At 43.6% G+C, this 144,179-nt stretch overlaps 1 protein-coding gene across 1 annotated transcript; it reads left to right on the top strand.

The window, feature by feature from the left end:
* The first annotated feature begins 57,071 nt into the window (after positions 1-57,071).
* Positions 57,072-130,665, top strand: CACUL1 (CDK2 associated cullin domain 1). The gene is made up of 9 exons (XM_004020224.6): positions 57,072-57,675; positions 78,708-78,834; positions 79,939-80,041; positions 105,275-105,370; positions 107,296-107,398; positions 109,818-109,907; positions 113,434-113,572; positions 121,408-121,451; positions 121,889-130,665. The coding sequence occupies exons 1-9, from the start codon at positions 57,318-57,320 to the stop codon at positions 121,927-121,929; spliced, it is 1,101 nt and encodes a 366-aa protein (XP_004020273.1). The 5' UTR covers positions 57,072-57,317; the 3' UTR covers positions 121,930-130,665.
* The last annotated feature ends 13,514 nt before the right edge of the window (positions 130,666-144,179 follow it).

The following is a 144,179-nucleotide window of genomic DNA, read 5'->3' as shown; positions in this document are numbered from 1 at the left end:
GCCGGTCACTGTGGCTAGATTTCTGCTCCCCGCTTTCACAGGCGCTTCCCTCTCGTAAATAGTTGTTTCTCCTTCCAGCCTGACAAACTTTGAGTAAATCAAACCTTTGGGGCTACCCACTGCCAGTTCTGAGATGGCCATATTCCTCATTGCATGAGTTAGAAATAGCATTCCACTCTGAGAGGAGACAGCCTCACCCACACCCACATAGCTCAAACACATCACCTCAGGTGTTTTGTTTTCCCTCTCCTATACTAGTTCAAAGGGAGGTGTTTCAGCACTGAAATGGGGCTCCCCAGTAATCAGAGACCAGGGCTTTATTCTCCACCATTGTTAGTGAGTGGTTTTTATTCTCAAGTTTGCCTCTGCCCCCAAATAATTGCTGGAGCACCAGCCATCATATCTATATTCCAGGCAGGGAAGAAAGAATAGGGAGGAGCAAAAATGTGCACCTAACTTTTCTTCTCCTTCAGTTCAGTCACTCAGTAGTGTCTGACTCTTTGCAGCCCCATGGACTGCAGCATGCAAGGCCTTCCTGTCCATCACCAATTCCTGGAGTTTACTCAAATTCATGTCCATTGAGTCGGTGATGCCATCCAACCATCTCATCCTCTGTTGTCCCCTTCTCTTCCTGCCTTCAATCTTTCCCAGCATCAGGGTCTTTTCCAATGAGTCAGTTCTTCATATCAGGTGGCCAAAGTATTGGAGTTTCAGCTTCAGCATGAGTCCTTCCAATGAATATTCAGGATTGATTTCCTTTAGGATGGACTGGTTGGATCTCCTTGCAGTCCAAGGGACTCTCAAGAGTCTCCTCCAACATCACAGTTCAAAAGCATCAATTCTTCTCCTTAGCTATCATATATAGTAATATCCACTTATAATTTATAGACCAGAATTTAGTCACTCAGGTACAGGCGAGGCCAGGAAATGTAGTTTTCACATTCTTAAGTCCTAAGGCACTTCAGATGTGTCCGACTCTTGAGATACCATGGCCTGTAGCCTGCCAGGCTTCTCCATGGGATGCTCCAGGCAAGAATACTGGAGTGGGTAGCCATTTCCTTCCCCAGGGGATCTTCCCGACCCAGGGATCAAACCCACATCTCCTGTGTCTTCTGCACCAGCAGGTGGGCCCCTTACCACTAGCACCACCTGGGAAGACCAGTTTCCACATGGACACTTTAAATGAAACAAGAGTTCTCTTCTAAGGAAGAACAGAAGAATGAATACTGTAGGCAACTAGCAATTTCTGCCTCACTTAGCATGGCCGTCAAGGCCTTGGATGAACTTTCAGAACTAGTGAGCTTCTTCTGCTGCAGGCCTGGCTCAGGGATGGGAGGACAGGAAAGTCGGTCATTCAGTGATAAGCTTGTCCCTCTGACTTGGATAACCAACACTGGACCAAGCCCGAGCATTCTGCCTTCCTGCTCAGCTTTTCTGCTGCTGCCAAGGCAGCACCTGGACCCCCACATGAGGGACAAAACTACTAAGGTTCCTATTCAGTTCCCCGGAGAGTAGGACAGGGTCCATTCAGTTGCTCTGGACTTGTCCGCTGAGAAGACACTGCTGTAGCTGGGCCATGGGCTGGAGCCCATGGTGTGTTTCCACATGTGCACACCTGCCCCTCACATTCCCCAGCTCTCTCGCCTCACAATCACCTACATTTCTCCCACCTTGCTCTTGCTCCTACATAGTGTTAATATCTAGGGCTCTCACCAGGGGGCAGACCTTTGAAAGACTCTCAAGTACACAGAAGGTGATGATGTCGGCAGCTTGTGGTCCAAAGGCCCTCAGGTCCCACACGGGATGCTGCAGGAGACTTTGTGATTCATCCCTTCAGCCAGACAACCTCACAAATCAAATATCAGGTCTGATTTTTAAAGCCATTTTCATGACAGTGGTTTTCCATCGAATCCCCAAGAGCTAACAATATGCAATCAGTTTTCCTTAACAAATGACCTCCTTTAACTTCATTAGTTTATACTTAATTTACTAGCATGTAGCAAGATAATTAACACTCCTGATTAGAAACGGGCCAAAGAAGGAACCTCTGTCTGCATGGCCAAGGCCAATATTAAAAGTTGAACTGTTTTCTAATTTTCTTTACCATTTAATTCATTGAAGGTGGGGGTTGGTGATTTGTAGTTTTTGTTTAAAAAATTAAAATGGAGGCGAGACAAATGGGTCTTGCTACAGAGCACTTTATTACCAACTCAACCAACTCATGTTTTGGGTACTTTTTTTTTTTTTCTCTCGGATATAAAGACATGAAACCAGAGAATCAAAGGACAATTGAATGTGTGTAATAGAGGCTTTAAATAGCTGGCAAGACTTTCAGCTCATTAGGAGGGGAGCTGAGAGGCGGGCTAGGGTGGGGAGAGTGGAGAAAATCTCCCAGAATGTAATACTAACCATGCTGTTTGTAAGCATCGTCTTTTGAGCAGTCTGATCCACCTATTATAGTTTACAAACCCCTTTGAGTCCCTTATCACTTGGTCCACACACAGCTCTGGGATGGGGATGGTGGGAAGGGACCCACCGTGGGAACCTCAGCATCTCTGATGAGTAAATAGGCCCAGAGAAGTGAGAAGAGCTGAGCAACTGGAGCCAGCTCAGGAACTGCGCCTTCTGCAGGCTGGACCCTGTGTCTTCCTTTGTGCGACCCCATGAACTATAGCCTTGGACTACATGTAGTAGCCATGACCCCATGGACTGTAGCCAAGAATGCCAGGAGAAATGTCAATAACTTCAGATACGCAGATGACACCACCCTTATGGCAGAAAGTAAAGAGGAACTAAAGAGTCTCTTGATGAAAGTGAAAGAGGAGAGTGAAAAAGCTGGCTTGAAACTCGACATTCAAGAAACTAAGATCATGGCATCCCATCCCATCACTTCATGGCAAATAGATGGGGAAACAATGAAAACAGTGGCAGACTTTATTTTCTTGGGCTCCAAAATCACTGCAGATGGTAACTGCAGACATGAAATTAAAAGATGCTTGCTCCTTGGAAGAAAAGTTATGACCACCTAGACAGCATATTAAAAAGCAGAGACACTACTGTGCTGACAAAGGTCCATCTAGTCAAACCTATGGTTTTTCCAATAGTCATGTATGGATGTGAGAGTTGGACTATAAAGCAAGCTGAGCACTGAAGAATTGATGCTTTTGAACTGTGGTGTTGGAGAAGACTCTTGAGAGTGCCTTGGACTGCAAGGAGATCCAACCAGTCCATCCTAAAAGAAATCAGTCCAGAATATTCATTGGAAGGACTGATGTTGAAGCTGAAACTCCAATACTTTGGCCACCTGATGCAAAGAATTGACTCACTGGAAAAGACCCTGATGCTGGGAAAGATTGAGGGCAGGAGGAAAAAGGGATGACAGAGGATGAGATGGTTAGATGCCATCATTGACTTGATGGACATGAGTTTGAGCAAGCTACAGGAGTTGGTGATGGACAAGGAAGCCTGCCGTGCTGCAGTCCACAGGGTCGCAAAGAGTCAGACATGACTGAGTGATTGAGCTGAACTGATAGACTGTAGCATGCCAGGCTCCTCTGTCCATGGGATTCTCCAGGCAAGAATACTGGAGTGGGTTGCCATGCCCTCCTCCAGGGGACCCTCCCAACCCAGTGGTCAAACACAGGTCTCCCACATTGCACGCGGATTCTTTACTGTCTCAGCCACCAGGGAAGCCCATCTTTTGTGAAGATTGATGCAAATATCGGCTGATTGCAGACTTCTGGGTCTCTCAGCTTCACTTGTGAGGTAAGCCAGGTGCAGGCCACAAGCTTTAAGGCGCCCTCCTTCTGAGGCCCCTGCCCTCTGTGCCTTCACTGCCTCGGTTCACTCCACTCCAACCCTGGGCCCTGGGTCAGAGCTCACTAATCTCTGTTTCGAGCTTACTTCTTGCCACGCCCTCTGTTAACTCCTGTTTTGCTGCTTCCCTGGTGGCTCAGAGGTTAAAGAGTCTGCCTGCAATGCAGGAGACCTGGGTTCGATCCCAGGGTTGGGAAGCTCCCCTGGAGAAGGTTGTGGCAACCCACTCTGGTATTCTTGCCTGCAGAATCCCACTGATGGAGGAGCCTGGTGGGCTACAGTCCACGGCGTCACAGAGAGTCAGACATGACTGAGTGACTTCACTAAAACGTGTGTTATCTCCATTATTACTGATGAGGATAACGGGGCTTAGAGAGGGAGTAGCTTGCCTAAAGGGCTTCCCTGGCGGCTCAGCAGTAAAGAATCCGCCTGCCAATGCAGGAGATGCAGGTACAATCAATGGGTCAGGAAGATCCCCTGGAGAAGGAAACAGCAACCTACTCCAGTGTTCTTGCCTGAAGAATCCCATGGACAGAGGAGCCTGGTGGGCTATAGTCCATGGGGAGTCCACGGGGTCGCAAGAGTCAGACGTGACTTAGTGACTGAGCAACAGAATTAACAATAAACGAGTCTGGAAGGGTGAAACTTGGAGTCCTGACTGGCTGGCTCCAGGGCATTCGCTCCAGATTTCCTGGGAGGAGAAATACTTGGAGCTGGACTCTACCCAGGAGCTGGTAGCTCGGCTTGCTCTGGCTGGGGGTTCCTCGGAGAGGGGCTGGTGAAGGGAGAGAAAGCCCTGTGTTGGCGTGGCTTGGGAACATGGCCTGGAGGTGTGTGTGGGGAGAACGGGTGGCCCCAGGAAAGAAGCGAGGAATCTTGCTTGGTCCCCTCAGGTGGGCAGACCCTGCTGATGGAAACAGGGCTGCTCTTTCCTCTTGCATCCTCTCAGTCTTTTATCTTTTTAAAATATTTTTATTTATGTATGTATTTGGCTGTGCTGGGTCTTAGTTGCAACATGTGGGACCTAGTTCCCTGACCAGGGATTGAACCCCGGCCCCCTGCATCGGGAGTATGGAGTGTTAGTCACTGGGAGGGAAATCCTAGCCTCCCAGGCTTAAACACAAAATTCCCTCAGGGCGTTGGGCTTCTCTTCCAGGTCTCTGGAGAAAGAACCTTTCCCAGGGGTTGGAGGATAGAGTGGGCGTGCTCAGAGGGGCTGGGCTTTGGGATTCAGGCTGTGGCTGTCCAATGGGCGAGCAGCTTTTGGGGAGTCTTTCATGGCATTCCCCCACCCCCCAGCCTAAAGAATAGAGCAAGTGCTTGGGGGAAGGAAAGCTCAGGGCAGGAGGCAGACAGCGCAGAGGAAGCAAGATCCCCTGCTGGGGGCCGTGAGCAACACTCCGAGGGGACTTGCCTAGACCTCTGCCGACAGTGGGGTGAGAGCTAGAATAGCAGCTGACCTGTAAGACTGTGATCTGTTCATTTATCCCCAGCTCCTTCCAGGAAAGACTGACAGCTGCTTGCCGGGGGGTTTGTAACCATGGCCTTCACTTTGATGAAGCTCAAGAGATTTCAGGCGGTCCCTCTGGTTAAGCGTTACTAAATTGAGACCATCTGTGAAGTGGAGTCCTGTGTGCTGATTTCTCTATGCTCACAGCACTGCTGTGGAGTCAGGATGGTTATGTGACAGATAGGGAAACTGAGGCTCAGAGGGTGAAGTAACTTGTCCAAGTTCCCACCCTGGGGAAGACCAGAGTTCAATCCAGGTTTGACTTGGGCAGCAACCAGGACTCTTCCCTGGAAGCAGATGGTGACACCCCGTCAAATCTGACTGAAATCTCTTTCGTACCTACAGCCATCTGAGGCATGACGCAGGTCAACACCTTACCCTGATAGTTCCAGCCACCTACTGAATACTGGCCTGCATTTCCCTGAGATCATTTTCACCCAAAATGTGGGTCTTGGCTAGTCCTGAATGGATTGCCTTTTGTTGGGAAGAATGGAAAGGGTGAGCCTGGGCAATCTGTATACTTTGTACCTACAGGCCCAGTCACATGGAGACCCACTACCCACCTCTCTAATCAGAGTTGAGTTGCAGATAGTCAGGTTCTTCTTTTTTAAAAAACTTTTTCTACTGGAGTAGAGCTGATTAGGGGCTTCCCTGGTGGCTTAGCAGCAAAGCATCTGCCTGCAGTGCAGGAGCTGTAGGAGATGCGGGTTCGGTCCCTGGGTCGAGAAGATCCCCTGGAAGAGAGCATGGCTACCCACTCCGGTATTCTTGCCTGGAGAATCCCATGGACAAAGGAGCCTGGCAGACTATAGTCCATATAAGTTGCAAAGAGTTGGACACAACTGAAACGACTTAGCACGCCCACATGCACGTAGCTGTTAACAATCTTGTGATAGTTTCAGGTGGACAGCAAAGGGTCTCCGCCATATACATACATGTACCCATTCTCCCCCAAACTCGCCTCCCATCCAGGCTGCCACTTAACACTGAGCACAGTTCTCTGTGCTGTACAGTCCTTGTTGGTTATCCATTTAAAATACAGCAGTGTGTACACGTCCACCCCGAACTCCCTAACTATCTCTTCCCCACATATTCCCTGCTGGCACCCATAAGTTCATTCTCTAAGTCTGTGAGGCTCTTTCTGTTCTATAACTGAGATCATTTTTTAGATTGAGAGGTTCTTGATGGGGCTCTGAAGACTGCCTGGTTCCACTGGTGGCTCTGCCACTGGGTGATGTGTCAGCTGGGACTGCCATTACAAAATACCACCGTTGGAGTGACTTAAACAAGAAAAGTTTATTCTCTTACAATTCTGGAAGCCAGATGTCCACGCTCAAGTGTCAGCAGGAGTGACTGCTTCCGAGGCCCTTCTCCTTGGCTTGCCCGTGGTCGTCTTCTCCGTGTCCCCATGTGGTCTTTTCTCTGTGCGAGTCTCTCCTGTCTCTCTTCTTGTAAGGACACCAGTCCTACTGGATTAAGGCTCTACCTAGATGACCTCGTTTACCCTTGTTAACCCCTATAAAGGCCCGATCTCCAAATTCAGTCACAACAGGGGTGGGGCCCCAACATATGAATTTTGGAGTGATACAACTCCATAGGTGAATATAGGCATGTACCTTGCCAAGCCTCAGTTTCCCCATCTGTTACATCAGGTTAATAAAAGTAACTATTCCGTAGAGTTTTTTGAGGGAATTCAGTGAGGTGCTACATGAGGGTAATGATGGCATACAGCAAGGGCTCATCCTCCTGAATATCATCATCTCTAGCCCCTTCATCATCCCCATCACCATTGCATCATCTCCATCAATCTAGAGATCTGCTAGTTTCAGACCTCTGGGTCCTGCTTGTCATTTGTTCTTCAAGGTTGCAGTCAGTGAGGACCAGAGCAGCAAGAACCTTGACCTTTGACACCAAATGCTGATTTTACAAATGAGGAGACTAAGGATGGGCTAGTGGCTCATCTAGAATCAGAATGCTGGCGACCTGTCCCCTGGCCTGATGATCTTGAATCATTTCCGCAACAAGGAGGGGCCAGGAGAAGGCTCCCCTCCCTGCTGGGGCCACCCGTGGATCATTTGGACCATTCAATTAGTTTTAGCCCCTTAATATTTTATGGACTCTTTCTCTTATGTCTTAATGAAGTGCCTGTCACACAGTGAATGAATAAAAGCCATTGCTTGCCAAATCCCTACACATGGGTCCTCAGCCCAGCCCCTCTCCATCAATCCAGCATCCCAGCTCCTGGTGTGATGACATCAAACCCTTCCAAGGGCAGCCGAACATTTCCTTGCTTCGTCCCATCCAGGCATCTGTGTCTCCCTGGGAATTTGGATGGAAGTATTAATAAGCCACCAGGCTTCAGTCAGAAGGGCATGGTGACTCACTTGTTTTGACAGTATAATATCTCTAGTTAAAAATAACGCAGAAGCTAAAAAAACAAAAATCCCAACAAGGCCTGGCAGCTGGGTTGGTTTCCAGTTGAATGTCCACTCCCACCATCTTCCTTCCAACAGAATCCAAGCTGTGCTCAGGATGGGGTGCTGTGTACACTGTGGGGGTCAGCCCGGAGCCCGGCTCTCTCCCCTTTGCCAATGATGGCTTTCGGGCTGGAAGTGTGACCCAGTCCTGGCCAATGGGACATGACGGAAGTCTGCTAAGGACTTGGTCTGAATGAAAAGCCCCATTCCCCACAACTTCGGGTCTTGGGATGCAGTTGTCTGGGGAGGTGGTGCCTGCAGCATCTGTCTTGCAGCCAGGCGGGCAAGGCCAACAGCATAGACTCTCAGAGGATGTGACCTGGAGATGTCCCAGAGCTGAGAATGTACCCTGGAACCTCCGACCTCCAGGCTTCTCATTCCATATTGTATAAGCCTGGTTGACTCGGGTGCAGCCAAAGCCATCCCACCTGGAGCTGGGTTGGTGGTGACCCCCGTGGCCAGGTGCAGGTGAGGGAAAGCATCTGTTTGCACTCAGGGATAGAGGTGGCTGGGAAGACACTGGGTAACTGCTTAAAAATGTAAAAGTGATTCTTGGTTCGCAAGTTGTACAAAACCAGGCAGAGGGCCAGACTTGCCAGCCCCTGGTCTACAGTTTCCTGGGCAAGGAATCCTGCAGGAGAGGCTACCCTCAGCTTTCCTCCAAGGCTGGGCCACGGAGGTCTGGGGCCAGCTGAGCCCCCACAGCCCCTGTGCACGGCCACCTTAGCTGGGGACAGAGCGTCTGAATGTCCCAAGCCCTGGCCTGCTGCCCGTGGCATGAGGAGTTCTCTCTCCCCACTCTTGGTCCCTCGGGCCCCTGAGCTGCTGCGTGGCCATCCTGACATCTCCTGGTCCTTACCTCAGGTCCTCTTGCTTTGGCTCAGGCACTGCTGAGGCCCCTGGCTGTGCCCAGACCTGCTGTGGTCCCAATGACCCCCTCCCCGTATCATGCTCAGTGCAAGGCTGAGTTCATCTGCCGGAGTCCATCTTCCTCAGGTGACTTCTCTCCCAGCAGATTCCTTAGTTCATCAGACAAACACATTTCTTGTGGCCTCAGTGCCCAAACCTCAGTTCAGTTCAGTTCAGTAGCTCAGTCATGTCTGACTCTTTGTGACCCCATGGACTGCAGCATGCCAGGCCTAGCCTAAGTCACATCTGAATCTGCTTAGCCTTGTGATGGGACGCTGGTCTTCTAGATCATACTGTGAATCCCACTCCATCTTACAGGGAAAAACTAGCAGAAAGAAGCTTGAATCAGACACCTGGCCACAGGACCTGGAAGCCAGCCATTCAACTCACTCAGCAACACCTTTCCATCTGTAAAAAAGCAGAGATCACCGCACCCAGCTCAGTTCAGTTCAGTTGCTCAGATGTGTCCAACTCTTTGCAACCTCATGGACTGCAGCACGCCGGACTTCCCTGTCCATCACCAACTCTTGCAGCTTGCTCAAACTCATGTCCATTGAGTTGGTGATGCCATCCAACTATCTCATCCTCTGTTGTCCCCTCCTCCTCTCTTTCCCAGCATCAGGGTTTTTTCAAATCAGACAGTTCTTTGCATCAGGTGGCTGAAGAATTGGAGTTTCAGCTTCAGCATCAGTCCTTCCAGTGAATATTCAGAGTTGATCTCCTTTAGGATGGACTGATTGGATCTCCTTGCAGTCCAAGGGACTCTCGATTCTTCTCCAACACCACAGTTCAAAAGCATCAATTCTTTGGCGCTCAGCTTTCGTTATGGCCCAAATTTCACATCCATACATGACTACTGGAAAAACCATAGCCTTGACTAGAGGGACCTTTGTCAGCAAAGTAATATCTCTGCTTTTTAATATACTGTCTAGGTTGGCCATAGCTTTTCTTCCAAGGAGCAAGCATCTTTTAATTTCATGGCTGCAGTCACCACCTGCAGGGATTTTGGAGTGCCCAGCTCAAGTGCCCATAAATCAGACTTGGTACATGGAAGGGTCCAGCACAGGGCATCTATGACCTGGAATATGTGTGGTCTTCAATAACTGCTTCCCAGATCTGCACAGAAAATTGAGGTTCAGAAATAGGATGAGCTGTGGACATGCTGGTGGAGAAACAGCCATGGGAAGGCAGAGTGCAGCTGGTCTGAAGCCGATGAGGAGGGAACACGGGCAAGGCTGAGATGAGAACAACCCCACTTCATTTCTCAGAGCTGTGCCTGCTGGTGCCTGGCACAAAGTGATGGGGAGGGCTTGGGTGTCGGGAAGAAGGAGGGGTGGGAGGTGACCTGACCACAGTCACCAGGTGAGTCATGACTGAGAACAAAACCCCCCACCCAAAGGGGTGGGTAGGTCTGGGAGGGGGTAGGTCTGCGAGAGGGTATCAAGTTCCAAGACTTGGCTCCAGCAAGCCTACGGCTCCAGCCTTCCCACCAGAGTTTTCCCAGGGCCACTGATGCTTCTGGCAGCCTCCCTTGCTGGGGGCAGGTATGTTCCTGCCAATGGAGCAGCATCTTGCTGATAAAACCTAATGAGCTGCATTTAACAACAACACAGCCCTGCCATGTGGCTTCCTCCCGGGGTTGCCCATCTGCCAACCCTGGGGGCCACGTTTAGTACAGCTGAAACCCCCTCCCCCATCATGGAATCAGGAGAGAGCCCAGGTCCCTGGGGCCAGGCTCAGCACACAGGCCAGCAAATCTCTGTGCTTAGCTCGTGCCAGCTCCTGGCCACCCTCCAGGCTCTCAACACCACCACCAGATGGTGGCTAACGGAGGGTGAAAAGCTCCTGGGAAGATCTGGGCACACAGCAGTGGTGGGGGGAGGCCAGCCAAAGGCACCCTGACCATGGCCTTGGGGAGGGCTCCAGGTGTGGCCTGCGTTGGCTTGGAGCAACCTGCCTTCATTCCCAACCCTTGCCAGTCATCTTTTCTCTCCTCTCCTTGTCACTGGACCCAGGGACCTACCAGTTGGGCATTTATTCCTTGCAAAAGGACAAGCAAGGCAAGGTGTGGATAGACATGTGTGGTCAACAGGCCCAGGCCAGGATTTCCGGGAGGGAATTTCTCCGTGGTCTCTTACCTGCAGATATCTTAGCAGCCCAGCCTTCCTTTTACCTGGAATGAAGGAGTGGGGTGTCACACATCCGGGAACTCTGCAGCTCATTCTGCACCCCTGAGTCACAGGCTGGGCTGTTCAAGGGAAACAGCTTGACCTAAGCCATCAGGGCTGTGATGGACATTCATCTCATCCTCTGGTGGCTTCAAGCATCGTGCTATGGAACCCAGTTCACAAACATGCCCACTGCCCCCTGGACCAGTGTCCTCTCACTCAAAATCCACAGGTAGGTAAAGCCAGATGAAAGAACAGGGCTGGATGAGGGCAGATCCAGCCCACAGGAAAGAAAAAGTATCATCACAAAAAAGTCCAAGCCAACGCTAGGATTCCTGTCTTCCTGAGGGGAGTGAGGGACGTCCTTGCCTTCTGCTTGAGGGAGTGGATGTTCATATCCTAAAATCACGTGGGACAGGGTATCACCTGGGCTATGTGCTGTTCTGAGGACGTGCTCTGGTGGACAGGCAGAGGGGTTCTGAGCTATTTGGAGCTGGAGAAAGCTGGGCTCCTCTGTGCAATAAAATGGACAGGGGTGGTGTTTGCAGTTGCAGGGGAGCCAGCCACAAGAGAACCTGAGCAGCCTGGAAGGTGCTGGCACCCGGGGTGAGGGACGGGTGTGAAATAGCTGAGGTTCTATTTGAGAGCAAGCATGTCCGAGGTTTAATTTTAAACTCGTTTTGTGGATCCATCTGCCTTCATGTTTCCAAATCACCAGTGTGAACTGCTGCCCTCTCAAGGCTGGGGTGGGTCTGCATCCTACGGCTGGGTGGCCACTTGGGCACAAAAGACCAGCTGCAGATTGTGGAGCAGAAAACAGGAACTCAGGGAAGGCAAGAATAAGAACCAGGGTGACTGTGAGGATGTAACACTTTGGGGGGAACCAGGGCTGGGATGGGGGAGGGGGTTTGAGGCAACATTGTCTGGATTTCTTCCCCCTCTTTGGCGGCACCACACAGTAGGGCATGTAGAATCTTAGTTTCCCGACCAGGGATCGAACCTGTGCCCTGTGCATTGGGAGCATAGAGTCGTAACCACTGGACCACCATGGGAAGGACCATTGTCTGGGTTTTAAGGGGTAGAGAGAGCCAGGTGATACCTGGGTTGTATCCACTCTAGAAAAGTGACTTGAGCCCCTTGAGCCCACAGTGAGTGGACAACAGATTATCTGCTGTACGCTGGCCTGTTTTCCTGGTTGGTTTCCAGCCAAGCCCACTGTCAGCACAGCCCCAGCTTTTAATCTGCAGCCCAGGTCTCTGCCTAGTGAAGCAGCACTGTGAATGGGCACCAGCCATCTCTTCCGGGCATGAGGGGGAAGCTGGGACATTTGAATGTTTCTTTTATTCTGCTTATTTTATCTCAGTGGATGGGGATTGAATGGCAGGAATTAAAAACCCAAAGAATCTTATAGCTTCAGATGCAAAAGCAATATGCTGCTGTATTAAGCCATGAAATTTGGGGATGTTTATTATGCAGCCATAACTGACTGATACAGGGGTAGGAGGAGGTTATTACCATCTATTAAGCACCATCTTGCCACATAGTTCATCGGCAAGAACTTGTTAAATTCATGCAACAGAAACGCAGAAGCATCACAGCCTCCTCACAGAGGTTGGGGAAGGTGCTATTTGAGGAGAGATGATAGAAAGGGCAGCAGTACTGGAGCAGACTGGGAGAGGGGCTGGTCCTGGCAGGAGTTTAAATGGTAGCAGCCAGCAGGTCACACAGGGCCTGGAAGCCAAAGGTGTGGTTTTTCCCTCCCAGTGAGAGGGGAAGCCCTTGGTGAGTTTTGAGCAGAAGAGGACACAACTTGACTTCAGATGGAGGGCTGGCCCTTGCTGGTTCTTGGAGAACAGGCAATGAGAGAGGGGCAAACAGGGACACCAGCCAAGAGGCATGGTTGCAGTAGGGAGCGTAGGATGGGCTGGACGTGAGGTGTGAGAGAGAACTGGAAACAAGATTTGGCCTGACTCACTGGAATACTGGACTTGGCCATTACGAGATGTGGGGAACCGCAGAGAAGGGAGTTTGAGGCGGGGCCCCTTGCCTTCCCAGGACTCCATCCCTCCCTGTGGGTACTCTTTGGGGCTATACTCAGCTAATCTCCCACAGCAGATGCTCTGGAAACCTCCCTGGGGCTCTGGAAACTCCTGGAAGGTGGGACCGTGTCTATGTTTATCGTTGTTATAACTGCTCATGGAATGGGTGCACAGATGAAGGCATTCTGGAAAGTCCCTGGTAGAAGTGATGCTTTGCTCAGGTGGGGATGAGGCGATAGCATGTTCTGGGCTTCCTGACTTCTGGTGGGAGTGGGCTGCTGAATAGGTTTTCTCAGAGAGGCTGATCTGACCGGATTTTGTGCTGCCTTTTTTTCCCTCTTCACTCTATTGTCCCTTGATCCACATCTCCCAAAGAGAGAAAACAGGGAGACATGGGCTGGCCCTGGGAAGGGGAGATGGGAATCTCTGGGCTTCTTTCAGTCCCCAGATTCACTTTGTGAGTAGCCTGCCCTGCACAATGAGGAGAGAGAGGTCTGACTCATCCCTGGAGAGCAGATTCCCATCTGAGCAGGCTCGGAGTCTCCACAGTGCCCGTTGCCATGGCAAAGAGCCATTTACAGACAAGCAGATCATTCCAGAACCCCTACCCCACTGGTTACCCTGTGACCCAGCACAGTAAATAGGTTATGCTTTGAAGATGCCACGTCTCTAACCCAGGTCTGAGCTCGGTGTGTGGCCTCCCCTTGCTCCTCCTTTGTACCTGGAAAAAGTTTTCTTTTCACCTGCTGTCCTGGGGGATGGTAGTGTGATGTTCAGATGCTCACAGCCCCTCGGCCTTAGGAAAGAGCCTTACTCTATGCTGATGATCCTGAAGCCGGGAATTTGAGCTGTCACTGCAGGCCAGTCCTGAGCTAGTTTTCCTTTTGGGCCTCGCATGTCCCCTCATCACTCAGGAGCAACTTACTGTTCATTAAGGCCGGTTATTGTTTTGTTGGGCCAACCAGAATGTCTCCCTCTTTGGGGCTCCTGGGTGACTGTGCTTGAGTGGTCAGTTGCTTCAACTGTGTCCAACTCTTTGTGACCCTTTGGACCGTAGCCTGCCAGGCTCCTCTGTCCATGGGATTCTCCAGGCAAGAATACTGGAGTGGGTTGCCTTGCCCTCCAGGGATCTTCTGGACCTAGGGATTGAAGCAGTGTCTCCTGTGTCTCCTGCATTGGAGGTGGATTCTTTACCACTGAGCCACCAGGGAAGCCCTTCCTGGGTGGATAGTATGAAGTTTGATATGTCAAGGGTTTAGCACAGGGCCCCACCCCAGGGAGGGGCAAAATGCACTCTTGTCCCGTTTATTATCTTTATTCCCTTCCCGGCAACCCACCCCTCACTACCATCCCCTACTCTCTCTTCTGCTTTTTCCCCCAAAAGCACTCCAGAAACTTGAAAGAGATCCTAGAGGGCTTCCTGGAGGTGGTGTTCCTATAACCAAAGCAAATTGTATGTATTTTCCAATAAAATGATGGCCCCTATTTCTAGAGTATCTACTATATGCCATGCACAGGCTATGTGCTTCTCACTTGGTTCTTATTGCAACCCTCTAAGGTTTTATTATCTCTGTTTTTTAGAAGAGGAAATTCAGATTAGACTCAGAGAAATTAAGTGCTTACTCAAGATCACACAGGTTATTTGAACCTGAGAAGTCTTATTCCAGAGCGTGGGCATTTAACCCACAGGCAATATTTTTTGGTGTCCTATTTGTATTTGTATTTGCTTTGGGCCTCTTCCCAGTTGCCGTTCACACCCCTCTTCCTGGTTCCTCTGAGCAGCAGTGCTTGCTTTTCTGAGGATCCAGGTCGCTTCTTGCCTCTGCTCTCTTTCGGCTCCTCTCTGCCCTCAGTAAGGCAATGGTCACTTGTTCAGCCACTGGACCACACCTTCCAGTCCACTCAATGAATATGGAGAGAGAAGGGAAAGAAAGGAGACAAACTCAAGTGTGAGACCCATTGGGGCCACAGCCATGGGGCTGACAGGCTCAGGGGAAGAGAGAAAGCCCCAGGACCAGGAAGGATGGGGTGGGTGTGGTCCTGGCAAGGCCAGCTGTCCAGGGTCCAAAAGCAAGCTCTGGGAATCAAGCTACAGCCTCTGAGGAATGGCTGGAACAACTCAAGCAGAGTGTTAGGTCCCCAACTCAGCAGATTAAGGGAAGTGAGAGCAGAACACGTGGTCTATAGGGCAACAGAGTGCTGGGTAGGGAAACTGAATCAGGAATCTTGTCCTCCATGCTAGGTCAACTCATGGGGCCCCATTCAGGCTTCTGATTCCCAGGGTAACCTGGCTATACAAGCCTTAGACCCATGGGCAATAGAACTTTCCCCCAGCCCCGGGGGCTGACATTACTGCCAAGACATTTGCTGCCCGTCAGGACGGTCTCAGACCTGGGTAGTGCTGAGTCTGCTGATGTGTCTTTTTGGACACCAGGGAGGAAAAACTGGGTGAGAAGTGATGAAGATGGCACCTCTCAGCAACCTTCTCTCCCATCACAGGACCCTGGCTGCACAGAGCTGCCCCTCCCCAACCCCCCATCCAGAGCCTCCAGGCCCCCAAAACCTGCTATTCAAGGACACTTAGGGATGGTATCACCTAGGGCTTTGGAGGGAAGAACCTGATAACTTGATTCTAGGACTTCAAAATGTCAATGATGACTTGCTTTTTGTTTTTAAAGGGTCAACTCCAGTACTTTGGCCACCTCATTTGAAGAGTTGACTCATTGGAAAAGACTCTGATGCTGGGAGGGATTGGGGGCAGGAGGAGAAGGGGACGACAGAGGATGAGATGGCTGGATGGCATCACCAACTTGATGGACATGAGTTTGAGTGAACTCCGGGAGTTGGTGATGGACAGGGAGGCCTGGCGTGCTGCGATTCATGGGGTCGCAAAGAGTTGGACACGACTGAGCGACTGAACTAACTAAGAACCTCAGAGATGCCCTCCTTGGTGTGATATGTGTGGTGGGGGTGGTGTTGACTAAGCTGGGGGTTGCTGTACACACTCTGATCCCTTCTTGGGGGTGCTTGTCTCCTAGTTTTGGCCTGCGGTGAATTCATACACTGTTATGTGTCCCTCCCAGATTGAGGCTGGCTGCAGGACAATGCCTCGGGAAGAGACGAGGGAGGCCCCACCTCAGGGCTCTTTGCTGTCTGGCTCCCATGGGTGATGTTCATTATCCTTAAACCCACGGCACTGGGGGTCAGCCACGCTGGCCTCTGCCAGCAGCTGTGAACACCTATCTCCACTCCACCAGCTTCATTCTGCCTGATAACGGCTGCCGCCTGCACAGGAAGATGGATGGCTGCTGTCATCCAGGCTGGTGTGCGATGTAGAGGCGCAGACTGGGGGTGACAAGGGCAAAGGGGGCCGATGCAGATGGGCTGGGGCTGGTATGGTGCTCTAGGGAGGACGGATGCCCCAGGCCCGCCCAGCCCTCTGGTGGAATGCAGTTGCCTCCTTTTCCTCTTCACCTTGTGTCTAGCAGCCTCTCCCCTGGGTACCCCCAGGCTGGTGGGCTGTCCTGCAGCTCCCGTGCTCCTCCACTCTTTGCCCCCCATGGGTGTGAGGGGAGGCTCCCCGGTCTCCGATGACCCATGTGCTGGCTCTGTCGTCTGTCTTTGGCCTGATGCCATCATGACGATTTCCACCCTGGTTGTTGCCAGGGGAGGAAGAAGGGGAGGGGAAGGAAGAGGCGGGGTCATTGACTCCTGGGGGACACTCCCTCCCACTGAGCCGTGGAACTAGAGTGACCCTCCACTCCCACTAGCCTGGAGCCAAGGTGATTCCTGAGCTTTTGAGCTTTTTAACTGAGAAAGTCCCTGGCAAGCTGGGTCGAGTTGGTCACCCAACGTGGAAGGCCAGGACTGGATGGGGCTGGAGGCAGTGCTTTGCTGTCCTGGAAGAACAGGGGCTGCCTCCTCTGCACCCCTTGAGACTCCATAGGAACGTGGCCATCTGGCTGTGTGAACCCAGGTGTGGCTCCTTGGGGATGAGGTAGGTCTTCATTTGCCTCTGTAGTCGGAGTCCCTCTGGTGAATGTTCCAAGAACTGGTGTGCTTGGAAACCTTGGCAATGCCCTGAGGACGTGATGGTCCCACGTCACTGGCACCACCCCACCCCGTGGATGGGGGCCCAGAGCCTGTCCCTGAGAGCTGAAGGCCCAAACCCGAGAAGCAGAGGTATTGTCAAGTCCAACGGTCATTGTCAAGTCCAAGAGGGGGGGGGCTCCCTAGCAGTCCAGTGGTTGGAACTTTGCCTTCCTATGCAGGGGGTGCTGGTTCGATCCCTGGTCAGGGAGCTAAGACCCCACGCGCCTCGTGGCCAAAAAATCAAACATAAAACTGAAGCAATATTGTAACAGATTCAATAAAGACTTTAAAAATGGTCCACATTAAAAAAAGAAAAAAAAATCCAAGGATAGGGTAGGAAGTGAAGAGATCCAGGACTTTTAAGAGCATGGGACAAAGCCAAGCCAGGAATTGAGATGATCCAGAAGGAAGACCGCTGAGCTGTGTGGACCGCGAGAGGGTGGGACAAGAATAGGCAGGCAGACAGCCCTGACCAGCCATCACAAGTCATCCCTTCACTTGATGAGACTTGTGAAGGCACATGGTCCAACAGACAATGGAGGATGTTGGCTGTGCACCAGACCCCGTGCCTGACAGTGTGTGGGATGCAGAAGTGAATTCCATGGATGCAAGCTTCACGAAGCAGAGACTGCTCGTCTTTCACATTCCTAATTTTCCAAGCACCAAACAAAAATTAACTAACCCTTATTTAGTGCTTAATTTGCGCTAGGCATTGTTCTGACATTTTAAAAAACGGCTTTATTGGTTTTGCCATACATTGCCAAACCAATACAGTATTGTAAAGCAAAATAAAGTAAAAAAAAAAAACCAGCTTTAGTGAAAATTATATTTCACATACCATACAATTCACCAATTTCAAGTATACAGTCCAATGGCTTTTAGTGTATTCATAGAGCTGTGCAACCATTACCACCATCAACTTTAGAACATTTCGTTACCCTAAAAGGAAACCCTGTACCTGCCCATCATTCTCCTTTCCCCTTGCCTAGGTGGCTACTAATCTACTTTCTGCCTCTTTAGGTTTCCCTGCTCTGGACATGTCATGAAAATGGAATCATACAATATGTGGTCCTCTGCGACTGCCTTCTCTCACTTAGCATAATGTTCTCAAGGCTCATCCTTATTCTATTTGTCTACTTCATTTCTTTTTATCACTGGATAATCATCTACAGTATGGATTGTGCCACCTCTTATTCATCAGATGGACATTTAGTTGCCTCTGCTTTGGGGCTGTTACAAACATCTGTGTACAACAACCGTGTGGATACATGTTCTCATTATTTGTCCTCAGAGATGTATACATATGTCATTTAAACCTTAAAACCCTGTGAGGTAAGTAACATTATCATCCTAAGGCTCAGAGAAGTCAGTTAACTTGCCCAAGATCACACCGCTTGTAGGTAGTAGTAGAGCTGAGACAGGAACCATGCGGCGTTGCTCAGAGAGTGTGCCCAGAACCGCTCTGCTCTATTATCTGGAAGAATGCCTGGTACATTCAATAAGTATTTATGGGACAAGTGGCTGAATTAGACAGGGGCCCTGCTCTCCAGAGACTCATAGTATGGCTACCTTCTTACAGACAGCTTCTCTCTAATTAATCTCTGCAATACTCTCGGGGCTGGAGATGGGGAGAGGAGAAGGTTGGCTGGAATCAGCTATTAAAAAGCTGAATGTGGTTAATGCCAGTTGCGCTCAGCCAGGGCTGAAGCTGCAGGTTCCTAAGGGAGAGAAGAGCAGGCATCGGGGCCTGAAATTTCTGAGGTTACAGAAAGCTTCCTCTTTAGAGCAGCGAACAGGAAATCTGCTTTTTTTGATTTTTTTTTTTTTTTGTTTTCAAGTGAGGGATGTTGAAGTTCATTTGTGTGCCTGGTAATCTCTCTGCCTAAACCTTGGACTGCCTGTTCCGTATCACCTGTTACTGGATGACCAGGAGAGCTGATGCTGGGGTGGGCGGCTGAGCCGAATACTTCTAGAGTAGCAATGGCAGAGGTCCAAAGTAAGTGAGTCAGAAATCCTCATCTCAGCTCCAGGCGAGCTGGGAGACAAAGACCCCAGCCGGCCACGTCCCCCAGAGCCCCATCCTGCTGCCCCGCTGCATCCTCTGCAAAACCAGCCTGGAGGACCTTGCTCAGTCAGCTCCTGCCTGCACTTCATACCAGCACCCGCTCCACAGGCACCCTGATGTTTCTGGGAGGTGACTCTGACTCTTACAAACCAGGCAGTTATCAACATGAATCTTAAATTGTTTTTAACTGAAATATAATTGATGTATAACATTGTATTAGTTACACATTTACAGCAGATTGAGTTTTTTTTAAATATATATACACATATATAATCCTCTTTTTCAGATTCTTTTCCATTATAGTTTATTGCAAGATATTGAATATAATTTCCTGTGCTGAACAGTAGAACCTAGTTGTTTATTTTATATATAGCAGTGTTGTTGTTGTTTAGTTGCTAAGCCTCAAAAGAAAATGCTATAAATATTTAACAGGAATTTTAAGATATTATTAACTTCTCAGAATCAGGGCCACTGCTAGCCAATGTGGTGCCCTGTACGAATCGGAAAAAGGGACACCTTTTTTTTTTCCTGGATAGATGCAACCCTGCACTAAGTAAGGCACATCGCTGGATTTTAGTCCTTGTTTACCCCCTTAGTCAGGTGGCCTTGTACAGTGCCCAACCTGCCCAACCTTACAGTGCCATTTGGGATGAAACAACTATTTAAAATGTGTACGTCCTTTGCTCCTCTTCTCTACAATTACGTTCATACGTATTTCTATATTTATAAAAGCAGAAGACTATATACACTATTTCCCATTCATTTACTCTTTCAGTTAGACAAGTCTCATATTCTAGATATCCTTAGAGAAGTTGAGAAAGCTGGGCTGTGAGACTCTGAAAATTGCCTGAAGGGTGGTGCTCTGCTTCTAAGATCAGGGTTCATGTTCCCTTCCTCCAGCAATTCTCCTGCTCCTTTAGTGCAGGGAGCATTCTCCATCTTGTTTCCTAGTTATTTCTTCTTCCTTCTACTAGACTGTCAACTCTCTGAAGACAAGGGCCATTTGCAAACAGCAGAGAGACCTGAGGGAGTACTGGTCATCTTTTGATAGAAAATGAACAGAATTGCTTGAATCATTACTGATACCATGCAAAAGACTTGATCCATTTTCTTTAGGGACTTGCATCTCTGAACTCTTGCAGCCTCTTGGGTATGAGCAACCCTTCACAGAACAATTTGCTTCCATTTTTTCTTCCATCCAGCAGCTGATGGGAAAAACTTTGCTGACACCAACCGGGCTTGTGGATGGCGGAAGATTGTTAAATATCAGATCTCACTTAGGATTGAGTCATGCCTTCTCTAAAGGATTGCATTCAGGAGCTGGTAGATTCCAGCAGTTTCTCTGATGGGGGCTCTGTGTGTTTTCTTTCGTAGGTTCCTTCTCAGCTGCGCTGGAAGCCGGGGTTAAGCTTTGGTTTGAACCAAATGAGAGAAAAGGTCAGGAGTGGGGAAAAGAAATAGAACCCACTGTGGTAGTCAGTGTGACAGGCATCCGGGTGTCGGCACAAACAGTGGGATGTGATGGGCACGTCTTCTTAATTAAGGAATAATTTTGGGATCTACTTAGGAAAGCTGTGAGACCTGGCTCAGTGTGCCACACAAGCAAGCCTCATCAGCCCAGATGCCTGCCCACAGACAAGAGAGCTGAGTATTTCCCTAATGTTGGAAACCTGGTAATTGCCTTTTGCTGGAAAAGCAATGACTGTTCCTGCACACTCTCCAATTTCCTGAAAACTTTGATTGTTTTTAGGACATTCTGGGATGAGAAAAAACCCAAGGCGGCTCCTTATAAGCTATGTTTTATACCGCAGGCCCTGAAGTCATGTGTTTCCTCTTCCCCCGCAATAGAACACCGTTCATTTTGGCTTAATGCCTTTGCTTTAGACTTTGTCCATCTCATCCCCCCTTCCTCCCATCTGAAAGTCAGGAAAAAAGGATAATTCTTCAGGAAATGGAGCACTGGCTCTTGGGGTGAGGAAAGGAATTCACGATGCACAGATCAATTTCACATGGTTTTCAGACGAGGATTGCTTTGAAAAGTGAATCTCTCATTAAACTCCACCAGGAGGATTGTGTTCCGTATTGCCTTTCTCAGCAGCCTTCTAGATCTCACTGGGCCAGGAACATCCCCTCTCAGGCCTCATCTTCCTCTTTTCTAAAACAAGCAGGAACTCAGCGTCCTATACAGCTGGGCTAGTCAAGTGTGGTTCTGGGACCAGCAGTATCTGCAACACTTGTGAGAAATGCACAGGGATAGCAGGCACTGCCCCAGAGCTGCTGCGTCAGAGTCCGGGTTTTGACAGGATCCCCAAGTGATTCGCTGCACATTGAAGGTTGAGAAGAACTCTCGGAAGCTCCTTTTAGCCATAAAGCTTTATGATTCTGTAGAAAGGTATCCAGTAACAACAGCCAAAACATACTGAGCCTTTACTCTGTGCCAGCCCTCTCCCTTGAGCTCGGCTGTTTCCTGGCACCGGCTGGAGGCAGGGGCAAACAGCATTCGTATTTTACAGGAGAGGAAGCTGAGACATGGTTCAGAAAAGCTGGGCTTCTCTACTGAGGTGTCCTGGCTAACTGGGGACAGTGAAGAGAAAGTGTTGGTTGCTAAGTCGTGTCCGACTCTTTTGTGACCCCATGGACTGTAACCCACCAGGCTCCTTGGTCCATGGGATTCTCCAGGCAAGAATCCCGGGGTGGGTCGCCATTTCCTTCTTCAGGGGATGTTCCCAACTGAGGGATCAAATCCAAGTCTCTTGCATCAGAGACGGATTCTTTACCACCTGAGCCCCAACTGGGTGCAGAAGTGAATCCAAAATCATGTAGTCTGACTTCACCCCTTGTGCAGCATTGTCTCAAGGATCCAGGCGGACCTTCAGAGAGGAATTGATGTTTGAATTTTGCATTGCCAGATGCCAAGAGTTTACCAGGCAGTGAGTGGGAGAGAGATGTTCCCAGGAACGAAAAGAGCGTGGGCAGTGAGTGGCCCCAGGGCAGAAGAAAGTTTGCAAGTCCAGAGAGTGGCCTGAAGTGTTTTAACAAAATGAATGATAATTTGGCATGAGCTGGTTTCTGCTGAGCACAGCATGGGAAGAGGGGATGATAGTCAAGTTACCCAAATTAGCAGCAAGTTTAGATAAAATCTAATGAGATTTTAATATGTTTTCAAAAAGTGTCATCTACTGCAATGGGATGTATCATAGTGAGCAGATGTATCACGTGCTTATTGTGCTGGAGCAAGAACATTCTTGTGGACTGAATCTGCTTTTTATAATGTATCTGCTACTACTTAAAGAGGTCAATTTCATCCTGGTCAAGGAAGGGTAATAGGCCCTGGGAGTCTTTCTGTGGAAGGAGGGACCGTCATTAAGGAACCATGTGCTTGTTGAAATTCTTCCTGCACTTACCTGTCAGCCCAAAGCAGCACAGACTCCTGTAGCGAGGTCAGAAGTCCTTCCATAGCATATTGTAGTCATGGTGACACCACTTAGAGTCAAATTTTGGAGGCATCAACTGAAGCAAATGACATCTATACGACCAAGTTCTGACTAGTCAAAGCTATGGTTTTTCCAGTAGTCATGTATAAATGTTAGAGTTGTACCATAATGAAGGCTGAGCACCCAAGAATTGATGTTTCTGAATTGTGGTGTTGGAGAAGACTCTTGAGAGTCCCTTGGACTGTAAGGAAATCAAACCAGTCTTTCCTAAAGGAAATCAACCCTGAATATTCACAGGAATGACTGTTGCTGAAGCTGAAGCTCCAATACTTTGGCCACCTGATGTGAAGAAATGACTCATTGGAAAAGATCGTGATGCTGGGAAAGATTGAGGGCAAGAGGAGAAGGGGATAACAGAGGATGAGATGATTGGATGGCATCACTGACTCATTGGACATGAGTTTGAGCAAACTCAGGGAGATAGTGAAGGACATGGAAGCTTGGTGTGCTGCAGTCCATAGAGTGGCAAAGAGCTGGACACAGCTGAACGACTCAACAACAACAAATTGGAGCAAACATGTTAAGCCCATCTTTAAAGATTTTGAGAGGCCTTGACACACTTTTTTCAAGTGATTCTCACTTGATGAAAACATAAGAAAGAAAAGAAAACCAACACATCCCCTTCTTTAAATGGGATTTTTCTTTTCTGAGGAAACATCTGAATCAGGAAGGGTTGAGCTGTAAGGAATAGAAACTGTAAGAAATCAGGGCCTAAATAGCAAGGGCTCATAACAAATAGCCCTGAGTTAGGGCAGTGCCAAAGGCTCGCTATGGGACGGCTACTCGATGAGTCTGGGATGCAGCGTGTTCTCTTCTGGACGTGATGAGTCTGGACGCAATCTGTTCTCTTCAAAATGTTGGTTTGTCCTGTTGTCAGCTCCCCTCATGGTCCCAAGATGGCTGCAGCAGTTAAAAAAGGAAGCATCATCTCATGAATTCCTTATAAAGAGGAGAGAAGCCATTTCAGAAAGCCCCTAGCAACCTTCTCACACTTCACTGGCCATAACTGGTATAGATTTGCAGTCCCCAGCAAACGACAATTGGCTTGGATGAATGGACATTTGCTCCTTGAGGTTGAACAGGACACCTTCTCTGGGCCCTTGTCTGGCCATAGGGTGACCTGAAAATAAAATTAAGGCCTCTAACAGAAGGAAAAAATGGCAGGGGACGTGAATTTGGGTAGACAACCATAAGAATTTGCTATTAACAATCATATATTCATGGTAATGAAAAATCTCTTGAAATTCTGAAATCAAGGGGTGGAAAGTCAACTATTGGTATGAAACTGTTGAGTAACAATCACAAAATTTTAGAGGAACTGAAAAATAACTATTTAACTCATTGGTCAGCTGGCGGTTGTCTAATCTAAACTCTGGCTGGAGTGGTTTAGCTCCACCTGACACTCATCCTCTTCTCACTCTGCATAAGAAGCGGGGTCCTTCTTATGAAAGTGGTAGAGGTATGAGAGCCCCAGGCTCAGAGGCCAAGCCTGATCCAAGCCTTTGCCTGCATCATATCTGCTAACATATCATTGGCCAAAGCAGGGCACACGACCAAATTCAACATCACAGGGCTCCACCCATTTAGTTGGGGAGTGGTGGGGGAAGGTGGTGGTGGTGAGAGGAGGCTGTAGAGTAAAATGGCTCAGGGGCCTGATCTAGAGAAGAGGAACAAACTGATGCAATCTCCCACAAGGGGAAATAAAAATGTTGTCAGAAAGAAAATGAAGGGCAGCGCTGACACTTGTTTTTAAATTGCATTTAAAGATACAAAGCCTTTCTTCAGAATGTAAAAGAATTTGGGGGTGTTCAGGTGAACATAAACATTAAGAATTTGTGTGTGTGTATAGATTGCAAAGGGTCTTAAAAAGCACATTTTTCTAGCTCTGAATAACACCACTCTCTGTGGTTGTATTAACACCACATATCAGGGTATGAGATCTGTTTCCATTGCCCCCTCTCCCTCTATACAAAGCAATACCTGTGGAAATAAATGAAGATGTAACTTAAATGAGAATGAACAAGCAATTTACTTAGAGCAGAAACTCAAAGCCAAGTAGGGGGCAGGAACACTCTTCAGAGACTTCAGGTGTGCCCTGACTGGAGCTTGTCGCCTGAGGATGGTGGAGGCTGGTAACTGGAAACAGGGCATTTTGTGTGACTGGTCCTGAGTTGGAAGCAGGGACAAAAAGGTGGGAAGCTGGGAGGTATGGACTGAGGCTGTGATTTGGATTTCTGGGCAGGTTGTTGCAGGGATTGTGTCACAGCTCTACGGTCACTTATGATCTGAACTTTATCCATTTGTAGGCTTGGTCTCTTAGGACCCATCTGCTGCTGCTGCTGCTGCTGCTGCTAAGTCGTTTCAGTCGTGTCTGACTCTGTGCGACCCCATAGACAGCAGCCGATCAGGCTCCCCAGTCCCTGGGATTCTCCAGGCAAGAACACTGGAGTGGGTTGCCATTTCTTTCTCCAATGCATGAAAGTGAAAAGTGAAAGTGAATTTGCTCAGTCATGTCCGACTCTTAGCGGCCCCATGGACTGCAGCCTATCAGGCTCCTCCATCCATGGGATTTTCCAGGCAAGAGTACTGGAGTGAGGTGCCATTGCCTTCTCCGAGGACCCATCTGAGAAAGCCCCAATTCCTCAGCATGGTGTATAGGGCCCTTCACTCTCCAGACAACACTTTTGGCCCCCACTTCTGATGCCAGCAGTCCCCCACCCTTCCTCAGACATACACAGCTCCCACATCAGCAACTGGGCCTCATCAAGACCTCACTCCGTGCTCCCAGAGCCCAGCATGTCTTCCTGAAGCCATGCCTTCCATGGCTTCACATTTGTCCATGGAGTCAGCTCAAGTGCCTTCCACCCCTGTGCCTTTTCTCGAACTTTCCCCCACCTCATTCAGTTCTTCCTCATGTAGAACTGCTGCTTCGGTGTAGTCTGAAAAATCTGAATGAAGATTTATTGGGATGGAGATGAATCTCACTGTGCAAAGGGCATCTGCTACCTGTCTCCTCCCCTATGTTGTGAATACCTTGAAGGAGAGCAGTGTGTGTGTGCTCAGTTATGTCCAGCTCTTTGCTATCCCATGGACTGAAGCCCACCAGGCTCCTCTGTCCATGGAATTTTCCAGGCAAGTATACTGGAAGAGGTTGCCATTTCCTACTCCAGGAGATCTTCCTGACCCAGGGATTAAACCCGAGTCCCTTGCATCTCTTGCATTGGCAGGCAGATTCTTTACCATTGCACCACCTGAGAAGCCCTAAGGAAAGCATTAGGCTTTATTTATGCCTACTATGGGAGAAGGCAATGGCAACCCACTCTAGTACTCTTGCCTGGAAAATCCCATGGACGGAGGAGCCTGGTGGGCTGCAGTTCATGGGGTCGCTAAGAGTCGGACATGACTGAGCGACTTTACTTTCACTTTTCACTTTCATGCATTGGAGAAGGAAATGGCAACCCACTCCAGTGTTCTTGCCTGGAGAATCCCAGGGACTGGGGAGCCTAATGGGCTGCCGTCTATGGGGTCGCACAGAGTCGGACACGACTGAAGTGACTTAGCAGTAGCAGCAGCAGCAGCATGCCTACTATGGGGTTTTGCAGAGACTAGGTTTTTTGGAAGAGAGGAAGGAAGAAGAGAGAGGGAAGGTCATAGATAGGGTTGACAGATAAAATGCAGGATACACAATTTTTGTTTCCAAATATTTCATCATCAGTAGATTTTTAAATTATGCATGAGCAATACACATACTAAAATACTAAAAACAAAAAAGAAAACAAAACTGCTCATTGTCTATCCAAAATAGAAATTCAGCTGGGCACCTTGCATTTTTATTTGCTAAATACAGCAACCCTGATCATAGGGCAAACTCCTAGTAGAAGTTGAAAGTGGTTAGAATCTGAGGCTAAGAGGCAACGTCTCTAGTTCACTCTTCCTTTCCTGGTTGGCCAGAGCTCTGCCCCGGGGCTGGCCAAGCTTTGGCGCTATTGTGTCCACTGTAAAGCCTCAGTGGCTGGCTCCTTCCTTGGAAATCAGAAACCAGGCTGGTAGTTCCTGAGAGAATGCTTGGAGGAGTCCTAGAGGAGCAGAGATGCATGGAGATGGTAGTGGAAAGACGGGAGGAAGGAGTCTTAATGGTTCTTAAAGGACAAGCAATTGCTTTTCTAAGTCTCAGGCATTTCCTTCACATCAGAAGACTTGAGTTAATCATGAACCACAGTGAGGAAGGAGTTCTTTGCTGGGGGAAGTTTTCTGGAGAGAAACCTTGTCTTCAGAGAAGCTCTGCGGGGAGAGACAGAAGGAGGGACAGACAGAAGCCGGTCCACACTGTGCCCTGCCTCCCCACTAGTTTCCATTGCATCCATTACAATGGTGGGAAGGATGCGTGCGTCAGGTTGAATGGCGACCCTCAGAACCTGCAAATGTGAACTTATTTGGAAATGAGGTCTTTGCAGATGTGATTAAGGGCTTTGAGAGATCACTCTGAACCATCTATCTGGGTAGGCCCCACGTGCGTGTTTGCTCAGTTGCTCAGTCATGTCCAACTCTTTGCCACCCCATGGGCTGTGGCACTCCAGACTCCCCTGTCCATGGGACTCTTTCTCAGCAAGAAAACTGGAGTGGGTTGCCATTTCCTCCTTTAGGGGATCTTCCTAACCCAGAGATCAAATTCACATCTATTGCGGCAGGCAGATTCTTTCTTTACCACTGAGGAGCCTGGAATGTCAGGTCCATGAATCAAGGCAAATTCAGTTCAGTTCAGTCGCTCAGTCGTGTCCTACTCTTTGCGACCCCATGAATCGCAGCACACCAGGCCACCCTGTCCATCACCAACTCCCGGAGTTCACTCAGACTCACGTCCATCGAGTCAGTGATGCCATCCAGCCATCTCATCCTCGGTCGTCCCCTTCTCCTCCTGCCCCCAATCCCTCCCAGCTTCAGAGTCTTTTCCAGTGAGTCAAATCTTCGCATGAGGTGGACAAAGTACTGGAGTTTCAGCTTTACCATCATTCCTTCCAAAGAAATCCCAGGGTTGATCTCCTTCAGAATGGACTGGTTGGATCTCCTTGCAGTCCAAGGGACTCTCAAGAGTCTTCTCCAACACCGCAGTTCAAAAGCATCAATTCTTCGGTGCTCAGCCTTCTTCACAGTCCAACTCTCACATCCATACATGACCACAGGAAAACCATAGCCTTGACTAGACGGACCTTACTCGGCAAAATAATGTCTCTGCTTTTGAATATACTATCTAGGTTGGTCATAACTTTTCTTCCAAGGAGTAAGCGTCTTTTAATTTCATGGCTGCGGTCACCATCTGCAGTGACTTTGGAGCCCCCAAAAATAAAGTCTGACACTGTTCCCACTGTTTCCCCATCTATTTCCCATGAAGTGATGGGACCAGATGCCATGATCTTCGTTTTCTGAATGCTGAGCTTTAAGCCAACTTTTTCACTCTCCTCTTTCACTTTCATCAAGAGGCTTTTGGTTCCTCTTCACTTTCTGCCATAAGGGTGGTGTCATCTGCATATCTGAGGTTATTGATATTTCTCCCGGCAATCTCGATTCCAGCTTGTGTTTCTTCCAGTCCAGCGTTTCTCATGATGTACTCTGCATATAAGTTACATAAGCAGGGTGACAATATACAGCCTTGACGTACTCCTTTTCCTATTTGGAACCAGTCTGTTGTTCCATGTCCAGTTCTAACTGTTGCTTCCTCACCTGCATACAGGTTTCTCAAGAGGCAGGTTAGGTGGTCTGGTATTCCCATCTCTTTCAGAATTTTCCACAGTTTATTGTGATCCACACAGTCAAAGGCCTTGGCATAGTCAATAAAGCAGAAATAGATGTTTTTCTGGAACTCTCTTGCTTTTTCCATGATCCAGCGGATGTTGACAATTTGATCTCTGGTTCCTCTGCCTTTCCTAAAACCAGCTTGAACATCAGGGAGTTCACGGTTCACGTATTGCTGAAGCCTGGCTTGGAGAATTTTGAGCATTACTTTACTAGCGTGTGAGATGAGTGCAATTGTGCGGTAGTTTGAGCATTCTTTGGCATCGCCTTTCTTTGGGATTGGAATGAAAACTGACCTTTTCCAGTCCTGTGGCCACTGCTGAATTTTCCAAATTTGCTGGCATATTGAGTGCAGCGCTTTCACAGCATCATCTTTCAGGATTTGAAACAGCTCAACTGGAATTCCATCACCTCCACTAGCTTTGTTCATAGTGATGCTTTCTAAGGCCCACTTGACTTCACATTCCAAGATGTCTGGCTTCAGATGAGTGACCACATCATCATGGTTATCTGGGTCATGAAGATCTTTTTTGTACAGTTCTTCCGTGTAGTCTTGCCACCTCTTCTTAATATCTTCTGCTTCTGTTAGGTCCATATCATTTCTGTCCTTTATCGAGCCCATCTTTGCATGAAATGTTCCCTTGGTATCTCTAATTTTCTTGAAGAGGTCTCTAGTCTTTCCCATTCTGTTGTTTTCCTCTATTTCTTTGCATTGATCACTAAAGAAGGCTTTCTTATCTCTCCTTGCTATTCTTTGGAACTCTGCATTCAGATGCTTGTATCTTTCCTTTTCTCCTTTGCTTTTCGCTTCTCTTCTTTTCACAGCTATTTGTAAGGCCTCCTCAGACAGCCATTTTGCTTTTTTGCATTTCTTTTCCATGGGGATGGTCTTGATCCCCGTCTCCTGTACAATGTCACGAACCTCATTCCATAGTGCATCAGGCACTCTATCAATCAGATCTAGGCCCTTAAATCTATTTCTCACTTCCACTGTATAATCATAAGGGATTTGATTTAAGTCATACATGAATGGTCTAGCGGTTTTCCATACTTTCTTCAATTTGAGTCTGAATCAAACAAGAGATGGCAAGGGTGAATGTCGACATTCTAGGAATCAGCAAACTAAAATGGACTGGAATGGGTGAATTTAACTCAGATGACCATTATATCTACTACTGTGAGCAGGAATCCCTTAGAAGAAATGGAGTAGCCATCATGGTCAACAAGAGAGTCTGAAATGCAGTACTTGGATGCAATCTCAAAAGTGACAGAATGATCTCTATTCGTCTCCAGGGCAAACCATTCAATATCACAGTTATCCAAGTCTATGCCCCAACCAGTAACACTGAAGAAACTGAAGTTGAACGGTTTTATGAAGACCTACAAGACCTTTTAGAACTAACACCCAAAAAAGATGTCCTTTTCATTATAGAGGACTGGAATGTAAAAGTAGGAAGTCAAGAAACACCTGGAATAACAGGCAAATTTGGCCTTGGAATGCGGAAGGAAGCAGGGCAAAGACAAATAGAGTTTTGCCAAGGAAATGTACTGGTCATAGCAAACACCCTCTTCCAACAACATAAGAGAAGACTCTACACATGGACATCAGATGGTCAACACTGAAATCAAATTGATTATATTCTTTGGAGCCAAAGATGGAGAAGCTCTATACAGTCAACAAAAACAAGACCAGGAGCTGACTGTGGCTCAGATCATGAACTCCTTACCAGATTCAGACTCAAATTGAAGAAAGTATGGAAAACCGCTAGACCATTCATGTATGACTTAAATCAAATCCCTTATGATTATACAGTGGAAGTGAGAAATAGATTTAAGGGCCTAGATCTGATTGATAGAGTGCCTGATGCACTATGGAATGAGGTTCGTGACATTGTACAGGAGACGGGGATCAAGACCATCCCCATGGAAAAGAAATGCAAAAAAGCAAAATGGCTGTCTGAGGAGGCCTTACAAATAGCTGTGAAAAGAAGAGAAGCAAAAAGCAAAGGAGAAAAGGAAAGATACAAGCATCTGAATGCAGAGTTCCAAAAGAATAGCAAGGAGAGATAAGAAAGCCTTCTTTAGTGATCAATGCAAAGAAATAGAGGAAAACAACAGAATGGGAAAGACTAGAGACCTCTTCAAGAAAATTAGAGATACCAAGGGAACATTTCATGCAAAGATGGGCTCGATAAAGGACAGAAATGATATGGACCTAACAGAAGCAGAAGATATTAAGAAGAGGTGGCAAGACTACACGGAAGAACTGTACAAAAAAGATCTTCATGACCCAGATAACCATGATGATGTGGTCACTCATCTGAAGCCAGACATCTTGGAATGTGAAGTCAAGTGGGCCTTAGAAAGCATCACTATGAACAAAGCTAGTGGAGGTGATGGAATTCCAGTTGAGCTGTTTCAAATCCTGAAAGATGATGCTGTGAAAGCGCTGCACTCAATATGCCAGCAAATTTGGAAAATTCAGCAGTGGCCACAGGACTGGAAAAGGTCAGTTTTCATTCCAATCCCAAAGAAAGGCGATGCCAAAGAATGCTCAAACTACCGCACAATTGCACTCATCTCACACGCTAGTAAAGTAATGCTCAAAATTCTCCAAGCCAGGCTTCAGCAATACGTGAACCGTGAACTCCCTGATGTTCAAGCTGGTTTTAGGAAAGGCAGAGGAACCAGAGATCAAATTGTCAACATCCGCTGGATCATGGAAAAGCAAGAGAGTTCCAGAAAAACATCTATTTCTGCTTTATTGACTATGCCAAGGCCTTTGACTGTGTGGATCACAATAAACTGTGGAAAATTCTGAAAGAGATGGGAATACCAGACCACCTAACCTGCCTCTTGAGAAACCTGTATGCAGGTGAGGAAGCAACAGTTAGAACTGGACATGGAACAACAGACTGGTTCCAAATAGGAAAAGGAGTACGTCAAGGCTGTATATTGTCACCCTGCTTATGTAACTTATATGCAGAGTACATCATGAGAAACGCTGGACTGGAAGAAACACAAGCTGGAATCGAGATTGCCGGGAGAAATATCAATAACCTCAGATATGCAGATGACACCACCCTTATGGCAGAAAGTGAAGAGGAGCTAAAAAGCCTCTTGATGAAAGTGAAAGAGGAGAGTGAAAAAGTTGGCTTAAAGCTCAGCATTCAGAAAACGAAGATCATGGCATCTGGTCCCATCACTTCATGGGAAATAGATGGGGAAACAGTGGGAACAGTGTCAGACTTTATTTTTGGGGGCTCCAAAGTCACTGCAGATGGTGACTGCAGCCATGAAATTAAAAGACGCTTACTCCTTGGAAGAAAAGTTATGACCAACCTAGATAGTATATTCAAAAGCAGAGACATTATTTTGCCGAGTAAGGTCCGTCTAGTCAAGGCTATGGTTTTTCCTGTGGTCATGTATGGATGTGAGAGTTGGACTGTGAAGAAGGCTGAGCACCGAAGAATTGATGCTTTTGAACTGCGGTGTTGGAGAAGACTCTTGAGAGTCCCTTGGACTGCAAGGAGATCCAACCAGTCCATTCTGAAGGAGATCAACCCTGGGATTTCTTTGGAAGGAATGATGGTAAAGCTGAAACTCCAGTACTTTGTCCACCTCATGCGAAGATTTGACTCACTGGAAAAGACTCTGAAGCTGGGAGGGATTGGGGGCAGGAGGAGAAGGGGACGACCGAGGATGAGATGGCTGGATGGCATCACTGACTCGATGGACGTGAGTCTGAGTGAACTCCGGGAGTTGGTGATGGACAGGGTGGCCTGGTGTGCTGCGATTCATGGGGTCGCAAAGAGTCGGACATGACTGAGTGACTGAACTGACTGAACTGAGCCACCTGGGAAGCCCCGGGTAGGCCCTACATCCAATGCCAAATGTCATTTGTGACTGTAAAAGGACATGTACCAGGGAAGATAGACACACGAAGGAAACGGTCATGTGAATACACTGCAGAGTGATGCAAGCCGAGGAATGCTGACAACCCTAGAACCTGGAGAGTCAAGGAAGGATTCTCCCGGAGCCTCCAGAGGGGTCAGGGTCCCGCTCACACCCTGGGTTCAGATTCCAAGCCTCCCGAATTATGAGAGAATACGTTTCTCTTGCTTTAAGCCCCCAGGTTTGGGTAAATACATTTCTCTTGCTTTAAGCCCCCTTGGTTTGGGAATAAGGCATTGTTTCAAATCTTAGCATCGTGTGTACAACTTCAAATTTGTCTTTAGAAAGCAAATCAGTGGTCTCCAAGTGGGGTACTAATGCAAGTGGGTTGTGGGGAAAAAGTAAAACTTTGGGATCCCCCCAAAGCCCCACAGTTATACTTTCCTAATCTTTTGAGGTTCAGATCAGCACGAGTAGCTTCCTTCAGTGGATATGTCAGGGTGTCTGATGTCACCCATAACATAGTTAGGCCCTTCAAGAGCTCCACAGTGAGGGGACGATGGGGGTAACCTCACCTATGCATTACTTCCCAGGAGGATTTGGGATATTATGGTTGACATGTGCTTGGGTAAGTGATTTACAAATTACACAATCTAGTTTTAGCTAAACTAATCCTTACAGAATGGAGAAATGATTTGAATGGATTATTGTAGAGAGACTGAGAATTAGAGACAATACTAATAAAATAGTACAAAACTCAGTAAAAAACAAAAACATTAGCTGATGTGGCTGCTATGAGCTCTGTATTGTATGTATGAGCTCTGTATTGACACATGGCAAGGTGAAAACAAGATCAGACAGGAAGTCTGATCTTGCCCCCCAAATTAAAAATTATGAAGGGGTATTGAAAGATGGATTTACACCCACTGTTGTTAATGATGAAATTCACCCTTAGTGTATATTGTGCCTTGGAATATTCATTATTAATAGTATAGAGTCATCAAAGTTAACACTTCAAATTTTGCTTTTCATCTTTAACTCACCTGCCTAAATTTTCTATTCAATAGAATGTGTATACAATGTGTACATAAGCATGCATATATTGGAGATGTGAAATTTAAAAAATTAGGTATTGAATTAGGTATGAATGGTGCTCCCAAACCATATGTTGACGCCCTAACCCCTTGTTGGCTGAATTTGAAATTAGGCCTTTAAGAAGGTGATCAAAGGTTAGTTAAATGGGGCTTCCAAGGTGGCTCAGTGGTAAAGAATCTGCCTGTCAATACAAGAGATCCAGGAGATGCAAGCTCAGTCCCTGGATCTGGAAGATCCCCTGGAGAAGGGAATGGCAACCCACTCCAGTATTCTTGCCTGGAAAATTCCATGGGCAGAGGAGCCTGGTGGACCACAGCCCATGGGGTTGCAAAGCGTCAAACACGACTGAGCAACTGAGCACACAAAGTTAAATGAGGTCATGAGGAGGGAGTCCTAAACGAATAGGATTGGTGACCTTCTAATGGCAGGAGGAGAGCAACCTCTCTATTTCTTTCCATACACATACTCGGAGGAAAGGCCACATGAGCCCACATCCAGAAGGTGGTCATCGGCAAGCCAGGACAGGAGTTCTCAGCAGAAACCATTGTGATGGTACCCTGATCTCAGACTTCCAGCCTCCAGAAGGGTGAGCAGTACATTTCTGTCCTTTAAGCTGCCCAGTCTGTGGTCTTCTGTTATGGCAGCCCCTGAGGGATATGTGATCAAAATACAGGGATATGTGATCAAATACAGAGATATGTGATCAAAAACATTTGTGAATCACTGAAGTACGTAGTGTGTGGTTCCCTTATATTTCTTCTCTGATTCCTATCATCAGGTTCTTTCTCCTCTGGAAGGTGGAAATGGCTTATTGTGTTTGACTATAGCAGTGACAGCCCCATTTGTTCCCACTTCCCTCATTCCACGCCTTTGGGTGTTCCCCTCCCCTACAGATTCTGGCTCTGACCGTGTGACTTGCTTTGGCCAAGGGAGCGAAGCTAATGTGTCACAGGCAGAGGCTGAGAAAGTGCTGGTGAGTTGGAGCTTGCCTCCTCGCTTACCATGGGGCCCTCTGGCAGCTAGTGAACTAGCCCACTAGCAGCCTCCTGGAGGCTCCGAGACCAAGAGAAGTGTAGCTGCCGACCTCCCAGCTGAGGCCTGGGACCTGTGCGTGGGGCCGACCCTGCCCACCCAGGTCTGACCAGGCTGGCCCAGACCAGAAGAACTGCCCAGAGAATCCACAGAGTCACGAGAAAGTAGAAACACATTGCTGGAAGTCACTGAGTTTTGGAGCGGTTTGTTACCTGGCAGAAGTTAAATGATACAGTGGGGTGGGTGGATCCTAGGGCCTTTTACTCAGTTTAGGCTCTCTGCAGTCTAAAAATGGATGGTCCCAGATGAGATGCCTTTCAACTGTCCTTCCAGCTTTGTTATTTGTCTTCGCATTTCCTGAGCCTAGAACAGAGCCTCACGCATCTTAGATGCTCGGAAAAGTTTGTGGAATAAAGAAGATGGGTCAAAACAAACACATGTGGAAGATTTCCTAAAAGTGTTTACCTGGATTGTTTTAGTTACTCCTTCCCCTCCAGGGATTACCATGCCCATTTTAAGATGCAGCAACAAGGTGCAGGGAGGTTAAGTACCTTGCCCAAGATCAGACACCTGGAAACAGCTGAGGAGGACTTGATCTCTCCATGAGGTCTGCCTTCATAGTACCTGCTTAGGTTCCATGCAGTCCCTCCAGTTTTGGACTGCCTATCTTTCTGTATTGCATGAAATTCGAAAGCCAGAAAGGGAATTTTCAGAACTCTTCTGTTGCTTCAGTAGTCCTCACTGCACACATCTGGCCCCTCCAGAGAACCAGGTTTCTCATGATGATGACAGCCACGGGCCTGGTGGGGTCCCGAGTAATGGAACAGAGGTCACCAACAGAGGCCGTTAGCAGTAAACGACACGCAGCTTGGGAGCTGGCGGTTTCTGACGCCGCTACCTGGGAGGGGAGCCAGGGTGCCGCTCCAGCTTGGGCTTGATGAGAACTAATTGATGCCAGTTGCCGTCCCTGGGACCCAGGTGGTGCCCATTAGGCATGGGGACAAAGCCAGTTCATTGGTGGGTCTGTGCCAGGCAGGGTCTACAGCCAACAGCTTTCCCTGCTGGCAGTCTGTGTGAGGCCCTCTGTCTGTCCAGCCTCCCTCTTCTATCCTTGGATGGACAGAAAAAGCACAGATCAGATTACCCTGATAGAGCTGTGCACAAGCTGCACGGGATGGGGGACTGTCCTTGGGCTTTGTTCATGCCCCGTGTGAGGAGACTGAAAGGCCTAGGCGAGGACTAGAATAGAAGCCAGTGCATGTCTTCCGTGCTTTACATGAAGTGTGTCTTTTAGCCCTCATCGGGGAGGATTCTCTAGCTCCGAGGGCTCCTACACTCTGCTATTCTGTTACAGTAAACTGTTTATTGTGATTACTTTGTTTGCTTGTTTATTTGCTTTCTTTATCATCTCTCCTTCACTGGACTTCGAGCCCCTTGTTTATTTCTCTCCTTGTTTATTGTCTATGGTATCTCCAGTTTAATGTCATGCAGATAGTGGACGTTCAATAAAAATTTGTCAGATGAACTCTTCAAGACAGACTTTATTATTCTTAGTTAATGAAACAGAAGGGATTTCCCTGGTGGTCCAGTGGTCAAGTACTGCCTTCCAACACGGGGGGCTCCAGTTTGATTCCTGATCAGGGAACTTGCCACAGATGGAGAGCCCACACCCTGCAATGAAAGATCCTGTGTGCAGCAACTAAGACCCAATGCAGCCAAAAATAAGTAAGTAAAATATATATATTTAAAAACCCTCTAATAAAACAGGAAACTAAAACTCAGAAATGTTGGGTAAATGGCTCAAGGTTACTACGCAGCTGAAGAAATCATAGAAACCAAATTCTAACTTGGGTTTTACTGACTTTGTAACCTGTGAGATTTTCCTAAAGCATGAGGCAGGCACCACCTCCTGTGGCAGGAGAGAGAACTAAAGTAGCACACAAATATGTTTAAAGAATATCAAGTCATGAGGCAGATTTCCTTTCCATTTGTCTTGCAATCCTGCAAGCAAATAATTTTTCCAATAAAGTGAGGCCTCAAGCTTAGAGCCAGACTATTAGCATGAGTTTTGGCTGTTTAAGAGGAAGTTTGAAAAAGATTGGTTGAACATAGTAAGATACGCTTTTCTCTCATGTACATAGACCCAAATAGCCTAGGGATGGAAAGGCAGTTCCACAATCGTGGGGTACCCAGACTCCTTCTACTCTGCTGCTCCGGCACCTTTATCATGTAGTGTCTCCTTTATAGCCCATGATAGTTGCTGTAGCTCCAGCCATCATGTCCATCAGGTCCACCTTCTAGCTATCAGGAAATAGGGAAAGATCCTGCCCTTTCCTTTAAGAGCCACTTTCTAGAAGTCCGTTTATATTCCTTCAGCCACTGGAGAATTGAAGAAGGAAGGAGGGGAGGGAGGAAGCAAAGTTTGTATTCCTACGGCTCTGTTAGGATCCTGACTTTTACAAGTTTCATGAATTCATTGCAATTGGCACAGCCTCCAAATCTGGAAGCTTTGATCAGAAGATCAAGAAGTGCTTGACTGTTGGACAGGCTGTGAGCTGGGACTTGTCCAGTGGCTCTTGGCCCAAGACTGATGAGGACAAGGAGTCACCTGATTGGGCTGTGTGAGGGGGGGTTCACCAGGGGCAGTTTCCTTTCCTCCCCAAGGTGTGCATGGAGGTGGGGAGCTGCTCCTTTATGTTTTTACCCTCATTGTGTAACTAAGGGTTGCAAAGTATCCCTTGTGGGCCCTGGGGGCCCCTCCACCCCAATCAGATAGTGCTTAGCCCTGAACATGCTGTTCTCCAGATGAGCCTCACCATGCAGGGGAGAACAGGCCTGAAGAGAAGCCGCAGGGTAGGGCTGGCGCCTGTCTAACCATGTGTGCCCTGAACACCCATGTGTGTGAGTTTCTCAGGCATCCAGGGGACACAGTGGGAGGTGGTTGCCTCCAGGCAAAAGGACCCCAGCAGCAAGAGGCTGTGGGTGTAACTGCCAGTTTAGGCAGCTTAGGTGTGTGGTGGAGTGGAACAGGATCACTCACTCAGAGAACATCGGAGGAACCCCTGCCTGCACCCTACAAGGCACTAGCGTTGAGAAGCTCCCCCAGGAAGAGTCAGGCAGGCCAGCAGCTCTGCTAACCTGGAGAGGATTGCAAAATACTGGCTACATCGGGAGACTCCCCATTCCTTTCCACGAGTTGCTGACTCCCAGCCCCCAACCTCTGACAACCTGAGGGAAGAGAGGGTTATCTCAAAGTCACACCAAGCTCCCTTCAATCCCAGTGGTGGGTGGAGGGAGGTTTGGGGAAGAGGTGGAAAGCAGACTGTCTGTCCCCTTCCAAGTCCCCAGAGCCCCAAATCCACTCAGGATGGGGAAGGGGTGACCTTGGAATCAGATAAGAGATTAGAGTTCTAAACCAAACTGGGCTGAGTTTTAATAAGGAAGGGGACCTGAAAACTTTGAAATCTGCCCCACATCTTGCTAACGGATGGGAAAGGGAGAGTCAGTAGAGGCTGGTTCATTCTCCTTCTTCACAGTATGTGCTAGGCACTGCCATAGGCCTCAAGGGTGGGAGAGACGGATGATGAACAATAAACACACACTCCAGATTGGGTAGTGAAAAATGCTAGGAAGGATGAGGAAAGAGATGGAGGGAGACAGTTACCCCTCTGAGGAGGGGACTTTGACCAGAGTCTGAATGAGGGAGGGAAGAACTCTAGTGACTGCAGGGAGATGACTGCTTTAGGCCATGATTGGCATTTTCTCCCTATTTCCTACTGAAAGTGGCCTTTCCAGCCTGATGGAGTCTCCCTAGGGTACTGAACCTGGCTGATTATTAGAATCTCAGATTCCTAAGCCCAATCCTGGGATTCTGATCCAGTTGCGTGAGGGAGGGGAAAAGAGCCTTTCCCAAAACTCCCTATCTGATTCTGCTCATCTGAAGGTCTGAGGACCAGACCGATCGATGATCACATCTGTTGCTCCCCAAGCACCTGCAAGACTGGGGAGGGAGATGGAACTGTAAAAATTGAGAGCAGTCACTATGTATCAGGAAACCTACGGAACCCTACTAAGCATTTTGCTTGCATTATCTTATATACATATATACACAATATTTGCAAGAACTCTAAGGTGGGTTGTATTATTCTACCCATTTTACAGATGAAAAATTAAGGCTCTGAGATATTCAGTCCTTTGCCTGCAATCATAAAATAATGTGTGGGGGCACCAGGTTCTGGCCCAGGCATGAAACTCTGGCACCCTATTCTCCCTGCAGAGATGAGATAAACAATCACTAGAGAAGAACCAGCCACACAAGGCAGTAATTCTAGGTGACAGATGGGAGTGGGCCCCGGGCCACTTAAGATTTCAGAGGCAAAAATGAAACCAGTGAGATTTGGATATTCAGGATAAAGGGCTGGACAGCCTCCAGTGGGAAGTCAGGCCTGCCTGGGAGAGAAGCAGCAAGCAGGAGCCTGCCGTCTGTGAAGCAGAGCCGGGCACAGTTGCCCAGAGGGAAGCAGAGGCCAGAGACGACCTGGGCCCTGAGTGGGGAAGTTGCAGTGGTACATGCCGTGGCTCCTAATGGCCATCTGGACCCTCATCCTAGCACAGAGGAAGATCAGTGGAGCATGGGGGCTAGGGTTTGCCTGGAAATGAGTATCAAATACTCAGCAGGACTAGAGGTTTCATGGTCAGCATATTTAAAAACAGTAACTCGATGGAAAAGACCCTGACACTGGGAAAGATTGAAGGCAGAAGGAAACGAGGGCAGTCGAGGGTAAGAGAGGAGGATGGCATCACCAATTCAATGGACATGAACCTGGGCAAACTCCAGGAGATGGTGAGGGACAAGGAAGTCTGGTCCCCTACTGCAATCCATGGGATTGCAAAAGTCAGACACAATTTGGTGACTCAACTCATCTCAATGTAAAACTGAAATTGCAAATGTTCTCTACCTACATTTTTGTGACAACCCTGTGACTGGAACTCAAGGGCCCATTTTCCTTTAGGCCTCTTTGCTTGCTGTGCTTCTGATTGCTTGCACGAGATTTGGGTGTACTTTTTTGTTTTTTCCCTGTCTCCAAAGTCCCTGACATCTCAGTAGCCTTATAGTAAACTCTTATTTTGCTTTTGCTGGTTTAAGGGGGTTCTGATCCCTGTAACTGACATATCCTTGCCTAGAGCAGATATGATGAATCTGGTTTTTGATACAGGCCAGTTGAGATTTGAGGGTGGAATATACAGGTTGGACTCTACTAGGAAGCTGGAAATTAAGAGATGGAGCTTGAGTGAGGTATAAGTTAATGACAGCTGCTGGGACACCCAAACCCCCAAATCTTAGTGGCTTAAAACAATAGATGTTTATTTCTTGTTTAAAGCATGGTGTGTATGTGTTCCTGGTCAGGCAGCCTTCATCAAGGACTGTGGTTCCTCCATCCTGTGGTTCCTTCCTCCCGTACAACTTGGAAGTGCACTGAGGGGGCTGAGACAGAGGGGAGGTACTCTTGCCCAGATGTGATGAAGGTCCCTTCCATCCACTTGTCATTGCAGAGAATTTGTCACGTGATCCACAATAGCTGAAAGGTGGAAATGGCTCAAATGCCCATCAACGACGATGACAATGTGTTAGTCACACAGTCGTGTCTGACTGATGCGACCCTATGGACTGGGGCCTGCCAGCTCCTCTGTCCGCGGAAAGAGTACTGGAGCAGGCTGCCATTTTCTTCTCCAGGAATGCCCATCAACAGATGCATGGATAAACAATCTGTATTAGAAATAGGCACGGATATAGAAAACAAACTTATGGTTACCAGGGGATAAGTGCGGGGAGGGATAAATTGGGAGATCGGGACTGACACGTACACACTACCATTTATATATTTTAAAAATATATATAATACCTAACTAATAAAAACCTGCTGTATATAGCACGGTGAACTCCACTCAGTACTCTGTTTTGGCCTATATGGGAAAAGAATCTAAAGAAAAAGAGTGGATATATGTATACGTATAACTGATTCACTTTGATGTAGACCTGAGATGAACACAACATTGTAAATCGACTATACTGCCATAAAAATTAAAAAAAACTAAAACAAACAAATGAATAACCCAACTTGTGGTAAATCCATACAATAAAATACTATTCAGTCACAAACAGGAATGAAGCACTGACAAAGGCTACAACGTGGCCGAGCCTGGAAAACATCACGCAGAGGGAAGCACAAAAGGCCACACACTGAATGCTTCCTCTTATAAGAAATATCCCGAATGGGCGAATCTGTAGAGACAGGAGGGCTTCCCTGAGGGCTCAGCAGTAAAGAATCTACTTGCAGTCCGGGGGCCACAGGAGCAGTGAGTTCAACCCCTGGGCTGGGAAGATCCCCTGGAGGAGGCAAGGCAACCCTCTCCAGTATTCTTGCCTGGAGAATCTCATGGACAGAGGAGCCTGGCAGGCTACGGTCCATGAGATCTTAAAGAGTCGAACCTAACAGAAGCAACTTAGCCCGCATGCACATAGAGACAAAGCAGAGTGGTGGCTGCCAGGAGCCAGAAAAAGGGAGGAATAGGGTGTAATTGCTCCTTTTGAGGTGATGAAAATGTTCTGGAACTTGATATGGGGGTTGGCTGCACACCATTGGGAATGGACTAGCTCCTGTTGAATGGTCCATTTTAAAACAGTTAATTGCATACTATTTCACCCCAGTTGAAAAAAAATGCATGCAAGGGGCTGGCAAACATATTCCTGGCAGGGCAGCGGCTGCTCCCCAGTGACAACTCCCCAGTCCAGAAGGAGGTCACATAGCCTTGGTGACCAGCTAAACATCTGTGCACACTTTTCTTCTTCCTTCCCTGAGAACACACCGGATCGCTCTTGAGTTTGTGGCTTCTCTCGCATTAACAACATGTACACTAAAAGGGCAAGTTATCTCAGTTCTCTCAGCTCACACTCTGTACATGGGAGTAGAGGCAGACACAGCACGACCGCAGGACTAGCCTGTATTCACGAAGGGGAAGGCTGGCAGACAGAGCAGCCCCTGGCCTCCAGCAGTGATGAGCTCTGCCAGGCACACACTGAGGAGGTGGGCTCTTGAATGGACTAGTCCCTGCATTACAGCCTATTCTGATTTCCGAGAGGAGCTCCCTGGTCCATTGTTCTCTACGGCTGACTCCACCCTCTGGGAGATTTCTTCTTGATCACTATCTCCTGGGCCACGTCTGAAGTGAATGTCGGGGGAGTTTGCTCTGCTTAGAGGCTGTCCAGCTTGCATAAGACAACTTCCTGCCTGGGCAATCTTGGGGCCCAGAGGGTGGCTCAGTGCTTCAATAGTCAAAATCTTTGCTAGTTGGGGCTTGTCATTTCTTTGGCAATAAAACACCCTAAAAATTGTTGTAGGTGTCTTATTAGACACACAGAAAATTACATGGCGTCTGATTTCAGTTATATCATGTTCAAGAACAGGCAAAATGAATCAAAGACAGCTCTGTGTTTGATTGGAGGAATGCAACAAGCAAGAACACTCAGAGGGTCTCAGGGGCTGACCTGAAGTCACACAGCCAGTTTGAGCAGAGGCAGGATTAGAACCCAGCTCTCCAGATTTACAGCTCAAGGAGCTCTCTTTCCACACTTGGCTCTCACAGGGAATGAAGAGACAGAGCAGTTTCAAAATGCAGTGTTTTCTTTTGGTGCTTTTAATTAGCATCTATGAAATACACTGCCAATCTAATTTAATTATAATTAGGTAACCAGAAGGCTGATTATATTGTAAATTTAGATTAAAGAGCTGTTGTTTTCAATTAGATTTGATTGTAAAGTGCTTTGACACTTTTCCGGCCTATGGAAAGTTTATTATATAATTTTCCACTTGTTCACTTGCGTTTTTACCCACAGGTCTGGGGTGCTGGTGATGGGACTAAAGTTCCCAGGGCACCCCGAGTTTGGCGCAGATTTGGACCTAGTACCCCCTCAATGGCAAGGACCACCAGATGCTAATGGGCTGTTGTATCAGGGTGATTTCACCCACGTGTGATAGTGGATCCAGCCAAAAAACAGCTAGAATTTCAGAGACTTAAAATCACTCGTGATAGAAACTGTGGAGGTGAGGCAGTACCAGGCTTAATTTACTTTCGGAACACTCAGCTCATTCCATCTTCCTGCTCTTCTAATCAGCGTGTTGGCTTCTGACCTCTGACCTGTAGTTGTGTATCTGGTGTTGTATCTCCAAGCTTTCCCACGTCCCTAGAAAAGGACATGCATTCCTGGCATCTCGAGCCTCCAGTAGATTTATCATGACTCCTTGGCCAGGATTGCAGCCAAGGGCCATTCCTAAGTCAACCACTGTTTCTAAGGAACCACTATAACGGGCTTGAGCAAATCAAAACTCATTCTGTAGTACCCAGGGTTACCTGTGGCCTGCCAGCCACCTAGTAGACCTGTGGGGACAGGGAGTGACTGTTGGTTAGGCTACCAACCGTCTTTGCCTGAAACCAGCGTGGCCACACTCTAGGCAGATTTGGCTGAGCCCAGCCCGGGTCTGCAAAACTATGATCAAAGGACTCTAGCTGCAAATCATTGCTTCATGACTTTCCACTAGATGTCTGCCATCTCTGCATTCCTGAGGACTAAGCTTTAGCTTTGCTTGTAGGTGGGGTTGGCAAGATAAGGTGCCATGAGGCAGGGAAAAGGGATGGAAAAGAGCGGTTAGAGAGAGGACTGTTTAGAGGAGGAGGCAAGCTGACTGGAGGATGAGAGGGAGGTGCATATGGCTACGAGCGGGGCCAAGCTGCCCTGGTTGCTCCTGGCGAATATTAAAGCTCTGCCTTGGGAAGAGGGTGTCAGAGAGAATGGGACTGGTCCTCAGAACCTCAGGAAATGCTCCCTCTAAGGCGGGATTGGGAGAAGGAAATGGCAACCCACTCCAGTATTCTTGCCTAGAGAATTCTGTGGACAGAGGAGGCTGGTGGGCTGCTGTCCATGGGGTCACATAGAGTCAGACACGACGGAAGTGACACAGCAGCAACAGTAGCAGCAGCAGCAGCAGCAGCAGCAGCAGCAGCAGCAGCAGCAGCAGCAGCAGCAGCAAGGCGGGATTATCTCTCTGACCCAAACTCTCCTATCTGTCGGACCAGGCTGCCTGCCTCTCCTGTCAAGCCTCCTGTGTGATGCCTAAGGATCGGAGAGAGGTTTCCATTATGAATCTTTGCTGATGGCACAGGCAGCCTCTGCTTCCCTACAAAAAAATTCCTCAAGGTGTTGAGACAACTGTATACATGAAGTTGAACAATGGATCCATGTGGTAATAAATGGCTGTTCTATCCTCAGAAAGCTGAAAAATACTTAAAATCCTCAACCACAGTTGTCCTTTTAAACCCTCCTTGCTGATGTTTTGTTGCCTTTTTAATTTCATTTTGTTCTTTTATTTTGCAATTAGACATGTGAGTCATGGGCTGAAGTCCAGTGACCAGCCAGTAGAGATTAGACTTCCTGTGGTGCTCCTAAAGGTTTCCATCTGTGTCTAAAATGGGGTTAACTTTACAGCTTTGTAAAAATCACTGGTATCAGTCCATCTGACTTCCCAGGTGGGGCAGTGGTAAAGAATCCATCTGCTAATGCAGGAGATGCCAGAGATGCAGGTTCCATCCCTGGGTTGGAAAGATTCCCTGGAGGTGGGCATGACAACCCACTCCAGTATTCTTGCCTGAAAAATCCCATGGACATAGGGGGCTGGAGGGCTACAGATCATAGGGTCGAAAAAGTTGCACACGACTGAGCGCGTGCGTGCACACACACACACACGCACACACATATCAGTCCATCCAGTATTCCATTTTCGAATCATTTTTATAAAACAATAAGGCAAAACCCCTGAAATTTTCATAAGCATATACTGTTGACCAGATATGAAAGGGAGCTGCCTAAACTGACCAGTTGGCTGACAGGAGACGGCCACTGTGCCAGAGCTGGAAATGTTTGGGTTGAGAGTATGAAAGGCAATTTGGGGTATGATGTATGAAAGTGCCGATTGTGTGCAAAACAGATGGAGCTGAGGCCTGTGGATGTCTGTCCCTCCTTAAACATGACAAGATGGATGTCAGCTGCTACCAGATGATCAGTGTGGCCTTTCAAGAGCTCTGAGCCCCTGCCCAATGCTAATCCGCTGAGAGTGCTGGCCCCAAGATCGTGAAGCATCTTGGGCCAACCACCTGGAATGCTGATAACAATTGCTTGGATTGATTGGCCATGAAGAACCAGGTGTTTTGTGCTCACTGCTGCCAACCATGTTTATGCCTGTGGCACCTGCCAGTGCTGGCTGATGGTGGCAGGAGGGGGAGGGGAGAGGGGTGGGGGGAGTCCTGAATTTCAATCCCAGGAAGACCCTTATTTCCAGGCCACAGCTGAATGATGTTGGACCCAGGGGTCCCCTTCCTCTAAGAACTCCATTGGGATTGGATGCACTAGACCTTTCAATGCCATTTTCCCCTCGTAAGTGTAGGCGATAGCGTTTAATAAACTTCTAATTCTCATCTCCAAAGTTCTCTGTAATCTTCTCCCCTGACACAATTTTCACCCTTTTCTTCCTTCATAATTCCTTTCACTGTGCCTTCTAGAACGTTTGCTCCACGATCAGCAGATTTTCTCATGCATTTTTTCTTCAAATATTCCCTCCATGTCTCAGCTTTAACCCAGACTTAGCCCTCCTCCGAGAGCAGTCTCCCTGTGACCTCCCAAAGGGACACATTTCCCGTCACTTGGGTTCCTTGATGGGCAGATGGTGTTGGTGTCCTCCTTGTCCCATCCATTCCTTCCCCTGCCCCTTGTGAGCTCCACTGAGGCTCACATCATTGGAGTTTCCTCCCCGCTCTCCTCATATTGAGCACCTCCCAGACATTACCAGCCCCATCACTTTCCTTTCCAGATTCCCCTTATCTCCACGTCAGCCCTGCCATCACTCCCATATGGGAAACACCAGCATCTGTGTAGAGAGCCCTTCAAGCCCTCTAGCCTCAGCCGTTGCTGGCCTCCTCATTAGGCCCAGTTCTTTTTTTTAAAAAAATATTTATTTGGTCACGTTGAGTCTCAGTTGTAGCACTCAGGGTCTTAGATCTCTGTTGCAGCATGCGGGATCTTTAGTTGTGGCATCTGGGATCTAGTTTCCTGACCAGGGATCAAACCCAGCCGCCCTGCACTGGGAGTGTGGAGTCTTAGCCACTGGACCTCCAGGGAAATCCCACCAGGCCCAATTATAATATTTGCTGCAAGAATACAAACGGAGGCTCATCTATATGTCTCTATGTCCAAATATTGACATGTTATTCACCCAGCTAACAGAATGCTAAATAACACATATACTATCCCCTTTTCTTGAAAAATATATCTTTATATGACAGCAACATTACAAAGTGTGTAAAGTTGTGGTAAAATTTCAAGATGATGGATTTATTCATAACTATTTTTGGGTTTGGCTGGGTGTTCTTTCCATGAGCTTATTATTTGGATAAGTAATAAAATGAACTCATAAAAAATTCATAAATTATATTTACTTCATAAAAGTTAATTTCTTGCCTCATTTAAGTAAATTACTAATTATGTTGTTATAATCAAGACTTTCACATAATTTGTGTTCTATCAAGAGTAATGATGAATTAGATAAACTTCTGGGGACACTGCAAAATGAAGAAGCTACATTCGGTTGAGGTTGCAGCAACTGGAGTTGTCTATTAAATTCTTAAAATAATACTTAGATTGGAAATGAATCATAGGTCTAACATATCATGTGCATATGATCATGATATGAGTTTCATATGTAATATTTTAATGGGGTTAGGCTATATATAGTTACTGTTACAGAAAATAGTACAAAACATTTAAATTTCATTATGAAAATTTCCTTTACCAATATCATGTTTCACTCTCTCTTATAAGAAAGATCAAGATTTATACATTATTTTAAAGTATTTTCCTTTCAAATTCCTCAATGCTTAGAATAGGAAGACTGACTACCGCAGCATATTATTTCATTTGTTAAAATCTTTCTTCAGAGTCCATTTTATTCTCTACTGGACAAAAAAAACTCCATAGAAACTATTTTGGGGTAATTTTGTACAAGGCTTTTTGTAGTCATGCAAACTTTGTTTCCTTTAACATTTGCTTTAAAAATTAAAATATTAATGCTCTAAAGAGTGAAAAACAAACAACTGTGTATGGTTTTGTTTCGTAAGCAACAGTTCACACCAAGTATGTGCGGACAGTGCAAATACAAATACAAGAAAGAAAGTAACTTTATTTTCTACTGAAGACTACAATTCACTTCTATTGTTTCACTTAACTTTTCAAGTGTACACCATCTATCTTGTCTAAATTAAATCAAATTGCTTTAACACAGCAAGTAGCTCCAAGCCTATGAATTAGAACATGAAAATGGACACCTGGCACAACTGGGCAATGTTACTGTTATGCAAGAATCGGTCACATTAATGCCAAGTGGAAAGGATTTCAGAAGTTAATTTGTCTTCTCTTTCAGTTAAGTGCTGCTGTTGTTCAGATCCTCCTTGCACTCTGATATGTCATTGTCCACTACTGGCGGTGTCCCCACCAACACACAGAAACCTTCATGGCACCCAGAACCATTGCTTGTTGTTTTGAGGATGTGGGGTTTGGAGAAGCAATTGTTATTGTTAGATCACCAAGTTGTGTCCAACTCTTCATGGTGCCACAGTTCCTTGTCTCTCACCATCTCCTGGAGTTTGCCCAAGTTCATGTCCATTGAATTGGTGATGTCCATTGAATCAGTGAGAAGCAATACTGAATTGCTAATTCAAACGTTCTACCTTTTGGTTATCATCTATCCTGCAGGTTTCCTGATTAAGGACAGACATCCTTGCAGCAGCTCTTCAACCTCATGGAGACCTCTCTTCCATAAACAACTCTCCAAGCTCTCTAGCCACCTGCCCCATCCGTCTTTATTTTCTTATGCAGCCTGAAGTTTATGACTGATTCATCTTTTTCATCACCGATCCAACTCTCCTTCCATTGCATGCATCTGACAAAACCCCAGGTTTAGAAGAACATGATCGTTTACATCAATCAGCGGCATCATTCTTAAAACCTTTCTTTCCCTCACCTTCAAGCTTTAACCCAAGTCCTGTCCATTCAAGTGACAAAAGACTCCTGCAGTCTACTACATTTTTCTTCAGCCATTACCATCCCCAAAGTCTAAGTCATCGTTACCTGTTTAAAAAATTTATTTATTTATTTGGCTGCATTGGGTCTTAGTTTTGGCACTTGAGATCTTACAGACTCTCTAGTTGTGGCCCAAAGGGCTCTGGGCTCTGGAGTGCGAGGGCTTAGTACTCGCACCTCAAAGGCTTAGTTTCTCTGTGGCATGTGGCATCTTAGTTCCCAGATCAGGGATGAAACCCATGTTCCCTGGATTGCAAGGCGGATTCTTAACTGCTGGACCACCAGGGAAGTCCCCCACCATCCTGTCTTGCCTGAAGTATTGCCATAACTCCCTAATTGGTCTCTTTTTCCACTCTTTGCTTCCCTATAAGCCATTTCCCTCAAGGTGCTGAGATGCCCCTATACAATGTAAATTACATCTTACGGTACTTCCTTATGTCTTTTCCATTCAAACAGAAATACAGACTCCTCAACAGGAGGTATAGAGCACACATGTGGCCATTTCCTTTTGTTGCTGTTTAGTCGCTAAGTCATATCTGACTCTTTTGCGACCCCAGGGTCTGTAGACTGCCATGCTCCTTTGTCCATGGGATTTTCCGGGCAAGAATAGTGGCATATTTTCTTGCCTGGAAATTTCCAGGCAAGAGAATATACCAACAGAATATTGGTATTCCAATTCGTATATTGGAATACCAATGTACTAATACTGGAATATTGGTATTCCTTTTCTAATACTCAAGGAAATGGGTTGCCATTTCCTTTTCTAAGGGAATCTTCCTGACCCAGGTATTGAGCTCGCTTCTCCTGCACTGGCAGGCTTTGGCAGGCAGATTCTTTACCACTGAGCCCAGGGAAGCCCTTTCCACCTCTCCTTCATATGCCACAACCCTTCCGTTCCCCTTCCCTCCACTAGAGTCTCAGTTTCTTTCTTTTAGTTCCTAGATGATGTCAAACATCTTCTGCCTGGAAAGCTGTCTCCTTAACTTGTTGACTGGCTAACTTCTACCCAGCCTTTTGTCTTGGCAGAAATACTCTTTTTCAGGTTGAGTCTCTTTGGTCACCCCAAGTAAAATAACTTTCTCTGTGATGTCTTCTTACAGTGCCTGGTGTTTTCCTTTATCCTGCTTGTCAGGCTTCGGTTCCTGTGGTTCATTGTTTAAATCTTGACACTTCAGAGGAGACTCCATGAGGGATGGAAACCCTTCTTGTCTGTATACTCCTGTAGCCCCAGCACAGTGCCTGAGCACAGAGATATTTGTGAATTTTGGAGTAAAAGAAATAGGCTGACAACAGGGAGCTGGTAGAGTAAGCTTTTTTCCTATAGTCTCCTTCAGCCTGGAATCCTTTCCTTCAGCCCCTTAATTCATCAGGTTTACAGAAAGAATCTGCATCATTATTTTTGTTTCCCTGCTAGGATGGAATCTGGCTGGATGCAGATGTTAAGATGTAAAAGGAAGGAACAAAATCCAACATGGAAAGAAATATCAAATAGAGAATACTCCCCCGAGTGGCTACACATTTCCACTGTAAGCAGTAATCTCATTGCACAGCTATTAAGGCTTGAGTTATTTACATGCCTTTAATCCTCTTACCTTCTAATCAAGATCATTCCAATAGCTTTGCCTTTAGACTTCCAATTGCATTATGCATTCACAAGTCACTTCTTTGTGAAATGCTGTATTGGTACCATTATAATCTCCTAGGGAGATTACAAGAAAAGTTTTCATTCTTCTTTATCCTAATATAGTTTATCAAAGTTGTGTTTTCAATTTTTCCATGCGAATGCCTTCATGAAATTAATAGTGAATTTAAAATGAAATAGAAATTAAAAACAATCATCTATAGGTCCATGTGTCATCTGTCACAAACTTGCCTAATTCAGTTGGTTCTGACTTGACTGCTTAGAAGCATGTACAGTTTGGGAGCTTTTTCATATAAATTTTCATCTCTTCTTTTCTCTTCTTGCTCACTTCTGAGCAATTTCATCCCTCTCTAACAATGCAAGAGGCTTCCCTGATGGCTCAGTCAGTAAAGAATCTGCCTGCAGTGCAGGAGACTCAAGTTTGATCTCTGGGTGGGGAAGATTCCCTGGAGATGGCAATCCACTCCAGTATTCTTGCCTGGGAAATCCCATCAACAGAGGAGTCCATGGGGTTGCAAAAGTCAGATGACTTAGCAACTAACCACTCTACCACCAACAATGCAACAATTAGGAGGGTTAAATAGATGAAAAGATATAAAAAGATGGTAATAATCTTTGTTTTCTCTTAGGGAAGAATGTATCTCATCATATGGATGGTATTTTAAGAGTTGATTAAAAGGAAAAAGGGCTACCAATCTAAAAATAAGATTTCAAGTAGATTTAACGTAGTGATGTGTTTATTCATTCAAAAATATTGAACAATCGTAATGAAATACTCTGCAGGAAAGTATGATGTGACATGATGGGATTCAAAGCTATGTAAGACTAATTCTTGGTGACAAAACCTCTGCACCCCCCCCCCATTTTAACTATTTTAGATAATTAGCTATATATTTATTTTGTAATTGTCTGTCTTGATTCTAATCAATACATACTCAGTTTTGTTTGTGTGTGCATGCTAAGTCACTTCAGTCACGTCTGACTCTTTGTGACCCTGTGTACTGTAGCTCCAGGCTCCTCTGTCCATGGGATTCTCCAGGCAAGAATGCTGGAGTGGGTTGCTATGTCCTCCTCCAGGGGATCTTCCCAACCCAGGGGATCAAACCTGCATCTCTCATGTCTTCTGCATTAGCAGGCAGGTTCTTTACCATTAGCGCCACCTGGGAAGCCCACTCAATTTTGCCTACATATATTTTTTAGGGATGTGTTTACAAGGGGTATGGAGTGGAGAGGTCAGGATGAAGTTATGTAGTGGATAGGTTCTGGGGATTAGATATCTGGGCCTGTAATGGGTATTGAATCCATTTAAACTTCCCTAGTTAACCTCAGATTTTATTCTTGTATCCCACTCTGAGTACCAGGGATGGGCCTCATTTTCCAAGAATAAATCCATGCCTTTGCAGTAAATGACTCTGGGATTTTGGTCTAAATGCTTTGTAGAATGGTTCAAGAATGAGCCAATGGGACATGGAGAAGAAGTATGCTTAGGGCTTCTGGGAAAGAACCTGCTTACTTACAATCAATGCCTACCAGGAGCCATAGACCCTCTTCTGGACATTGTTGGTAAAGTATGTTAGGTCTAGGGCTGTGGCAGCCAGTTTGTTGGCAGCCTAAGGATGAAGTTTGCAAACGAGAAAATCAGGTCAAAACTCAAGGCAGATAATAGAGCTGGAGACCTGACTGAAACACACCTCACCTTTGTCCCTCCTAGACTTTTATCAGTATGTTAGTCAATGAACAGCCTTAATTTTTAAGCAATTTTTACTTGAGATTTCTGTTTCTGGAAGCCAAAATAAATGTTTTAACATACAGGATCCAAACTTATACTTTCTTAATTTTGTTTTTATTTTTTAAACTTTGAGGTTAGGAATATTTTTCTGATTATAAAAATAGTGTTGATACGTGCTCACTGTAGAGAATATAGGAAAGATTGGAAGATAACAAAGAAGATAAAAACCATCTGTAATCCCATTCAGTTCAGTTCAGTTCAGTCACTCAGTTGTGTCTGACTCTTTGTAATCCCATTAGCCCTAGGTAACTGCTATTAATGTTTTGAATTAGTCTTCTGTTTACACAAATAAACTTACATATACATATTTCCTACTTTGGTAGAACTAATATCTTCAGTTCAGTTCAGTCGCTCAGTCATGTCCGACTTTTTGCAACCCCATGAATCGCAGCATGCCAGGCCTCCCTGTCCATCACCAACTCCCAGAGTTCACTCAGACTCACGTCCATCAAGTTGGTGATGCCATCCAGCCATCTCATCCTCTGTTGTACCCTTTTCCTCCTGCCCCCTATCCCTCCCAGCATCAGAGTCTTTTCCAATGAGTCAACTCTTCACATGAGGTGGCCAAAGTACTGGAGTTTCAGCTTTAGCATCATTACTTCCAAAGAACACTCAGGACTGATCTCCTTTAGAATGGACTGGTTGGATCTCCTTGCAGTCCAAGGGACTCTCAAGAGTCTTCTCCAACACCACACTTCAAAAGCATCAATTCTTCGGCACTCAGATTTCTTCACAGTCCAACTCTCACATCCATACATGACCACAGGAAAATCATAGCCTTGACTAGATGGATCTTAGATGGCAAAGTAATGTCTCTGCTTTTGAATATGCTATCTAGGTTGGTCATAACTTTCCTTCGTAAGCGTCTTTTAATTTCATGGCTGCAATCACCACCTGCAGTGATTTTGGAGCCCCCAAAATAAAGTCTGACACTGTTTCTACTATTTCGCCATCAATTTATTTCCCATGAAGTGATGGGACCAGATTCCATGATCTTCGTTTTCTGAATGTTGAGCTTTAAGCCAACTTTTTCACTCTCCTCTTACACTTTCATCAAGAGGCTTTTTAGTTCCTCTTCACTTTCTGCCATGAGGGTGGTGTCATCTGCATATCTGAGGTTATTGATATTTCTCCCGGCAATCTTGACTCCAGCTTGTGCTTCTTCCAGCCCAGTGTTTCTCATGATGTATTCTGCATATAAGTTAAATAAGCAGGGTGACAATATACAGCCTTAACGTACTCCTTTTCCTATTTGGAACCAGTCTGTTGTTCCATGTCCAGTTCTAACTGTTGCTTCCTGACCTGCATACAGGTTCCTCAAGAGACAGGTCAGGTGGTCTGGTATTTCCACCTCTTTCAGAATTTTCCAGTTTATTGTGATCCACACAGTCAAAGGCTTTGGCATAGTCAATAAAGCAGAAATAGATGTTTTTCTGGAACTCTCTTGCTTTTTCCGTGATCCAGCAGATGTTGGTAATTTGATCTCTGGTTCCTCTGCCTTTCCTAAAACCAGCTTGAACATCAGGAAGTTCACGGTTCATGTATTGCTGAAGCCTGGCTTGGAGAATTTTGAGCATTATTTTACTAGCATGTGAGATGAGTGCAATTGTGCGGTAGTTTGAGCATTCTTTGGCATTGCCTTTCTTTGGGATTGGAATGAAAACTGACCTTTTCCAGTCCTGTGGCCACTGCTGAGTTTTCCAAATTTGCTGGCATATTGAGTGCAGCACTTTCACAGCATCATCTTTCAGGATTTGAAACAGCTCAACTGGAATTCCATCACCTCCACTAGCTTTGTTCATAGTGATGCTTTCTAAGGCCCACTTGACTTCACATTCCAAGATGTCTGGCTCTAGGTGAGTGATCACACCATAGTGATTATCTTGGTTGTGAAGATCTTTTTGTACAGTTCTTCTATGTATTCTTGCCACCTCTTCTTAATATCTTCTGCTTCTGTTAGGTCCATACCATTTCTGTCCTTTATCGAGCCCATCTTTGCATGAAATGTTCCCTTGGTATCTCTAATTTTCTTGAAGAGATCTCTAGTCTTTCCCATTCTGTTGTTTCCTCTATTTCTTTGCATTGATCGCTGAGGAAGATTTTCTTATCTCTCCTTGCTATTCTTTGGAACTCTGCATTCAGATGCTTATATCTTTCCATTTCTCCTTTGCTTTTTGCTTCTCTTCTTTTCACAGCTATTTGTAAGGCCTCCTCAGACAGCCATTTTGCTTTTTTGCATTTGTTTTCCATGGGGTTGGTCTTGATCCCTGTCTCCTGTACAATGTCATGAACCTCATTCCATAGTTCATCAGGCACTCTATCAGATCTAGTCCCTTAAATCTATTCCTCACTTCCACTGTATAATCATAAGGGATTTGATTTAGGTCATACCTGAATGGTCGAGTGGTTTTCCCTACTTTCTTCAATTTAAATCTGAATTTGGCAATAAGGAATTCATGATCTGAGCCACAGTCAGCTCCTGGTCTTGTTTTTGCTGACTGTACAGAGCTTCTCCATCTTTGCCTGCAAAGAATATAATCAGTCTGATTTCGGTGTTGACCATCTGGTGATGTCCATGTGTAGAGTCTTCTCTTGTGTTTGCTATGACCAGTGCATTCTCTTGGCAAAACTCTATTAGCCTTTACCCTGCTTCATTCTGTATTCCAAGGCCAAATTTGCCTGTTACCCCAGAAAATAAAAGACAAATAAAAAATCCAAGAAAATAGATTAATGTCTGAGACTATGGAATTTTGTAGTAATTATTAATTAACCTGTGTTCTATCTGTACAATGTTGGGTCAGTGTTTGCTAGTAATGTTATTCTCCATCTCCACATCCCAGAACAAATCACCAAAGATTTTAAGTTAACACTTATTAAAATATATCAAGCTTTTAGTGAAAGTGTTAGTCACTAAGTTCTGTCCGATACTTTGCCACTCCATGGACTGTAGCCCACAAGTCTCCCCTGTCCGTGGAATTCTTCAGACAAGAGTACTGGAGCAGGTAGCCATTCCCTTCTCCAGTGGATCTTCCCACCTAAGGATTGAATCCAGGGTCTCTTGCATTGCAGGCAGATTCTTTATTGTCTCAGCCACCAGGGAAGTCCCAAGTGTAATATAACAACATCTCATGTCCACAAAATCAAGCAGTTATCAATATGTTCATTTGTTTCCCTTCAGTGGGTGATGCTTCTTATTTATGGCAAATTGCACCCTGTCAGTAACTGCTTTGGTTCAATCATGGTTAGATTTTTCCCTAATGGTATGTTTAACCAATTATAGCTAAGGTGAATGTCTCATATTGATTATTATGGCAGTATACATGTAAAGGGTTCTGTGTTTACATGTATGCTCAGTAAGCCTCCCTGTAGTAAGCCTTACTATTAATAGATGAAAGTTACTAGTCCCTTCAGTTCTAAATGTCTTCTTTTCATCATGATTTTCTGACCCATAAGTTGATTGGAAGACTAGAAATATGAGGGTTTACGAGCTGTCTGTTGGTAATTGATTTCTAACTGAAGTATACAGTGGTCAGAGAATGTGGCTGCTATGATACCAATCCTGAGACATGTAGACAGACTTGCTTTATGATCCAGCATGTTCAAGTATATATTCTGCAGTTGTTGAGTTCTCTGTGTATACATTAAACCAAAACTTGGTAACTGTGTTCTTCAAATCCTCTAGTCCCTTAAAGATGTTTCGGTCCATTTGATATATGTGTTAGTTTTTGTGGCTGCTGTAACAAATTAGCAGAAATAGGGGACTTTAAACAACAGAAAGATTCTTTCACAGTGCTGGAAGCTAGAAGTCTGAAATCATGGTTTTGGCAGGGCTGTCTTCTCTCTGGAGACTCTAGTGGAGAATTCATTCTTTGCCTCCTCCAGCTTTGGGTGGCTGCTGGCATTTGGTGTGAGTGTGACTGCATCACTCCAGCCTCTGCCTCTGAGGTCACACTGTCTCTTCCTCGTCTGTTTCTGTCTCAGATCTCTCTCCTGGCTCTATGACACTTGCCTCTGGTTTTAGGTTCCACCTGGATAATCCTGGGCTTTAGTGTGTAGAGAAGAGAATCTGCCTGCAATGCAGGAGATCTGGGTTCAATCCCTGGGTTGGGAAGATTCCCTGGAGAAAGGAATGGCAACCCACTTCCTGGATAACCCAAGAAGCTCTCCTCACCTCAAGATCTTTAATTACTTAAGCAAAGACCTTGTTTCCAAATAAAGTAACATTTACAGGTTCTAGGAATTAAGACACAGAGATATCTTTTGGGGGAGCTACTATTCAACCCATTGCAAACTGTTAAATCATCTATTCCAATGGTAGATTTTTCCTTCTTGTACTTCTGTCAACTTTTGCTTTATGTATTTTGTGACCATATTATTAGACACATATTTATGATTCTCTTATCTTGTGTACTGAGCGTTTTTTTATCTAGCCACACCCACCACCTCAAAAGTCTAGTAATGACAAACTATCCTTTGTTGCCTGAAAAAACTGTATTTCTCTTTCCTCTTACATTCTTTTCTTGCTGGGCTTATAATTCTAAGGTTACAATTTTTTCCCCGCTGAGCATTTTACTCTGAAAATTGTCTTTTTTTCTTTTTCATATTCCCCAAATGTCCCAAGGCCAGAGAATCAAAACACTGTGCTGATTCAAAAAATATATGCCCTTAATGAATATGAGACAGCATTTTCTGAAATTAAACCATTCTAAGTGCTCACAGGGCCTCCCTGGTGGTACAGTGGTAAAGAATCTGCTTGCCAGTGCAGGAGACATGAGTTCAATCCTTGGGTCAAGAAGATCCCATGGAGAAGGAAATGGCAACCCACTTCAGTAGTCTTGCCTGGGAAATCCCATGGACAGAGGAATCTGATCGGCTACGGTCCATGGGGTTGCCAAAGGGTCAGACATGACTTAACGACTAAAAAAAACAAGAAGTGGTCAAAATGCTTAAGTATAGTGCAGAATACTCTGGGAAAATACGTGTAGAGAAACTGAAATAAATGTGGACACTGAAGTATATCAGAGACAACTTCTCAGTGGATGAAGTGATTTACGTAACTTCAAACTAATTACATATCTGTGGAAATAAAGATTCATTATTTGCTAGCTTAAAATAATTAAGGGTTTTTCTAGACAACTTTTCACCAGCAGCGAGAATGAACGCCGCAATAAACAACTGTAACCACATTCTCACACAATATACTGCTATTACTATAATCTGAGAATGCAGAGCAATCGAAGAAATTATAATAGAGTTACATAATGTTTCTTCTTTGTCCCTCAAAACTCTCATAATCTCAAATTTGTAGTTAAGATTTGTGAAACAGCATACGAAGACAGGTATTTTTAAGTTTAAAGTTTCTGGCCTCAGTGTATGGAGGAACTAGGAACTTTAAAAAATCCTTGATTAGCTCAAACACAATTAGTATTTTTAGCCACTCTGCTGCTTTGCCTGTTATTCACCAGGTTGAGGGTTTGGGACGGGTCTGCTGAAGGCCATGAGCGATTCGGCCAAGGGCCGCCCTGGGTGGTCCCAACCCGTTTATAATGTTCGACCTGGACCCTCTACTGGCCACCAAGGTTACGTGATCAAGCAAAAGCCGGAAATGCAAGGCCCTCTGTGGTCCGAAGACCCGGTAAATCGGGGGCGCGAGGAGAAAAACACGGCCGAAACGGGAAGCCTGGGTCATATCGATCGCCAAGCCAGGGTATGGACACATCTTCAGTCACAAACTCAGCTGCCCGTCGTCCTGGTAACCAACCTGCGAAAGCGCGTGCTCAGTTCTACTCCTTTATCACGTGAGTCCGGGCACGGGGCGGGGCCAGAGCCGGCTACCCAGGAACTGGGTCGCCCAGCGCCTGCCTCTCTGCGCGCGACCAGTCGAGGCGGGGCCAACCTCTGTATTCCCGCCTGGTGGTGGCTCACAGCTCCCGCCCCTTTTCGCTCCGCTTTCAGGAGGCTTGTTTCCTCGCACCACGTGCCCTCCTGGCCGCTCCTCCCCGCTGCCCGCCCTTTCCCCAACTGCCTGTTGGAAGCTGCTGTAAAATGTTGTGAGGGGCGCTCCCGCTTTACGGCTGCCTCTCCCCAGACTGGAACCCGGGAGCGCTCACCGCCGTCAGCCCTGTCTGCTCAGAGGCGTCCCGGCGGAGACTGAGAGACCCGAGGCGCGCCGCTGCCCCTCCCCTCCGCGCTCGCTCCGGCCCTCGGCGATGTGAGCTCGAGGAGGCTGCGGTGCCCGCCCCCCACCCCGGCCCGGCCCGGCCCGGGGTTGAGACGGGCAGCAGGTGCCTGTGAAGGCGGGCGGGTGCTGGGGGCCTGCAGAATGGAGGAAAGCATGGAAGAGGAGGAGGGGGGCAGCTACGAGGCGATGATGGACGACCAGAACCACAACAACTGGGAGGCCGCCGTGGAGGGCTTCCGGCAGCCTCCGCCACCCTCGCCTTCGATCCCAGCCCCTGCCCGAGAGACTCCCGGGGGTCAGCTGCTGGCGATGCCTGCGGTCTCCGTGGACAGGAAAGGCCCCAAGGAGGGGCTTCCGATGGGGCCGCCGCCGCCGCCGCCGGAGGCCAATGGGGTGATCATGATGTTGAAGAGCGGCGACGCGGCCTCCGTGGCCAAGGCGGCCCCCGCCCCCACCCCCGGCTCCACCATCAACATCAACACCTCCACCTCCAAGTTCTGTGAGTCCAGCCCTTCGCCAGCAGCCTTGGCTTTCCCTCCTCCCCACGGGGACGCCAGATCCGTCCCTCTCGGCCAGCCCTTCTTCCTTTGTTTCAGGCCCGGGTCTCCTCTTCCCGGCGTCCCTCCGTCCCTCCCTCCCCGGTTTGGTGTCGGTGGGCCGGCGCCGGAGCGGCCCTGGCTCCTTGTATTACCTGGCCTATAAAAGAGCAGCCTGGGTTAAACGCACGCAGCCCCGAGTTCTCCTGCAGACGCGATCCATATCACAACTGGCTCGCTCTCAACGTTAGGAAGCTCTCTTCTCCGTTCCCCTTTAAGTTTCACCCTCAAACGTGAAGGGAAGAGTATAAGGCTGCCCGGGTTTCGTTAGGGAGAGGCCTTCAGTCTTTTTGTTTTTTTTTTTGCAGCCAGAGGAAAAAGAAATCTGGCCACTGTGTTTCTGTGCTTTTAGCCAGCCTGCGTTAAGCAAGTCAGGAATTAGAAAGTTGACCTGTATCTGCGCTTCGTTCTTTCCCGTCTCCAGTGCACGCCTTCTGCATCCTCATAGGGAAAATGTATGAGTTGCTTCTTGAGTTAACACCAGTGCAGTGAGAGCTACGACATTCGTTTTGAAGCTAATACTGTATAAAATTAATTTTCAAAGCCTACACTCATAAGAATAAGCCATTCGGTATGTGTCCAAGTCCAAGGTTGTGTTGAATGTTGAACTTTATGTTAGTGATCCTCTTTAACGCTCAATTGCAGGCAGAAAGATTTAAGATCAAAATCTCTTCTGTAACTGAAACTGTCCCCAGCCAGGGATGTATGCTTCCACAGCGAGGAAAAAAAGAGTGCTTCTGCTTTAAGCGAGTATTTTGGGGGGCTGGTGGTGGTGGAAATCGATCGCCACAGCCAGATTTTTTTCCCTCCTATTAATAACTACAAGTTTTGAATGGCAGCTGGTAAAGCAACTGGAGATTTCATTTCTAGTTGCTAATTTTATCAAGCTGTACCAGTAATTGTCCAAGTAGCTGTGCAGAGAAAGTGCCTTGGTTCAGGTACATAGTGGTAGCCTTACCTATTTTGGGGGAACAAGCACATTACCTTATTTATTTGCCTTCAACATGGAGACATTCATATGTAGTTACAGTTGATAAGATTTGTCGTTTCTGTTGTATTGTGAATACGAGAGAATAATGTTTATATTGTATAGTTTCTGTGTTGGAAGTCTGTGTAGTGAAACCAGATCTGAGATATAGTGGCAGGGTGACTTATCTAAATGTTGAAGGAGCTTGCCTTAGTGCTTTTACCAAGTTAATTTCAAGAGTTCAAAAAAAAAGAAAAAAAAAAAAAAACAACAAACAACCAGCCTACAGTTAAGAGCAGAAATCAGTGAAATTAGGAGCAAAAGAAAGATTGGCCAAACTGAAATAAGATGTTTTGAAGGTAAATAAGCTAAACAGACCTCTGATTTTAAAAAGATGCAGATAAAATAAGTGATAAATGGGAAACGGGTACAAACGTGAGATGTTTAAAAAATAATTTTATGAATTGCTATCGGTTTATAAATTTGAAAGCCTGGAGGAAATGTATAAATTCTTAGAAAACTACAAGCTATGAAGGTTGGTATCAGAAGAAATAGATAGCTTGAGCTGACTAATAAATATTTAATAAACAATGGCAAAACCTCCCCTTTCAGAAAAACCCTGTATGAAGATAATCTTACTGAGTTGCAATGAATTTTTAAATGAAATGTTCTTTTTAAAGGTTTTTCTGAGAATAGGGAAAAAAAAAGATGCCAGGCTCATTTTATAAAGTTAGTAAAGTCTTGATTTCAAAACTAGTTGAGGTCAATATGAGAAAGTTACACATCTAGTGTAAACAAGAAAATTCTACATAGAATACTGGCTCATCAAATCCAACAATGTGTTGAAAGAATCTTGATCCATAGAGTTTAAGAATGTAAATATGGTTCAACATCTGGCTGAAGGAGAAAAGTCATCAATTATTTTTATACCGTAAAATCATTTGATAAGATCCAGCACCAATATATGATAAACAATCGTAACAAGCTTTGAACACAAGATAACTAGATAATGGTCATTACCAAAAACCTACAGCAAATAATAATAAAGAAATTTTAGATACACTTACTTTAAGATCAGTAGCAAGATAAAGATGCCCTTGTATCACTGTTGGTATTTAACACAAGGAGGTCCTGACTGACACTACAGAGGGAAAAATAAAAAGTTATAAGGACAAGAAGGAAAGCAAGAAAACTCATTATTTGCAGAAAATATTACTTATCTAGAATAACCATTAGAATCAAGAGAGAAACTGTTGGAACTAGTAAGAGTTTAGCAGGGTTACTGCTTTTAAAATCAGCCTACAGAAATTAGTAGTATTTAGTACACTAGCAATAAGCAATCAGTAGGCTGGATGGCATCACCGACTTGATGGACGTGAGTTTGAGTGAACTCTGGGAGTTGGTGATGGACAAGGAGGCCTGGCATGCTGCAGTTCATGGTGTCGCAAAGAGTCGGACATGACTGAGCAACTGAACTGAAGGTAATCAAAGATAAATATTGTATACAATAATGGGAACAAACTAGTCTCTAGGAATGAACCTAAGAACACATAAGATCTTTAAGGAGAGAACTTGACTAAGAAGCCAGAAATGTGTTCTCAGTTGCACAGTCAAATCTGACTATTTGTAACCCCATGGACTGTAATGTAGCCCACTAGGCTCCTCTGTCCATGGAATTTCCCAGGCAAGAATACTGGAGTGGGTTGCCATTTCCTGCTCCAGGGGATAGTATTCCCCACTCAGGGATCAAATCCACATCTCTTACATCTCCTTCATTGTCAGGCAGATTCCCATTTTAATCTGTAAGTTTGATTAAATTGCCATCAAAATTCCAGTTGGTTTGTCTGACAAATTCCATAACCTAGATCTAAAATTTATATGACAGGTGGGATAAAGTCTGAATAGCTAAATCAGTCTTAAAGATTTGCTTTGGTGGGGGCTTGCGTTATCAGAAGTTAAGATTCTGTTTCAAAACTATAGCAATAAAAACTAGTAGGAATGTGAGAACATAGAAATAGACTGAGGGGGACAAATTAGAGAGCAGAAAGTTACCTATAAATGTTTAGGAACTTAAGGGTGTCATCATAAATCATCAGAAAGTCATGTTGCTCAGAAGAGTGACTCAACCGTATGGAAAAAAAACAATATACCACAGATGGGATGAATTATAGATAATTAAGAGATGTAAGTGTGAAAGGAAAAGTTAGAAAATTAATGGAAGACAGTATTGAAGACACTCTTTCCCTCGGGACAGGGAAGGGCATCTTAAAGCTGCCAACACTTAAACAGAGGTGAAAAATGATAACTTTGTAGAAAAAAATGAAAGATTTTTCTTTCAGTGACAGATGAAAGAGAAGATATTTGCAGTGCTTAATATTGCCAAAGGATCTAGCTTGGAATTTATTCAACTTTTGCTTGTTCACTGAAGTATTTTTTTACCCTCATTTTCTAAGGATATTTTCGCTGGAGATACAATTCTAGATTGACAATCTTGTATTGTCTCTATTTTTCCTTTCAGTGCTTTAAATATGTCTTTCCTTTGTCTTTCAACTTCCATTATTTCTCATAATAAATATTCTACTTTCCCCTCTATGTAATGTGTCCTTTTTTTTTTTTCCTGGCTCTTTTTAAGATTTTCATTGTATCTTTCACTATATAAAATTGAGTTTGATTGTGTTATTCCTTGGGGGTAATAGAGTTTTCTTTAGGTTTATTCTTGTTAGTGTTCTTGGAGCTTAGGGTTCTGGAATTTGTCCAGTTGGGAACATTGTCATTCAGAATGACTGCGCAGTGCCCCTCAGTTGCACATGTTAGGTATACTAAATCACTTGAGGCTCTGTTCATCACCTTTTTCAGCTTTTTCACCCTTCTTTGCGCTTCGCTTCAGATAGTTTCTGTCGCCGTGTTGTCTTTGGTGTTTAATTTGTTAGTTCACGTCTGTTCTTGATCAGCAGGAGTTCCAGCTGTTTTTAACATAGGCTGTCGTTGGGTCCAGGTTTCAGTCAGTTAACTGAGCAAATTGTTATAATCATGTCTAGTTTCTTGAGATATTACAATGAATCTTCAGTTACTGTATTCCTTTTGATAACTGAAGTCTCATCTAAAGTTATATTTTGGTCTTTAGAATTCTTAAAAAGTCTTCTGAAAGTCTACATAGGCATATGTAGAGGTATTACAGGTTATATACCAAACCACTGCAATAAAGTGAACCACATGCATTTTTTGGTTTCCCCAGTGCCTATAAAAGTTATATTTACAGTAGAGTGTAGTCTGTTAAGTGTACAATAGCATTATGTCTAAGAAACAACAAACGTAACAATTAAAAATACTTTATTGCTAAAAAAATGTTAAATATCATCTGAGCCTTTAACAAGTCATAATATTTTTGCTGGTAGAGAGTTTGCAGTATTTTGAGAATTACCACAATGCGACTGAGACACAAGGTGAGCAAATACTGTTGGAAAAACGGCACCAATAGACTTGGCTGACTTAGAGTTGCCACAAAACTTCCACTTGTAAGAAGCCCAGTATCTGCAAAGTGCGATAGAACAAAGCACAATAAGATGAGTTATTTTTTAACTACAGTGCGTCTGGTTTTTTTGGAATGAAGGCTGGCTCCTGTTTGTTTAGATTTGGTGCTTGTTCCCCTGGGAAAATTTAATTTAGTTGGAGGTTTATTTCCAGGTAGTATTGTGGAAGGGGCTTCTGTCAAGCAAAGATCAGCCTCATATTGGGGAGAAGGGGTCCCCTTCTCTGTGAGTGCTTTGAGGTCAGGATTCTCAGGTTGATAAAACACCAAACTGACCCCATTTCAGGTCTCAGAGTCCTACCATTTCACAATCACTGTCCTAACTTTTACTTAAGAGATCTGTCTAGAATTTGAATTATTTTTATTTGGTAATTCTGTAATATGCAGAATCATTCTGTTTCTGATTTTTAGCTCTATCAGTCCTGTGCCTTTAAGCATTAAAGGGCATTTTTTTTGCAACCATGGATGTTCTTTGGCCCTCGGGTTATTAAGCTGAATATTTTTTTTAAAGCGTTCACCTGTCATCAGAGTCAGCCCACTCCAGTTCTCGTCTTTCTTGTTCCATCATAACAGCTGCAGTAGTCTGCCATGTGTTTTCTTCAAGAAGACCTTTATCCCAGGTAGCTACAGGTGACAGGTTTTTCTTTGCCACTCCATGTCATCTAGTGTTAGCATTATGTTATCTAATGGTGGCAATGCCCATCAGTGCTTTTAAATCCAGTTAGATTGGCAAACCAAAGCCAGCTTCCTAACTTGAGTCTGTGTCCTGTAACAACTCTGGTACCAAATACTTCATCAATCACAGTTCAGTCCAAGAAAACACTAGGTATCTAAAGCAACAGGAGATTTAATAGCAAACACCAGGTCCTTTGCAAATTGTCGGGGAGATTGGCGGCATGCGTTCAGTGAGGCTCTCTGCTGGCCGCACTCCCCAGGGCAGGCTGCTGTTGCTGCTACCACCGCCGTTCTCAAATCATCACAGTTGCCTCCCTCATCCTTGAAGTTGGTGACCAGACGCTGAAACTCAGAGTTTGGCTGCCACAAACTCTGACGTCTCTAACCTTGTTTGCCAGAACCACCAGCCACAGTAATCTGTCCTTTGTCTCACTTTCCCCTTCCAGATCTCATTCAGATGTGTCTGACTGATGGAATGTAATTTGGGAAGTGAAATTATTTACTTTAGTTTTTCATTGCACGTTAGTCAGCTTTCTGTAACACTAACCCCCGAATTTCAGAAGCTTATGGAACAGTAAAGGTTTATTTCTTGGTCCTGGTATGTTCCTAGCTGTCAGTTGGCTGTCACTGTTCACACGTCGTCTCATTCTGAGGCACACCTCTCTTCTGGGTCTTGCCACTCTTGGCCGAGGCAAAGGGAAGAGAGTGGACGGCAGTACCCAATGGGTTTGAAAGCCTCTGCTCAGATGTAGCGTGTGTCACATCTGTTTATATTCCAAATGTATTAAATAGGCTAGAATGGTTCCCTGTCTGAATGGGTTGGGGCTGCGGGCAGGTGGAACTGTGTGAGGATAAAAGGCGGTGAAGGGGTAGATGGAAGGAGGTGGCCGGGAGGGATTTTGCATTGACTAATGATCTTGTGTCATGATCTCAGGAGAACTATGAGCACGGTGCACCAGAAGCTTCTCCAGATAGATGAAATCTTCACAGTATTTTTTTTTTGACATGATTTTTATTTTTATTTTTTAATTTTTATTTTTACTTTATTTTACTTTACAATACTGTATTGGTTTTGCCATACACTGACATGAATCCACCACGGGTGTACATGCATTCCCACAGTATTTTTAATTGAACTTAATGAGATCACTTTTTTAAATTAGTGATTCAGAAGTCTGTTAAAATTGACTTCTGAATTTAGTGAAAGTGTTAACCGATTTTAGTAAATCCTGAATAAAGTTGCTCTTTATCTGATCAGGTCCTATCTACCAGTTTCCAGGTTGATTGATTCTTTTCCAAGTGGATCCGCTAATGTATTCAGGCCCTAAAATATGCACTGTTTGTGGCATTGGTGGTGGTGATTTGGTGTCTTCTCACCATTTATCTTAGTGGAGTTGGTGGTTTAGTTGTGAAGTTGTGTCTGACTCTTGCGACCCCATGGACTATAGCTCACCAGGCTCCTCTGTCCGTGGGATTCTGCAGGCAAGAATACCGGAGTGGGTTGCCATTTCCTTCTCCGAAGCAGCAAACACCACTGTGATATCAATGGATTGTCCGAATTTCAGGATCTCATTGGGGATCTTGTCTTGCCTCTATTTATTTATTTACAGATGCGTAGGGTTCTAATTGCTGCGTGTGGGCTTTCTCTGGTTGCAGTGACCCGGGGCTACTCTTCATCACAGTGTGTGGGTTTCTCACTGTGGTGACTTCTCTTGCTGTGGAGCACAGGCTTTAGGCATGACAGTTTCAGTAGTTGTGGCCCGTGGGCTCAGTAGTTGTGGCCTGTGGGCTCAGTAGTTGTGGCCTATGGGCTTAGTTTCTCCCAGGCATGTGGGATCCTCCCGTACCAGGGATTGAACCCATGTCTCCTGCATTAGCAGATGGATTCTTAACCACAGGGCCACCAGGGAAGCCCCTTATCTTGCTATTTTTTGATGTAAGTTGTACAGGTGACATTGATGAAACTGTAAGAGAAATCCATTGTAATGTTTATGTAAGGCCCAGGCCCACTGTGTAGTTGGGGCTGTACTGTGTAGTTCCTCTTTAAAAACTAACTTTTAAGCGGCAGACCATATATTGATGTAATCACATTGTAAACTGTTAAAAGCTATATAAAAAGTTATTTTGGGTATTCTTTGATAATATGTCTTGGCAGAGCAAACTGGCCTTTCATATTTCTCTCATCGTTTGTAGTTATTTGGCTGTTAACCTCTACAGATAGGGGAGTGGTAATTTGTAGTTGCAGGTGTGCTGACTAGGATGGCATTTTATCTAACAGATGTTTATTGTCTTCTGTATGCCAGGGTAATATTTTAGCCTCTCGTGATGAATGAGACAGAATTTAGCATGGAGTGTTATGGACAGATGATTATGATACGTTATAATTAAATGCTGTAGTAAAGTTATGTATGTCCATGGTAGCACAGAGGGAAAAAAGAATCTTTGAAAATGAACAACAGTTTGTTGGGAGGACTGAGGTGGCAGCAGCAGGAGGGTGTGGCACAAGTTAAACCTAGATAGATAGAAAGGTCTAGATGCAAAGGGCATGCCAGGTTAGAGGTGGAATTCTCTTCTGTGGGAACAGGAGCCACAGGGAGTCATCTTGGTAAAATTTGTCTTAGCATGTTTGATTAGAAAGGAGAATAAACGGAAAAATAAAGATTGGTTGCTGCTACTGTTGCTGCTAAGTTGCTTCAGTCGTGTCTGACTGTGCGACCCCATAGACAGCAGCCCATCAGGCTCCCTCATCCCTGGGATTCTCCAGGCAAGAACACTGGAGTGGGTTGCCATTTCCTTCTCCAATGCATGAAAGTGAAAAGTCAAAGTGAAGTCGCTCAGTTGTGTCCGACTCTTTGCGACCCCATGGACTGCAGCCCCCCAGGCTCCTCCGTCCATGGGCTTTCCCAGGCAAGAGGACTGGAGTGGGGTGCCGTTGTTAGGGGCTTGTAATGACAAGCGATGTGACAGCCTGAGCAAATTAAGGATTGGAACAGAGGCGGTTTCAGATTTCGGAAATATCTAGGGACTTGTTCAGTCTCAAAAGTTGTGTCCGACTCTTTGCGACTCTATGAACTACAGCATGCCAGGCTTCCCTGTCCTTCACTGTCTCCCTTGAGTTTGCTCAAATTCATGTCCATTGAGTCAGTGATGCTATCTAACCATCTCATCCTCTGTCATCCTCTTCTCCTTTTGCCTTCAATCTTCCCCAGCATCAGGGTCTTTTTAATGAGTTGGCTCTTCGCATCAAAGCATTGGAGCTAAAGGTGGCCAAAGTATTGGAGCTAAAGCAACGGTCCTTTCAGTGAATATTCAGGGTTGATTTTCTTTAGGATGGACTGGTTTGATCTCCTTGCTGTCCAAGGGATTCTCAAGAGTCTTCTCCAGCCCCACAATTTGAAAGCATTTGGGGACTATAGTCTATAAAATTTTGGGGTGAAGAAGGGCGGATATGGATATGGAAGGAGTATAGGTAGGGGTGTATGTGTGTGTGTGTCTATTTTAAGTTATCTGTGGGACATTTGGGTGGAGAGGTCCATTGGCAGTGGATTAGCTGAGCTTTCTCATTTCTTGTGCTTTAGAATATTGGAAGTACTGAAACAGAAGTTTAATTTCTGTTCAGCTTGGGTGATTTCTACTGTCATCTTCCCAGATCACCAATCGGTTACTCTGTTTTACCTAATCTACTGTCGATTGCCTCTAGTACATTTTTAATTTCAGTTACTGTATTCTTAGGGTCTGTTTGATTCTCAGTATTTTCTAACTATTTTAAAACCTTCGGATCAGTCGCTCAGTTGTGTCTGACTCTTCGCGACCCCATGGACTGCAGCACGCCAGGCCTCCCTGTCCATCACCAACTCCTGGAGCTTGCTCAAACTCATGTCCATGAGTCGGTGATGCCATCCAGCCATCTCATCCTCTGTCATCCCCTTTTTCTCCTGCCTTCAGTCTTTCCCAGCATTAGGGTCTTTTCCAGTGAGTCAGTTCTTTGCATCCGGTGGCCCAAGTATTGGAGCTTCAGGTTCAGCATCAGTCCTTCCAATGAATATTCAGGACTGATTTCCTTTAGGATGGACTGGTTGGATCTCCTTGCAGTCCAAGGGACTCTCAAGAGTCTTCTCCAACACCACAATTCTTTTGCCTTCAGCTTTCTTTATGGTCCAGCTCTCACATCCATATATGACTACTGGAAAAATCATAGCTTTGACTAGATGAACCTTTGTTGGCAAAGTAATGTTTCTGCTTTTTAATATGCTGTCTAGGTGGTCATAGCTTTTCTTCCAAGGAGCAAGCATCTTTTAAATTCTTGGCACAGTCACCATCTGCAGTGAATTTGGAGCCTAAGAAAATAAAATCTCTGTTTCCATTGTTTCTCCATCTATTTGCCATGAAGTGATGGGACCAGATGCCATGATCTTCGTTTTGTGAACGTTGAGTTTTATTTAAGCCAACTATTTTACTCTCCTCTTTCACTTTCATCAAGAGGCTCTTTAGTTCCTCTTCGCTGTCTGCCATAAGGGTGGTGTCATCTGCATATCTGAGGTTATTGATATTTCTCCCAGCAGTCTGGTGGCCCAGATGGGAAAGCATCTGCCTACAATGTGGGAGACCCAGGTTTGATCCTTGCGTTGGGAAGATCCTCTGGAGAAGGAAGTGGTAGCCCATTCCAGTACTCTTGCCTGGAAAATCCCATGGACGGAGGAGCGTGGTAGGCTACAGTCCATGGGGTCGCAAAGAGTCGGACTCGACTGAGCGACTTCACTTTCACTTTCTTTCCCGGCAGTCTTGATTCCAGCTTGTGCTTCATCCAGCCCAGCATTTCTCATGATGTACTCTGCCTGCATAGAAGTTAAATAAGCAGGGTGACAATATGCAGCCTTGAAATCCTCCTTTCCCAGTTTGGAATTTAAAATCTTACCATGTTTATCTATTCTTCTGAGTTAGGACGCGTCTTTATGATCATTACCCTGAACTCTGTTGAGTAGCTTGTGTATGTCTACTTCATCTGGCTCTTTTTCTGAGGTTTTTCTTGTTTCTTTGGCGCATGTTCCTCTGCTCATTTGCCCAGTTCACCGTGTTGGTAGGTTGGTTGCGTTTCCCTGTCTTGGAGCGATGGCCCCATGTGGGAGGCAACCTGTGCGTCCCAGCGGCACACACTTCCTGGTCACCGAGTCAGATGTTCTAGGGGTGCCCCCGTAGAGTTGCCTGCGCCCTTCTCTTACGGTGGGGCTTCTGTGATTGGTGTGCTGGTGGGTGGCACTGGCCCCCAGCCTGGCTGTGAAGCCTGCCTCATGTGGTGGGTGCAAGCCTGCTGGAGGGTGAGGTAGGCTTCCCACTGCTGTCTGCCTGGCCTTGGGCCTGGGGCACGCCTGCTGGTGGCCTGGTGAGCCTTGACCACTAATAAGCTAGGGGAGGCTTCCGAAGTGTCACTTGCCAGGGCTGTGTTACCTTGATAGAAGGGGTGACCCCAAATGGCTGCTGCCAGCATCTCCACCCCAGGGGGAGTTGGGTTTGCCTCCTGCCTCTCTAGGGGGCTCTCCTGAACACAAGCCCTGCTGCTTTTCAAAGACAGAGGTTCTGGGGCTTGTCTTCCTGGTGCAGGAGCCCTGGGTGGGAGAGCCTGAGGTGGGCTCAGGAGCCTCTCTCCTTGGAGAGATCTTTTGTGATTGTGATATTCCTCCCATTTGTGAATCCCTGACCTTGAATTGTGAGTCCTGAGTGTATTGCGTCTCCTCTTACTTGGGTCGTTGTGATTCTTTCTTTAGGTATGTAGTTGTGGAGTCGCTTTTCTGCTAGTTTTTGGGCCGTTCTCCTAGAAAGCGTCTCTAAGGAGCTGTAATTTTGGTGTATCCGTGGCAGAAGGGATGAATTCAGGATTTTTCTACTCTGCTGTCTTGGCCACCTCGCTTCATGTCATCCTTTTTACCGGTATATTCCTCTGTGTGTGTGTGTGTGTGTGTGTGTGTGTGTGTGTGTGTGTGTGTGTGTGTGTGTGTGTGTGTGTGTGTAAAGCGTATTTTCTAGCAAACTCATGAGAAAAATGTGTATGGATAATAGTTTCAGATGTTGAATATATAAAAATGCTCCTTCATACTCAATTGACACTTTGGGTTAAGAATTCTTATATAAGTAATTTAAAAAGTGTTGCTTCCTTTACTTTTAAGTTTGCAGTGTTGCAGTGGCGAATTCAGGCACAGTTTTTATTCTTGTTATTTTGCATGTGGCTTTTTTCCCTTGAGAAAGTTATTGGGATGCTTTTTTAGGTTAGTGAGTCAGTGTTTTTCTCCCTTTACATTCTCTTCTGTTCTCTGGAATTATTTGTAGTCAAATGTTGAATTTCCTGCCTTGATCTTCTAAGTCTGTTAACTATTTTTCAGTATATTCTATTTCTCTTAAACTATATTACTCTATTAATCTAAACTCAGGGAGAATTTCTTGATGTTTTCTGTTGGATTTTTAACAGTGGCTGTATTTTGAATCTTGAGAGTGTTTGGATTGCTTCTTTTTCATCACCATTTAAAATTTTTGTCTTCTCTGAGCACAGTAATTATTGTTTTTTTTTTTTTTAAGTTTTCTTTTATTCTCTTGATTATCTTTTGCTTTTATGTTTTTGCAAATTTTGTTTGTTTTGGTTTCTTATGTCTGAAACCTTGCAAATTTTGGTGATCCTTTTCCAGCTATTCATATTTAAAAGTGAAAAGGCTAATTGGTAGCTCTTTGTTTGCAAGGGACTTTGCCTTCGTAAGCGTTGGGCTTCGCTGTAGGCTAATTGGATGCAGAACTGCTGTTTTCTTGGGTGAACTGCCAAATAGGAAGTAAAGACATTACTCCTTGCCAGTGGCGTTCTAGAATTAAAGAAAAGGGGCAGGGTTGGATGTTTGAGCATTTCTTATTTTGACTTTTGACTTCAGTTCAACCCACCACCCCTGAGCTTCCCACCTACGCACCCACCTACCGTGTATCTTGTCCTGGAGTCCCAAGCTCTTATCTTTCAGTTTCTGTGCAGAATAACCCTTCTCTTTCTCATTGTTTAGTCTACAGATTTGTAACCAGTCTTCACCCTTCCCACTCCACCCACCAACTCTCTGTCTCTAACCTTGCTCAGTGTCCTCCTGTGAACTTCTCAGGGTTCTGCAGGGCAAGATTAGCTCACCTGTTGGTGTTTCTGCCTCCGCGCGTCCTGCCTTCTGCTGTTACTGCAGTTACTTTCCTGGTGTCAGTGCCATGGAGAGTTGACTTTAAATCTTGCAAGAAGTAACGGAATTTTAAAACTGTGGCAGACCTGCAGTTAAGTTAGCATGGTTCACACCTGTGGAATCTCAGTTGAGCAGATGCTTTCTATTTGAACATGGGGAGATTTGGGATTAGTTGGAGTTGGAGCCGTAAAGGATATATTGATAGCACTTGACCGATTTCATATATGTACTTTCATAAATAACATGTTCATTGTGGAAACTCTGTTACAGGCTCAAGTGTGATATTATAACTGTGGAATAATGTGCAGGAGTTATTCTCAAGTAATGTCCATTTCAACCTTGCTGGTAGGCCACAGCGGCTATTTTCTGTTTGTAACATGGTAATGATGAAGGAATTTTCTGCTGTTCTGTTTTGCTGTGTGCTTAGTCGCTCAGTCATGTCCGATTCTCTGCGACCCCATGGACTGTAGCCTTCCAGGTTCCTCTGTCCATGGGATTCTCCAAGCCAAGAATATTGGAGTGGGTTGCCATCCCTTCCTCCAGGGGATCTTCCCAACCTAGGAATCAAAACCATGTCTCCTCCATTGCAGGCAGATTCTTTACTGTCTGAGCCATCAGGGAAGCCCAAGAATACTGGAGTGGGTAGCCTATCCCTTCTCCAGGGGAACTTCACGACCCAGGTATTGAACCAGTCTCTTGCATTGGAGGCGGATTCTTTACCAGCTGAGCTACCAGGGAAGCCCCAACCCTTCTATTACATTTTCTCAAGTTGAGTAATGTATTTCTGTGTAAGTTTTTTGGTGTTTGGGAAAAGAAACATGTCATTTGCAGCAAGGCAAAGCAGGTTCTGTGGTTTCATGTAGTTGTTGTTCACTCAGTCGTGTCTGACTCTCTGTGACTCCGTGGGCTGAGGCCACCTGGCTTCCCTGTGCTTCACTATCTCCAGGAGTTTGCTCAGACTTGTGTCCTTTGAGTGGGTAATGCCATCCAAACCATGTCATCCTCTGTCATCACTTTCTCCTTCCCTCAATCTTCCCAGCATCAGGGTCTTTTCCAAAGAGTTGACTGTTCTCATCACATGACAAGAGTATTCCACTTCAACATCAGTCCTTCCAGTGAATATTCAGGGTTGATTTCCTTTAGGATGGACTGCTTGGATTTCCTTGCTGTCCACAGGACTCTGAAGAGTCTTCTCTAGCACCAGTTTGAAAGCATCAGTTTTTCGGTGCTCAACCTTCTTTATGGTACAATATCACATCCATACATGACTACTGGAAAAACCATAGCTTTGGCTAGACGGACCTTTGTGGGCAAAGTGATGTCTCTACTTTTTAATATGCATAGTCTCTACTTTTTAATACTTTTAATACTTTTTAAGTTTGTCATAGCTTTTCTCCAAGGCTCCAGTGTCTTTATCTTACAGTTCTTTTCTGGGCCAAAATGTTAATCTAAATACTTGTTTACGTGAATGTAACTCAGTGTTTACATGGATATAACAACATTACAAAGAATGACTTCTTAATGATCACAGTAGATATTTTATATTGTTCATAGTGTTTAAATTAAGTTATATAAACCATATACCCTAAAACTTAGAAACTTCCCAGACACATGGAACTTAGAACTTAAAACTTATAAACTCCCCATAGAGCATGTAGCTCTTAAAAAGTTTTAGCTTACTTTAGAAACAATTCCTTTATTAGCATTTAACATTTAGCTATCATCTTTTAATGGTGAATCAAAATATACCTGAGTAGCTGGTACAGGTTTTGTTTTTTCCTTCTAATATGGAAAAATATATTTAAAGGATTTGGTAACTTCTTTTACTGTTTTTTCCCCCAACTGGGCAGTTCTCTTGGGAGCAGCTAAACTACTGTTTTCTTTGCTTGGATCAAATTATTTTCCTATTGAGAGAAATAAGTAACTGGGTTTTTTTTTTTTTTTTTTAAGAAAGAGGAAAACTCCATTTCTTTGCTAAACTGCATAACCTTATTCTGATTCTAATTCTCTTCCACTGTTTTTTTTTTTTTCCTCAAAGGCTTCTCCCCATTCTACAGGATTTGTTCTCTCTCTCCATTGCTTGAAAGATTTCAGACTTCCCCTTATGTTGGAGGGAGAAGAATATTCTGCCAGGGGGTAAAGTTTTAGACCACACAGATTTACAAGGTTGTTACTGATAGATGGGCACACTGTGGCCACAAGAAATCATAATTTTTCTCTTAAATCATGTACCCTAGCCAGATCTTTTTTCTCCTAGTTGACGTGTCAGATTATCTCATTGTAATTAGTTGTAATTAATCTAAAAATTCATTATGTTTGAGACATAATTTAGCTTGTTTAATTTGACTTAATCATTTATTTCATAATTGCCAATACTATATTCTCCTTAAGGAGCCAATTCTTAAAGAGGTGGTTATTTTGGTGGGAAGAAGGGAATGGAAGACTAGAACTTGAAGGCTTTTTTGATTAGCTGCCCTTTAAATTGTTTTCTGTTACACGTGCACCTTTGTTTGTCCTGCGATTGAAGTTCAGACCCAACAACCACGTGCTAGCAAGTCAAGAACAGAGGAGCGCCTGTGACCCTCGACTGTTCTGAGCAGAGTGGGAGCATTGGGCAGTGCTTCTCTAAGAAGCAGGCAGAAGAATCACCGGAAGGGCTCAAAGGGATTTCTGCATCATGTATTACACCCTTCCGTCCTTTTCTGACCCCACAGGTCTGGGTTGGGGCCTGGCCGTGTTTTGTATTTACATCAAATGAACAAGTTTCCAGGTGGTGCTGATGCTGCTCCTGGTATCACATTTTCGGAGCCACTGATCGAAGGGAGTGACCAGTCTTTGCAGTAGGTCTAGAATGAATTAATAATGCCTGCTATAATTTCTGAATATATCCTCCCCTTATCGGAGAAGGCAGTGGCACCCCACTCCAGTACTCTTGCCTGGAAAAGCCCATGGATGGAGGAGCCTGGTGGGCTGCAGTCCATGGGGTCACTAAGAGTCGGACACGACTGAGCAACTTCACTTTCACTTTTCACTTTCATGCATTGGAGAAGGAAATGGCAACCCACTCCATTGTTCTTGCCTGGAGAATCCCAGGGACAGGGGAGCCTGGTGGGCTGCCATCTATGGGGTCGCACAGAGTCGGACATGACTGAAGCGACTTAGCAGCAGCAGCAGCAGCCTCCCCTTATAAACAAATAACAAGAAAAAAAAAACAACTCAAAAGGAATATCTGGTAGTGTTTGCTTTAGTCTGTGAAACCAAATGCACTTTAATTCCAAAGCTACTAATAAGTAGTATGCCTTGAACTGTTTTTATATTAAACATTTATTTTGTCTTCCATTAAATTAATTTACTTCACATGCATTATTGAATGCCTATCGTGTGCTAGTTTGGAGTTAGGAATCTAGCACTGAATGAATTCCTTCTCCAAAGGGTTTGTGTCGGGTTTGAGGAAGATTGATAATTAACACATAATATGTCAAGTGTTGATAAGTTACTTGGATAACATATGAAAGTTGAACATAATTATTCTTGCCTGGTATGAATTACATATCCCCAGTAGTTTCTCGTTTATTAGCCACCTGGCTGACAGTACTTTCTGAACCTCAGATTCCAACTGTTCCATGTGTTTCAGATTTTATTTCACTTTATTTTAGTAAAGATCAGTTGTAGTACTTTCTCAGTAGGCTTCGTGAGCTTGTTATCTTATGAGGTTCAAAGTTTAAGCCTTGTGGCGTGATGTTTGGAGGCTGTAGGGTTTTTAAATTTTTTGAACCTGAATGTCTCTTAGAGGGCATATACTTTCTCCACTTGACTGAAATGCTCACAGCTCTTTTTTAGTCTTGTGCCAGGTCTGTTTTACTCATCTGTGTTACTGGCCTGGGCCTTGTAGGCATTTGAGTTTAGAATATCTTCTTTAGGCACTTTGAAAAATAGTGCATTTTTTTCAAGCTGGGAAATCTAACTTAGATAAAATTCAGTTAGGTTCTGTTTAGGTTCCGTATTTTATATTTCTTTTGATTAGTCTGAACTTTTTTTGTGGGCAGAGTTGTAAGGGATTGCTTATGTTTCTCTAACAAGAGGATCTATTTTTAGAATTCAAGGCAGTGTGGGTACACACACACTGTTTGAGGCTGTGTGTATCAAGTGTTAGATAAACCAGACAAATGACTAATATTATTTTTTTGTTTTAAATCAGAGATTGGGTTGAGATTAGCAAGGAATTAAATATTTTAAAACTTGTCGGAATTGTTAGTTTAAGTGTTGACTGCAGAGTGATATGAAAACCCTTGATCTTTGGCTAAAGGTATGAACACCAGCCGGTGCTCATTCTTCAAACTCCCTGTAGCTCTGGCAGATGCTGATCTGTGCTCTGCCTTCCTTTCTAGTCTGGTGAAGATTGGGTGGCTCCTGAGAAGCCACATGCCTGCTAGAGTTCATGCTGCTGGGTCAGACTGTTGTAGACAGGGTGGCTTATTTATCACTCCCATTTCTGGAGATGAGAAGTCCAGGATCAAGGCCCTGGCAGATTGGGAGTCTGGTGAGGGAGCCTGCTTCCTGGTTCATAGAAGGCCACCTTCTCCCTGGGTCCTCATATCATGGAGAGGGTGAGGGGGCTCTCTAGAGTCACTCAGTCCATTCATGAGGATCCACCCCCATGATCTGGAAACCTCCCAAAGGCTCCACCTCCTAATACCATCACCCTGGGGGTTAGGATTTCAACACATGAGTCTTGAGGGGATGTGAACATTTATTCCATAATAGGTAGCATGTAAGTGAATTGGTTTTCTGGTTTTTTCCAAGCAAAATATGTGTGGAAATAGATATAACTTCTTTTTAGATGTGGAAATAGGAGTTAAGATTTTCTGCTGTGACTTGTGCCTTTTTCATTTTGGTTTGAAAGTCTCTTCTCAAAGATATTTAAAAGCAGAGCTTTTCTGTTTTTTTTTTTAGTGCCACATGAAAGATATCTGAGAGGCATCAGAAAACTTTGCTTCTGTACGGGGACTTCATCCTGTCCTTAACCTGCGGGACTTCACATCTCAGGTTCTTTTTCCTCCATCAGATCTTTGCCTTGGAGATGTATAGAACTGTGGGACCTGTGCTTGGAAAGCAGGCGGCTCCCCACCTACAGTGCCAGGTGGAGTTCATTGAACTGAGCTGTCCAGGAGCCCATGGGTTGGCCTATTCGTTCTTGGCTTTTGGGACTTGAAGTTTTCTTTCTGATCTGAACATGTTAGCTTCTTCAGTTCTCAGCTTTGGGCTTGGAGCAGGTGTATGGTGTGGTTTAGATGATGAACACTGAGGTGGTATTGTCGTTCGGTCGCCAAGTTGTGTTCAACTCTTTGTGACCCCGTGGACTGCAGCATGCCAGGCTCCTCTGTCCTGCAGTTTCCCACACACTGATAGGTTCCATAACCTAGAATCACAGAGTGAGTTCTTTGGTTATTTTCAGTTTTTTTTCTTCAAACTTTAAACTTTTTGTTTTGTATTGGGGTATTGCCGATTAACAACGTTGTTAAACAGAGAAGGGACTTGGCATACGGGGAGGTGGTATTTTGGAGCTAGCGTGTAACCCTTTGCAACATCTGCTGATCCCCTTTTATTGCTGGGAAAGCAAGCTTCACTCAGTCTTTCAGGGCATTAGGTATATTGCCAATGGCACTACTTTTCTGTTTTTGCTGAGTTTTTTTTGTTTGCTTTGTTTGAAGATTGGCTAGTTTTATGCCCAAGGAGGTGATTCTAGGAAGCACCTGTTGGAGTGTGGAGATGAGAGACAGGGATGGTAAGGAAGCCAGGAAAGAGGTCAGCACGGTGGCGACTGCAGTGTGTTCCGGTGGGGACTTGGGAGTCGGTGCAGCACTCACCCAGAGTAAAGGGGGATGCTGGGGATGTGCGCCCGCAGTCTCATTAGGCATTGCTTGATGGTGGCTCCCGGGGGTGTTAATTCTCTTGAGCTTCCAACCTGCCCCTCCCTCAGGCAGAGCAGTGGCAGCGAGAGGGCACTGTGGCAAACAGTGGTAGGTGTTGCCCACGGCCTCCGTGGGCAGAGTAGGTGGGCGGGGTTCTAGCAGTTTCAGCTCCCAAACGTGCTGGGCTTCTCCTGCGTCCTCCTCATCTTAGTCAATGGCATCCCCATCCTTTGATGCTAAAAACTTTAGAGTCATCCTTGACCCTTCTCTCACATCCCACATCCAAACCATCAGCAAATCCTGTTGGCTTTCCCTTAAAATATGTACAGAATCTGACCTTTCGTCTTGTCTTCACTGCTCTCACATGGTCCAGCCCCCCACCATCTCATAGCTTTCTTACATAAGGCAGCTGGAATGATACATAGAAAATCAAAGGTTACATAACTTGGCTGCTCAAAACCCTCCTCCTCTTAACTCAGAGTGAAAGGCAGAATCTTTCCACCGCTCATAAGGCCCTCCAGGATCTGACCACCTTCTGCCTTTTGTGTGTGTGCCTATGTGTGCACACGCATGTACATTTCTTTTTGTCTTTAGCCTTGTATACAGTCAGAACATTACTTTAGTCTCCAGCCCCCCCGGCCCCAGCCCTTTTTTTTAGTGGCAGCTATGTGATTCATTTGTAAATTAGATATATATGTCACAGATATATACATTCCATCTTTACCACTACATCCTGGTTGAATTTTTTTTTTTTTTCCGAACAGTGAATGTACTTTATTTATAGTGATTAGTTCTCTTGGTTTTGAGAAATGCATGGAGTGGTGTATCCACTACCACGTATCCATACAAAAGAGTCCATTGTCTTAAACGTTTCCTCCTGCTTCCCCTTTGTAGACAGTCCCTCTTTCAACCTTCTAGTCTCTGGCAGCTACTGATCCGTTTTCCTCCCTATAGTTTTGCCTTTATAAATAAGAGAGTCTTAGCATATATATCGGAGAAGGCAGTGGCACCCCACTCCAGTACTCTTGCCTGGAAAATCCCATGGACGGAGGAGCCTGGTGGGCTGCAGTCCATGGGGTCGCGAAGAGTCGGACATGACTGAGTGACTTCACTTTCACTTTTCACTTTTGTGCATTGGAGAAGGAAATGGCAACCCACTCCAGTGTTCTTGCCTGAAGAATCCCAGGGACGGGGGAGCCTGGTGGGCTGCCGTCTCTGGGGTCGTACAGAGTCGGACATGACTGAAGCAACTTAGCAGTAGCAGTAGCACCATATATATATAGCCTTTTTGGTCTGATTCTTTCACTTAGCAGAACACATTTAAGATTATTCCATGTTGTGTAAATCACTAGTTAACTCCTCAAGTGTCCTTTAAGTATATTAAAGCCAAAAAAAAAAAGTGAATTGATTTAAAGAAAATATTGAACAAACACAGTAGATGTGGCACAGAGATATGAGAAACATCTTGAACCTTAGTGAACCTAAAATTGGGAAATAGACTGGTGGCTCAGGTGATAAAGAATCTGCCTGTAATGCAGGAGACCTGGCTTTGACCCCTGGATCGGGAAGATCCCCTGGAGGAAGGGATGGCAACCCACTCCAGTAGTATTCTTACCTGGAGAATTCCATGGACAGAGGATGCTGGTGGGCTACAGTCCATGGGGTCACAGAGTCCGACGTGACTGAGCGACTAACGCTAATGTGATAGAAAGAAGCCAGATCAAGACTTTGCTTTTCCTGGTACCACTGCCAGTGATTAGCTGTGTCCTCTTGGGGAAATCACCCTTCTGCTCCCAAGTTTCTGATAAACTCAATAGTAAAATGGCTGATTTAGTAGTTGTTAGCTCCTATTGAGACTCCTAAGATGCAAGTTATTTTAGGTGCTTTGGGGAGCTCTTCTCACCATTAGCATTTCATTGCTGTCGCATACCCATCACCCCTGGATTTCACAGTTAGGACAGGCTGTTATATAAATGCTTTATTAAACCCATCCTGGAGGAATGAGAGCCAGCCATCAGGAATGAGGTAAGCCTTCATATACGGCTGCAGTTCCTCCACATTTTTCTGTTGGGCTTATCTGAAGGGTGGGATCGCGTGAGCCTGCCTCACAGCCATTGTCTTGTCCAGGAGCTCCTGGTGGTGCCATAAAATCTTGGCAAGTTTCTAGAAACTCTAGCATTTGGAATTTAATCTCCACAGTCATTTCCTTAGGTGGATTTTCCCAGGGGTTTCTGTAAAGATTGATTAGAAGTTAAGTTTCCTAGAAGTTTATTGTGGTTCATGAATAGGCCATCTTGTCGCATCATGGACAATGTGTATTTGAAGGTCAGTGCATGTTAGGAATGCTTCAGTCATCACAGAAAACTGCAGAGGGAACCAGAGAGAATTGCTTGTTTTGTTATTTTTAATGATAGGTAGATTTATAGTAATTTTTTGTTTTTTTCTTTTGTATAGTAATTTTTAAAATCATAACTAATGGCTGCTTAAACTCTCTGATCAGACTGGGCTTTTTGAAATTGGAAATGAAATAATAATTAAGTTGTATTTAGGTGATAGATTGTCAATGTAAAGTTATTGAGAGGAATTTGAAAAACTGCTGTGATTTGTGTTTATTTTATATGTGGCACATGGTAATATTCATCTTACTTTTTACTTTTAGTAATGAATGTTATAACTATTGAAGATTATAAGAGCACATACTGGCCAAAATTGGATGGTGCCATAGATCAGCTTTTAACTCAGAGTCCTGGTGACTATATCCCTATATCCTATGAACAGATATACAGGTAAGTCAAGATTTTATTTGCTTGGATTTTAGAGGGTATATTGAGGTTCGTAGCAAGTTGAATTATGACAGTGTGTATGCATATAACATATGATACATACAGTGAGGCTCTATGAGTTATTTATATGTTACACACTTGTGGATTGGGGGTTTTATTTGTACTTCTTGCTTCAGAATTGGTTTTCAAATGAAGGTATTGTTAACCCTACCTCAGCCTGCCGCCCCCACCAAACGCAGTGCAGAAATTATAGAGGTCAGTGAAAAAGGCAAAAAAGAAAAGATTGTCCTTTTAGTCTCATGGGGAGGTGCTAGCTTGTTCTGTTGATGTTTATGATTCTATTGATGTTTATGATACACAAGTTTACCCATCTTTGGTGACTTTGTTTCCCAGCTCCTGGTAAGTGAAAGTAGCACATTAGTGAGGACTGGGGAGGGATGTCAGATCAGCCCAGTCACAAGAGGAGGAAGTGACAGCTGTGCTGTGTACACAAGTGGATCACAAAGACATTACATCGCAGACACTTCTGTGAGTTAGAAACTTCCGCTGTGCGTCACTCCCTCTTCCTTATTTTGGCGTTCATTAATGGGGCTTCCCTGTTAGCTCAGCCAGTAAAGCGTCTGGCTACAGTTTGGGAGACCTGGGTTCGATCCCTGGGTCAGGAAGATCCGCTGGAGAAGGAAATGGCAACCCACTCCAGTATTCACGCCTGGAACATCCCATGGACCGAGGAGGCTTGTACAGTCCACGGGGTCGCAAAGAGTCGGATACGGCTGAGCGACTTCACTTTCAGTTTTCAGTGTCAAAGAGAGAAGCTGACTTTTAAGTAGTTACCATAGTCAAATTCAGATTATTACCCAGTATTAGGATATCTAGTCCTGATAAAATAGTTATAGGATCCTCAGAAAGGTACTTTGTAGCTGGCAGTGCTGGCTCTTCCGTCTGAACACTGATTGGGGCAGGGGACATTTTTGTTTAAGAGTTGCAATTGGTCACTTATTAGGCCCGAATTAATTCACCAGTGGTTATATATTGAGGGTATGCCTTTACCTTGGGCTAAGTTAAGTGCGTCATCGTTGATTTTTCTGTCTGCCCTCCTCCCCGCAGCTGTGTGTATAAATGTGTGTGCCAGCAGCACTCGGAGCAGATGTACAGTGATCTGATTAAAAAGATAACTAACCACTTAGAACGCGTCTCAAAGGAGCTGCAGGTAAAGAACTGATGGTATTGATTTTTGCTTCTTCAAATTGTCTCATCTTGGGAATAGATTAATTTGAAAATTTAACACAAACTGTGGACATTTTTAGATTATGTGTATTTCCGACCTTAATTCCATTTATTAACCATGTCAGCATTTCTTTTCTTTAAAACCTTATTTGTTCTGTTAACCTCAGTCTTTGGTGACTTTTGTATTATGAACGTGTGTATATTTTAATTTTTTTTGAACTTTTTTTATTGTTATCTTTGAAGTGTTATTTACCTACCAGTTTCTAATATTTGCTATTATTAACAACTGAAGTTAGCATTTTATTGGTCAACTCTCTACAGATGAATATCATCCCAGCTGTAAAACCTGGGGCAAGTTGCAGAAATATTTTGTTTAAGGAAGCACTTGGCTTTTTGAGGGCATGCTGGCCCTCCCTGCCTCAGTAAAGTTTCCAGTGCTTGAAGGTCACGTACTATCTTTATTCCAGGGCCAGCTCACATTTTAGTTGCAGTGTAGAAATTGCAGGATGTGTAGAAGAGTCACTCAGCAGTAGATCACTGAGGTCCCCCCAACAGTTAGGACGTGCTTCAGCAATTCTGAAATAAGCCAGTTTCTAGCAAGTGCTGGGTTACTATATGGATACTGTTCCTTGTTTCCCTTGTGGTCTGAGGTGCCTTAGTTTTTGTTTACCCCAAACAGTTGTTGTACTAAGTAAAAGTAGCTTTTTAAAAAAAAATTATAGCCAGAGTTGTATTTATCCTAGCCAGATATATATTTTTCCTGTTGTTGGTATAAATTGTTTTTGTCATCTTTTTTGCCATTAAATACAAAATCTGTCTTTTTTGTCTTTTTAAACTTTTTATTTTGTATTGAGGTATAGCTGATTAGCAAACAGTGTTGTGATAGTTTTGGTTGAACAGCGAAGGGACTCAGCCATACATACACATGTAAATATAAAATCTTTATTCATTTAACAAATATATTTAGTACTGGGCATTGTATACGAATTACAGGTAAAACCTAAGACCTGTGCATTGTAGCTTTGAATGGTTTGCTTAATAATTCTTGACTCTACCCTCTCTGAATCCCCACGTCCAATTTATTGCCAAGTCCCATTTGTCTTGGCTCCTGTCCACTTTCCATCATCCAGTCCAGGCTACGTCTTTTTAGGTGTGTTCTAAAATGCTCATCTCAGTTGGTGCTTTGCCTCTACTTTTAACACTTCTAACTAGAATCTTGCATTTTAGAGTGACTGTTTCTAAAATACAGCTCTGATAATCATATTCCTGTTAGAATAACATCTAAGCTTCTTAATGGGATTTAGAAAGCCTTGCATTGTCTTGACTCCTGCTTATTTTGTAGCCTAATGGCTTTTAGGATGAGATGGTTGGATAGCATCACTGACTCAATGGGCATGAGTTTGAGCAAACTCCGGGAGACTGTGAAGGACAGGGAAGCCTGAGATGCTGCTCTCCACGGGGTCGCAAAGAGTCATACACGACTTAGCGACTGAACAGCAATAGTGGCTTTTCTCTTCCTGAACTTATTTCAGTTCCTTGAACACTTCAGGTACTCTCTCACATCTTGGCTTTTGTCGTGTTAAGTTGACTGCCTGAAACCTTCTTCCTTTTCCTCTTCCCTCTTACACTTTCAGTCATTGTGAACTTAACATTCAAGCTGCAGCTCGGATGTCCTTTGATTTGGAAAACATGCTCTGATACCTTGTTCCCCAAGTCTGGGTTTGGGAACCCCTTATCTGTGCTTCTCTACACTGAGTATGTCGTGCTAGTTCACTGTGTATTGTAATTTCTAGTTTGGCTGTTCCCTCTCCGCACACCCCCTGCCCCAGTAGCGTGTCCTGAGAGGGCAGAGGTGCATGTCTGTCTTCTTCATTTTTGTGTGTTAGTACCTTGCCCAGTGTCTGGTACACACTAGGCATCACTTACTGAATAAAATGTATAGTGAATGAATGTTTATGAATATTGATTATCTCTTGGGTAATAAAAGTTTTTCTAGTAGAAATCTGAGTTTGATCTTGTTTTTAACCTGAAATCTAGGTGATCTTCTGGTTGTAGGATATACGGGAGATTTCATTAGATCAGCAAAGAATTCATCTCAAATGATCATTTTATTAATACTCTTTTGCTATTATTGAAATAATATTAAATAGTCTTCTAAACAGAAAGCAAACCTTTCAGTTCAACTTATAAGGATAAAATATATTACTTGTCTTACTTATAAAAGTCATCTTTGAGATGTGAATTGGAAATTTTATAATATATTTTATGCTTATGCTCTGATTTCACATCTGTTATTAATTTGACTGATAGAGTTCTGATTTGCCAAAGCTATTTGTCGTATTGCAGTTTGTGCTTGAGTAGATTTTTCTGGTACTTAATTTTGTAAGCACTATAAGACTTTTCATTCTTAGAATTAGAATGTTACTGTAGAATATTTTTAAAGGTAGAGGGCCTTGTAGTATAGTATTATCAAGCTCTATCTAACTGGTAGTTTTGGAAGACTACTTGCTACAGTCTCTGGCATAAATTTGCTTGATCAGTTATTGGTATCCCAAAGGTAACCTGTTACTTGCCCAGAATGGACTGTTCAGTTCAGTTCAGTTCAGTTCAGTCTCTCAGTCGTGTCTGACTCTTTGCGACCCCATGAATCGCAGCACGCCAGGCCTCCCTGTCCATCACCAACTCCCGGAGTTCACTCAGAGTCCATCGAGTCAGTGATGCCATCCAGCCATCTCATCCTCTGTCGTCCCCTTCTCCTCCTGCCCTCAATCCCTCCCAGCATCAGAGTCTTTTCCAATGAGTCAGCTCTTTACATGAGATGGCTGATCTCCTTCAGAATGGACTGGTTGGATCTCCTTGCAGTCCAAGGGACTCTCAAGAGTCTTCTCCAACACCACAGTTCAAAAGCATCAATTCTTCGGCGTACAGGGAACTAATACCTGGGAGTCACTGAGGTTTGGAATGTGAGTGTCTGCGGTTTTGGAGAGTGATCTCTGACTGTGTGTAGAGCTCCTTTATTCTTTATCACGAATGCACCATAGTTCATTGTCCCTTGCTTTATGGATGTACCTCAGTTTATTTAACCACTTTTTAATCAGTGATTATTTAGGTTGCTTCCAGTCTTTGGCTATTACTAACCACTGCAGATGGTGATTGCAGCCATGAAATTAAAAGACGCTTACTCCTTGGAAGAAAAGTTACGACCAACCTAGATAGCATATTCAAAAGCAGAGACATTACTTTGCCAACTAAGGTCCATCTAGTCAAGGCTATGGTTTTTCCAGTAGTCACGTATGGATGTGAGAGTTGGACTGTGAAGAAGGCTGAGCGCTGAAGAATTGATGCTTTTGAAGTGTGGTGTTGGAGAAGACTCTTGAGAGTCCCTTGGACTGCAAGGAGATCCAACCAGTCCATTCTGAAGGAGATCAACCCTGGGATTTCTTTGGAAGGAATGATGCTAAAGCTGAAACTCCAGTACTTTGGCCATCTCATGAGAAGAGTTGACTCATTGGAAAAGACTCTGATGCTGGGAGGGATTGGGGGCAGGAGGAGAAGGGGACGACAGAGGATGAGATGGCTGGATGGCATCACTGACTCAATGGACGTGAGTCTGAGTGAACTCCGGGAGTTGGTGATGGACAGGGAGGCCTGGTGTGCTACGACTCATGGGGTCGCAAAGAGTCGGACACGACTGAGTGACTGAACTGAACTGAACTGAACAGTGCTACAGTGAATAATCACTCTTGTAAGTTTTATTGTGCTTTGATTTATTGCAGTTAACAGGTGCTGCATTTTTTACAGATTGAAGGTATGTGGCAACCATGTGCTGAGCAAGTATATTGAGGTCCTTTTTCCAATGACATCTGTTTGCGTAGTGTCTCTCTCACGTTTTGGCAATTGTTGCAGTATTTCAAGCTTTTTCATTATTATATTTGCTATGGTGATTTGTGATCAGTGATATTATTACTTTAGGTTGCTGGAAGTTCAGATGATGTTTAGAATTTTTTAGCAATTTTTTTTTAAACTAAAGTATGTACATTGATTAGTTTTTTTTAGATATAATGCTATTATACACTTAATAGACTATAGCACTGGAAAACTAAAAGTACGTGTGATTCGATTTATTGATAACTGCTTTATTGTGGCGGTCTGCAGTTGAACCTATAGTATCTCTGAGGTCTGCCTGCCATCTCATGTACTTTGTGCATATTTTGTGATTCACAAAAGTTGTGCCAAGTTATGTGTTCCCACTGGTTCAGTGTGTATCAGAATGCCTTTTTTCTCTACCATTATTAATATGGCATGTTAGGTAACTAAAGAATTTTTACTTTATATTAATATAGGGGTAATTCTTATAAAAATTAAAATGTAGACAGGTGTGATAGCTCTTGTGAGCTAGTATTAGGTGATAGCTAATATTTTAAAAGCCATATTGATAAATATGTAGATAATATACTGTGTAAAACCAGGGAACTTGGTTTATTTTTAGAATCAGTACATATCCTACTTTGGAGTTCAGCAACATGGGACTATGAAAAATCTTACTTCAAAATGATCTCTGTTGTAAAATTGTGAAAAACCATTATTAAATAGCAGGGTGAAGCGGATAAAAGTATGGGGACCTGGGCTCTGGTCTCAACTCTTGCCCCTCAGCAGCTATTTGCCTCTTGATTAAGCATGCTGATATCATCTTGCAAATTTCCTCATTCTTAAAATGAAGTGGCTTTACTGAAATATCTGGTTCCTTGACTCTCAGGTCTAAGGTATTTTTTCTTTGCTTCTCGGCCAGTGCTGCTTCATTCTTTTCTCAGGCTTAAACTCAGTGTCCACCTGTGTAAAATCTTCCTAGCACCCTCATGTTTCCCTCAGACAAACAAAATGCCATTGGAACTTTTTCTTCTGTGTACTCATAGCATCTTGGCAATAACAACTCTGCATTGTTCCTGCGTCCACGTCTGGACCCCTGACAGCTCCTTCCTCCTTAGAAGGCAGGGACTCTGTCTTGTTTGTCTTTTTATCCGTAGTGCCTGGCATAGTTACAGGTCACCGAATGTTTGTCAAGTGAATGTTCAGCATCAGATTTGATCAGTGGGAAGAGAAGCATAAATTAGTGACCACTAATCTCTGTGTCTCTGGATGCCTGTAGTTGTTCATTCTCTTAAGTCATGTCCAACTCTTTGTGACGTCATGGACTATAGCCTACCAGGCTCTCCTGTCTGTGAGCTTTCCCAGGCAAGAACACTGGAGTGGGTTGCCCTTCTCCAGGGGATCTTCCCAGACCAGAGATCAAACCCACGTCTCCTGTGTTGGCAGGCGGATTCTTTACTACTGAGCCATCTGGGAAGTCGTAACTAGTTGTGTGGGCATTTTATTAATTTATTCACTTTTCACTTAATCCAGTGTATTAATTTATTCAGTGTTGCAGGTGTGTGGCACAATCGTGATGTAATTTCTACTTTACAGAGACCTTAAGGACAGTTTTCATTCAGGACAGAAGACGAGCGTATGCTCAGGTCCCTTGAGCCAGAAGAGTTTCATTTGGGTGGAATGTTTTGTTTGCAGCTCTGAGTTTAATAATGAAATACTGTTATGAACTAAAACAGGAGTGTGGGGTGAGTTGCATTTGGCAGATAATCAGAAATTTGGTGTTGGGATTAATATAATCACTGAGTTGGACCTTTAGGGCATCAACCTCTTATCTTTCAAGAGCATCTTAAAATAACTACTGGTGTGTGTATAGTCAGAATGATTTATTTATTTCTATCAAAAGCCATATTGTATTGAAGAGACTGAAGAGTATATGAAATAATGTTTCAGGTTCCCCATTTATTGACTTAAAAATTAGAGAATATTGGTTTTAGACATTTTAAAAGATTCTTTTACTTTGTTGAACCTAAATGTTTTAATATAACGGCATAATCTAACTTGCTTGTTCTTGAAAAAATGTATTTTTGAACAATGACTTTTGACCACTTTGGTAAGTTAAACACTTTTTTGTTGTTAAATTTATTAAATCACTTTCATAGCTAAACTGACTTAGTATTCTACTTACTATTGTATTTTTCTTGTGTATGTATCTACATTTTTTTTTACTTAAACTACTAGATTGTTTGAACTGTGACGTATTTTGCATGTTTTTTTTTGAAGTCGTTCTCCTGGACTTGTGCTTCACTTCTCTGTTCTTTAAATATGGTAATGAACATCTCTATTCTGTTTTTTCCCCCATGTCTCCAAAGCCTCAAAATGTGAATTTACAGTTCTGATTTTTTGATATACCAAAATTGGTTTATTAGTTTAGTAAATGATATTAATTCTGGTTAATTTTAGAAAATTCTGTTGAAACTTGTAGCAATCATTATACTTTAGGTGAGGGCTCAAACCAGCTTTTCCAAATGCCTATTAGACATTTCAACTTGGATTTCTCCTTTTGGATACTTCATATTCATGTATAAATTGAAATTCCTCTTCTCTCAAAGCAGTTTTACTCTCAGGCTTGTTATTTCATATTCACCTTTGACTCCTTTTTTCTCCCTTATCTCGTATTTCCAGGTGATAGTCAAGGTTGATAGAATACGGTAATTTGATTTGTCTCTGTCCCCTTTTATTCCCACTGCTGTCATCTTTTTCCTTGTCATTGCTGGCTAGTGCCTACTCTAGTGCAGGACTCTCCTAACTGGTCTTCCTTTGTCCAGTCTGTTTTTTTTTTTTTTTTTGGACTGACTAATCTTGATACTGAAGCTGAAGCTCCAGTACTTTGGCCATCTGATGCAAAGACCTGACTCATTGGAAAAGACCCTGATGCTGGTAAAGATTGAAGGCAGGAGGAGAAGGGGACGACAGAGGATGAGATGGTTGGATGGCATCACTGACTTGATGGACATGAGTTTGAGCAAACTCCAGGAGTTGGTGATGGACATGGAGGCCTGGCATGCTGCAGTCCATGGGGTCACAAAGAGTCGGACACGACTGAGCATCTGAACTGAACTGAATCTTCTAAAAATGCTAATTTTTGATGGGCATACTTTCTTATTCAGTAACATCAAAGACTCCCATTTGCTTTTCTTAATCACTGTTGATTTCTTAGCCAGTATAAAGTAACTGAGCTGGTTGGTTGGTTGTAGGGATCCCTAGTGGAGAGCCTACTATAGCTTGCTCTTTCCTATGCAAGTGTGCAAGGTACTCTAGTAGGTGCAGCCATAGACATATGATTGATAAGACTGGGTAATTTTAGACCATCCTTATAGCTGAGAGCAGTTCTAAAAATGGACCAGGGATGGGGACTTCCCTGGTGTCCAGTGGTTATGACTCCACCCTTCCACTGCAGGGGCACGAGTTTGATCCCTGGTGAGGGAACTAAGATCCCACATGCTTTGTGGCATGGCCAAAAAACAAAAGTGTTTTTTTAAAAAAATAGTCCAAGGAGCTAATTAAAAAGTGAAGAAGTATAGCACCAAGATCTGGGAAAAGAAGGAAATAAATCTAGAGAAGGGAGACTAGCATTTGAGCCATTTCTCTACTAAAGGCGTCTGTTTATTTGGGAAGAGTAGTATCATAGGCTGAGAAATGGGTTTATGAGGGTAGGGTGATAAAAATTGGGGTTCAGGTCTCACCAAACCTAAAGGATCACATCCCAGGTATAGTAAGAATGGTCAGTTAGAGCTGTCATGGTAGCTGGCATTTGATTGCTGATGGAATGAAGATGTTCTGGATTTGCTAGCTCCTCTAGTGGCTTACCAGAAGCAAAAGTAAGTTCTCGCGAGAGCAAGATCATTATCGGAGGCATCAAATTGTTTGCATAATTTTTCATAAATAGTGTCTGATGTTCAGTCAGAAATACCTGGTTATATTAGGAGATGAGGTGATCATGAAACGGAGAGAAATGATGAAATACATTTTTAGACACGAATTGGGAGAATTCATCACCAGTAGTTTCTCCTTTTGAGGAAGTACTGTAGTGTTCTTCAGGTAGAAGGAAAATGTCCCTGGGTGAAAACTTGGAGAGTCAGTAGGAGTGAAAGAAAACAGAGCTATGAATTATGTACCTCTGAATATGCACGGGCCCACAGTCCCTTGTCTGTAATTCCAAAAGACAAAAAAAAAAAGCTTTGAAAATTGATTTTTTTTCCCCCTCTAAGCTTGGTGCCAAAACTCATTTGCAGTAAAACTTGGTTAAAACTCATGTGAGGAAGGAACTTAGTGGGAACCTACATATGTTTTCTCCCAGAAAGATCAGTGGGTTGATATTCCCATTCTCTACTGGATATTTTACAGAGTATATGGTATATGTACCATAGTACCTTCTAAATCTGAAAAGCTCAGAATTGTAGCACACTTCTAGTCCCAGGAATCTTGGGTGAAAAATTGTGAACCTCTTGTCAATCAAAAGGGAGAAAGTGATGTCTAGGGCACATTGCACAGATGAGAGAGGCAGGACAAATACGACAGTAAGTTGAAAGAGACGTAGGATGAGAGCATTTGAAGATCATTTTGGCTTCAGGGGAATTGTTAGAAGTGGGAGTGGGAGGAAAGATGAGAGTGGTTTTTTAATATTTAGCTCAGCTAACATTTAGTGTCCATATGCCAGGCATTGTGCTGGATGCAAAGGATACAGTGATGAGTAAGATGGGTTTATTCTTTGTACTGTTCAGGGAAAGAGTGTGATGGTCATTTTAATATACTGGAGTGTGATGAGTAGCATAAGAGATTTGAAATGAGTCACAAATCTTGCTGATTTTCCTCCCTTGTAAAATGTCTCAGATTTATTCCCTGCCATGTCCCCAGTTTATTTAGGTCCTCATTCATACTTGCTGAAACATTAGAAAAAGATTTCTGGTTCATATCTTGACTTTGCACTCTCCCTCCATCCATTTTGTTTATTTTTTAGACTTAGCATATCCTTCATTTTCTTAACCTTTTGCTTCGTCATTTGCCCAAAGAACAAAGACCATCCCGCTTAACAAGAATTTCAAGACTCCTTACCTCTGAACTCAGCAAGATAGTGTAAGAGTATTTTGCTTTTAAAATTTAAATGGTGGTGGTGGTGGGGGGGTGGTCTTTTTATCTTTGTGTATTTTCTTAATTCCTTTTGCCACTGTTTCTTTCCTCCTTTCCTTTTCTGCAGAGGGGTCATTCTACTTGTCCCCTTGTTAGGGTTTGCTGCCCTAGCACTTTGTGTTGCTGCTAGAGTCCTTAGGTTAGCACTTGGCATATATTTAGTTACGGGCAGGAAGTCACCTTTGCAATACTGAGAGCTTCTTAAGGGCAAGGATCCTAACTTCCTTTGTTTTTCCTTGGCCTGTTATGGTCTTGAACTAAGTACTCATTAGGTAGGGTTTTCTTGGTGGCTCAGTGGTAAAGAATCTGCCTGTCAGTGCAGGAGATGTGGGTTCAGTCCTGGTCTGTAAGATCCCCTGGAGAAGGAAATGGCAACCCACTCCAGTGTTCTTGTCTGGAGAATTCCATGGATAGAAGAGCCTGGTGGGCTACAGTCCGTGGGGTCGCGCAAGAGTCAGATACAACTTATTGACTAACAGCAACAATAATTCATTAGGTAAATATGCTGGTCTTGATGCTGTTAACCAGATGTTCCCAATCAAGAGTATACTTCTCAATCCTGTTGAAGTTAGACTTGGCCAAGTGCATTGGCTTGTGAATTGTAAGAGAAAGTGTGTTCAGTGAGGTGTGCACCCCCCAAAAATCTGAAGCCTTGAAGATTGGCAGTGCGATTTTCCATGTTTCCCTTTCTCTGCCTAGTGCTCTGGATGGTAAAGCCTCCTGTAACCTGGATCCCTAAGTGAGTATGGTGTGGAGCTGTACTCAAGATGGGCATGAAACAAGGGAGAAAGAAAAGTGTGCTATATGTATTTTTTTTTCTTTTTTAAACACAGTATAAAAAAGTCTATCATATTTTTATTGAGATACAATTCACATACCCTGACATTCAGCTTTTTGAAATTTACAACTCAGTGGGTTTTAGTGTGGACGCAAAGTTGTGCAACATCACCACTAATGTCAAAACATTTTATTCACCCCAGAAAGAAGCCAGCGCTTATTAGTAGCCAGTCTGTCATCTCCACTCCTCTCAGCCACTGGCAGTAAACGAATCTACTTTCTGTCTCTCTGATTTGCCCATTCTTTGTAGAAATGGAATTAGTCAACATGTGGCCTTCTGTATCTGTCTTAAATAACTATGTAGCATGTTTTCAAGGTTTATTCATGATTATAGCACGATGCTTCATTCTTCTTTTTGGCTGGATAGCATTCCATTGTATGGTTATACCACAGTTTGTTTATCTAAGCTCTGTTCTGTTGAGTTACTGAGGTTTGGGGAGTTGTGTTTGTCTGATAAAATCAGCACTTGAATTAACAATATTTAGAAGATTCTGTTTTGCCCTGCTACCATTTGGATAACTGAACTGCATGGGTTTTGACATCCTTTACTCTTAAAACTGCTAAGAAATGGAACCTGATTGTCTTTGTGTTTAAAAGTCATAGCCAAGAATTGCTTTGCCATTTGTGTTTTGTCCAGTGGATGGCAGCATAATTCAACTAGTTGTCGTGAATGTTGTCCTATGAAATTTTGAATATTTTTGGGGGGCTATAATTTCTATAGCTGTTGAACTACAAAGTATATACGTATATTCTACAACTATGTAGAAAGGTTAACAGATTTTTAGATAATAGGAACAATGTCTGTTACCCTTTCTGCATGAAGTGAAGTGAAGTCACTTAGTCGTGTCCGACTCTTTGCGACCCCATGGACAGTAGCCTACCAGGCTCTGCCGTCCATGGAATTTTCCAGGCAAGAATACTGGAGTGGGCTGCTGTTGCCTTCTCCAGGGGATCTTCCCAACCCAGGGATCAAACCCGGGTCTTCTGCATTGCAGACAGATGCTTTGATTTCAACTAAGGTAGCTGTCACTGCCAACTGATAAGTAACTCTTCACAGGAAGTCTTTCTGAATAAGTTATTTGGAGATCTATTTTTAAGGACAAATTAGAACTTAAAGTAGTTGTTATAGCAAAGTTGTTCTTATCTCAGGGAATGTGCCAGTGAGACGCCTTAACCCTTGTTCAGTCTATAGGCTTGCATTCAGACCATAGTTCTAATATGTTTACCACCATTCTTTGAAGGCAAGTCTGTGTTTTCTTTTCATTTGTCCTAATAGAACCACCAGGCCCCAAAGAGATCCAGTAAAAGCGCTTGCTAGTTGATAAAGATGAAAAAAATGTTTGTCTTATAGCTGAAATTACTAGAACCATCTATTCCAGTTAAAAGAGTTAACTTGGAAAGTGGAATTTGTGATGAGCAGGAGAGTCAAATCACTTAAATAATAATTATTTGCAGTTTTTTATTATTAAAGTGTACAGAGTACCTTGATGAGCTGTACTCTTTTTAAAGTAAACTTTTTGTTTTAAGACAGAGTTAAGTACTTAAATTGGGAAAAATAAGGAAAAAAGTTTCCTTCAAAAAATAAGCAAATATGGAAAAGTGATCAGATTATTTTTGCTCAGTGTTCAAAGAGATGAGGGGTATAGGACATTGAGAAGTCATCTGAGTCCATCTGACTTCTTTGGATATTTTCTCTATTAAGTAATCCTTGAACCTTTTGTAACTGTTCTTTGTTGTTCCCTGGTAGCTCAGTTGGTAAAGAATCCAGCTGCAACACAGGAGACTGGGGTTTGCTCCTTGGGTTCGGAAGATGCCCTGGAGAAGGAAAGAACAACCCACTGCAGTATTCTGGCCTGAGAAATCCCATGGACAGAGTAGCCTGGTGGGCTACAGTCCATAGGGTCTCAAGAGTCAGACACAACTTATTGACTAGACCACCACCAGTCAGTTAAAAAACTGAGATTAGAACCTAGGTTTATCTCACTGTAGTGTGGGTAAGCTAAAGGAATCCAGGAATCCAGAGGCTTGATTTTAATTCTGTATAGTGTTCAGATCCAAATAGTATTTGAAAAATAAAGACAGTCTTTTTTTTTTTAAGAAATAAGTGAGAAAAAAATTTCGATATAATGGTAACAGTAGTAATAGCAGCAGTTGACTTTGAAAGTTAAGCGGCCTAAACAAGTAATGTCTTCCACTGTCTGTTAGACTCAGTTTAATTATTTACTGTTGTTTTTAATTAGGAAACCATTCTTACAGTTTATATTAGGAGCATCTAATATATACGTTATAATTCTTAATAGCTCCTGAGACTCATTTACCTTGTGCATATCTTTTCATTTTTTGGATATTTTACTATGGAAACAGCATCTGCACATTGGAAATGGGAATGGATAAGAATATAATACCAGATGTCTGTGTTTGGTCTGTTTGGAAAGAAATTCCATTTTTATGTAGCATCTGTCAGTCTCAGGTGTAGCCTTGATTCTGGAGCCTTGAGGAATCTGGCTGTTGGCAGCATGGAACTGCTCTGGAAAGTCATGGATTAAGCTATTAGACAAAGTATAGTATATGCTCTTCTTTTTTGCTAAAGTTATTCATACAGAGGCAGATTTAAAAGAGAAAAATGAATTTTTGATTCAGAAAATATTAAGACAGCATTCAGGTCCATTCGTATGGCATCCAAAATGCTGAAGTCCTGCTTGGTAATATAAGGAATAAATGTTAAAAGATGATGAAGGAACTGTTTGAAAATTTTTAGCATTTGTTTGGCTTTAAAAACCCCATCTTTTTATGCATGTTGCCAGCCTTTTCTGCTAGATCGTTCCGTATATTAATCATAGTTATTTTAAAGTCTGTAAGATAGTTTCAGCTTGTGTGCATTTCGGTGTCTGGGCCTGTTGGCCGTTTAACTCTTGACAGTGGGTGTGTTTTCTTGCTTTTTTGGGGTGTTTCTAATTGAATGCTGGACAGTGTGTATGGAAACGATAGTAGAGATGGACATAAATGATATTTATGCTTACTAATGGGCCTGCCACTGTTCTGTTGGGCTCTTAGTATGAGGAGTTGAATCAGGCATGTTAGTAGTTGAGTTGGATTTGAGTTTTATTGTTTCAGTAGAAAAGGCCTCAGACTCTCGAACAGCGCACTGTGACTGTTCTTAGTGTGAATCAGGAGGGGTTGGACATTGCAGTTGTAAAATATGGTGATGTCAGGTCTCTGATGAGCTCAGAAAATTGATTTTGTAGGTTGACCAGCTTTTCCTTATCATCAGGGCAGGACTGATGTTCTCTGGTGGCTTTTTGCATTCTAAGTGGAGTTAGAGCTTCACTGTTAGACCTTAATAACTTCATAATCACTGAATTCGATAATACTCAAGAAGCTGTTAAATTAAAAAAAAAAAACAGTTCACCTATAGTCTTAACGCTAATGTTAAAATGTTAGTGTACCGTAGTTTTACGATTTCGGTATAGTTTGCAGCTGCAAACTATGTCCCTGTGTCATGCAGTAAATGCCTTGTGTCAATGAGTGATTACTGTTCCACCCTCCCTTGGATCCTTTGGACTTCCTTCCCGTAGAGCACCTCTCTTTCCTTTGAAGTGGTCGAAGGTAGAGTTTTCTAAGTGCTTAACAGCTGCTGGGCCAGCTGTCTAAAGAATCCCCTGAAGTTCTCATTAAAAATACACACTTCTGGAGAGTTTCTGAGTCTGGACGTTGGATTGGAGTGTGGCAAAGGAATCTGCATCATTAATAAACCCTTCAGGTGCTTAGGAGAGCGGTGGCCTGGAAAATGTGTCATGATTCCCGAACCTGGACTCTCTCAAGCTAGGAGTGGTGTCTCTTTTGGTTTAAATGTAAGATTGTATTATTGCTAAAGACACACAACACATTTGCACCACTGCAGTGCCAGTCTGGAGTAGGAGCACCATGCATACCTGGATAATACAAGTAGCAGAGTGTGGTTTAAGTTTCTAGTGAAGAGGGACTAATGAAGTAGACACTGCTGGGGCCAGACAGTCATTATAATTACATTGTAGAAATGTATTTGATCTGGGAGGTGTTAATGAGTATATATAGCTGAGTGATAATACTAGATTACAGAATCATTCCATAAAAACACACACACAGAAGAACAGAAGAAAACGTTGATGGTAGTTATCTACCATTCTTGTTAGTGGTTATTTTTCCATAATTGCATTTTTGATTTTTAAAAATTTCAATGAATATGTATTAGTTCCAACAAACATATGTGTTTAGTGGCCTTGTTAGGTTTATTAGATTCTTCTTTCCTTCCTTTCTACCTCCCTATTTCATTATAACATATGAAAGCTATTTATTTGAAGACAACCATGTTGTTTATGAACATAAAAGCAGATATTCTTAAATTTTATTTGTGTGCGTGTCATTTTGGTGGGATGGGGACAGGGCGTGAATAGAAGAGGAGGGATATAATTATGAAGTTCTGGAACTTGTGTTTTACATCTGCAGGATCCAGTTTGGTTGCCACTAGTCACGTGTAACTTAAAATGATGTAAAAACTCAGCTTCTTGGTTTTACTACTTTCATTTCAAGTGCTTAGTAGTCACACATGGCCAGTGGCTGCCATATTGGACATGACCGATATGGGACATTTCCATCATCACAGGAAATTCTGTTGGGCAGTACTGACCTAGACTGTAGTATATTTGTCTGTTGGGGTCTAGTGCTAGTGTGCCCGACTCTTTGTGACCCTTTGGACTGAAGTCTACCAGGCTTCTCCGTCCATGGCATTCTCCAGGCAGGCACACTGGAGTGGATTGCCATTTTCTCTGCCATGGTATCTTCCTGACCCAGGGATTGAACCCAAGTCTGGTCGCCTGCATTGTAGGGCAGACTCTTCACCTGTTGAGCGATAGGGGAAGCCCTCTGTTGGCTAGTGGAATTATAGGAACAATTCATGCTCTTCTAAAAATTAACACACATCTGATTAGAATAACTGACCAGACTTTCCTATCTAGCTTTCAAAATTAAAGATAACTAAGGAATATACTTACACCATCCCCATGGAAAAGAAATGCAAAAAAGCAAAATGGCTGTCTGGGGAGGCCTTACAAATAGCTGTGAAAAGAAAAGAAGCAAAAAGCAAAGGAGGAAAGGAAAGATATAAGCATCTGAATGCAGAGTTCCATAGCAAGAAGAGATAAGAAAGCCTTCCTCAGCTATCAATGCAGAGAAATAGAGGAAAATGACAAAATGAGAAAGACCAGAGATCTTGTCAAGAAAAGTAGAGATACCAAGCCCATTTCATGCAAAGATGGGCTCAGTAAAGGACAGAAATGGTATGGACCTAACAGAAGCAGAAGATATTAAGAAGAGGTGGCAAGAATACACAGAAGAACTGTACAAAAAAGATATTCACAACCAAGATAATCACTATGGTGTGATCACTCACCTAGGGCCAGACATTGTGGAATGTGAAGTCAAGTGGGCCTTAGAAAGCATCACTACGAACAAAGCTAGTGGAGGTGATGGAATTCTAGTTGAGCTATCTCAAATCCTGGAAGATGATGCTGTGAAAGTGCTGCACTCAATATGCCAGCAAGTTTGGAAAACTCAGCAGTGGCCACAGGACTGGAAAAGGTCAGTTTTCATTCCAATCCCAAAGAAAGGGAATGCCAAAGATGCTCAAACTACCGCACAATTGCACTCATCTCACACGCTAGTAAAATAGTGGTCAAAATTCTCCAAGCCAGGCTTCAGCAATACATGAACCGTGAACTTCCTGATGTTCAAGCTGGTTTTAGAAAAGGCAGAGGAACCAGAGATCAAATTGCCAACATCTGCTGGATCATGGAAAAAGCAAGAGAGTTCAGAAACACATCTATTTCTGCTTTATTGACTATGCCAAAGCCTTTGACTGTGTGGATCACAATAAACTGGAAAATTCTGAAAGAGATGAGAATACCAGACCACCTAACCTGCCTCTTGAGAAACCTGTATGCAGGTCAGGAAGCAACAGTTAGAACTGGACATGGAACAACAGACCGGTTCCAAACAGGAAAAGAAGTACGTCAAGGCTGTACACTGTCACCCTGCTTATTTAACTTCTATGCAGAGTACATCATGAGAAACGCTGGGCTGGAAGAAGCACAAGCTGGAATCAAGATTGCCAGGAGAAATATCAATAACCTCAGATATGCAGATGACACCACCCTTATGGCAGAAAGTGAAGAGGAACTAAAAAGCTTCTTGATGAAAGTGAAAGAGGAGAGTGAAAAAGTTGGCTTAAAGCTCAACATTCAGAAAACGAAGATCATGGCATCTGGTCCCATCACTTCATGGGAAATAGATGGGGAAACAGTGGAAACAATGTCAGACTTTATTTTTGGGGGCTCCAAAATCACTGCAGATGGTGACTGTAGCCATGAAATTAAAAGACGCTTACTCTTAGGAAGGAAAGCTGTGATCAACCTAGACAGCATATTCAAAAGCAGAGATATTACTTTGCCAACAAAGGTCCGTCTAGTCAAGGCTATGGTTTTTCCTGTGGTCATGTATGGATGTGAGAGTTGGACTGTGAAGAAAGCTGAGCGCTGAAGAATTGATGCTTTTGAACTGTGGTGTTGGAGAAGACTCGTGGGAGTCCCTTGGACTGCAAGGAGATCCAACCAGTCCTTTCTAAAGGAGATCAGCCCTGGGTGTTCTTTGGAAGGACTGATGCTAAAGCTGAAACTCCAGTACTTTGTCCACCTTGTGCGAAGAGTTGACTCATTGGAAAAGACCCTGATGCTGGGAGGGATAGGGGGCAGGAGGAAAAGGGGACGACAGAAGATGAGATGACTGGATGGCATCACCGACTCAATGGACGTAAGTTTGAGTGAACTCCAGGAGTTGGTGGTGGACAGGGAGGCCTAGCATGCTGTGATTATGGGGTCGCATAGAGTCGGACACGACTGAGCGACTGAACTGAACTGAAGGAATATAGTGTCAGAATTATTTTGTTTTTATATCATGATATTTGATTATCTAATTCTACCTTTTTTTTAAACTTAATTTTTCTTAAGACTACAGAATAGCATCTGTATGAAGTAACTCATTTCAACATTGTGTGGTAATAAAAGATAATAAGCTATCAATGGGGACTGTTTAAATGAATAGTACATTCAAACACCACATTTACAAGAATAGATTTCTTTAAAAAGTGGTTTGAGGACCTTTGAGGGTCCCTGAAATCTTTTTAGGGGGTCTGTAAAATCAACAGTTTTTCTAATTATGCTAAGATCTAATTTTCGCTTTTCACTGTTATTTGGTCTGGTAGTGGAGAAGCAATGGTGGGTGAAACTGCTGGTGTCTTAGCTGGAATCTTCATTTCCTGACACTCACAGCAGAAAACAAAAGCATTTCACTTAATGTCCAAGATGAGACAGTGAAAAGTCTTAATTTTACTAAACTGTGACTTTGAATATACTTAAAATAAGGTTCTTTGTGAAGAAATGGGAAGCTGTGTATACTAAAGTAGCAGTAATTGTTTTGAGAAATTGCACTTGTGGTACTTACATGAGTTTTGAGCTACACCAGCTGTTTAGGTAGTGTTTTCCCCTTTAAAACAGTGTTTGAAAGAATGACAAACTATGGTTATTTAGTGAAAGTGAAGTAGAGTGTTTGACCCTCAGTCATGTCCAACTCTTGCGACCCTGTGGACTGTAGCCCACCAGGCTCCTCTGTCCATGGAATTCTCCAGGCAAGAATACTGCAGTGGGTAGCGATTCCCTTCTCCAGGGGATCTTCTTGCCCCAGGAACTGAACCCTGGTCTCCCACTTTGCAGGCAGATTCTTTACTGTCTGAGCCACTAGGGAAGCCTCATGGTTATTTAGACTGCTGTTTAATAGACATTTTCTGAAAAAGGAAAGATATGTGTCACTTAAAGAAAAACAACTGATGCTATTTATTTCCCAATGGTAAAATTAGAGCGTTGAAGTGAAAATCAGAAGTTTGGAAAACCTGTATCTGTCACGATGACTTTGATAATATCCCAATCCTTAAAAAGACTTTTCTGATGAGATAGGTGGTGATATTAATTTATTTTATGTTATGTAGTGATACCACTCTTCTTACTAATTTTTTTAGGGAAAATATAGTTATTTACATATTAACTTTGTTTATAGAGTATTTAGCTGTATTTTAACATTAAAATTGTTAAAATGCAATTTTTATTATTGTTATTTTAGAATATATTAATACATAGTTTTAAAACCTAGTTTTAATTTCTAACATGGTAATTATTAATAGCTATAAATAGCCTCTTGAAAGTGAAAGAGGAGAGTGAAAAAGTTGGCTTAAAGCTCAACATTCAGAAAACAAAGATCATGGCCTCTGGTCCCATTACTTCTTGGGAAATAGATGGGGAAACAGTGGAAACAGTGTCAGACTTTATTTTGAGGGGCTCCAGAATCACTGCAGATGGTGATTGCAGCCATGAAATTAAAAGACGCCTACTTCTTGGAAGGAAAGTTGTGACCAACCTAGATAGCATATTAAAAAGCAGAGACATTACTTGAGCAACAAAGGTCCGACTAGTCAAGGCTATGATTTTTCCAGTGGTCATGTATGGATGTGAAAGTTGGACTTGAAGAAAGCTGAGTACCGAGGAATTGATGCTTTTGAACTGTGGTGTTGGAGAAGACTCTTGAGAGTCCCTTGGACTGCAAGGAGATCCAACCAGTCCATTCTGAAGGGGACTGGTCCTGGGTGTTCATTGGAAGGACTGATACTAAAGCTGAAACTCCAGTACTCTGGCCACCTCATGCAAAGAGTTGACTCATGAGGGAGGGATTGGGGGCAGGAGGAGAAGGGGACGACAGAGGATGAGATGACTGGATGGCATCACCCACTCGATGGACGTGAGTTTGTGTGAACTCCGGGAGTTGGTGGTGGACAGGGAGGCCTGGCATGCTGCGATTATGGGGTCGCAAAGAGTCGGACACGACTGAGCGACTGAACTGAACTGAGTAACCTACATTATAAACACTTTTAGAATATTCAGTTACTTTTTAAGAGTATAAAGGATTCCTGACATCATCCAAATGTTTGAGAACCCCTAGAAGGAAACAGTCTCCAAGATATATTGTTAAGAAGAGTGCAGATTTAGTATGATTGTAAGTTAGCATTTATGTGAAAAAGAATATAAGTGGGATTTTTTAAAATTTATTTTTAATTGGAAGATAATTGCTTTGCAGTGTTGTGTTGGTTTCTGTCCTACATCAGCATGAATCAGTCATAGGTAGCCACGTGTCCTCTCCCTCTTGAGCTTCCCTCCCACCCCTTCTCACCCCTCTAGGTTGTCACAGAGCACCGGGTTGAGCTCCCTGTGTTATACGCCAAGTTCCCACTGGCTGTAAATAGGACTCTTATTTACTTGTATGTAAGTAAAATTCTTCTGGAAGGTTATAAAGGAATGAAGTGTTGGTTTGTTCAGTAAGGAAGGAATGAAAGGTGAATTCTTTAAACGCTTTTGAACTTCCTTGAGTTTAAAACCAGTTGAATGCATTACTCATTTAAAAAAGAAGAAATTAAAATATTCCTACCAGCTATATTACAAATTTCAGGGAATATATAAGTCTGTTATGATAGTTGGAGCAAGTTTGGAATAATGGTTATTTTTCTGGAGACTTGCTTTTTCTTAATTTATTAGTGAAGAAAATGAAGCTTGCTTATTTTAGAGGTAAAAAATTTCACATACTGTCCAATCCAAATACACTTACGGTGAAATTATATAAATCAAATAGGTAGCAGTTTCCCTAGGGGGGCCCAAAGTATACTGAACTTAAGTTTTCAGGAGACTAAAATCTGATCAGGTTTTTTACTAGCAGGTATTTTCTAGGTTTCTTGTAGAGACTGGATTTATTTTAGAAGACTGTTAACAATTTGTAGTCTTTATTTAAGAGGTTTTGAAAAAATACTACATGAAATATGGAAGTTTAAAAGCTAAGTGATTGTTTTGACGTTTGATTCAGTACAAAAAGTACTTTCTAACGCTTATAACCTTTGAGGCTTTGGGAATTCTTTAAAAGAATAGCTAAGGAATTCAACTTTATTTATTCTGTCTGCTGTTAGGCATGACTTTTGATCAGTGTTCATACTTTTAACTTTTGGATAGATTAAATATCCTTTTATGAAAATAGAAAATTATTTTAATGCAAAAACTCTTTAGATTTTCTTTTTTCATATAATACTTATAAAATTTGTATCTTTGAATGCTGAAATATTTCCAGAGTTCTTTGATGCAGTTTGGAGGATATTACATGTGATTCTGTTCATTAGTTATAGTGAAAAGTGCCCATAATGTGGAACTGTTTTCCCCAGTTTCTTTAGTTGACAAAGAATGCCTTTAATAATGTTAATAAGTTTTCCTGAGGTATTAGACAGATAGTTAATTCAGAAAGGAGTTTACTATTTACATGTACATGTGCAATAATTGAGATTTTTCATTATTTTCTTTGATTCTCAACACATCTTGGAAGTGGCACATTAGTATTTTCTTTTTTGTGTGTGTATGTGTATGGAAATCAAAATTCAAAAAGCTAATAAGTAAATTATCATATAACCTTGTTAAATGATAAAATAGCAATTTAGATTTAAACAAGGCTAGATTAGATTTTTCTAGACGAAGAAAGGCAACCTGCTCCTGTATTCTTGCCTGGAAGATTCCATTGACAGAGGAGCCTGGTGGGCTACAGTCCGTTGGGTCACAAAATCTAACATGACCAAGTGAGCACATAGCACAGATTAGTTTTAAACAAGTTTAGATATAAACAAGCCTGTTCTAAATGTAAAAAAACCCACACCACCACACCAAAAACGTTTATCTGTACCTATGATGTTCAGGTTCTGTGGTCTGCAACTGGAGATATAAAGACAAGACACAGATCTTGCCTCTGCTGCTGCTGCTAAGTCACTTCAGTCGTGTCCGACTCTGTGCGACCCCAGAGACGGCAGCCCACCACGCTCCCCCGTCCCTGGGATTCTCCAGGCAAGAACACGGGAGTGGGTTGCCGTTTCCTTCTCCAATGCATGAAAGTGAAAAGTGAAAGTGAAGTTACTCAGTCATGTCTGAGTCTTCGCGACGCCATGGACTGCAGCCTACCAGGCTCCTCCATCCATGGGATTTTCCAGGCAAGAGTACTGGAGTGGGGTGCCATTGCCTTCTCCGGATCTTGCTCTCTAGGGGCTGAAAGTTTAGTGACAGAGACCACCCAGTGAAGAAGGAAATAATTGTAGTGGTGCCCAGTTGAAGGGCCATATATCTCAGTTAGTTTTGAGGAAGTGACACAGATCCTGAAGAATGAGTAGAAGTTAGCCAGGGTGAGTCTGGTTAGGGTGTGGTGAGAAGAGGTAGAATGTGTAGGCAGTTAGGCCTAAGCAGCACATGGATGTTGTTTGGGAGCTGTTAGTAGCTCCATGTGATGGCTGTGCTAGGCTTCATGGGAGGATGTGAAAGGAGAGAGGTAAGATAGTGCCTTAAATTTGAATTTTGAATTTTTTTCTCTGAGTTTCAAAGTGCTAAAAATTGATTGTATTAGGTTGGTGTAAGCGTAATTGCAGTTTTGGGCTGTGAATCTTAAATCATTATCAGTTCAGTTCAGTCACTCAGTCTTTGCGACCCTATGGACTGCAGCTCATCAGGCTTCCTGCCCACCACCAACTCTTGGAGCTTGCTCAAACTCATGTCCATCGTGTCGGTGATGCCATCCCACCATCTGACCCTCTGTCGTCCCCTTCTCCTCCTGCCTTCAATCTTTCCCATCAGGGTCTTTTCCAGTGAGTCAGCTCTTTGCATCAGATGGCCAGAGTATTGGAACTTCAGCTTCAGCATCAGTCCTTCCAATGAATATTCAAGTTGATTTCCTTTAGAATGGACTGGTTGTATCTCCTTGCTGTCCAAGGGACTCTCAAGAGTCTTCTCCAACACCACAGTTCAAAAGCATCAATTCTTTGGCGCTCAGCTTTCTTCACAGTCCAGCTCTCACATCCATATGTGACTACTGAAAGAACCATAGCCTTGACTACATGGACCTCTGTCACAGATTCACGTCTCTGCTTTTTAATATGCTGCCTTGGTTGGTCATAGCTTTTTTCCCAAGGAACAAGTGTCTTTTAATTTCATGGCTGCAGTCACCATCTGCAGTGATTTTGAAGCTCAAGAAATACAGCTAGGCTGAGACACATCTTTCTTAATCAAAATAGGAACCATTACAATCAACACACTTTTGCTAATGAGAAGTAAATTTGTTTATTCCTATAACATAAAAACCCATGCCTTGGGATTCAGTGAACTCTGGAGAAGCATTTTCTGTCTCCTGCTGATCATGGAAGCACTTTCCCTGTTGTCAAGATGTTTGTCAAGAGTTGTCAAGATGTTTGAGGAAGTGGTAGTTGGTTGATGAGAGGTCAAGTGAATATGGAGGATGAGACAAAGTTTCCCAGCCCAGTTCGTTCAACTTCCGAAGCATGGGTTGTGCGAAGGGCGTGGTGGTGGTGAAGAGTTGGGCCCTTTTGACTAGTACTGGCTATAGGTGTTGCGGTTTTCGATGCATCTCATCGATTTGCTGAGCACGCTTCTCAGATGTAATGGTTTTGCTGGAATTCAGAAAGCTGTAGTGAATCAGACCAACAGCAGAGCACCAAACAGTGACTGTGCCTTTTTTTTTGGTACAAGTTTGGCTTTGAGAAGTGCTTTGAAGCTTCTCTTCAGTCCAGCCACTGAGCTGGTTGTTGCCTGTTGCATAGAACCCACTTTCCATCGCATATCACAATCAGACTGAGAAATGGTTTGTTGTTGTGTAGAGCAAGAGAAGACGACACTTCAAAATGACAATTTTTTTGGTTTCAGTCAGCTTTTGGGGCACCCACTTACTGAGCTTTTTCACCTTTTCAATTTACTTCAAATGCTGAACGACCGGAGAACAGTCAGTGACGAGTTCTCTGGCAACTTCCTGTGTAGTTGTAAGAGGATCCGCTTTGATGATGTTCTCAGTTGGTCATTGCCAACTTCCCATGCCCAGCCGCTATACGCTTCATCTTCAAGGCTCTTGTCTCCTTTGCAGAACTGCTTGAGCCACCGCTGCACTGTGCATTCTTTAGCAGTTCCTAGACCAAACGCATTTGTTGTTGATGTTAAGAGTTGTCCCTGCTGCTTTACAACCCAGTTTGAACTCGAATAAGAAAATCGCTCGAATTTGTTTTTCGTCTAACATCATTTCCTAATCTGAAATAAACATGAAATACACACCAAGTAGTAAGTCATTAGCCAAAAAAATATAACATGAGAAATGCACATTCAAACGATGTATAACGTAACCACATTTATTTAAGAATGTATTCCAGTATAAAATGGCAAAGTTCAACAATGCTAAACCACAATTACTTTTGCACCTACCTAAAAAAGAGATGCAAGGACTGAGTTTGAACAGTGTTTGAGTCTTAATTCTTGGGCTTATTAGCAATAGAACTACAGTCAAGTGATTGTTTCTCAGCCTCAGTTACCTCAGAAGTTAAATAGAAAAATGTTGGATGTATTGCAGTAGACTAAGAAAAATAAATGTTAAAATAGTGTGCACCAAACTCTATGTAAGAACTCAGTAATGGGAGATGACTTAGAAGTAAGTATGGCTCAGGTGGTAAAGTGTCTGCTGGCATTGCGGGAGATCCAGGTTCGATCCCTGGGTCAGGAAGATCCCTGGAAAAGGAAATGGCAACCCACTCCAGTACTCTTGCCTGAAAAATTCCATGGATGGAGGAGCCTGGTGGGCTACTGTCCATGGGGCCGCAGAGTCGGACATGACTGAGCGACTTCACTTTCTTTCTTTCTAAGCAGAACTGAAAAAAAAAGAGTTAAATTTTATTTTAAAATATTATTGGACTATTTGGACATTTTCTAAAGCAGCTTAGCTGAAATGGTTTTATAATCTCAATATTTAATATTTAGGAGTCTTTCAGTGTGGTGTTTCTTTGTAGCCTTGTTTGAAAGCCAGACTTTCTGTGTATGGTATGGTTATCAGCTTATCAGACTGTTATGCGTCAGCCCTTCTGTGGAATCAACTTTGTGTGATGTTGTGTGCTATGCCTGTTACCCCAGCTCCTTGGCCCAAGACTCAATTCAGAACTGGAAGACCTGGATCTGTCGTCTCCTAACACACTCATTTTTGGCAAATCCTTGCCCATTTGTGTGTTTCTTCAATGTTAAAATGGTACCTAATTAATTTCCCTTCAGAGAACAAAGTGAAATAGAACCTGGGTACATTTTTGTAAAACACAGCCTGTTTGGTCTGCCATAACAAAACACTGCAGACTGAGTGGTTTAAGCAGTGGAGATTTATTTCTCACCATTTTGGAGACTGAGAAGTCCAAGGTTAAGGTGCCAGCTGCTTTGATTCTGGTGAGAGCTCTTTTCCTGGCTTGTAGACAGCCATCCTCTTGCAGTGTGCTCATGTGGACTTTCCTCTGAGTATGCTTAGGGGGAGGGAAGGGAGAGGAAGGTAAGAGAATGAACCCCTTGGTGCCTTTTCTTATAAGGACACTAATTCTTCAGGAGCGGGGCTCTTGCATACAGCTTCACTGGCTAGGGCTTGCATGTGGGGGCACACGTGGCTCGCAGGCAGGCAGGCAGGCACACTCGACAGCACGCACTGAAATTGGGGAAGTGTTCTCTTTTGATGGGTTTACAACATAATATTTGATAACAGTTAAGTGCCAGTCATGTATTATATTTATTTTAACTGCTCTCCAGAGCTGCAGATGTGTATGGACCCTCTGAGTCCTGCTTTCTAGTTGATGAGGTTTATAGTTGGTTAGTTACATGAGTGGCTTACAACCGAGTTAGTATAGAACTCAGAATATTACTGTGTCAAAGATAATTACAAAATACCAACAGCCTTTCTTATAGTATATTAAGCATATACCATTTCCTTGAATCCGCCCCCAACCTGTCTTTTCCAAGCTCAGATATAGTTTGGTTCCCATAGTAAATGTCTATTGTTTAGTGGTAATTTAAAAAATTGTATCATTTATCTTAATTATGAATTTACATTTTTACTTATTAACAGAGCAAGTCTTTTAAGATGGTACAGTTACACAAATTTTAAAGACAACTAAATCAAACCTTAGTTTTACATAACAGATACTGGAATAGAGATAAAAGTTTTAACTAAACTTCTGGATATAAGCCTCCTCTTTTCCTAATTATGAATTTCAATATGAATTTTGATTGAGTTCTATTTGCATTTTAGATTGTGCTGGAAGATCTTTATACCTGGTTTCCCAAAATGATCCCATGTATGTTGTTTTTCACAGGCCAGCCCTCCAGACCTCTATATTGAAAGATTTAATATAGCTCTTGGACAATATATGGGAGCATTGCAGAGCATTGTGCCTCTTTTCATATATATGGTAAGTTAGAGCTATTTTCCCTCTCCACATACCTTGGTTTATTGGTCTAAGTGCAAACAGATGCAGAAAGTTAAGTATAGTCTGTTTTTCTTTTACTAAGTATTATGTTAGAATTGGAAATTAATCTCTTTCAGCAATATTTGATAGTGTTGACATAGAAAACTTATTTAGCCTTGTGTATACCGTTTTAAAATTTCATAAATACCATTGCTAAAACAGACAGTTAGGCATTACTTGATCACAGTCACCCAATTAGCATTTATTTTATTTCTACCATATGAAAGATACTGTGCTTAGAAAATAAAGATAAAGAAATAAAGGTAAGAAAATAAAATCTTTCCTATATACGAAGATTTGTTATCTTAAGAAAGTACAGTTAAGACGTGTATCTAAAAACATGATGTATAATAAATGCCAAGGAGGTAACTCCATAAAAAGTAGAACAATAAAATTTTCTTTCATTCTGATGATCGCTTTCATTTGGACATGGGTATAATTTGTAGTCTCTTGACTTTGCTGACGTGTTCTCCACTCCCACCCCACCCCACCCTGTTTTAAATATATAAAGTTATAGGATCGTAATGTTTGTGTTCGTACTGAATGGAAGAGCCTTTAGAAACCATTGTCCCACTTTCTTGTTGTTAGGTTGAGTTGTTTAGATTGATTCTACCTTCTATTGCTTAGAGGTCACTATGTGTGTAATACCAAACTTCGAAATGATTTGTTGTCCATAAGATACGCTTTACTGGGGAAAAAGAAAGCCAGGTCATTGGGAGAAATCTATGTTGTCAGTGGGAGACTACTGTTTCAATAATGGATGAAGGATATTTACAGTGAAAACTATACAGTCAAAAGTAATGACATGTTTGTATGTTATTTTTGAGAGAAATCTTTTCAAGCTACAAACATAGGTGAAAAAGCAAGATGTAAAGCAGTGTGAGTTATATTTCTTCATTAGCAAGTGTTTTCTTCTTTATTTTAGGGGAAATAAAACATATCAGAGAGGGAAAAAAACATGTTAAAAATTGAGAGAATCAGTGAGCAACTTGTTAATATCCCTCTTTGTATTTTCTACTCCTATATATGGAGTTAGCATTTTTAAACACGAATGAGTTTAGTCTTTTTGACTTGCCAGTCATTCTAAGTAGGATGCTTTTGGCTGTAAGAAACAGAAAACCTGATTCAAAGTGATTTAGATAAAGAAAGAAAAGTATTATCTCTTGCTATAAAATTCTAGAAATAAAGTCATTTCCAGGGTTGGTTAAATCTGTAGTTGCAGCAGTGTTGTCAAAGTCTCAGCTTGTTTTTTGTTTCTTTGCTTTACATATCTGTTTCATCTTGGTTTCCACATGGTTGTAAGATGACTGTAAGGTACTCTTCACTCAGGCCTCAGTTTCCCTTAGTCTGCTTGGGTTACCTTGGGTCACTTGTCTGCCTTTGAACCAAAGACTACCCATCCGGAAGGAATGCTGTAAACTGAATGATCTGGACTAGTCATTGAAGTGGAATGTAGGGGAGTCAACCGGTGCATGCCCACTGCCTGCTTTAAGCCTGGATTTTTAAATAGCATACCTATCACTTGTGTTTCCGGGTATTGCCTGTACATGATGATGTGGTCATATAAGAGAGCGTGTTAAGTGCTTGTCATATGATATGGTCCATTGCATCCCTGTCTAGTTAATGTTGAGTGTCTTCCCATGTTCTTTTATATGATTCATAGCATTTTATCTCTGTGTGCTCTAAGCTCCCATGTTAGGAAGACTATAATAGTGACAGAGCTTTTGTTTTTCTGCTGTTGGTCTTTTATGTTTTAATTGATGCTTTTATGAATTGTTTCCTAAAATTATTTTTTAGTGCCTCAGTTCATTAGACTAAGTATTTCCCTCTAATTGATGCCCTGAAAAATGACTTGTTTTCCATTTCAGAATAAGTTTTACATCGAAACCAAGCTTAACAGAGACTTAAAAGATGACCTTATAAAGCTGTTTACCGAACATGTTGCAGAAAAGCACATTTACAGCCTAATGCGTAAGTGTTCCGTCTTGGAGGGATGATGTGACACCAGCAAGTTTTCCTTTTTGAGTCAGAGAGCGTTGGCATCTGAACCCCAATGTTAACATCTTGCGAATCATATCACAAGAAGTGTTAAAGCCTCATTCTATAGCGGGACACTGAGGAATTGAAATGTGACTTGAAGGTCACCCAGTGAGCTGGGAGAAGCCAGGCTCTGAACAGTGCCTTCATAGCTGGAGCGATACTTGCTGCCTCTTTTGTTTTCCTCTGACATTGGGGGAAATATTACTAATATTAAGGAGTTCATTTGCCCATAATCTTGTTACCGGTAATTCTAGAAGGATAATGTTAATATTTTGAAATAGCACAGTATCCTCTCAGTTTCCTTATTTTTATTTAAAAAGTTAAAGCTTATGAGAATTAAATATATGTTTGTCCCTTCTCCCAAGCTATGACTCCCTCAAATTCCCATTTTGTTTTACTTAAAAGGGGAGTTCAACTAGAAAAGTTTACTTTTTAAAGACTTTCTATAAACAATTTTAAGTGGAGAGGATTTTATTGAAATGTTATATCTTTTTGTAACTGAATGTGATTATTTTCAATGAATTCATCCCAAATTTGTATTCATTTTATGTTTAAACTGTGAATTTATCATTTCCTTATATAGGTATCAAGTTTGACATAGGTGGTTATAGTTATGTAGAGGTGTTTTGCAAATGTACGTGTTTGATGACATAATGACTATGTGATTGAACCTATAGAGTTAGTTGGGAATAAGACGATAGCTCAGTTGGTAAAGAATGCACCTGCAATGCAGGAGCTGCGGCTACTAAGTCATTTCAGTCGTGTCTGACTCTGTGTGACCCCATAGACGGCAGCCTACCAGGCTCCCCCATCCCTGGGATTCTCCAGGCAAGAACACTGGAGTGGGTTGCCGTATCCTTCTCCAGTGCATGAAAGTGAAAGGTGAAAGTGAAGTTGCTCAGTCGTGTCCGACTCTTTGCGACCCCATGGACTGCAGCCTACAATGCAGGAGACCCTGGTTCAATTCCTGGGTCAGGAAGATACCTTGGAGAAAGGCTAGGCTACCCACTCCAGTATTCTTGGGCTTCCCTTGTGACTCAGCTGGTAAAGAATCTGCCTGCAATGCAGGAAACCTGGGTTCGATCCCTGGATTGGAAGATCCCTTGGAGAGGGAAAAAGCTACCTACTCCAGTGTTCTGGCCTGGAGAAGGACACGACTAAGCGACTTTCACTTTTAAGACTTACTGAAAGCCAAATGATTGGTCCAGAAGTAGGAAGATGAATTAACAGAGACAGAGCCTAGGGTCATGTTGAAATTAGTAGAGTAGAAGAGACTCCAAGAAACTAAAATGTAGAATTTCAATTTTTAAACATTCCTTTTTAAGACATGATTTTTCTGCAGTGCCTACCATTTGTTAGCCTTTAAATTTATCTATGCCATTCAAAATTATAACTATCTGCTGATGATAAAATCAGAAGGAAAAGCTAGAACCAGTGACCCTGTGGCCTTCAGTACATGAATTCAAATGTAACACACATTGCATGTTTGAAACTACAGAAATGTTGAACAAGTGAGATGGCATTTCCATTTTTAAAAAGGTATGAATAGAAAAAACAGTTTAATAATCTGACAAGCCTGGCTTAGACTAAAATTACGCCAAGTTTCATGAGTATTTGTTAGTTAATATATGGTGATTTTGGGGAAAGGAAAATGATTGAGGGAGTTAGAGATGAGGGAGTTAGAGAACTTTCATTCCTCAAATGTAAGTGTTTTAAATCATGAACTTAATGCAAAATATTCATAGCTCACTCACTTAAGTACCCAGAGAAGGCAATGCCAACCCACTCCAGTACCCTTGCCTGGAAAAGCCCATGGACGGAGGAACCTGGTGGGCTGCAGTCCATGGGGTCGCTAAGAGGCGGGCATGACTGAGCGACTTCACTTTCACCTTTCACTTTCATGCACTGGAGAAGGAAATGGCAACCCACTCCAATGTTCTTGCCTGGAGAATCCCAGGGACAGAGGAGCCTAGTGGGCTGCCGTCTGTGGGGTCGCACAGAGTTGGACATGACTGAAGCGACTTCGCAGCAGCAGCAGCACTTAAGTACCATCAGTACTGTTGCCTTAATAAAGCTTTGCTTATTTTCAGAACCTCCATCAATTGAATCATTTCCGTCAGTGTTTCAACAGACATTCAGATATTTACTTGGTAGATGGAACTCGACTGTGATGGATTAATTTTTTAAAAGAAGAAATTTAGTGTATAAATACTTGGTTTGCCCTCTTAAGCTGTTCTTTTCTTAACCTTGTTTATCCTTCAGTCTTTGGGTGAATTGGTGATAGAAAATGAAGCTTTGACAATCAATAAGAGTTGCAGCATTTTTATAACCTGTTTTCTCTTTATTTCAGCTTTACTTTTAGAAGCCCAGTCAACACCATTTCAGGTCACACCTTCAACTATGGCAAATATTGTGAAAGGCCTGTATACTCTCAGACCAGGTAAACATTCATCATTTGTTTAGGGGTTAGATTTGTTTATGGCAATTCCAACCTGATTTGTGAGAGGATAGTGTTTCTCTATGTTTTCTGAGGCTTAATGGTATTTGGGTTTGTTACAGAAGAAAGTTGAGGCGATACTCATTACCGTGAAATGTAAACTCAGAATCTCACCTGGAAGTCTTTGTATACTAGTGAAAAGCAGATAGTTAAGGGAATACAGCAATAGTTTGTAGGAGACACTTTAGATGCAGTTGAGTCTTGTGCCTGGCATGAATCTCTTTTTTTGTTAGGTTCTCCTTTGCTTCTGCCTCATACTGCAAATATGCCCAGGCACACGCATTCACAGCTCCATCTTGTAAGGCTTTTCTGTTATATATCTTGCATGGAATCTAGAAGTTCTGATAAAATTATAGTCATTTCAAGGATATTTTGAGGAGGGAGATAGAATAGCAGAACCAGAAATCAAAGATCACTGTGTTCAAGGCATGGTTTGTAAGTTATCTTGATATATGTCTTATAGTAAAAACCCTGAATTTAAAGGATTCTCCAGATGCTTTTATACATATATTTCTGTTTATAACCCAGCACCTCAAATTTATCCCAGTGGTCTAGCCAGTTAAAAAATGTCCATAGTACAGAGATTGCCAAAGTTCAGGGTAGAAAATTGTTTTCTGACTGCTTATGGTTTTCAGAGTCTCTCTCATACTTTCTTGGGAGTGAACTTTCTCTCTGCTTAATAAACTCTTGCTACTTAAGAAAGAAAGAACGATAAAAAAAAATGAAAAATACTTGCCAATCTAGAAACTTAAAGGATGCCTTTTTGACAGTAATTATCTTTTTGTGAAATTCTTGTCACTTGACGATTGAATGAAATAAAACAGGATCTAACAAACTTAACATAGTACCTGATAATGTTATAAGCATGCTAATTTAACTGCTGTTACTATTTTTCATTTGGGTCCAGGGGTTATTTTAATGGACTTATATCTGAATAATTTACTTACTTAATTTAAAAGATATAGCAGAATTTAGCTTACCAAATTGGAAACCAAGTAAAAACTGTGATATTAGGGATAGACTGTGATCTACCAGAAGTACCTTCTTTCTCAGGCTACTTTAAACAATTAGTGATTTCTAGAGTATTCAAATGTAATGTTACTTAAATTGGAATAAGTTCTTGCTCTAATCTTCATAATTTTTAGACATATTATTCCTACAGAATAATTATTTATATAAAATTAAAAGTATTGCCTGTGTCCAATAAACTGATGAATTTCTTTTTCTAGTTTCTTAGAATTTTAAATTTCACTTTGCTAAGTGTGGTGAAAGTAACTCATGAATTTTTCTTTTAGTGCTAGATTATGAATGACATTTTTCTTTTATTTTGAAAGACATCCAAGTACAGTATGACAGATTTCTAAATTCTGCCTCCAAAGTGAGCAGCTTTATCAGCTCTGGCTTTTATCATTAGTAGCAAAATTACAGAATAAAACTAGTTACTAAGGGTAGAAAAACTTGCAGATCCATGTTTATCCAAATACTATTTTTATCCAGATTTGAGCTCTTGTAATAGGATTCGTACTACTAGTGAGGAGAATTCTGTATTTGAGAATTGTCCTTTTGAAAAGGTGAATTTTATCACAGACGAACCTTTTGCTGTCCTAGCTATTTTCTGAGATACTCTTAAACTTATTTTGACATTTATTCGTCTTGCCAGTACCCATTGTCTTCCTAGTTTGTTAAAGCAGTTTTATTCACCTGACAGATTAAGGTTAAAATATTTTAAAAGTTGAATTTTAAATGTAAAGGTTCCTTTCATTACAGTAGTGCTGATTTTTATGTAATGGATGCTTCTGAATCACCCATAAAAGTATGTTAAACTGTAGATTCCTGGGCCCTAGTCCTTGGAGATTCTGATGACATCTGTTATTTAAATGTGTTTCCATCTAGTCTTTAGAAGCTCACTAGGAATACTTCCCATGATCCCATCTTGCTCTTCTTCATTTGATACAAATACTTTTCATTGTTTTTTTTATCTTCATTTTAATGATTGCCTGGAGTTCTGTAAAATGTAAGACTGGTTTGACTTCTTGCCTTCTCTGACTTATGGGTTAGTGGTTCCTCAGGGTTTAAAGCCATTTGAACTGAGCTAGAAAAAGGGACACTGTTGAGAACATTTTGACACGAATTTGTACAAAGGGTGATTGGATCACCTTGATAGTGTTTGGGGTGCTTGGTTTTTTTGTTGTTTGTTTTTCACCATCTCTAGTTTAGCTCTTCTCTTAGGCATTTTTTATTTTAACTTGCCAGTGATCCAACATTGCATAGCATTAAATGTGTTTTGCTTTGTTTTTCTGATTTAGAGTTGTTTACTTAGATTACAGTTTTTAAAGTGAGCATGCTGGATTAAATACAGCATTCAAATTTTACGGGTTTTGATATATACAGCCAGCACACACACATACATTCACACGCGTGCGCATGCATGCTGAGTCCTTTCAGTCATGTTCTACTCTGTGCATCCCTATGGACTGTAGCTCACCAGGCTCCTCTGTCCATGGGATTCTCCAGGCAGAGATATTGGAGTGGGTTGCCATGCTCTCCTCCAGGGGATCTTCCTGCCCCAGGGATTGAACACATGTCTCTTAGGCATGTGTTGGGTTCAGCCCCTGCATTGGCAGTTGAGTTCTTGACCGCTGGTGCCACCTGGGAAGCCTGTATGTATATATCCAAAAGGGAGAATTTGAAAGGACTAGATTAAAATAATCCAAGAGGACACAGAAGTGGCAGTATTTATATTTAGTGTTCACTGAGTGAGGGGAAGAGTATCTGATTTGATGAAATGCTTTATAGTAAAGTATTAATTTATCTTTGTCATGTCTAATGCAGACATTTTCCTTAGACTTCTTTTTGTCTTTATTTTGATGAATGAATTTTTTTCTATAGATTATTCTCTTGATCTTTTATCTTTTCCTTACCAGTTAATTCTCTTTCTTTCACCATTATATATGTTTAATTTGCTATAATTTAATGTGAGTCAAAGTTGGTTTATATTTTAAAAGTACTTACCTGTCATCCCTCCCACCTCCCTCCCCATTTTTATGGTACTTTAAAAATGTCTGCTTATTACTTCACGTACTATTCTATTCTTAAGCCAGTGTATTTTTTTAATTAATGTTCCACAGGGCTAAGTATTTCCACCAAATCTTTTCTTTCGAAGTCCCTCCTGCCCAGAATTCTTTGCTTATTTCCCTCGTGTTTTCTTCCACATTTAGAGTTTTTGAGACGGTTCATTCAAAAATTCTCTAGGGATTTTTTATTAAATTTGGTTAAATCAGTAAAATGTAAAATATCCTCTTTCTGTAAATTCCATTTAGAAAAGAAACTTAACCTCTTTATCAGAGGGGTTGCACTAATTTTTTCCCCACTTTAAGTTTGGTTTAATTTATAATCTTTGGGAAGAAAACTTTTCCTTTTCTATTTAAATTATATGATTTCCTTAATGAATCTTTTTCTTCCCTCACAGAGTGGGTTCAGATGGCTCCGACTCTATTTTCTAAATTTATTCCAAACATTCTCCCTCGTGCGGTGGAGTCTGAACTGTCTGAATATGCTGCTCAAGATCAGAAGCTTCAAAGAGAACTTATACAGAATGGTTTCACGAGGCAAGTGTTCGTTTCCTTTCATGATAAAATGTATCCATTTCCTTAGGCCAGTTTGGCTTGGTCGCGGGGAGGGACTCCAGGTTCTTAGAGTGGGAAACATCTACCCACCGATAGGGCCAGTGCCGAGGTGGTGAGCTCCTTGTTTGTGAAAGTGTTGAAGCTGGGTTTTGACTTTATGGGAGCTGCTCTTAAGTAGATTTTGAAGAAGGAATTTCTCATCTGGTGGGCAGTTAGTCTGGGCAGCCTCCGAAGAGCTCTTCCAACTTTGATCCTCTTATTATACTCATTTTGAATATTTGGAAAAACCTTGTCAAAATTTTATGATCAGTTATAAGGTACATTTATGACTAAACTAGCAAAGGATTAGTTTTATGACTAAACTGATAAGGAGGCTTTAGATTGTGTTTTTCATATTTCCATATTTTCCACTAAATTCTAGTCATTTCTTCTTAAAAAGTAGGGTATCACTTTTATGTGTCCACAAAATTCACCTCCCTTGATTTTGATATAAACACTTTGCAAATGTTTCTGAAAGTTGCAATTCAGTATCCTGGCTTTATCCCAGAAAATCTTTCAAAGTGTGTATTTTCAACAAAAATTACGCAAAAGTTTTGTGATTCCTCATGGGAAAGCACGCTGTTCTGTAATCAGATCATTGGAGGGTATAGTAGAATTTTTTAATTTTCATAATCCTTCCCCTCTCCTCAGCACGGTTGCATGTCTTCTCTTATTTGAATCCCTCACATTAAAGGGAGAAAGTTGTGGAGAGAAAGACACCTGGGTTCCTCCCTGAGGTGTCGTTGTGACCACATAGAGTGGTTGGGTATTGACTCATTTCTCTGGCTTGGGCAGGGGATGGCCACATGCAGTCTCAGAACACCAGCCTTGATCAAGATCACTGTTTCTAAGCTTCTTATTTCAGCACCAGTTAGAAAAGAAAGCAAATGCTTTGTTCTTTGTTGGCCCATGGGTTGGCATTTATTCCCTTTGTGTCCCGATGGCATCTGTTCACATGGTAGAGGGGCCACCGAGTAACCCACTGATCATTATCCACTTCGTGGGCAGCTGACACTGGAAGGGCTCGGTCAGCTGTCAGAAGGAAGCTATGTAGACAGGCCCACGAGCCCACCTTCTCTGTGGCAAGTGAGAGAGGAACAGAAGGCCGTGGGAGAGTCTGCATGCCAACAGCTGGCTTTTCTCCCTGATGTCCAGTGGTCCAGTGTCTTCTGACATCAACTGTAGTATTTCTAACCGTGATACTATTTTCATACACAGAATGAGGCCATTTAATGCTATAGTAATTTTACTTACTCAGTTTTGAAGAGCTGATACAGGTTTTTTTTTTTTTAAATAAAGATATTAAAAAGCATACATTGAAAAGTTTTACTCCCGCCTGTTTCCCTGTCTGCTCTCTGCTATTAGGTAACCATTTTTTATTAGTTTCGTATGAGCCCCTCCAGCGTTTATATCATATACAGATATAAGCAAGCACAATATTCTTAGTTTTATTCCTATCTTGCACATTCTGTTGTGTAGATGTAGTATAACTTATTTAACCAGTCCCCTATAGATGGCAAATTGAATCATTTCCAGTCTTTTTGCTGTTACAGAGAATGCTGCATGCATAATTTTCATACTGGTTGTCAGTATGTTTGGAGAGTAAACTCCCTTCAGTTAGATTGCTGAGTCAAGAGTAAATGCAGTGGTAGTTTTGACTAATATTGCATACAGCCGTCCATAGGGGACTGCGCCAGTTTGCGCATTCACTAAGCGGAGTGCCTGTTCTTCACGTCCTTCCCTATGGAGTATGTTGTTCACACTGCCGATCTGGAAGGTGAAAAATAATTACTCAGAGTTAGTTTCATTTGTGTTTCTCTTATTATGAATGAGGCTGAGCATATTGTCCTGTGTTTGTATTTCTTTCCTGTAAACGGTTTCTGCTTTTTTGCTCATTTTTCTGTTTGATTGTTAGTCTTTTTTTCTTGGTTTCTAGGACCTCTTAGTATAGTGAAGAGATTGTTTGCCCAAAATGACAGTTTTTTTCTCAGTTTCTTTTGACTTTGCTTATGGTGGGTTTTTTGTTTGTTTGTTTGTTTTATTTGAAGTCATGTGGAAGTTTATGTAACTAACTTTATCAAGTTTTTTCTTTATGGCTTATGCATTCTGAATTATAGCTACAAGTTTTTTCTTGAAATGTTTTAAAAATTAATGCAGAATAAACTCAGCATAGCTCTTACATTTTTTCCTAGGCTCACCATAATTTTGAATTATTTTATGCTTTTTTTCCCATGTTATATTTGAATGTTTGCTTTTAATTTTAGGGATGAGCTTGTTGATGCTTTTAACAAACAGCTCTCTGAAGGCTTTTATTTCTGTGAAGCAGTGTAGGAAGATAGCTCTTGTAGATTTCTCTGAACACCTGAATTCACCTTACAGAAGAGTGTGGAACACATCCAGAGATGTTTTCCTAATCCTAATTTTCGAGCTGGAGTAGGAGAACAGTAGTAGTGCAGGACCGTTTGGTGTGTCCTCGCTCTTAGGTAAAATCTGCTTGGGATGAGTTGAGGCACTGACTCGATAAATAATCTCAGGTAACATTGCCTTTGAATGTGAAGGACTAGCCTGGCACTGTTCTAATAAGGTCAGGATGGTCAGGTGCTTTCATTCATGTGAAATTTAAACATAGTATTCCAAAAGATGATAAAAATGTTTTATTTTACAAACTGAGTTGAGCTGTTTCTGTTAACATAATATTCTACATTTATTCTGAAGATTAAAGGCTGCCTCATGACTTACTCTGTTGGGTGATTTGCACAGAGTAGGACCTGCCTTCAGCGGACATTCTGAACTGCTGGGCTGGCTCAGACCAGTCAGAAAGGGTGTGCACACACCATATACTTAGCAGCTGACAGCAGTGACCTATGCTTCCAGCACTTGTGTCTGGACCTTCCATACTCTGCTCCTGCCAAACTTGATGCTGCCTTTGATCATTATTTGGCTAGAATTGTTTTGAAGAAATGGTGTCCACTGATGCAAAAAATATCATATAAGCTGTCTAACAAAAATTCTGTTACTGGCAGCGTTCATATGAGCAATCGTTTTATGGTTTGTGTCTAGCCAGTCACATGATTCCTGTTCAGCTTTGCAAGCTATTTTTTCATATAAGGCTGTATCCCATTGACATGATGTAGGGTATGACAGTGCATTGCTTTAATGTGGTTGGCACAGTCTTTGAAATGTTTTAAAATAGTGAATATTGTCAAATATATTGTCTTTGTAGTTAATGGACAGATGCTTATTTGAGTCGGAGTTTATGTGAAGCATCTTTAGGTGCATAGAAATACAGTATGGACTTATTTCAAAGCTAGAAGTAACATACCAGCTAAAAGCAGTATTTTTATTTTTTTTAGCATGTTACCTGCATAGTTGAATTGCTTATTGGGGGAAGGGCAGGTTGTTGTCTGCTGTTGTCAAAGATTACATTATGGAAGATAAAGCTCACTAGGGAACTTCTAACACGCAGGCCCTCAGATGGAGCAGCCTCATTCAAACCCATCTATGAGCCTCTTCAAAGCATGTGCCAAATAGCTTTTAAAGGCAAGTAAACCATTCTTGCCGAGTGATTATTACCTGGATTTCTCGGACAAAGTAGAACTTTGTTAGGGGTATTGTTCATTTAGCTGAGACGGTCACTCCAGGATCGGGGCTTTTTCAGTAGTAGCCTAGGTCTGGTTGAGGGCAGCTGACTTAATAGTGTTATCAGATAGTGGTTTAACAGCCTCACGTACATCATACTGACATTCTTTGTGCCTCCTGTTGTTTTCATATCCGTATTTTTCTCCTGTTATTTTAACGTGTTTCATTTTTTAAAAAAATTTTGGGAGGGTGGGAATGAAGTTTGTTTATAGAAGTGTAAGTTCCAAATTCAAGATCCATCCTGTGTCTTCCTTTTTGATCAGCATTAATTTACTTGTTTCAGAGTATTTGGTGAATGCTGCTGTGATGATGTTATGTACCTCTCTTCATAGTTCTTCAGGCAGTCTGTCTACCAGCTCTAATCCCTTGAATCTATTTTGTCACCTCCACTGTATTATCATAAGGGATTAGATTTAGGTCATACCTGAATGGTGTAGTGATTTTCCCTATTTTCTTTAATTTAAGCCTGAATTTGGTAATCAGGAACTCATGACCTGATTTCATTCCAGTCCCAAAGAAGGGCAATGCCAAAGAATGTTCACACTACTGTACAATTGCGTTCATTTCACATGCTACCAAAGTAACGCTCAAAATCCTTCAAGCTAGGCTTCAGCAATACATGAACTGAGAACTTCCAGATGTACAAGCTGGGCTTAGAAGAGGCAGAGGAACCAGAGATCAAATTGCCAACATGTGTTGATCATAGAGAAAGGAAGGGCTTGCCTTGTAGCTCAGCTGGTAAAGAAGCCACCTGCAGTGCAGGAGACTTGGGTCCGATCCCTGGGTTGGGAAGATTCCCTGGAGGAGGGCATGGCAACCCACTCCAATATTGCCAGGAGAATCCCCATGGACAGAGGAGCCTGAGAGTTGGACATGACTGAGAGACCAAGCACAGAACAGAAAAAGCAAGGGAATTCCAGGAAAACATCTACTTCTGCTTCACTGATTACACTAAAGCCTTTGATTGTGTGGATCACGGCAAACTGGAAAATTCTTAAAAAGATGGGAATACCAGACCACCTTAACTTGTCTTCTGAGAAACCTATATGCAGGTCAAGAAGCAACAGTTAGAACCAGACATGGAACAACGGACTGGTTCAAAATTGGCAAAGGAGTACATCTAGGTTATATATTGTCACTCTGCAGAGTACATCATGTGAAATGCCAGGCTGGATGAATCACAAGCTGTAATCACAATTGCTGGAAGAAATGTCAATAACCTCAGATATGCTAGTGATACCACTCTAATGGCAAAAGTGAAGAAGAACTAAAAAATTTCTTGATGAAGGTGAAAGGGGAGAGTGAAAAAGCTGGCTTAAAACTCAGCCTTCAAAAAACTAAGATCATGGCACACAGTCCTATCACTTCATGGCAAATAGAAGGGGGAAAAGTGAAAACAGTGACAGATTTTATTTTCTTAGACTCCTAAATCATGCTGACTGCAGCCGTGAAATTAAAAGATGTTTACTCCTTGGAAGGAAAGCTGTGACAAACCTGAACAGCATAATAAAAAGCAGAGACATCACTTTGCCAACAAAGATCTGTATAGTTAAACGTATGGTTTTTGCAGTAGTCATATGTGGATGTGAGAGTTGAACCATAAAGAAGGTTGAGCACCAAATAATGGATGCTTTTGAAATTGTGGTGCTGGAGAAGACTCTTGAGAGTCCTTGGACAGCAAGGAGACCCAACCAGTCCATCTTAAAGGAAATCAGTCCTGAATATTCATTGGAAGGACTGATGCTAAAACTCCAATACTTTGGCCGCCTGATGCAAAGAGCTGACTCTTTGGAAAATACCCTGATACTGGGAAAGATTGAAGGGAAAAGGAGAAAGGGGGCAACAGAGGATGAGATGGTAATATAGCATCACCAATTCAGTGGACATAAATTTGAACAAACTTTGGGAAAGACTGAAGGACAGGGAGGCCTGCTGTGCTACAGTCCTGCTGTGCTGGGTGGCAAAGAGTCGGACACGACTTAGTGACTGAAGAGCAACAAAGCTGTGATGATACTACTGTAAGACTCTCAGCTGGCTTTGGCCAAACAGTGCGTTAACAGTAGAGGTGTTCAAAAGCAGCGTTAGGGTGGATCTGTTTAGAGTTTGTTAGGCTGTCTAAACCTAGTTGGTGAGAGAAAAATCCTTCAGAGACCATTTGGTGTGTTCTCTTTCTTTTGGTCCTTAAGACTCCTCATCCAGCTTAGCAAGAGGTTTCTGTCCTGGTCTTGATCGTAACCAGAGAAAGTGGGAGACTTTGGTATCTGGAAGATTACACAAAAGCATGAAATAAATACTTGGGCTAGCATTTTAATCCATCTGTGGAGGCTATTTATCAGTTATGCACTATTTTGTTAATTCAGCAAATATTTTGGTTTTCTATTCTGCGCTTAGATACTGCTTCTAGATACTGAGTGAACAAGACGTGCAGAGTTCCTGTTTTTATGGGGCTTATACTCTGCTATTGGGAGATAAATAGCAAACATGTAACCAAATTATTTCAAATAATAATGAGTGCTACACAGAAAGTGAGATGGAATATAGGATAGAGAGTACCTGACTAGGGCATGCACAAGGGGCTGTTCCCCTCACTTAGTGATGTATGCCCCTGAGGAGAATTCCAGCTAAACAATAAGGAGATAGCCATGTGGCTAACTTGGGAGAAGAGTGTTGCAGGTATGAAAAAAGTACAGAAGTGCTAACATTTCCAAGGGACAGAAAGAAAGCCAGAGTGGCTGAAGTATAGTGAACAGAGAGAGAAAATGGGTAGAGGTAGATAAGAGCCATAACTCACAGGGCTGGGAAAATAAATTTGAATTAGAGTTGATTTTTTTTTTTTAAACTGTCATAGAAAGCCACCGAAGGGCTTTTATTCAGAGACTTGAAATCATCTTAAACATGCTTTTAACATAAGATAGCTCTGGCTCTTGCCTGGACTAATTCTAAGATCTTGCAGTGGTAGAGGGGAGAGGTGATAGTGGATTGGGATTGGCAGTGTAGCTGTGGGGTTGAGCAGTGGTTGATTTGGGGTTAGGTCTTGAGACAGAATGCTCCAGAGTGGGGCAAAGAGAGGAATCAAGGATGAGCTAGGGTTTGGGGCCTGAGTAGTTGGGCGGATGGTGGTGCAATTTACTGAGGAAGGCGTGGGGGTGGAATGCATTCTGGCCATGGTAAATTTGCAGAACGTGGAAGTCATCCAGGTGACAGTGGCGATGAGAAATCTGGACCTTACGAGACTGAAGTGTCAGGAGGGAACCAGAGCTGGAGATAGAAATCTGGGAGCCATTGGCATAAGGATCATATTTCAAGTCACAGGACTGGTATGACCACTCTCCCAGACTAAGGAGAACATTCCTGGAGGAGAAGAGGAAGTGGCCAAGGACAGAGCATTGGGCAGAACTTGGAGTGTTTCAGGAGGGAGGGGGTTAACCGAGTAAATGCTGCTGAGACTGAGGAAGAAAAAGCTAGTGGACTGGTTATTATTACTCATTATTTAGGCATTTTAGTCATTTGTCTGGGCTGTCGTCTAAGAAACCGCAGAGACAAACAGAGGATTTACAAATAGCATAGAGCTCTTATTTTCCTGTCTCTTAAGTGGACCTTGAACTTCTATAGGTATTTAGGTAATACTGTAGGTATTCAAGGTGAACTGGTTACTGTATGTAAAGGTTCATGTTCTGTCTGCAAGAAGGGTATTCATTAAGATTTCTGAGATTTTTTCAAAAGCTTTAAGCAGTTTTCAAGCCCATAATAGGGCTTTTAGGGGAAGATTTTGATTTACTCTATTTCATAGTTGAAATTTGCCCCGTTATATGCAATTCACCAGGGATGTTGTTAATAGAGCCTAGATTTCTCTTCAAACAGTTTAGTCTGAACCAGTTTCTAGGACCCCTCTTTATAGATAATCCTTCCTTCATTTAATGGCTTCCTGTATTTAAAAGGTAGTCTCTTTTAGCTAAGACTATTCAGGTTATAAGTGACTCAGCTGCTGTTTACAAGTTTAATGTCCATTTTAAAATAGGTTGTTAACATTGAAAAACCTACTCTACTTCCGTCATCAGTGATGCTAATTCACTTCTCCTCTACTTCAGTGTGTGAAGATGTCAGTCAGTTCTGTTGACTCCTTCTTTTCTTGTCCCCAGAGGTGACCAGTCCCGGAAGAGAGCTGGGGATGAGTTGACTTATAGTAAGTAATGATGCTCTTTACACCTTTGATGGTTTTGTGATATAAAGTAGCCACTGGCTATAGTGATATCCACAGAGTTCCTGATGGTGGTCTCCAAGGGCGCTGGGTATGGTCAGGGTCAGACTGTTCTATAAGCCGTGGCAGCTCTGAAGCCCAGTTGCTGGTGGCACTTCTAAGGCAGTTGTCAAGAGGCTGCCAGTTCTTTCGTCTCCGCTAGAATGAGATAAGTGTCCAGACTCAGTTCTGGGTGATATGGTCCTCTTTCTCGTCATTCACAGCCACATGGTTTTGAGGTTTTTTTTCCCTGATCTACTTTTGGGAGAGGGGTGAGAAGTATGTATTACATAAGCAGATTTCTGCTATTATCAGATGCTGGCTGCTGTTGATACTTCTCCCTTTTCCAATGTTTTTTGTTTTTTGTTTTTTTTTTTTTCCAGACAGCTCATCAGCCTGTGCAAGTTCCAGAGGGTACAGATAGTGAATGTATTGAATGTACTTTACTTCCTGAAAAGAGGACACTGGAGCTGCAGAGACTGTGTTCAGAGCACAGCGGGGGTCCCGCAGACACTCAGGAGCCGTGTCACCAAGCTGTTCTTGGAAGAGGATGCTGGACTTCTTACTTTGGTTTGTAATTTAAAAAAAAACAAAACAAAACAAAACTAACAAAAACAAAACAGTTGCTGCTAGACTTGGGGATGATTTTGAAATGGGACAATCTTCTAATGAGTTTATCTACAGATTCCGCGAGGAACACACATCATGAAGAGTGACCATTGCTAAGTGAGATCCGGCAGCCAAAATCAGCAGCTTCCTCCAAAAAATACAAGAGCAGAAGAATTTTTTTAAAGCACTTGTTTTGTTCATTTGTGGACTTAGCACTTTGGCATATTGGTTTCACACATCAAGATGTCTTTTGCTTTAAAATCAAGCAGATCATTACAAAATACAGTATTTTTCGCCCATAACCAAAACGACCCCCTTAAAAAAAAAAAAAGAGTTGGTCTTTGTTTAGCATTAGAAAGTCTTGTTACAGGAAAATGCTAACTCTGCTTTCAATATAACTCCTCCCCTCCCCCCACCCCCATCAGTTCACAACTCTTTTCTACTCTGTGCCTTGAGCTTTGTGCACTTTGCAGCTCTGTGACCATGTTGTCAAACTCACAAATACTTCCCAAAAAAGCTGATGGTATTACAGTCTGACCCGCCAAGATGTTGGGTATGACTTCATAGCAGGACGCTGAAATCAGTGGGGAAAGAGAAATATGTTGCACACGGGTCAGATTTCCCCCTGCCTCGCAGTGGTGTTTTCTTGTTAAATGTTGGGGACCAACTCTTGTAGAACATTTCCATTCCTCTGTCATTTAACAGGCTCTCCCCAGCTGCTGTAGTGTTGGCATTATGCTAGCTTAGGGTTGGGCAGTACTTTAGCACTAAAGCTCCCTTTTTAATACTGTTGAGAATTACCCAGTGGTCAAAGCTGGTTCCTATGATGCTCTAGGAAGCAGATATGGTTATTAAATCCAAACATAATCTATAGTTTGGTTTTCCTGATCAGTCTCATTTTAAATGGGTGAGATAAGTACTTTAAAAAGTCTGCAGTCTGTATCTTTTAAAAGATTATATTCAAGGGTCATAGAGAAGAAGTAGCGCTGCTGTTTTAAGGCTCCCTTCTGGCCCTGGCCAAGCTAGATTTTCTGTTTCCATACACTCACAGTGCTATTTAGTTCCTTATAAAAGACTCTGAAGCTTACCCTATTGATTTTGAAAGGCAAAGGAAAATAGATGCAAGAAGGGGAAAATGTTTTTCTTATCAGTTTTGTTTAAATCTAAATCGAGCACATGCTTGACTCTCTTTGGCTTTGTTGGCTATGTCAGACCAATTTATCTCTTCAGAGGACTAGAGGCAAAAAAAGAAGACATACCAGGGATACTGACGATCACACTTGTGATTTGCAGGTTGTTCATAGAATTGCCTCTGCCAGTTCACTTGGTCCTTTTGTGGAGAGCAGGCTTGGGGTGAGTTCGAAGTGTAGTGTTAGGAGCAAGTCAAGTCATCGAATAGAAATCCTCTATTTGTAAAATTAGTATTCAGAGAACCCAAAGTTGAAGGTTGTCAGATTTATTTTTTTAAGTACTTATCAACCAGAGTTGGTAGATTTTGAGGAGGACTTTAACATGTGCTCCTTTAATGCCGTGAGCATTTTGGATTGTATTGATAAACACTGAATTACTGTTAAGACTATTAACAGGCTCTCATTGTGCCCTGTACGGTTTGATTTGCCACATCAGAACATTCTAATGTCAAGGAAGAATTCTCTTTTATCATGAAGTTCAAATTTTACTTTACTCAGAGGAATGCTTGCTGCAGGCTTATAAATATAACACCTGCAACCAAATTCTCTCAAGTAGTTTTAATAATAATATTTCTGAAAAGGAATGAAGTTGGAATGTTTCATTAAATGTGGATGAATTCTTCATTATCCTAGTAATGTACCCAAATGCTTTTTCTGGGAAGGAAGTATTCTTTGGCCAACAACAGCACCTCCCCTATAAAAGCATCACGTTAAGATATGAATTGGCATTAAAATCTTTGGATGCTTTTTGCATTGTTTAGTTCATGGGGGAATATTTTGTATTGTCTTCTTTTTATTATTGTGTGTGTGTTAACAAAGTGGGCAGAGTAAAGTTTGCAGAATTTAGTCTCTCTGTAAATTTTTGCACAGTGGCTGCAGCTCGCTATGGGTGAGGGCTTAGCGGTGCAAAGCTGTGATTGGAAGGCACTGGAGGAACGCCTTCTCCCAGTGCATTCAACCTGGTTCTTACTCATCTTAGCCTTTTGAGGTATACTGCAGTATGAAGAATTTATTTCTTTAACTCAGTATTGACCTTGCTCATTTGGGATTCTTAACAAAATTCTTAGTCTGCAGTGAAGAAGTAAGAAATGCCTCCATTTTGTATTGACTAACACTGTCTGCCTAAAAGTATTTCCTTCACGTGTTCACTTGTATTTTTGCCAGTACAGTATGTAATTTACACACCATAGTTAAACACTGGCTTTTTATGGGGCCCAAATCATCAAAGGCAGAAAATTGTAAAGCAGGTTGATCGTCTCATGAGTCAACACATGTAGTTGATTTGCCAAACGGACTAGTGTATACATGCAGCCTGAATCTGGACCCTCCAGAGAAAGCCATTTCACTCACTTTGGAATGGTGACACTTAGCATCAGTAGATGATCGTTGTTTGGAGAGGGTACTTATTTTACAGTTGGGATTAAGCTTCAGTATGTGTCGTCTCATATCCTTCTCTAGTCGCAGCTGCACCCTAACCTGACTGCTGTGTTCTGTGGGGCAGAGAGCAAAGCCTGGTCTTGTGACTCTTCATCTGCTAGTTCTTAGATAGGAGTTAGTGAAAAGAGTCTAATACCTGGGCGCATGAGTTGTGCATTATTGAATTTTGTGGAAAAGTGACTTTTTTCCCTGTCCCTTTTACGAGTTGGAGGCGGTTCCCCTCCCTTCCTTCGGGGTGCGGGATGAAAGTCAGTGTGTGGGTAGGTGAGCTTGCAGAAGAGTGGGCTGTGGCGCTAACGCTGCACGCGCGTGTCTCCCCGGTGCCACAGCCCTGTGGCGCTGCCACTCCTCTTGCTGCATGCCATGCTTTCTGTCAGGTTGCAAATTTGCACACACAAAGAATTCCTCAGGAAGAGTTTGCACATGCATCACCTCACTATAATATTCTGTACCGGCCAAACAAGGGATTTGAAAGTTTTTCAGCACAAAAGGAGAACTTCAGAGTGATGGTCTGTGCACACGTACAAACAAAGGTAATGGTGATCTCGCAAACACAGTTGGTTTCCGGAGCTAAGTGAGCAGGAGCACTTGTGTCGTAGTATTTAAAGAAGCTGTTGACTCCTAGGGTCACCCTTCCGATCTCGTCTTCTCATTGAGACTGGCTCTGTTTTCTTCTCTGTGTTTTTTCTTTTTTATTGCAGTTTATTATTTCCATGATTATTACATGAGGCATTACCCTTGAGCTAAAATTCAGTTGTCCAATAAGCAGCTAGTATTAGATAACATTGTTCTATGAATATACACTAACAAAACAGAACCCCTGCATTAGTTTTCCAGTCATTGTTTGGATGTTTGGTTTTTTGTTTTTTTTTTTTAATGGTATCTCAGAGCTTCAGAGTATTACGTTGACTTTAATCCACTTCAGACCACTTAATGGGAGTTTAAAATTTAAGATCAGAATATGAATCCCTTGACATACACCTAGAAGAGATTTATAAGGACCTTTTTAGTTGTGATTACTCTTTTCAATAAGATGGCATAAGATGAAATTTTATGTTTATCAGAAGTTAAAACACAGGTCATAGGTATGCATGGAGAAATGGCTTTCCCGTTATTTTCCTTACCGAGTTGAAATTTGCCCCAGTTTCTGGCCACCAGGATCTATGAAAGGACCTTTGTTCTTTTCAAGGGAAATGATTCCTCCTCTATTCCCACTGTTCATTAACTAAGTCATTGACACTTTCCCATGTCCACTGGCCAAGACCTCATTTCAAAGCTCTTTCCAGAGCCAAGTGGCACACATACCTATACTATTTCTGCTTATGTTGGTGGAGTGGCTGTGGGAGAATTAAAATGCTAATCAGAAGTAGGTACATTCTTATAGGACCGTAGGGTGTATTGTACTCCTGCTGATTGGAAATTATCTTCATTTCTAGTTGGATTGCATTGTTTAGAAATGCAGTGTGTTATTGGCTTATAATTCTGGGAAATTGATAGTGTGGCTCTGAGGTGAATTCTGTGGTTTGAAAAAATAAATATTTTGTATTGGTTCTCAAATGTCCTTTCAATGTTGTGACTATGTACTAAATGCAATAAGACTGTGGCTGTTGTCTTCAAAGGGTATGTCTTGTTCAACAGTTGGCAATTTCATTGCTCTCATTGGCCCTGTTTTGTCAATATTACAGCCATGCAATTCAGGAGTTGTTGTTCAGATGTGATGTTGTGGGGAGCTATGACTGGAGACAGAAATGCTTGAGAGTAAATGGGAGGCCAAATGCAGACAAAAGGCTTCTGCCACCCACCAGCATAGCCAGAGCAAGGATGAAGCAATGAAGTCTAGTTCCTGGTGGTCCTTGTTTGTCAGAAAGCATGGTGGAGCTTAGAACAGGGTGTTCTGTACATCAGCTCTTTTATGAATCCAAGATGAACAAAATGGTGGATGAAACTCTTATTGACTGGGGATTCAGAGCCACTGACTTTGGCTCTGACCTTTAATTCTTGATGGATTTTGAATCACTCCTTCTGTATTAGGGTGTATACCGTCACTCTAAAACATTGTGGTTAATGAAATAAATTTTGTACAGATGTCCTTGGCCTTGTTATGTTGAAACCTGGTTTACTGGAACTTTGTTTTAATACAGAATATATGGTTTTGCTTATAGTACATTCATGATGCTTCCTAAATGATAATGACACTCCGTATTCTACCACGTTCATTAGCCTGCAGCGTGAGTGGCCATCCTGACCTCTACACCAGTGTGAGTGTGTGTATGTGATGATGGTGATCAGTGATGACCAAATTGGAGTTATCTCAGGAATGCAAATTGGTTAATGTTAGGAAATCAATTAATGTGACTGACCCATCTATCAACAGATTAACGTGTGATCAGATTGTCTGAAAATCCAGAATATCTACAAGGCAGATTAGTAGCCTTGTGAGTTTATCAGGGTTGCTAGAACACAATTCATATGCAAATGTCGATTACATTTTCATGCAGCAACCACAAGCAGTAATGTCTGTAAATTTTTAAAATATTGTTAAGAAATAGAATTTATACTACGAACAGGAAAATCATAAAGTACCTAAAAATCGTAATAAAAGATGCATAAGCCTTTTAATGAGAAATTGATAATTTTTAAAAAGCACCTTTGTTGACATAAATAGACAATGGTTGGTAAGATCATCTCAGTCTCAACTCTTTCTCTGAATCTGATAGTAGATTAAAGTAATTACAACAAAAAAAATCCCAGCTGATCTCATAAAGAAGGTGAGATGTAAGGAGAGCTAGGATTACCAGAGTATGACCCTTACTGTGAAATACAGTGAGTGCTTAAAACACTGTGGAGTTGGCACAGAGGTGATAAGTAGATGAATGGACAGGAATAAAGAGCTCAGAAACTGACCCACTCATGTTCCAGAATCAAATTTTGTTAAAGGTAGTCATTGCAGATCAGTGAGGAGGAGGACAGATTATTTCTTAAATGGGGCTTTAGTAATTTTTCACAAAGGAAAAAAAGTGAATTGGACTTCAACCTTGCACCAGACAAAAAGTCAGTCCCAAGTGGATTAAAGATTTACTGGATTAAAGTTAAAATTGTAAAACTTAGAAGATGATATAGAAGAATATTTTTTATGACTTTAGGGGGAAGGGAAAAAGGTGCAAACCATTAGTTAAGAGAGAAATAATTTGGTTGCACTAATAGTTGTTTACCAAACATGCCACAGAATGAAAAAGTAAGGCCAAACTGGAACAAGATACAGATAACATGATATATACATAATTGTTAAAAAGCACCTGAATGTATATCAGTAAGAAAGCAACAACTCAAGAGAGAATTGGGCAAAAAGCACAAGTAGGCATTTCACAGAAAAAACAAAAATGGCCCATAAGCATGAAAAAATGTCCAGCCTTATCAGTAATCGGGAAACACACACTGAAACCATAAATAGCAGTTTCTAGTCCCCATATTCAGTTCAGTTCAGTCGCTCAGTCGTGTCTGACTCTTGGCGACCCCATGAATCGCAGCACACCAGGCCTCCCTGTCCATCACCAACTCCCGGAGTGCACTCAAACTCATGTCCATCGAGATGCCATCCAGCCATCTCATCCTCTGTCGTCCCCTTCTCCTCCTGTCCCCAATCCCTCCCAGCACCAAAGTCTTTTCCAATGAGTCAACTCTGCATGAGGTGGCCAAAGTACTGGAGTTTAAGCTTTAACATCAGTCCTTCCAGTGAACACCCAGGACTAATCTCCTTTAGAATGGACTGGTTGGATCTCCTTGCAGTCCAAGGGACTCTCAAGAGTCTTCTCCAGCACCACAGTTCAGAAGCATCAGCCACCTGTATTGGCAACAATTAAAAAGTCAGGAAGCCGGGGGAGGGATAAATTAGAAGCTTGGGATTAGCAAATGCAAACTGCTATATATAAAACAGATAAACAACAAGGCTCTACTGTGTAGCACATGGAACGTTATTCAGTGTCCTGGGGTTAACCATAGTGGAAACCAGCGTATGTATGTGTGACGGTCATTTTGCTGCACAGCAGAAATTAATGCAACATTGTCAGTCAACTACAATTTTAAAAGGGGGAGATGGGTCAGAAAATACTAAAAATTGCAGAGGTTGTGACAACAGGAACTTCATCTGCTACTCTGCGTGTAAATCAGTACTACCACTTTGGAAAATAGTATTGGCTAGTGAAGTTGAACATCAGGTATATCTTCCAGTTTTAGAGAAAATCACGTCAGATGTGAATACCCGGGAACCATGTACAGGAGTGGTCACAACAGCAGTGTTTGTAGTAACCAAAAAGGAAAAAAGAGCCAGCTACCCATCTACAGGGAAATGAAGAGATGAAATGTATGTGTGTGCATGGGATCTGTGTCGAGTCCTAAGTGCAGCACACAGCTTTGTGCATCAATCTGGGTAAGTCTCAGAAACCACATTGAGTTAAAAAGAAGCAAATCGAAAGTATAGTCAGCCTGATTATGTTTATATAAAATCATAACCAGGAAAAACAGTATATTGTATAGGGATTCATAAGTAGTAAAACTGTAAAGAGATTTATTAACATTTAAGACCATGGGGCTTCCCTGATAGCTCCTGGTTCAATTCCTGGGTTGGGAAAATGCTAGAGAAGGGATTGGCTACCCACTCCAGTATTCTTGGGCTTCCCTTGTGGCTCAGTTGGTAAAGAATCTGCCTGCAATGTGGGAGACCTGGGTTTGATCCCTGAGTTGGAAAGATCCCCTGGAGAAGAGAAAGGCTACCCACTCCAGTATTCTAGCCTGGAGAATTCCATGGATTGTATAGTCCATGGGGTCTCAAAGAATCGGACACAACTAAACGACTCACTTTTCAAGACCATGGTCTCCTTGAAGGTAGGGTAAAGGGGAAGTGAGAACAGAGAGGAACACTGGCTTATAAGCAGTTGAGAATTAGGAACATTTTGATCTTAGTAAACATGTCAGTTCTTGAATTAATATATAAATTCAGTGCAAAGCCAATCTAAACACCAAAAAGTATTTTAAGTATAAATAAAAATGTGTGAAAATATGAACAGATGAAAATCTTCATCGAAAGGGAGAAAAGAAGAGGAACTTACTGTACCAAAAACCACTTTTTTTACAATGGCAATTAAATGTTTACACTGTTGTCAAAAGACAAGTTAATGGAAGATGGTTTAAAATGGATTCAAATGCTTTAAAGCGTGTTAAAGGTGGGTATTTAAAATGGTTCTGATCATGACGGATTATTCAATGGAAGGTGCTGATACAGCTGGCAAAAATTCAGTCATACAGTTCACCAAAAAGAAATTCAAGATGGACTAAAAATGAACAGGTTAAAGTTATAAAAACTAGAAGACTGTACCATTTATATTTTCTTGAGGTGGGAGACGTTTGTTCTATGAATGTAAGCAATGGTCTGAAAACAGAACCCTGTGTAAATCAGTCACCCGACTACACTCTGTAGAGCACTGACCCAGCATTTGTACATACATATATATTTTTAAATTGTCTGTGTACTATACTAATACACGTAAGACAAAAAAATAGATGAGAAAAAAAATGAGGTGAAAATGTTTTAAAATACTTTTTGTGTGTATTGTGGTTAAAAAAGAAAAAACCCTTTACTCTTTCTGAAAAGTATAGTAAGAGCCATATTATTAAAAATGCTTCATTATTTTTGGAACTCCTAGTTTTAACACTTCACAATAAAAGCAATGTGTGATTCTAAGGTAAGTTTATTTTAATGCTAAGTTCTTATGGCTATTGTAGCTGGAAAAAAACAAACAAACCACTTCATTAAGACGTGGGTCCAGATGACTTGGCTTTCTGAGAAACAATACTGTTTTCAGTTCCATCTACTAGTCTTAAAGTGTTTGTTGAAATCTTTGTAATAAATTTCCATCTGTCTCACTGTTCCTAACTTGTTCTTGCTGAATAATTGTGAGTGTGGTATTTTTATTATTAACAAGTGGGTTCAAGACCTACTGACACTGCCTTTTGAATTTTAGTTCCCAAGTTTGAGTGTGCTCTTACAGGAGGTTTTATAGGTGACCGATTGTGGACAACACATTTTCGTAAAGCTGGAATCGTTTCTAGCCATTTTTGAGATGCTCTTAACATGAATTTCTTCAGAAAAAGTAGCAACTTTCTTTCTCATTATTAGTATAGCATCTTTACTTTGAAGGGTTGGATAAAGTCTGTCTTTTTTGTTTTTAAAGTACCTTCGTGATTGCATTATTGATAGGCACTTGTCACCACAAAAAAGGTTGGCAAATTGCAAACGTGTTTTTATCACTAAAAAATAAAGAACATATTTAATACTGACAGTACTTTTTCAAATGTTACTGTGAGATAACCAACAAACCTCTTCTGGGATTTAAATTTCTCCATCTCAGAAAATGGGGCTACTCAGGTGGCTCAGTGGTGAAGCATCAGCCTGCCAGTGCAGGAGCCGCAGGAGACTTGGCTTAGATTCCTGGGTCCGGAAGGTCCTCTGGAGAAGGAAATGGCAACCCACTCCAGTGTTCTTGCTGCAATAGCGATAATCCCATGGACAGAGGAGCCTGGTAGGCTACATACAGTTCATGGGGTCGCAGAGTCAGACACAACTGGGCATGCACGCACACACACACACACACACACACGTAAAATATTGTAAAGATGCTCTCATGTAAGATCAAGTCTAAGTCCAGTTACCTTTTGGGGATGCTCAGACCACAATTTTCAAGAAGAGAATGGTGTCGTCACAGCATTGTGGAATCCCACTGCTCCTTTCAGAATACATCACTTTTTTAACCAGTATTGGGGGAGTGAGGCCTCCCAGGTGGTGCAGTGGTTAAGAATTCACCTGCCAATGCAGGAAATGTAGGCTTTGCAGATTCAATCCTTGGATCAGGAAGATCCCCTGGAGAAGGAAATGCCAGCCCACTCCAGTGTTTTTGCCTGGAAAGTTCCATGGACAGAGGAGCCTGGCAGGCTACAGTCACAAAGAGTTGGACACTACTGAGCCGAGCATGCATGCATGCGTGTGTGGGGAAATAGAAAATCCATTAGAAAACCACAGTAGTAATTGCTGTAGACAAGATCTACTGATGAATGCTAAATTAGTATATGGAAGCTGTTGAAGGAGAAATAGGATAGTTGCATAAACTCAAAAGTTGTCTCACTCTCCAAATATTAGTGTGGTTTGACATATGTATAGAAATTCTTTGATATTTCTGCCTTTAGGAAGTGGAGCTTAATTACATTCCCCCCTGGATATGGGCTGGACTCAGTGACTGGCTTATGAGTATGGAAAAGGTTTCATCACAGAGAAACCTGGGGCAGCCCCTTAACCAAGTGGTCACAGTTCACATCCCAACCATGAGTCATGTGGTATCCTACCCCCAAGGAGGACACTTCACCTCTGTGGTGTCAGATAAGAGGGGGACTTTCTGCAGAACACCTGACTGCCCCTCTTAAAGGTCATGAAAAACCAGGGGAAACCAAAAACCTGTGACATGTGAAGGTAAGTACAGAGTCATAGTGGCAAAATGCCATTTGGCATCCTGGGATTGAAAAAGGATATAAGTGGAGTAACTGGAGAAATCTGGATAAAATCCGAGGCATAGCATTGCTCTGATGACTTCTTCATTTCAAGAAATGTCACGGTTGTCAGACAAATTGTGTGCTTAGTTGTGTCCAGCCCTTTGTGACCCTGTGGACTAGTCCACCCGGCTCCTCTTTGCTTGGGATTTTCAGACAAGAATCCTGGAATGGGTTGCGATTTCCTCTTCCAGGGATCAAACCCATGTCTCCTATGTTTCCTGCATTGCAGGCAGTTTCTTTACTCGCTGAGCCGTTGGGGAAGCTCGTACCATGGTTACCTGAAGTTTAAACCCTAGGGGAAACTGGGGGAAGGATTTATAGAAACACTGTCCTGTCTTTGCAACTCCTGGTATGTAAATTTAAAACTGTTTCTCCAAGAAAGCTTTTTTTTATTAATCTCATGGGTTTCTCAGAATTATAAGGGGATATGATTCCTCTGTAGAGAACCACAGTGATTCCAGTGAATACATAGCTACTGGGGCTGTTGGCTCATCAAAAGTCTGTTTTGAGATGGATAAAAATGTCCATCCTCAAATTGGAGGGTCTGAGCTTAACACTCTCATGTGAATCACATGTTTCATTCATAGCTCCTCTTGCTGTAGTTGATTGTACATGTTGGCTTCCAATCAGGGCTAGAGAATTGGATTGACATCTGGAGAACGTGTCATTGCAACCCATCAGAGGAAGCTTTGAAGGAGGAGCAGTTAAAGTCCTTGGCGTGCAGTCAACGAGTGGGGTTGTCCCTGGGCACTAAAGGAGCCCTCTCTTCTGGGTTCCTGCAGTCTCTGCTCTCAGGCTTTCCAAGGATAACCTGGTTAGTCAGACCTTCCCAAGTTCCAAAGACCTGGAGTTCTCCAGTCTACTGAAAGTCATGCTAAATCAAGCTATTCCAAGGCGGCAGTGTGAAGAGGGGGAACCGTGTCAGAGCTACAAGGAGAGCAAGAAAATTAAAGGTACCAAACCCATCTGCTAGTACAGGAAAGGAGGTCAAAGAGAAGAAGCAGGCATGTGCAGGCTTTCTGACTGTGGGTTGCCATCTTATCAGGGGTGCAAGGGGGTCTTGGGAGGAGAAGTGGGGAAATTCAGGTGCAAGGCAGTGCTCGGGGGTGGGTTGATGTAAAAGCATTTGTAAGAGCTAAGACTTGCCAGTCTCATCCCACCATCTCAGGCCAGGGCCCAGGGAGAGCCCTCACAGGCAGGAGACATGGGGACCTGGAGACCCAGAGGCTAGCGGGCAAGTACAGATGTGGACCAGGACTTCTGAGAGGCCATGTGGGGCCATGCAGATAACAAGCTCTTCACTCAGGTGCATTCGGGGTCATGCATTTGGAGTTACCAGGCTTGGTAACTCCCGGTCCTACGTGTCGTGTGTCCCCATGCAGGTCACTTCAGGTCTCTCAGCCTCAGTTTGCTCTGCTATAAAACCCGTCTCCTTCTGCACATAATCTAGAGAATCTGCTCTTCCCTATTCAACACAGTTTGGACAGGGCTGGTGAAACTGCCCTGCCTCCCTCAGCCTTTGTTTGGATGGGCGTGTTACCTGAGCCAATCAGCTTTCTCCCCTGGAGATGGAGTTTTGAGCAGAGCCGTTTGAAGCCTGAAAGAGGCCCCAGGGACTGGGCTGGGATCTGCCTGCTGAAATCCTGGCGCCACCAGGCTCTTGTTCCCACAAAGGCTAGCTCTGCCGTCCACTTGGTGACCACACTTCCTTCACTGTAAGGGGTGAAGGTCAGTGTTTGCTTCTTGCAGCCCAAGTGTCCTCAGGTCCCCAGCAGATCTCCTGGGTGATCTGTGCAATCCCTTTTCAATAAACGGGGTCTTTGTTACCCACTTTGGAGCTTTTCTGAAACAAAGTGGTGAACAAATAAATTAATATGAAATGGAGCAGGACCCTGTGGTCCTTGTCCCGCCCCCCACCATGTTGTCAGTCTGCCTTTTGTGGAAAACTTTAGTCAAAGAATAATCAGAGAAGTGAGAAATGCAGAAACGAAAAGTCAAAGGAGGCTAAATAATAAGGATGTAGTCATTGAGCACAGCCAAGGACCTGTAGTTCCTTCTCAAGTCAGTTCAGTTGCTCAGTTGTGTCTGACTCTTTGCAACCCCGTGGACTGCAGCACGCCAGGCCTCCCTGTCCATCACCAACTCGTGGAGTTTACTCAAACTCATGTCCATCGAGTCAGTGATGCCATCCAACCATCTCATCCTCTGTTGTCCCCTTCTCCTCCCTCCTTCCATCTTTCTCAGCATCAGGGTCTTTTCCAATGAGTCATTGTTTGCATCAGTTGGCCAAAGTATTGGAATTTCAGCTTCAGCATCAGTCCTTCCAATGAATATTCAGAACTGATTTCCTTTAGGATGGACTGGTTGGATCTGGACTATAGATAATATTCTGAACCATATCCTGTGAGGTGTCTTATAGATACTGAAACCCCAGGTGGGAGAAGTTAACTACACGGTGACCAGACTGTACCCATGGCCTGTGAAAGTGAAGTCGCTCAGTCGTGTCCGACTCTTTGCTACCCTGTGGACTGTAGCCCAGTCCATGCTTCTCTGTCCATGGGATTTTCCAGGCAAGAGTACTGGAGTGGGTTGCCATTTCCTTCTCCAGAGGATCCTCCCGACCCAGGGATCGAACCCAGGTCTCCCGCATTGTAAGCAAGACGCTTTACCGTCTGAGCCCCCAATTCCAAGAACAAGCCTCAAAGAAATGGGAATGAATGGACGCTGGAACTGAAGGTTAACTGTACCTAAAACAACCAGGATAGTGCTGGTCAGACCACTGATGACCAATCTGAAGATGACTGTCAGAGTAGACTGTACTGTTTCTTCATGTAGCCCCTTCTGTCTATAAAAGCTCTTGTCCTACTGGTTGCCAGTGCGTTGGTGGAATGGGGTTGGGGGTGGAGTGGGGTGGGGGAGTCGGCCTTTGAACAGATGTCCGCCATCCCACCACCACCCCTTCCATTGCAGGCATCTAAAATAAAGCAAACTCTCCTTTCCACCAACCTGGCCTGTTTATTGGCTTTTGAGCTGCGCTCACCAAACCCCACACATATTTTCAGTACCAAATACATTTGAAAGATGGAGTCTACGATTTCTTCCTCCTCTGCATCTTCTCTCTGGGTAGAAACGGGGGACGCTCAGTTGATCCCAAAGCCAAGGTCCCCAGCATGGAGTAACCAGGCACGCTGTTCCTAAGAGCCCGCACCCTTGGTCACCCCCCTGCAGAGAAACCCAGCTGCACGCTCGCGCCAGCCCTGTCCGGGCACTGCGTGTCTCGTAGCCCTGGTCAGCACTACTTGATAAACCGCCAAACACTGCCAGCCGCAGCTCTCCTGCGGCTGACCATTTGTAAATTGCTTTTGCCCTACTGCCTGACAGCGTGAAAAACACATTTTCAATCTGCAGGTAGCAGTAGGTGTATTTCTATCACAGCATTTCTGAGCTCCCAGGGACAACCTGACATGCTGCGCTGGGGTGGCACCTGGGCCTGGAGAGGACAGGTGATGTTCTGAGCCAGTGGGAGCCAGGTTGGTGGGGGCGGGAGGGGGCAGGCGACGGGCACCATTGTCCCCACGCACAGCAGCTCTAACGCCCTCTCATTCTGTGCCTGGCGGGATCTGGAGGGGCCCCCCACAGGCCCCCCAGCCTCACCGTGTCCTGAGCAGGACGCTGAATTGAAGACCTCAGTGTCTGTTCTCGAAATGAGGCCATTTAAGAATAAGCCTCCCTCAGCGAGCCTTGCTTTGAGCCAAGCACTGTGTCAGGCACTTTGCACACTTTGTGTCACGTGTCCTCACCCTGCTACTGTACCCCTGCCATCTGCATGAGCCCCAGACATCGTCCGGACCAGGGCTGTCTGGCTCTAGAGCTGCTTCTGTTAGGCAGTGGCCCAGGGGAACCAGCTGGCGATAAACCCGGGTTCCCTCATCTTTAGCCCAGGGTCATCCCCTCCTGACACTGCACAGCCCTGCAGCTGGGCACAGCCGGTGCCTGGCATGGCAGTACTGTGGTGTCCACTCCCGTGGCGGGTGATGTTGGAGGGCTGCTTGGGGCCACATCATTTGTCCCTTTTCCTACAGAGCTGCAAGAACCGGTGCTGTGTCAGCTGCCACTGAGTTTTCCTGCTGATGCTCAGAACGGCGTGTTTGTTAGGAAGGAGCCTGGTTCCAGGGAGAAGAGACAGTTCAGCTCAGCCCCTTAGAGATGTGACTGTCTGTCGTTTCCCCATCTACAGGTACACTGGGCTTTTATTAGAAGTGGGAAAACGAATAGCAGCTACAATTGTAGTCAATTTAAATGACTTTTTTCCTTTAAGGGAAAGCAGTAATGCTGGAAACATCATCAGTTACTATCAAGCTGTCTAGCCCAGGGCCCATTACTCTAGTTGTCATATAGCTTTCTCTTCTTTGGGCTAAAATTAGATTCCTATTTTCTTTTAACTCAATAAACAGCCACAGAGCAGCCTCTACAGATTAGATTAGACAATCTCCATGGTAGTCTGAGACGTCTCCATCTTATTAGCTTCGTGCCTCAGCGTCCAAGCCTGCGGGTGAGGGAAGGAAGGCCTTGGGCAGAATCAGTAGCTTTCAATTATTGAACTTGAGCATTGTCAGGCCGTGGGTGAAGCATGTTATATACACTGTGGCATTTAATCCCCAAGACTCTTCAGGAGGGAGCTATGAGCATTTTCAGCCCCATTTTACAGATGGGGTAAGTGGTGTTCAGAGATAATCAGTAACTTATTTAAAGTTCCTCAGCTACTAGGGCTTCCCTGGTGGCCCAGACAGTAAAGAATCCACCTGCAGTGCAGGAGACCAGGGTTTGATCCCAGGGTTGGGAAGATCCCCTGGAGGAGGGCATGGAAACCCACTCCAGTACTCTTGCCAGGAGAATCCCCATGGACAGAGGAGCCTGGTGGGCTACAGACCGTGGGGTCACAAAGAGTTGGAAACGACTGAGGGACTAAGCACAACTAACTAAGCACAACAGCTACTAGGGGATAGAGCTGTGGTCCAATCTGGGTCTGTCCCCAAGGGCTGTGATCTCAGTTCTGGGTCACACTGTAGACCCCAGATTGAGAATGACGCTCTGAGCCACCTCAACATTTTAGGACCCTCACTAGAAACCAATCATTTACCTCTGAAACGCTGTTCAGGTTGGGCTATTTGGCAGCTGGAAAGCTATTAACTCTCCATGACCACCTTGGCAGTCTCATTCTGGCCTAACTGGTCCTGATGGGCAGTTAAAGATGTGATGAATAACACAGGGGGTGAGTTAACCGTATGGTGGGCAGGCAGCCTCTTTCCAAGCAAGGAGTCTGGTGGGGCTGAGAGTAGGGGAGGAAGTGAACTGCGCTCTGCCCTTAGGAGGGAGAGTTGGGAGGCTTAGGCAGGGAGCAGAGTCGGGGTTCCCACATTACCCCCTCCTGCTCAGAAACACGGAGAGATGAGGGTGGGCATTGGGGAAGCAGCAAGAACTGAGAGGCAAGTGCAACTAAACAGCTGAGCCATGTCTCACCACCCCACCCCGTCCCCCAACCCCAACTTACCCAGGGAGCAGGGACCCTGGTTAGCCCCAATTTTCAGATGAGCTGAGACCCAGAGAAGTGCCCCGGGTCACACAGCCATTGGGTGGCAGGGCTGAGGTGGTCAGATGCAGAGCAGAGCCCCCCGAACCATTCCCTGCACTGTCCACTCTGCTGGTTGGTAGCTGCCACACAGGAGTGGACCCTGGCCCAGTGGATTTGCTCCCTCCTGAAGACCCCACCCTGGGCTGAGACTCCACCTGCCAGGCTGAAATAGCCCCCAGAGCCCAAATCCCCTTAAGTCCAGAAGCTTCCATCTACCTGCCTCCCAACCAGTTGAGGCCTGGCTACCACCCCTCTCCACGTCAGCAAAGATGGCATTTCTGTGCATTGTTCCCAGGCCTCTTCCTGACCTTACCTTGCTGGGGGCCCCTGGCCAACAGGCTGCCTCTTTCCTTCTCACTGGTGAAAAGTAGGGGGTGCGGTTCCTAAACTTCGGCCTGCAGAGCCAGTGGGGATTGTTACCTATGACCTCTCTCCCACCTGCCGAGATTCTGATTCTGTAGGTCCCAAGCAGGGCCCAGAAACCTGCATTTCAGCCTCATGCCCCGGGTGACTTACATACACCTGGGTCCCATCCCGAGTGGGGACACAGGCTGGATCAGGTCTAAGATTCTCACATCTGTGGAGTCTGTGCATGCTAAGTCGCTTCAGTCATGTCCAGCTCTGTGATCCTATGGACTGTAGCTCTCCAGGCTCCTCTGTCCATGGGATTCTCCAGGTGAGAATGCTGGAGTGGGTTGCCGTGCCCTCCTCCAGGGGATCTTCCTGACCTTGGGGATTGAACCCATGTCTCTTTTGTCTCCTGCATTGGCAGGCGGGGTCTTGACTGCTAGCGCCACCTGGGAAGCCCTCTATGGAGGGTCTGAACTGAAGACTAATTCTTAAATCTTCTTTCAGTTTTTCTTATCTGGGGCTGAAATTAGAATCCCAAATTCGATGGATGTTTTTATGCAGTTCTGTCACCGTGCCCTGGGGCCGATGGGGCACCTCCTGCTGGAGGTTTACACCCAGAGCCATTGGTGGCGGCTGGGAGCCCAGCGACCGCTTCAGTGGGGGCCCAGCATGTGGGGCACATTTTCTGGAATTCACGACAGCTTTCTCCCTGAGCAAAACTCTCAGCCTCCGTGGATGGGGGTCCTGAGAGAGACCTGGCTGAAGCTTCCCTCTCTCGAGCAAGCCCCCTGAGCCCTGCTGCAGCCCAGCCCCAGGGAGCCCATTGTCCGCTGGCCCAGTTAGGGTGGCGTGATTACCCCAGCAGCTGGGGCGGATTGAGAGGGAGCACGAGGAAGCTTTAGTTTGGAACCCCTCCTCCAGGGCCCTCTGAAGTCAAAGGTTTTATTAACATTGATTAATGGGCATAAACAGGATTCTTGATTTCCTTAAATAAATGGATTTTGAATGGTTACTCCGGCAACCAGGCCTGGCTCCATTCATTATCCAGGGGCAGGAGAGAGGGCCTGGCAGGATCTCTGTTCTTGCTCTCAGACTTTGCCGTCCGTGAGTTTGGGGTGGCAGAGCCTTCAGACCAGCCTAGATGAGGTAATACAGAATCATGTAACCACTAAACATGTTAAGATCAAGAAACACAGTGTATTCTCTCTGCGATGCCCGAGACAGCCAGGAGACTGCTCCCTCCCCTGCCAGAGACAAAGGACATGTCTCTTGGATGTGGCAGACCCAAAGCCGTTAACCAGGGGATGTTTAAATTCTCATCCCTGGATGATACCCACATGGCCTTGGTGAATAAATACTGGGGTGGTGAGAGGAGGGTTGTTGTTTAAGGGGCTCCATCGGCCTCTCGGGGTGAGGCCAGGCCCTGAGGGGGAAATAGGCAGGTCTGGCGTGGCTCTCCGGCCTCCAAGTTCTGGTCTAGTGGGCTTCATCACCAGAGGCCTTGAGTGCCAGCAGCAGTGGTTCTGATATGTGATGATAATGTGGGGACTGACCCTGTAGCACTGACCCAGAACATATCCTGCCAAGAGGATTTGAGGTCACCTGGAACAGGGAGTGAACAGAGCCTCCTCCTGCTGCCTTCCACCCCTGGGGGCCCCCTGTAGTGAAGCCCTCTAGAGGTACGTAGAGACAGCATCTGAGGACAAGCCAGGCAGGACCCCAGGAGCACTGGGAAGGGGACCTCTGGTAAGTAGAGCCTGGATAGGCACCAAGCCACAGGACCAGCTGCTAGAATTCTCTCTGCGGACACACTGCTGACCCAACATGAACGAGGAGACCAGACTGAAATCAAGGGCCCATCAGGTGGAAACTGGTCTCTAGGAGCCAGTGGACTTTCACTCTCATCGCAGCTGCCAACATTTCTTGAGCACCTTGTTACACAAGCTGTCTGCCTATGTGATCTCAGCTTATCTTCCCAGTAGCTCTATGAGGCTTAGAGAGGTTAGGCACTGGTCCAAGGTGGCACAGCCAGCAAGCCTGGTGCAAACCCAGGTGGTCTAACTCCGAAACCTGTACCCATCAATTTAGTTGCTCATTTAGCAGTTCTTTGGTGAGTGTCCATTTTGTGCCAGGTGCTGTCCTTGAAACCTGTGGGAGTCCCAGAGCTTCTGAGCTGTGTCTGGGACTCAGCATCAGTCCCATCCCACCCTCTCACCCCAGTCCCCGGGAAAGTTAGCAGTGTCTGACTTCGGCCTGCATCACTCACACACTGCACAGAGAGGCAAATGACCCCACTGTAGTTTATGGAACACTGCTGAGGAATGGTCGTCAAAGGCTTCCTGTCAGGCTCAGATAGAGAAATTTCTGGGGAAGAACTAACTGCCAACCCCAGCTGCCCTCTGAGCCAGGCTGCCAGATAATGATGAAAGCCAGCAGAGAGGGGTCTAGCCCCTGCAGAGGTCAGTGGATCTCTGTTCCGGTGGAGATTCCGTCTCCCCCGGCAGTGTTTGGACTCTTGCTAGTGGGGCTGTTAAGACTCTCATTGTCTTTGACTCTGATTTAACCCTCCCTATAACGGGCTCCTGCCTGCCTGTCTCAAGAGGAGACCCAGAAAGGCCTGATCTGTAGGTTTCATGGGGAGACAGGTGACCTCCAGAGTGATTACCTAAGTTAATTCATGCCCCTCCCCTTCTCTATGCCTCCCTCCCTACCCCTTCCATCCCTCTCTTCTTTCCTTTCTCCCTCTTTTCCTCTTTTTACTTAGAAAACAATATAGGAAAGTACAGAGAATAAGTATATCAAAGTTCTAGAGAAACACTGTCAATAGAACTTTATGTGAAGGTGGGAAAGTTCTGGACCTATGCTGCCCAAAACAGTAGCCACTAATCATGGGTGGCTACTGAGCCTTTGAAATGCGGTGAGCGTAAATGAAGAACTGAAGTTTTAAATTTTATTTAATTTTAATGAATTTAACATCAAATGTCAGTAGCCCAATGTGGCTAGTGGGTACTGTATTGTAGTACAGCACAGCTCTAGAAGCAAAGAAACTATGGATAACTGGAGGGTCCCGTGTTCCAGGAGATTCTGAACCACCCTGTTGGACAGAAGTTGTGTGTACCCAGCATGGCTGCACAGGCTGAAGTCACATCAGTTCAGTGCCTCTGAATAAAAGATAGGAGGGTAAGGGAGTCAGTAGCCAGGGTTCAAATACAGACCCCACTGCTTCTTAGCTGTATAAACTTGGACTCATTACTTGGACTCGCTGAGCAGATTTTTCTCATCTGTAAATTGAGGGGTCAGGGAGGGTATTACAAGCATCTGTTACCAAGTGTTGTTTTGAAGATGGGAAGAGATAGTTTGCTAAAGTACACTTGAACCCCGGAAGGAGCCTGGCCCACAGGAGGTATGCACATACTTCTCCAGACATGTCCTGGCCACAGTTCAGGTAAGGAGTGCTAAGAGGACACCCAGTACTCCAGACATCTCGCAGGTACTCCTTCTCTTACTCATCCCCACAGCCCTAAGGCATAGTTACTGTCCTTGCCTCCTCTTGCAAATGGGCATAAGGGAAAATTAGGCACAGAGAGGTTAAGTAACTTGCCCCATGTCACACAGTGGGAAAGTGGTAGAGCTGGGCTTCCAACTCAGGTGTGGCTGCCCCCTGAGACTGCTCCACTAACCATAACGCTGAGCATCCTGTGACCGAGGGGTTGCTTCAAAGTGTAGTCTCAAAGGCATTTGGTTCTCAAAGCGTGGTTCCTGGACCAGCAGCATCAGCATCATCTCAGAAAGTGTTTGAGATGCAACCTCTTGGCCTTTCCCTAGAACAACAGAATCAGAGACTCTGGGGGTGAGGCCAGCCTTCCAGGTGAAGCTGGGGTGCTAGAGCTTGAAAAAGGTGGTAGCTCAAGGAGCCTTCAACATCTTGGCTTTGAACTCCGCCATAACTCACAGCTCTGGCTCCCTCCCCTGGCCCCACACCACTCCCTCGCCCAGCCCAGCAGTCTCCCTCTGGCCCTGGTGGCTCCCTGCTCTATGTCCTTTCCAAACCTACTCATGGACTTGACAGCAGGCCAGGAAGTAAGTGGTCAGTGAGTGCTGGCACCCTGCCTCTGTCCCCACCGCTGCTGGCCCTGCTCCTGGTTGGGTCTCATTGATCTGAAGTCTGCAGGGCTTGCATCTTGCACTGTCATCCTGCCAGTAATTAGTCCCATGGAAGGTGTGGATGGGGAAGATGCTCAAGGCTTGTTCTGCAGGGGATGCATCTCCCTGGCTGATGGCTTGTTGTGACTGACTGTCAGCTTCAGATGATAGAAATCAGGTCCCCTGCTGAGAGCGTCAGAACCAGCTTGGAGCTCCCAGGTCCCCAGGAGGATGAGAGGGGAGGGAGGAGATAGAGAAAAGTAGGCACCAGGCAGCTATGGAGCTTGAAAACAGGGAGCCCAGACCTCACCCTTGGCCAGGGAAATCAGACCCTCTGGGTCTGGGACCTGGGCACTGACATGTTTGAAAAGCTCCTCACGTGATTATTTTTTCCCCCTTTAGCTTTATTTAGACATGATTGACATATGACATTGTGTAAGTTTAAGGTGTACAATGTGATGGCTTGAAGCATGTATATATTGCTTACCACGATAAGGGTAGTTAACACGTCCTTCATCACACACTTGCTATTTTTGTTGTGGTGGTGAGAACATTTGAGATCTCTCTTAGCACCTCAAGGGTTCACTGCAGCACTGTTAACTGTAGTCACCCTCTGTACCCTAGATCCCCAGAACATCTTATAACTCGAAGTTTGTATCTTTGATCGACATCTTTTCCCCACCTCCTGACCCTTGGTATCTATCAATATATACTCTCAGTTTCTAGAGTTCACCTTTTTAAGATCCCACATGTAAATGTCATACAGTATTTGTCACTCTCTGGCTGGCTTATCTGACTTATTTTACTTAGCAAAATGCCCAACAGTGTTGTTACAAATGGTTGAAATTCCTGCCTTTTTATAGCAGAATATATTACACATGTTACATAGATATACACATATATCTCACATTTCCTCTATCTGTTCACCTGTCAATGATGGATACCTAAGTTGTTTTCATGTCCTGGCTATTGTGAATAACGCTGCAGGGAACATGTGGATACCGCTCTTTCTTCAAGAGTGTGATTTCCTGTTTCTAATGTGGAACCAAGGCTGAAATATCACTGCTCTAGATTAGCATTTCTCAAACTTGAAAAGCAGTCGAACTATCTGGAGACCTTGTTTAAAATGCAGACCCCGAATCAGAGAGTCTGCAGCAAGGCCTAAGAATCTGCCTTCTAGGAAAACTCACCAATCAATCTGCCAAATAACCAGTTTGTCTACTTCATAAGAGTTGCTGTTTGATTTGGTAAAGTCAATATTTAGTAGCTTATTAAAGGAGAGTTTTGTTTTGCTTAAGATATTTCATTGGGCTTCTCTGGTGGCTCAGACGGTAGAGTCCACCTGGAATGCAGGAGACTGGGGTTTGATCCTTGGGTCAGGAAGGTCCTCCTGGAGAAGGGAATGGCGACCCACTCCAGTATTCTTGCCTGGAGAATGCCATGGACAGAGAGCCTGGCAGGCTATAGCCCATAGGATCACAAAGAGATGGACATGACTAAGTGACTAACACACACACACACACACACACACACACACACACACACACAAGATATTTCATCAAGAGAAAGACTATTACCAGCATTGCATTTGAAAATTTTAGCATTTATGTAAGAAATGGAGTATTTCCTGCCATATCAACAGACAAGGATATGTCTTATCAACATACACATCATACAACAACATCAGTTCAGTTCAGTTCAGTTGCTCAGTCGTGT

This window comes from Ovis aries, chromosome 22 (assembly GCF_016772045.2).
Source record: "Ovis aries strain OAR_USU_Benz2616 breed Rambouillet chromosome 22, ARS-UI_Ramb_v3.0, whole genome shotgun sequence".
NCBI classification, from domain to species: Eukaryota; Metazoa; Chordata; class Mammalia; order Artiodactyla; family Bovidae; genus Ovis; species Ovis aries.
This window is presented reverse-complemented; position numbering and strand designations above follow the sequence as displayed.

What these genes read in the sequence shown, in the direction of transcription:
- CACUL1 (XM_004020224.6), top strand. Translation starts at nt 57,318, where the DNA reads ATGGAGGAAAGCATGGAAGAGGAGGAGGGGGGCAGCTACGAGGCGATG. An exon ending in TGCCTCTTTTCATATATATG is followed by an intron (nt 105,371 to 107,295) that starts GTAAGTTAGAGC and finishes TTTCCATTTCAG; the next exon opens with AATAAGTTTTACATCGAAAC. An exon ending in CCTGTATACTCTCAGACCAG is followed by an intron (nt 109,908 to 113,433) that starts GTAAACATTCAT and finishes CTTCCCTCACAG; the next exon opens with AGTGGGTTCAGATGGCTCCG.